Source organism: Oryx dammah, unplaced genomic scaffold, assembly GCF_014754425.2.
Source record: "Oryx dammah isolate SB20612 unplaced genomic scaffold, SCBI_Odam_1.1 HiC_scaffold_10, whole genome shotgun sequence".
In the NCBI taxonomy this organism is placed as follows: domain Eukaryota; kingdom Metazoa; phylum Chordata; class Mammalia; order Artiodactyla; family Bovidae; genus Oryx; species Oryx dammah.
The window spans coordinates 8230106-8371751 of record NW_024070194.1 but is presented as its reverse complement, the minus strand read 5'-3'; the positions used below and the strand labels follow the sequence as shown (position 1 = coordinate 8371751).

Here is a 141646-nt window from a genome sequence, read left to right as displayed (position 1 = left end):
GGAGCCCACCTCCTCACCCCTGGCACCTTTCTCTGCAAGCACCACAGTGACAACAGAGAGATAGGGAGGGGCTATTTCGCTCCTAGAGAAGCCCCGTGTTAACATCGGAACCTGCTTTCTGGGGATGAAAACATTTCTTGGCCATCCGGCATCCTCTTCCTTCCCCTGGGGACTCCCAGGCCCTCCTTTCTGGGCCCCAGGGCTTCTGCTTGAGGAATCTGGTCAGGGCCACGTGCCTCCTGCCAAAAATGTCCGAGTGGTCCCCAAAGAAATCATCGGACAAGAGCATGAAGGCGTGTGTACAAGGATGTTCATGGCAGAATTGTTTGTAATCGCAAAGGATTGGAAACAACCCAAATGGCCAATAGTGGGGGCTGGTTAGATGAATGATGGTCCAGCCACACAGTGGAGAATCATGCAGCTCTTAAAAAATGATGATGTAGATGTATATTTATCGAAATGGCAAGACATTCACAATATATTATAGAAAGAAAAAAGCAGGTTACAAAGGCCTATGGATAAAGCAAGATGCCATTTTTATTTTTAAAAAATCCACATAAGTCAGAAAGATATGCACTGAAATATTAGCCAAATGGTGGTGGGATTATGGCTAATTAAAAATGCCTTCATGTACAAAAAGACACATTTATATACACACATATAAATTTACACACACACACACAGGTTGTTATTGTTTAGTCACTCAGTCGTGTCCAACTCTTTTGTGACCCCAAGGACTGTAGCCCACCAGGCTCCTCTGTCCATGGGATTTCCCAGGCAAGAATACTGGAGTGGGTTGCCATTTCCTCCTCCAGGGGATCTTCCTGTCCCAGGGACTGAACCCGGGTCTCCTGCATTGGCAAGCGGATGATTCTTTACCACTGAGCCAACTGGGAAGCCCCCACACACATGTAGTGACCCCATAGGGAAGACTTCCAACAAGCCCAGCGCTGGCCTAAGCCCTTTGTCTTTATCACTTCATCTACTCTTCTACAATCCCACAAGGTGGGTTCATTAAAACCACCTTACAGACGGGGAAACAGAGGCTGGCTCAGTAAGTGGCAAAGCCAGGATTTAAATCTGGCTTTCTCTGACTCCAGAGCCCGTGCTCTGAATCAGGATGCTGTCATGTTTCTCATATTGTTTATCTGTAACTTGCCTGGTTAAAAAAAAATAACATGTATTTACTCGGGTGATAAAGAAATGACAGAAGCTAACAAGACAAGAGAGAAATGAGACTGGCGAAATATCCACAGCACTATGCCCTCGGTCTCTGGGGTTTCTGGTAGCTTTTCGGCGGGTCTGTCCCATCGGTTCATCCTTCCGTCCATCCTGAATCGGTGGGCTGGTCCAGCCTTCTGGAGATGGGCCAGGCAACCCTGGGTAAGGCTGGGTTGTAGGTATTGTAGGCTTCACTGCTGAATGAACTAAACCCCCGCACCCCCTGCTCCTCAAACCCAAATTTGATTCAGCGGGGGTAGTTAGTTCTATGTCACTTGCTATGCTGGATGCTGGGAATAAAAAATGAGAAAAACTCAGAGCCTGCCTTCAGGATCGTCTCATCCAGGGCAGGGTTTCTCAGTCTCTGTGCTATCAACACTTGACGCTGCACGGTTCATGGTGTGGAGCCTATCCTGTGCATCGTAGGATGTTTAGCAGCATCCCTGGCTCCTACCCACTGGATGCCAGGAGCAGTCCCTCACCTACTTGTGGCAACCAGAGAAGTCTTCTGTTGTTGTTTAGCCATTAAGTCATGTCCAACTCTTGCCACTCCATGGACCATAGCCTGCCAGGCTCCTCTGAGCATGGGATTTTCTAGACAAGAATAGTGGAGTGGGTTGCCATTTCCTTCTCCAGAGGATCTTACTGACCCAGGGACTGAACTGGCATCTCCTGCAGTGGCAGGTGGATTCTTAACTACTGAGCCACCAAGGAAGCCCCAGAAAAGTCTCTCAGTTCAGTTCAGTTCAGTCTCTCAGTCGTTTCCGACTCTTTGCGACCCCGTGAATCGCAGCATGCCAGGCCTCCGTGTCCATCATCAGCTCCCGGAGTTCACTCAGACTCAGGTCCATCGAATCAGTGATGCCATCCAGCCATCTCATCCTCTGTCATCCCCTTCTCCTCCTGCCCCCAAAGCCCCCCAGCATCAGTCTTTTCCAATGAGTCAACTCTTCGCATCAGGTGGCCAAAGTACTGGAGTTTCAGCTTTAGCATCATTCCTTCCAAAGAAATCCCAGGGCTGATCTCCTTCAGAATGGACTGGTTGGATCTCCTTGTCTCTAGATGTTGCCAAATGTCCCCTGAGGTGGGGGGTGCAAAATCACCCCTGATTAAGAACTGTGGATTCAGTTGATGATACATGCAGATAGGAAAAACAAAACAAAACCTAATAGCTAGGGGGCTCAGTATAGATGAAAGTCATTCCTATGTATCTGGATGGATCAGAGAAACCTTCCTGGGATGTCCCTGTCCTTGAAATTTGAGGGTCCCTCAAGGTTCTTTTCATTCTACACTTATCCTGGGTGATCTCATCCATCCTTGCAGCTTCAAAGATCTATTTCTGGCCTAGAACTCTCAGGGTGGTCCAGTCCTTTCTGTACAACTATCCATCAGGCATCTCCACGCCTGTCCCAATAGCACCTCACAGAGGCTCTGTCCACTGCTGGTTTCTACCTCTTGAAAGCTTTGCTCCTTGCATGACCCACGCAGCCTCCCAAGTTAGAAACAGGGACTCCTCCTGTTTGCCACGTCTCCACGTCTGCCACCAATCTCCCAGCCCTGCCATCCTCCTCCTCCAACCTCACCATCTTCCGCTGCTCCCCAGACCCGGCCACTGGCAGCACTCAACATCATCTCCCCCTGCCCCAGTCCATCCTCCACCCAGCAGCAAAGTGAGGCTTCTAAAGGCAGTGTCATCTTGTCACCCCCTTGCTGAGAACCCCTGAGTCGATCCCCACGGCTCTCACGATGCAGTCCAAGCTGCTCTTCGTGGCTCTCAAGACCCACAGGACCAGGCTTCCACCTCGCTGGCCTTGTTTCCTGGACCCCAAGCTCTCTGCATTCCATTTCAGCCAACTAAACTTGCAGTTCCTCCAATATTCTCTCTCACCTCTGGACCTGGGTACCCCTCACTCCCTGGCCTGGAGCCTGTTCCCATCTTTCCTCTGCCCCACCTCTTTTATTTCCTAGATAGCTGCGAATCAACCTGCAGGTCCCTGCTTAACCACTTCTTCCTCCTGGAAGCCTCTGCTGAGGCTTGGCTCTTAGCATGGCTTATGAGAATTGTTTAATTGTCTGTCTCCTTCCCGGGACCATCAGATTCCGGTTGGCTGGGATCCTGTCTGCTTGTTCCCTGTTGTATCTCTAGCATTTAGCACAGTGCTTAGCACATAGTAAACATCTGACAAGGATGTGTAAATATATATTTTAAACTGGATAACGAATGGATGGATAGTCAGACAGATGACTGGGTGGGTGCACGGGATGGGTACTATTTGAGTTGGGTCTTTAATGTGCTGAAAGATCTTCAGGGGAAGGGCGTTCAGGTAGAAGGGCAGGTGTGGCTGAACGCGGGAGTGTCGGATTGGAGGAACAGTGGGAGATAAAGGAGGATGCAGACGGATTACAAGGACCTTGAATGTCACGGTGCGGAGTCTGGACTTAATTCAGTAGGCGATGGGGAGTCATGGAAGGGTTTTAATCAAGCGAGTGACACGATCCCACCTGCGTTAGAGAAAGATCGTTGTGGCTGCAGCAGGGATTGCAGTGGGGAGGGGATCAGAGGCTGGGAGGCCAGGAAGGGGGCTGCCACAACGATTTAGGCAAAGCTGGTGAGGTCTGAGCCAGAGCAAAGGACAGCGGGACAGATGGGAGGGAGAAAAGAGAGAGAAACTAGGGTGAAATGAACCTGTGGGAATCTCAAACGTGTTCTGATGCCCCAGGAACATGCAGCGACTGGCCTGTCCCTTGAAGGAGGTCGGAAACAGATCCCAGTGGTCCTGACTCATCAGGGGTGCAGGCAGTCAAAACCATGTGCAAAACTAAACAGAGGAATTGCTGCCTTCAGCCCCGTGGAAACCAAGGGACAGACAGAGGGATAATAGCAGTAACAACACTCTGCTAAGCACCTTACATACTCACACACCTGTAATCTTCACAACTCAATAAGGCAGGTAGAACCTTTTCCCTCCCATTTCTTAAGGGAGGCAACTGAGTCTCAGAGAGGCAAAGTAACTTTCCCTAAGTCACACAGCTAGCAAGTCACAAATTCAGGCTGGTCTGATTCCAAGGCTCACGTTCTTAATTAGCTGTTTATATTACACAAAAGAGGTTTCTAGCTGCAAGTGGATGGCTGAAGGCTCCGGGTCTGATGAGAAACCAAGAAGCTCTTCACTTAATCTCAATGTGACCAGACAGGGGTCTGCTGATGGGGTATGGAAGGAGATTTGGGGGAGGAAGGGAATCCCTCCAGGTCCCTGAACACCATGTGTTCAGAGCCAGACTCACGTATTCAGGAGGGTGTCCACAAGGTTAAAAGAACTGGGCTAAAGAGTAAGCAGCATGTATAGCCCTAACCCCTAGGAGGGCTACTTTTGTGGGAATTAAAGAAACATCTTCCTCTGGGGGCCTGTAGCACTACAGGCTCGTGGCCAGAGGGTATATGAAAACTATTTTGTAAATTAGAGAACGGTGTCCCTTCCTCCAGAGGAAGGACACGGTCTACCATTGGGGCACCTGATTTGCTGAGTGGAGCTTAAGATGGATTTCTGGCCCTAGTCTCCTTTTGTATTGAGTCTCCTTGAACAGTCAACAACCTACCCAACTGTATATGACAGTCATGCCTCCATCCACCTTGTCCTGCCAGCCACTCTGCATAATTCTCAATGAGAAAAGCATTCCCTCTGGCAGATAGCTAGAGCTCAGACCATCTTTCAAACAAATTTATTAGTACTTGACTCCTCCGTGGGAGAAAAGACAAAATTCAATTATGCCCATTGCCCTGATGAAAAAGTTAAGGTCAGAGCCTGTCCTTGGTGGTTTTAGAAAAAAAGTCTAGACTTTCTCTAGAGAGGCCTATATTGAATCACAAGCTTCTAGGAAGCAAAGGCCTCTAGTCAAGAGCTCCATCTTAAGGGTGCTTGGAGGAGTCCAGGGGCGGTGGAGGGTACACCGAACCCTCGCGGGAGCCATGAAACTTTACTCCCTAAGCCTAGTCTGAGGCCTGGGTCTCCTCGAGACTTAGCTGGGTGGATTCTCTGTCCCCAGTCCCTAGTGCCCTGTTTGGGTCGCCCCAGGACAGGATAGGGGAGCTCCCAGGCCTGAGGCCCCAGCCCCAAGCCATCTCCTTAGGGTCTCTTCTTTTCCTGGAACCACACTGACTCCATTCTCAGCTCCCACCCCCTCCCAGGCTGAGCTGCACCGGCTGCTGCCCGAGTTATATAAACAGGAATCATTCTCTCTCTCTCGGAATACCTGAGGCTGCATTTCCGAATGGAGCTTCCTGATGGAAGAAAAAAGGGGAGGAAAAAAAAGAGCAGAGAGAGGCAAGGAAATTTAATTGGCTGACTCCTATCGCCCATGTGGTAAATAAACTGGCTGTTCTAAACTTTGCTAACTCAGAGGAGACAGGCTCTCCTGGGGTCCCTGCCCAGCACCCCTCCCCCAGAGGGCTGAGAAGTGCAGAGTTTTGCCAAGGCCTCAGAGGCCTGGCAGACAGCTGGGGGATTGGAAATCCCGCCTCTAGGCACAATTATTCCAGACCAACCAAAACGCCAGAGAACACAGCACACACACTTTTCATAGAGGGGCTGGGACTTGCTGGAGATCACATCGAACCTGTAGGGGCTGAACTGCAGTATCCTCAGGCTCTATTATCCAGGCTTCTCTGCAAAAGACATTTCAACAGCTTTCCCTGGTACTGGCCAAGGTGCACGGCGGGGGTGGGGGTGTGGGTCTAATTTAAACACCTCTTGTATTTAAGCAGGAGTCTTGTTCTGCTTGCAACGTGAAGGCAAGAAATGGTGTCGTTTCCCCCTAGACCTGCCCGACATGCAAGGAGAATTGATGAGGCCTGGAAGTCAGGACACCTGGGATCCCATTCTGTCTCTGGCTATCGCTTATCGTCTGATCTGGGATTCTAAAAGGGGAAGGGGGGGTGGCCAGGTGATCTCTAATGTCAGGAATAGGGTTCTTTAGCTCCGGGAGCCAGCTGAGATGGCTGCCCCTAGGCTGAGAGAGATTCAGCGGCTTTCACAAAGCGCCTGCCCCACAGGCCCTGGCAGGGGTGTTCCCCGGAGGGAACGTAGACACCCCTAGGAAGCAGGGTTAAAATGTCAACAATGGCCTTCCTTTCCAGGAAGAAAGGAAGAGGAGTGTCCCAGACAATGGAAGATGGAGAGGAATAGGGGTGGGTGAAGTAGCTGGGCCAGGGAGAAACTGAGGCTGGCAGGATGGGTGATGGGTGAAGGAGAAATGGTCATAGATGGGTCAAGACTAAAGGATGGGTGTAGAGACAAAAAGCCCCCAAAGGACTGTAGAATAGGGGCAATTAAGGGGGACAGAGTGGGCACTGATGGACAAGTGTAGGGGTACTAAAGATGGAGAGAGGGCATGGTGGTTAGGGAGGAGCCTGTGGGTTCCAAGGCAATCCTGACGCTGATGTCGAGCAGTGGCGCTGACAAGCCGGAGAGGAAGAGGAGGATAAGACCCAGAACCTCGCAGGAAGGGCTCCCTAAGAGGGCTGGCAGCAGGTAAAACCCTCAAATGTGCCGCTGCCCGTGCTGGGGGTGGGGTGGGGGCACCTTGGCTAGACCCAGGGACCCGGAAAAAGCTGGAACCAGAGCTAGACAGCAGAGCTGGTTTGCGCAACCTCAGGCCAGGCGGCGAAGGGGTGGTGAAGACAGGAGAGTTCCCCGGAGCGCGAACATGGGAAGCCTCCAGCGGCTTCCAACGGCGGCTTCTCTGCCCGCCACCAGGGGGTGCCCCCTGCAGTTTGGGGAGACCCCGAGGGGCTCCAGATTAGCTCTCCCGCTGCAGCCCCGCCTGGTGGTCTCCTGCCCCACCCGGGCTGGGGCAGGGGCCTGACAGGGCTCGGCAAGGAGAGGCGAGGTCAAGACCGGAGGCCCTAGTAAGACGGGTGCCCGAGGGTGCCCTCCGTGGGCCGCCCAGCACCCAGCGCGCCCGTAACAACCCACAATACCCCCACCAGCGCCCAGGCCCCCTAGGGTTAGCCCCAGGCGGCGCTCCCTTTGGACGTGAGGCCGTCGGCCCTGTCCTTCTTCCGTTGAAGGGACATTATTGCCGGAGCCGGATGCTAGGGAAGAGGGCAGCGCTGCCCGGTCCGCCACCCGGCCCGACGGCCCCAGGGTAGCGGGGTCGCGCTGGTGGGCCCCGTGGGGGAGGAGCGGGGGTCCCCGCGGGCCAGCTCTCCCCCTCCCCCCGAGGTGGCCGCAGCCGCGCGTGTCGCCGCGGCTTAAGTCAGCCTCCGGGTGCCCCCGGACGCGGCACGACCTCGCGCGCACACACACACACACCCGAGCACACGCTCACGCCGTGCGGTATTTCCCGGCTCGGACCCCGCCTCTGGGAGGGGCCCGGGAGTCGAAACCCCATAGCAGGGGGTGGCGGTGGGCGGGGGCGGTGCTCGCCGGGAACGCCTGGGTTCCGGCTCCCGGGCTGAGGCTCTGCGCCCCCTCCCCAACCCCCTTTCGGCGCGCGGGCTCGGCCCCGGGCGCTGCCACCCGGCGACCCGCGGGGGTCCCGGCGGCTCCGCGGCTCGCGGCAGGCGGGGTTGGAGGGGGCTGGGTGGGCTGGCGGGTGGGGGCCGCGGGCTCCGGGCAGAGAGGCGGCGGCTCGGCTCCGCGCCGGGGAAAGTTTGGACGTGGGAAACTCCCTCCCCGCCCGCCCCGCCGAGAGGAGGGGGCACGCGGGGGCCGGGCGCGGGCACCCGGGCTCCCCCTGCGGCGGGAGGCTCGCGCACCCCCAACCCGCCCCGCGCTGCCTGCCGGGCCACTCCCGCCGGCCAGGGGGGGCTCCCTCCCGGCCGGGCAAGCCTCCCTTCGGCGGCGATCCGGCCGCCCCTCACGCGGCACCCCGCGCTCTTACCTCGGGGAGCGGCCCGGGGCTCCCCCAGTCCTGCCGCCTCGGGACGCTGCGTGGGGCGGGAGCCCCGGCGCGGGCGGGCGGGCGAGTCCGGAGCCCGGCGGCCGCCCCGGAGGAGCCGGAGGGAGAGCGGGCGCGAGAGGGGGAGCCGCGGCGGCGTGTGCGCGCGTGTGTGTGAGCGAGAGAGCGAGGGAGAGCGAGGGAGTGAGCGAGCGGGAGCGAGGGAGTGTGCGTGTCTGACTAGGGGGGAAGTGTGCAAGGGACGGATCCCTTCCTTCCTCCCGCAGCCTCTGGTGGAGACTCGGAGAATGCAGCGCCCGCCGGGCAGGAGCGCAGCGCCGCGCCGAGCCGCAGGCGGCCGCCGGGCCGGGACCCCGAAGCCGGGGAGCCCCGGCCCCCGCCCCCGGATCGCGCCCCTCCCCCGCCGCCCGGGGCCGGCCTCTCAGTCCCACCCTCGGCCGCGTCCCAGGAACCCCCGGGGGGCGGTGCCCCTCCTGCTTCCAACCGCAGATGCACGCGAAGGGAGCGCCCCCAGGAGGGGCGCCGTCTCCCTCCCCGCTTGGCAGCTTTCCCCGGAGACCCCGAGTCTGAGATCTGACCCTTCACCACTTGACTTTACCGCGTCCAGGGTTCCACGTTTTCTTCGCACTACGAAGGGAGCCTGGCTTCAGAGGAGGGGGGCGCAGGAGAGGGTGGGGGTTAGGTTTCTCCAGCGGCCGCCCCTGGCTGGCTGCCCAGAAAGCACCTCCCCACCACCCGCCCGGCACTGACCCTCTAGCTTCAGAAATAATCGCGGCCTGTTGAGGTGGGTAGAGGCCAGGGCCCAGTCTCTAGGGAGGTGCCAGGTCAGTATCCCGGGAGCTTCTCCCCAGGTTGGGGGGGGGGGTGATGCCGGACAGAGTAAGTAGGCAAGCATCCCTGTCCTCAACTTAGCACCAGTTTGGCCCCCAGAGCCTCCCAATAAAATACCCGCCTCCATGTCCGGGTGCATTTTTCCAAGCTCTTTAAAATCCAGCTAGTCCAAAGCCTGAGGTCTTTCTACCTGGCCTGGTTTCTTTCTCCTCGCTGCATGGCTCTCTCTAGTTCCATCTCTCTAGGATGAGGCCTAACGGAGGAGACCCCTGGCCCCTCAGTTCTCAGTATGAGCTTGTTGATGGTGGGCTAGGACCTCTGAGTTCCATAGGTCCTTTTTTCCCTTGGGTTGGGTATCCCCTTGGAAGCCTCCCCCCAGAGGGCTGTTGAATAGGGAGTGAAAGATGGCAGGAGACAAGACCCCCATTTCTACCTCTATTCTGTCATGCTGTCACTGACCAGATGCATAATGATGTATGAAGTTCAAGGCCAAGAGGAGCAGGGCACCTCAGGGACCCAGGCTCTACCTCAGCACCCGCCCCTCCCACCCCGCCGCTTCCTCCTTTGCCTCCTTCCCTAATTTCCATCTGTCCCCATGTCCTGGTCCTTCTCTCCTTCCAGGTGGTTGGAATCATCTTTCCCTATGGCTGCCCCTCTGGCCCCTCCCACTAAACTCCATCACTGTTTTATTTATTTTGAGATTTATTCTCCATCTCACCAGCCTGTTCCTTCCCCTAAGTCCTTCTCTCAGTTTATTCCCCTTCATTGATCTCTCCCAGCCCTGCCTCTCGCCCCCTCCTCTCTCCCCTCTCTCTCCTCCCCTCTCCTCTCTATTCTTAGCCTCCACTCTTTCATGCTTTCAGAGACCAGAGGCCAACCCTTCCAGAGGCATCAGCACGCGTTCTGTTCTCTCCCTTCCCTCCTACTCACTTTGGCTATTTGCTCTCACTGCCCCTCTCTCTCTCTCAGTCCCTCCAGGCCTTGCAGTGTTCTGTTCATCTCATGAGTCACATCTGTTTAATTGTCTACAGGTAGTTCTGACACTGGGACACTGTGGCTCGCACCTGCATCCACCCAGTAAGTGCTCCATAAATGTTCACTGAAGGGGCTTCCTCTCGCATCTCTCTTTTTCTCTCTCATCCCTGTGACTCTTGTTAGATCTGCATCTCCTCTTCTGAGGACTCTTCAGACTCCCTTTCATTATTTCTAATTCTTCCAGCACACCTCCTTTGAACATCCACTCTGGGCCAGGCACTGCTCTAGGCTGAGAACACACACTGAGATCACCCTCAGCCATGATGGAACACTGGCTGTATGCCATGATTTTCCTCTGAAGTCCTCCGAACAATCAGATGCTAACTGGTATGAGCCTCCATTTTACACATGAGGAAACCAAGGCACAGAGAGCTGAAATGTCAAGATCACACAGCTGGCAAGTCATGAGATCAGGTTGGTGCTTGACACTTGGTTCTGATGTTGCCCTCTGGTCCTGGAGAAGGTAAGCTGTGTGATAGGGGCAACAAGAGGCTGTGACAGAGGACGCACAGAGAGGACCTGGGCTGAGAGCCGGCTGTGTGATATTGGACAAGCCACTTCCCTGTGTCCTTGTGCAGATGAAATGACATGATAGTGACAAGAGTTAGCTTTTAGCAAGCACGTGCCATGTGTCAGGCCCCGGTGCTAATTGCTTTACATAGATCGTTACATTTGATTCTCATAAGTGTATGTAACCAACACATACACTTAGAGATGTAGAAACTGAGGCACTGAGAAACTGCCCCAGGTCACACTAGTAGTTTGTGGCAGAGCTGGGATTCAAACCATACCAGAGCCTGCATACTGAACTGGTGTGCAATACCTCTCCAGGCAAGCAAGGTGCCTCATGCATCGCAGGCACTCAGAGGTCCAAACCTGTGCGGGATTACATTAGAGCCTGGTGAGTGTACAAATGAGGGAGATACTGCTCTGCCAGGCACAGGGATGCAATAAGGAGGGGTGGGAGAGGGTGGGGAACAGGGCTAGAATGAATCCAGAGAGAGGTTTGTAAAAGTCCTCTTTTCACTTTCATCAGATGCTTCCAACACTGTCCTGAGACAGGGCATGATTTCCTTTGGAGCTGTCCCCTGGCCCCATGGTATTTCCCTCCCTCTAGCCCAGGGTTTCTCCACCATGGCACTATTGACATTTGGGGTCAGATCATTCTTAGTTGTGCAGGGCTGTCCTGTATCTTGTAGGCTATTTAGCAGCATCCCTGGCCTCTGCTCACTGGGTGCCAGCACATTCCCCAATCCCCACCCTCCGTGTGACAACCAAAAATGTGTCCAGGCATTGCCAAAGCTCTCCTGAGAAACAGAATCGCCTCCCCTCCTCGACTGAGAACCACTGCTCCCACCTGAGCGCCTTAATGGCAGGGGTTAATGGCTCAAGGGTTTGCACGGGCGTCAAGCAGGCAGGCTGCCCTCAGCTCCAGGCTCTGCCTTCCTCCCTGGCCCTCCTTTTCTGTACTTCTTTACTCAGTGGCCAGAACCCAAGGGGCCTCACGTCTCTCTGTCCTCACCTGCAGGCCTTCTTGCTCTCTCTGTCTCCTTGCTCATTTCTCTATGTCTGTCTGTTGCCTTCTCACCCACTGACTGTCGCCCCCGCTCAGGCCCCCTCTGTCTTCTGTCCATTGGTGTCCCTGGTCTCCCTGGTCTCCCTGACTCTTTCTCTCTTAGTGTCTGGCCCCTTATTTCTCTCTCTCTAGCCGTCCTTCTATTCTTCTCTCTGGCTATTTCCTCGCTCTCTCCCCCTAGCTGTGTCCCCGTGTCTGTCTTTCTCTGTCCACTTTCTCCTCTGTCTGTCCACCCTCGCTCATTCATTCTCTCTGCCACCTGTCTCTTTCTCTCCGTGTCCCTCGGTCTTCCTCTGCCTTCCCTTCACCCGTCTTATTGTGGCTCTCTGTCCCATCTTCCTCCTCCGCTGTCTGTCTTCCCTCCTCTCCCGCGCTCAGTGCCTCCCTTTCCCCTTCCTACCTTCCTCTCCTCTTCCTTCCTTCTTTCCTTCTCATCCTCTCCTCCCTCCCTCCCTCTCTTCCCCCTTCCCCCCTCCTCCTCTGTCCTCCCTTTATTTTCCTCGTCCTCCCCTCTCCTCCCCCTCCTCCCGTTTTGTCTGTAGGAGCTGGAAGTTAAAAGCTTTTCCGAACTTGCTCTCCAGTCGCTGTTCCCGGCGCCTTTCATCTCCGCAGCACATTTGTAAAACTGCGCAGACTGAAGGGCCGTGACATGAACAACCAAAGAAATGTCAGCGCGGGGACTGGGGCCTCCAGCGCGCCGGGGGGCGTCTCGGGGGCAGTCAGGGAGCGCCCCAGCCCCTCCCAGGAAGGGACCTGGGACCCGGACGAGGATGGGAGGCCCCCCATGAGGAGCTCGCAGCGCTCTGAGCCTCTCCAGGCGCCAGGCTTCCTCCACCCTGGTGACCCGGAGCGCAGGGGCGGGGCGGGGCGGAGGTCGGGTGGGGCGAGGCCACCGGGGAGGGACCAGGCGCGCTGCGGGGAGCCCCAGGCGCCCAACGCCCGCTGCGCACTTAAACACCACCCCACCGTGTTCATCCTGGGGCCAGACTGTCTAGGTTCAAAACCCATCACCCCACTTACCTGCAGTGTCATCCTCAGCAAGTGACTTCATCTCTCCACGTCTCAGTTGCCTCATAGGTAAAACAGGCACGATGCTAACAGTGCCTACGCCAAAGGGCTGGGTGAACGAGCGAATCCATGTCAACACTCAGAATAAATGTTTGCTGTAATTAATAAAGAGAACAACCTGGAAGGGGGGGGTGGTTATCAGCCCTATGCTCCAGATGGGGAAGGTGTAGAGGGGCGAAAGCGATGAGCCTGAGACTCAGAGCAAGTAAAGGACAGAAAAGGAGTTAAAGCCAGGCCCCTTCCTCCTCTCTCCCCCTTTCTCCTCAAGGGAGGGAGGGCAGGGACAGAAGACAAGCTCCAGGAGTTAAAAGACTGAGTCTGTTTTGTGGATTGCTGAATCCCATGGATACTGCCTAGTAGATGCTCAATAAATATTGGTTGAATGAATGAGGAAGGAAAATGGCTGAAAAGCTAAGACGAGAGGAAGGAAAATAGCTGAAAAGCTAGAACATGGAAAGCCTGCTCTGTTTGGGGATGTGGGTGGGTTGGGTTGATGTGTAAGAAGGAGCTCAGTGCCTGGGGAACTTCTGAGCAAGAGGAACTTGTACGGGTCTCCGATGGCCACCGGGATCCAGGCTGCGGCAGCACCATGGACAGCAGACACACCTCCAGGCCCCTGAGAAGCTCTCTCCCTTCATCTCTGCTTGCCTCCCAATCCCCGACTCAGCCCTTGGACCCTCAGGCTGAGACTAGACCCCAGCCTTCTGCCTCCGTCTGCCCCCAGACACACACTCTGTCCCTTTTCTTCTCTTTGGATCCACATCCAAGCAGCCCCTTCTTCCCCTCCCTTCCCTTCAGCCTGACACAGTGTCTGCAGCCCTGAGGTCCCACACTGCAGGTGGCTGCCTGGAGATGGGAAGAGGGCTCCCATGGGCTTTCCTGAAAGGCCCTAAAGACACAGCGAGAGCAGAACAGCACCAGCGGAGCACCTGGACCATCCCTCCCGGACCCCTTCCCTGGGGTGGGAGAGTGAGACAGCCCTGCCACACACCGCCCCCTCCCCAACACTTCAAACACTCCACTCTCCCTGAATTATTCACCTGCCTCTCCCCAGGCTGCTGCAGGGCGCCCAGCCCAGGTGCTGAGGAAAAAAGCAGGAGGGCCCATTAAATTTAAACACCGCTGAGGATTGTCAGATGTGAGGTTCTATTCCTGGCCTGGAGAAGAGCAGCCAGCGGGAGGAGGGGAGAAGAATCAGCAGGGGGCTGGGGGGAGAGACCCACCATGCGGTGACTTGCTGAGCTCCAGTAGTCATTGGAGAAACTGGGTTTTCCCTCCCTGGAGGCCCTCAATCACAAGGAAGTGGCCCTTGCTGTACCACCTCACCCACCTGGCTCTGATAAGGCAGGAGGACTCATCTGAGAATAGCTTCTCTGCAGTAGCCTGAAAGCCCACCATTACTGCTCCAGCATCAGCACCTCTCCAGCTCTCTCTCTTGCTGCTTCCTTCTCATCCCTTACATCCTGGGAATGCCAAATACTTTTGGTATATATATACATATAAATTGCACTCTGAGCTTTTATAAAGTCACTCCTGCCTGCTTTGGATATCTCTGTCTTCTTTTGTCTCTCTGGAAAACTCCTATTGAGCCTTCAAAACCCAGCTTCAGTGCCACCACACCAGATGTCACGAAGCTCACCCATCTCTGCCCTCCACTGGACCTGGAATACACATCCACATCCCTGTTTCTTCCCTCTTGGTGCCCCACATGGGTATCCTTGACTGTCAGGCTGAGGAGGCCATCATGAATCATGGTCCACTAAGGAAGAGCAGAAAAAGAGAAAACAGAGAAACAGCAGAGAGGGAGCTAGTCACCCCAGGAAGTCTGAGATCTCCCAGTCCTGGCTCTGGCCCCAGTTCTCTGTGTGTTTTGGGACACATCCCTGGCTCTCTCTCTTTTCCTTTGGCTGCGCTGGGTCTCTGGTGCTGTGTGGGCTTCCTCTAGCTGCAGTAAGCAGAGGCTCATCTCTAGCTGTGGCGTGCTGGTTTCTCATAGCAGTGGCTTCTCCGGTTGCAGTGTGCAGGCTCAGTAGCTGTGTTGCTCTGGCCTACTTACCCTGCAGTATGTGGGATCTTCCCAGACCAGGGATCGAACCCATGTCCCCTGCACTGGCAGACGGATTCTTTACCACTGGACCACCAGGGAAGTCTGAGGGCAGGGATCTTATCTGTCTGGGTCACTGCTTCTAAATCAGTGCCTATTTCTACAGCAGATAGACAGTCATTTCACTAAGTAAACAGCTGGGGCCTTGGGTAAGTCATGCTGCCTCCTTGAGCTTCCGTTTCCCCGCACCCTGTCTGGAAGAATTATCATGAGGCATATATGCTAAGGGGGCATGAGCTGCCTTAGAGGGGAGCTCAGGCCTGAGATCCTAGTATTTATTCCAGCAACAGCCCACGGTGTCACCTTGGGCAAGTTAACCCCCCTCCCCATGCCTTGGTCTTGCCAGGGCACCTGGGTGAGGTGACAAGCCAGACGGAGAAATCATTTCAGTCTCTGGGCCTCCTCTGCTGCTCCTGCCCCTCCCCTTGCCACCTCATTCATTCATTCAACAAATACTTAATGAACATCTACGATGTCCCAATGCATGGAAGATACAGCAGTGAGCATGGGGTTGCCCTTCAAGGACCCCCATTCCAGCTGGGGAAGACAATACATGGACCAATCTGATCACATGGACCACAGCCTTGTCTAACTCAGTGAAACTGTGAGCCATGCTGCGTAGGGCCACCCAAGACGGACGGGTCATGGTGGAGAGTTCTGACAAATCATGGTCCACTGGAGAAGGGAATGGCAAACCACTTTGGTATTCTTGCCTTGAGAACCCCATGAACAATAAATGAGGTAAGTAGTAAAATACATGGTATGTTAGATAGTGCCAAGGAGCGATTTAAAGCAGGACAGGGCACCAAGAGTGTCAAAGAGGGGTGGCGTTTCTGTTTTGGGAAGGAGGGTCTGGGAAATACCCCACTACTAGATGAGATATATGAAGAAAGACAAGACACAAAGGAGGTGGCTTTTGAGGGAAAGAGCCTTCTGGGCAAGTGCAAAAGCCAGGAGCAGAGGCTGGCTGGGTGTGTTTGAGGAAGGGCCAGGAGGCATGTGTGTCTGAAGCCCATTGAGCTAGGGCCAGTGATGGAAGGATAGAGGGTAATGATGGGTGCTTCCCTTGCTCCCTCCATGTGGAGATGGCCTCTAAGTTCGTGGCACAGGAGGCTGGGGCTCGCCTCCTTCCATCCCTCTCCCTCCCTGCCTGCCTGCATAGGTCTCTCCTGGGCTGGTGGGGAGCCCAGCCTTGCTACAGGTGCCCACGCTTCTGGATCGGTCATTTATCTCTCCATGCCACGGGTTTCCTGGAGCTGGCCACTTCCTCCCCTCTCAGCTCTGCTCCCCTGAGTGGCAGAGACAGGTGTGAGGAATTAGCTGTGGGGACTAATGCCATGACAGGAACCGGCACAAAAGAAGAGGACAGAGTGTAATGTTTATTATGTTTGAAGCAAAGCAAATACGCGGCCTATTTATGTATCTATAGAGAATTAATTGGCGAGCAGCAGCAAGAAGCAGATTATAAATTAGAATCATTTTCGCCAACTGAAACCCATTCATCTTGCTTCAGAATGGGCCTGTCACCTTCTCCTGACTAATTCCTTTTAAATGTGTTGCCTTTCCTCACCGGGTCCCCCACAGCTCTCACCTTGAGACCTGCCCAAACCCTGGGAGGTTGCAGGGGACTGGGGGGCTCAGCCTCTGTGTTTCTTGCAGGCCCGCGCTCCCTCCTCACTCCAGCCTCCTGGACCCCTGCCTGCAACCCCCCCATCCTGGGTCTGAGTCCCTAGTGCCCTGGCTTTACGTTGTTGTCCCTTCTCCCCTGTGTCCCAGTGCCTGCCTCAGCCTGCATCCTGCTCTGCCTGGTTCCCGAGCATCTGGCAGAAGGGGAGCCCTAGCGGCAGCCCAGGCCAAGCAGGTGGAAGGGGACCCCGAGTTTGCCATGCTGGGGGCCCCGAGGCCCTGGTCAGTGCTGCCTGCTTTTGATTCTGGGCTTGGAGCAGGCAGCCTCCCAGGGAATCAAAGGGAAAGCACGCTGCCGCGTCCCTGTCGGGCCAGATGTCGGCTTCTCTCACCTGGAGCCCATGGAGATGAAAATCTCGGGTAGGTGCCAGGCCTGAGGGGCATGCCATGACCACCACTAGTTAACCCTTCCCTGTCTCCTGCTTAAGCTGCCATCCTTCGAACTGGAGGTTGCAGCCTGGAGGCCTCCATCAAGGCCTTTTGGGGAAAGAGAAAACAGCCAGAATGCAGAAGCTAGGCACTTCATGATAAAAGAGATGAGCCCTGGACTCGGCCAGATGGATGTCTGAATTCAGGAGCACCTCCTGCCTACAGGTGGCAAGGCCCCACACTTCTCCAAGCCTAGTTCCTTGACTATAAAGTGGAGATGATGATAAAATACCCATCACCTGAACTGATATTTAGCGAGGCTTGTTCAAATATTGCAATGCTTCCAGACTGGTCAGTAAACAGCCAATGGACCCAATGCTCTTCCCTGCTACCACCCCAGTCCCACCTAGGATGCCTCTCCTGCCCACGATCCAGCAGGTCAGCTCCTTTGCGTAGCTCAAGGACTTGCTCTGGCATCAGTGGTGGATGTTCTGATGGACCCACGCATGCTGTACTGAGTTGCCCTGTCTGCATCCCCCAGATATCATGAGAATGAACTAAAATGATGGGAGGCCAGCGCCTGACTCCCAGAAGGTGCCCAATAGATCCTTTGACACTATTATTAATCTGGAATCTAGGCTTGGAATCCTGGCATCCCAGGTCTCCACTCTTCCCTCTTCCTCTCTACCTTAAAAAAAGCCTTCCAGAGACTTCCCTGGTGGTCCAGTGGCTAAGAATCCACCTTCCAGTGCAGGGGATGTGGGTTTCATCCCTGGTCAGGGAACTAAGATCCCACGTGCCAAGAGGAAACTAAACCCACGTATGGCAACTACTGAGCCTGTGCCCGAAAAAATGATCCCGTGTGCTACAACTAAGATCTGATGCAGCCAAACAAATAAATGTTTTTTTAAAAGCCTACCAGTATCTTCCATTTTCCACCAGGAATCTCCCACCCTTGCCCCAACTGCTAGCTTCAGAGAATCTCTGTGTTCACTCCCTGTAGTTGTTGTTCAGTTGCTAAGTCGTGTCCAACTCTTTGCAACCCCATGGACTGCTGCACACCAGGCTTCTCTGTCCTTCACTATCTCCCAGAGATTGCTCAGACTCATGTCCATTAACTTGGTGATGTCATCCAGCCATCTCATCCTCTGTTGTCCCCTTCTCCTCCTGCCCTCAATCTTTCTTAGCATCAGGGTCTTTTCCAATGAGTCGGCTCTTTGCATCAGGTGGCCAAAGTATTGGAGTTTCAGCATCAGTCCGATCCAATGAATATTCAGGGTTGATTTCCTTTGGGATTGACTGGTTTGATCTCTCTGTTGTCCAAGGGACTCTCAAGAGTCTTCTCCAACACCACAGTTCGAAAGCATCATTTCTTCAGTGATCAGCCTTCTTTATGGTCCAACTCTCACATCCATACATGACTAATGGGAAAACCATAGCTTTGAGCAGATGGACCTTTATTGGCAAAGTGATGTCTCTGCTTCTTAATACACTGACTCCCTTCAGACACCCTGAGCACACACCTCCTGGGACTAGAGAGCCTTTGCCTTTGGGAATGTTGAGTTTCAGAGGCAGAATTAGGGCCCCTTGAGGGAATGACCCCAGCTTGACTGAATTCTATGCCCCCTCATCCCCCAGACCACCTGAAGCCTGGTTATCTACCAAGGGCCCATCATTGAGACCAGGACAGACCTGGGCCCAGTTTCCCACAGGACTCAGAACCACAGGTGATCGTTCAGACATTCAGAAGGGCCCTTGATCTTCTTGTCGAGGGCCTACAGAAAAGTTAGAGATGTGAAAGGAAAAAAGGAGAAAAAAGATTAGCTCCAAAACACAAAATGAAAACTGCAAAATCGAAATTAATGAGTGTTTAATTAAATGTCTACAAAACCTAGCATTGTGCCAACTCGTCGACAGCAATTCAACTCACCTCTCCCATACTCATGCATAAGAGATGCATGAGGTGGGGGTGGGTGCATTTCACTGCATTTGGTGGGGAGTGGGGACCCCTCAGAGGAGGACTGTAATGGGCCCTATCTCCATCTGCAAACTCCCTTCTGTCCTGACTCTGCTCCTTATCACTGTGTGACCCTGGGCAAGTCACTCCCACTTTCTGGGCCTCAGTTTCTTCATCGGTCAAATGGGGAGAACCACTCCCTGGCTCTCAGGGTGGCTGTGGGAATGATACAAACATGTTCAGGGAGGTCATAGTAAAGTTGCTCAGTCGTGTCTGACTCTGCAACTCGTGGACTGTAGCCCACCAAGCTCCTCCATCCATGGCCAGCCCTAAAGCACTGGCCTTCTGCTCCAGTAAGGGGAGGGGGCTTCCAGAGACTGGTTGGGGAGGACTGGAGCTTCAAGCCCTGGGGCCCTGCTCAGGCTCTTTCTCCAACACGGGATTATGGACAAGGATGATATTCAAAATATATAACAGCTGTCAATGGACATTGGGAACTAGAACAGGACCCTGGAGGCCTTTTCTGGGTGAGGTGTAACCCATTACTTGCTAGATCCTGGGGGAAGTCAGGGGCTCTGAGAAGAGCTGGAGGTCAAGGTAGGCTGAGCCCTTGGGAGACTTACAAGACAGGGAGGCCGCTGTTTAGCCACTAGGGTGGAAGGGTGTCAGCTTTTAACACCTGGAATATCCACGTCTGTGCATCCTGGCTCTCCGTGGCCTGCTGTTCTCCAAGGCGGGCTGGGACACCCTTGTGAGTCACATGAGATTTAGAGAGCCTTGTTTATATGGTGACCTATGACCCAGGGATTCCGCTCCAGGTATACATCCCAGGGAAGTTCTCAGCATGTCCATGAGGGACAAATTTGGAGGGTGTTCATCTCAAATGCATCTGTGGTGAAGGAGGGAGGTGAGGTGACCTGGATGACCTCCCTGGGGCAGGGGGCAGGCACATGCCGGGATACAGAGCCTGGAGATCTAGGCAGCTCTTCGTGTAACAGACTATACACAGTGATAGATATGGATGGGTCTTTACAACATGAAATGAAAGGATTAAGAAGCCAGTGGGGATCTGAAGATAATACCATTTATGTGAATTCAAAGTGCATTCAATTGGTGGTCACATGAATCTATGTGTGTTGAAATGTATAAAGCCGAACACCAAAAAAGAGTCAATGTTCCAGCATGATAAATAAAATAAAATAGGACAAGAGACCCCTTTCAGAGGTTTCGGTCTAAAAGGGGAGACATGCTTAAAAAATTGCATTCATGCAAAACTGTTCTCATTTGCAAAAACATACAAACAGATGGATCTCTTGTCCCCTCGCCTCTCCAGGAACTCCCAAGCTAATGCAGCAGACAGAGGGGGGAAAAGCCAATTCACTCTAATATCATCAGGCCTATGCAAGCATACAAGGCACTCTGGCACCACAGATGAGGGAACAGTTTATTCTGCCTGAGGGAACCCCAGAAAGCAGCCCCTGCAAAAAAGAAAACGTGTGCTTTGTCTACAACGCTGTGTAAGAGGAGTTCAAGGCATAATACCATCTCCCCATCAGTCAGCATGCAATGCTCTAACCCAAGAGAATCAAGCTCAAGCGGTGGGAGTTGAGGTGCCGGAGGAGGAGATGCTAGTTGGCCAGGGGATCTTTCAGGCTTGGGCACTTTTCTGCCTTATCAGCTGCTGGAGGCTGGGCCCCCCTACAGTCCAAGCTGGGCTGAAATCAGCCGGCTGTGCCCCCTCCCTGAGAGGCCTGGCAGGGCTCTTCTGTACCAGGGGGAGAATGGTGGTCTCCTCCTGTCTGCCTGGAATCTGTAGGTCCCACCGCCCTGACCCTCCCTGTCTTTTATCCTCCCTCTGGCTTGCAATCCATTGCTCACTCTGCCCTCTTTTACCTCCAAATCACTTACTGAATTTGCTTCCTCATCCCCAGTCCCCGGCCAGCCCTTTCCTGGCCCATCACCAGTCTCCCATGTGTCTCTCCCTACCATCTCCTTTCATCCTATAGCCAGAAGGGGCTTCCTGACGTCAGCTCTTCTCTGCTGCTCTCCCTGCGTGGCTCCCTATCGCCCTTGGCATAGCGTCTGGAGCCTCCAGTCCCCCCACTTGATCTCCTACAGCTCCCCGCCTCACTCCTCATCCTCAAACATCACTAGACCACTTGAATCCTGCCCTTTCTTGTTTCCGTGCTTTGCTCACGATGCCCTCGCCTTTTGGAATTCCTTTCCACCTCCAGTTCCCCTAGTAAACTCCCATGTACCCCTCGAGGCTCTCTCAGACCTCACCTCCTCCTAGAAGCCTTCACTGATTACCCAAGACTGCATGGCATGCTTCCTCCATGCTCCTGCAACCCCAAAGGGACCCTATTCTAGTGTGGCTCATGCTGAATCAAAGCTCTTTTATGTCCCCGTTAGAGGTTTTGTGGTTAAAACAGGTTGACTTTGGACCCAGACTCCCTGAATCCACTACTGGTTCTGCCTTATCATGACTGTGGATAAATGACTTGATCTTTCTCAGTCTCTGTAAAACGGAGATAAAAGGAGTATCTATCAAAAAAACAACAAAAAATCAAACCCCAGCCCAAAAAACTACCTACCTCAGGGGGTTGTTGGGAGGAATCAATGAATTTGCATACAGTCTTAGCACAGTGACTGGCACATGGTAAAACTCCATAATGTTGGCTGTTATTATCCATCTCCCCACGCCGAGCTATGAGTTCCTGGAGATGAGGTGTCCAGCACATCCCCAGGGTCTGCTTGTTGAGTGGTCATCTCCTGGAGACCCAGCTGCTGGTGTTAAAAGTTGCCCCAGGTCTCAGAATTGAATCCCCCCCCCCTTTTTTTAAATAGGGGTATAGTTGCTTTACAATGTTGTGTTGATTCTTTTTTAAAATTTTAAAATTTATTTTGGAGTATAGTTGATTAACAATGTTGTGTTAGTTTCAGGTCTGACAGCAAAGTGATTCAGTTGTACATATAAATGGATCTATTCTTTTTCAAAGTCTTTTCTCATTTAGGTTATTACAGAATATTGAGCAGAGTTGCCCATGCTATTCAGGAGATCTTTCTTGGGCATCTGTTTTAAATATAGCAGTGTGTATATGTCAATCCCAAACGCGCACTCTAATTCTCCTCCTCTCATCCCCCAGGTAATTCAATTGATTCTTAACGGCTTTTGACTCGGGTCCCTGAAGTGCCTGTGGCTGTGGTAAAGGGACCATTGCTCGCCAGATCTCTTTCTCGGCCTCCCGGCTGGGTCCCAGCCCCGCCTCAAGCCGTCACCCCTGAAGGATGAAGCCGACGGAGCAGAGGATGGGGTCCTCTAGAGCAGGAGCTATCTCTGGCCCAACCACCCTCAGTCAAGTGGGCTGACCCTCCTCGGGGCCCTACCCCTTGCCCGGGTCCCCAGCATAGCTCCAACGTTCCCCAAGGCTGCCCCAACTTAGGCTCCCTGGGTGGTCCTCCGGCTGGGTCACAAAGAAGTTTCTCTTGGTGGTGTTAGTAATTAGCAGTGAGAGATGATTAGTGTCATTAACAGCCTCAAAACATTTGTTTTCCAGGCTCCTTGCTGGCTTGCAGGGAAGCCCTGGACAGAGATGGGGTGGGAGCCTTGGCGAGATCAGGTCTGTGAGGGAGCTGGCGGGAGAGGCAGGGCGGAAAGACATTGGCAAGAAGAAACGAAATTTAAAGTGGATGAATTATTTACTGCAGGAAACAATCCCGAACTCACTTACTCTCACTCGGAACATCCCAAACTGTAATCCGTGGCATTTTTCACTTCTCCCTAGCGTGCTGAGTGATTTTCTTTACGACTAGATATCAGAGGCCAGGGTAATCTTGTGGGAGATTGGCTTAGTATTGATCATGTGTGTCTTCCTGGGCTCCAGGTTCTCATCCAGGCTTGATGCGCGCGCGCCCGGCTTGGGTCACACCCCGAGGCTGGACAGGGCTGAGGCCAGCCCCAGGTGGGAGCTGACGAGGTGGTCATCTCTGCAGCGAGCACCCGGGGCCACCCGGATGGACCCCTCTTGCCCACAAATGAGCTGAACAGCCCTGCCTGAGTCACCGCCGCCATCAGTTTCGGTTTTGCCCCAGGATGGTCCTAAACGAGCACCTGCTAGTTTGCCCTGTGCTTTAGACCCTTCATGTCATTACCTCCTCTCAAGAACCTTCAGGTAGACGTTATTAATCCCATTTTGCAGATAATAATAGCCGCAACTTTTTATTGACCTCCCCCTATGTCCTAGGTACTGGGCTGATACCTTTCATTTATTCTCCAAATGTTTCCCTGTGACAGCTCCATCTACTGAAAAGCTCAGAGAGGTTACATGGCTTGCCTAGAGTCACACAGGAAGTGGCAGACTCTGGCCCCAAGCCCTGATCTGCTCACTGCCAGCCCTGGGCACACACTGACTCGGTTTGAGAGTGATGGAAGAGGAGTCATTAAGATAAAGGCTATTAAGCACATGATGAAATGGAACAGGTGTTCGGTAGGCCTTTGGTGCCCCTTTGCGACTTCCTGAAGGGGCAATGCTTAACCTGACGGGCTGCGCGGCTCCCAGCGAGAGACAGTGTAGAGAGCATCACTCACTCAGGGTCAGGGGTTGTCTTCAGAGTAGAGACATTGGGAATCTGGCTGGCTGGGTGGACACTGCTGGCCTGAGACCCGACCCGCCTCTTCTTCTGCAAGGATGCTTATGGTCCGGGGGAGGGATCTCTATGGAGTCAAGGAGGAGGAGAGAGAAGCTGGGAGAGGAGGGCAGGGAGCCACAGAACTTAGGCCCAGCAGCTGTCTCTGGCCTCTGCGTCTCTTTCAGGGAGAAAGAGGAGGAATCCAGGGACCAGGGTTCTAGTCCTAACTGGGGGGCTGGGAGACTTTACCTGAGTCCCTGCTCTTCTCTGGGCCTCTGACTTTCCATCTGTAAAATGACATCTCTGACCTAAGTCACATAAAAAGACTCCCTGAGTTCCAGGTGATTAGGTCAGCATATGCCCTTCTGCATGGGGTGGTCGGGGCAGGGGTGGGGGACAGGGAAGATGGTTGGCGCCAAATCCCCCCCGCCACTCCTCCTTCCAAAAGTTGGCTCATCAGTGTTAGAGTGACCTCTGATATCACTGGTGCCAACCCATCCATTTTACAGATAGGAAAACTGATGTCCAGAGGTGGGAACCAAGATCACACAGTCAGGGGAAGGGCTGGGCATCCTGATTCCCCAGCCAAGCTCTTCCTGGGTCTGCCCCATCCAGGCTGCAGAGGCAACTTGACTCTAAGTCCACTTTGCTTGGGACTGAGGGACCACAGGCACAGGGCTAGAGGTGGGAGAGGAGCAGGGAGTGGGTCCCACCACAGGGGTCATAGCTCTGGCATTTGGCTAGCTTCTCCTATGATTATAACTGTAAATAAGACAGCTGGGAGGACTCCTAGCACGTTAACAGGTTTAACAAGAAGTAATGTGTGACCCACACTACAAATGGATCTTTTAATAATGAATAAGCATTTATTTAACAAGCTGTAACAGTTTTACCACTCTCGGATCCTCAGAAGTCCAAAGCTCTGGCATCGACTCCTTAGACTGGTTTCCCCTGCTCATATCTTTTGTCCCTTTTTTTTCTGATTGCCTTTCCCTTATTGATTAGTAAATGTTCTTTGTATATTAAGGCTATTAACCCTTAGCCTGCTGTGTGCAAACAGTTTCTCCTAAGTCTGTACATTTTTATTCCTTAGATTGTACACAAATTTAAACATTTTATGTAGTAAAACATGTTTTCTGTTAACATTGAGGCTCCTGAGTTTTGAGAATTGCTTATGATGGATCCTCTGTTGGGGAATTGCAGGGTAAGACCAAGACACAGGCCAGGGTGAAGAGGGGGAGTGCAGGGCGGGGTGGAGGTTGATGCTCAGCCAAGTTCAAAGACAAGAGCCCTGGCCCTGGATTACAACCTTGAGTGAATCCCTGTCTCTCTTGGTCTTCAGATGTCCAGCTTATAAAATGAAAGTGCTGAAATAAACAAACTCTCCACTGCCTCTCACCACAAATGCCCCAAGATTCTATAAGAAGAAGACCTTGTAGGGAAGATGCTGCTGAGCATTCTGGAAGGGGTCCCAGCCGTACTGTCTTCTATCTATGCATCTATCTCCCCCACCAGATCGCCAGACCCTCTGAGAGCAGGAAATCTTTTTATTTGTATCTTTTTATTATGATGTCTTCAGCACCTTGCAGGAGGCTGCCTGCCCCACCCCTGGGAGAATTTCTCCCAACTGAGTTGTTGATCACACCCGGAAGTAGACCCTGGCTTTGTTTCTTGCCTCTATCTAGTGAGTAAGAGAGTGGGCTTCTTGAGTTTGGATACTGACTCTCGTTTGCTGGCTCTGTGACCTTAGGCAAGTGACTTCACCTCTCTGAGCATCTGTTTCCTCATCTGTAAAATTGAGACAGAGCTTTCTAGAGATGTCATTCAGTTAGCGTCAAAGATTGATCCAGGAGTAAGAAACACACTGTCCCTGCACATAGTAGGCATTCAATAAATGTCAGACCTCTCCCATATCTCCATTGGTAACTACAGTGCTTCACATCTTGAGCTGCTAAGAAAGGTTAGATGGGTGTCTTAGTTTGGGCTCCTGTGGAAAGAGACCTGAAGAAAAGGATTCAAGGTCAAGTAGTTGATTGGGGTAGGTCATCCCAGAAAGCAGGAGCAGGAGGGTGGGAAGTGACAGGGGAGAAAGGAAAGAGCCAATAAGGGGGTGATGACCAAGCTCTTTACACTGTGGGCGACTGGAGTTTAACTCCATTAGGGAATTCTGGGAACCAGCACATGGACACTTGAGTATCCACCCCCACAAAGAGCGAGAGAGCTGAGGTACCTAAACTCCAGCTCCAAAGAGTCAGTAATTCAGAGCTACGCTGTGGACGTTATCCCCTAGCTTTTCCAGTCTGCCATCTGGGCAGCAAAGTAGCTCTGAAGGCCTGAAAAAAGGGGATTTCCCTGGTGGTCCAGTGGCTAAGACTCCTCCCTCTCAATGCAGGGGTTGGGTTTGATCCCTGTTCAGGGAACTAGGTCCCACATTCTACAACCAAGAGTTCGCAGGCCACAGACAAATATCTCGCATGCCCCAACTAAGACTTGGTGCAGCCAAATAAATAAATATTAAAAATATGAACAAAACACATATTAAAAAAAAAAAAGAGGTTCAGGTGTTGGCAGTTGAAAGTCAGGCAGGTGAGCACGGAATTGCTGACAGCCAGGCGATAGTGGTGGGGTCCCAGTACTTCTTCTGGAAGGGCAGGTGACAATGTCTCAGGTGGGCTGGCCTCACAGGGGTTTAAGGAAAGGATGGGGTGGCTGAAGGCGGTTTAGCAGAACCTGGTTCTTCATCTCTCTCCACTCTGGGCACTGCCTGAAATTGATAGCTGGTACCAAAGGGCAGAAGTGTCACCTCTCAATAAGATGAAATCTATGTCTCAGGTGGGTGGAGGCGACAGGAAGATTTATCAAGGCCCTGGCAAAATTAACATTTGGATGGGGACTCAGCAAGAGCAGCTTCCAGAAGGGGGTCTCTTTGCATTTATTTAGGCAGGTTTCTGCCAGCGGCTGGACAAAAGAGGGCTGCCAGGGTCAGCCTTCCAGCTGGCCTCCTCCTGGAGGGAGGCCTGGATGGACAGAAGCGGACACACAGGGCAAAAAGAGACTGGAAAGAGAACCGTCCCCCTGGCTGGAGCAGGGAGGCCACCAGGAGCCCCGGGGCTGTGTCCCGGCCCTGCCACCTGGGTCTCAGTTTCCCCATCTGAAACATGAGGGCCTTGCACATGACGCTTTCAGAACTGACAATCTTAAGACCGTGGAGCAGGCATGTGCTACCCCAATAGTCTTGGGAGGCTGGTGTGTGTTCATCCACAGAAAGGATGGCTGCCTTCGCTCAGGCATCCACTATGTGCCGGCCACTGCTTTTCTAAATAGTTCTGCAAGACACTCGCCTATTAAGGTAGGCTCTATTCTTATCTCCATTTTGCCATTGAACTCAGAGAAGTAAAGTATCACACAGTGAGTCTGGGGCCAAGTAGAGATGTCAGCCCAGGTCCCCTGGTTCCTAGCCCAGGGCTCCTTCCACTGCAATCACTGGTTCCAGTGAGTTGTTCCAGGGCCTCCTTCACTGGAATTTCTGTGTCCTGACTTTCCCCTGCCTGGGAAAGCCTGCTATTAAGAGTTCAGGGTCTAGGACTTCCCTGGTGGTTCAGTGGCTAGGACTTCATGCTCCCAATGCAGGGGGGCCGAGTTCGATCCCTGGTCAGGGAACTAGATGCCATAAGCCACAACTATACGTTTGCATGCTGCTGCTAAAGATCCCACATGCTGTGACTAAAGATCCTGCATGCTGCAAAGAAGAGAGAAGATCTCGCATGCTGCACCTAAATGCTGGCACAGCCAAATAAATATGATTTTTAAAAAGCTCAGGTTCTAGATTCAGACAAACTTGGGTTTGAATCTCAGCTCAACCAAGTCCTTACTGGGAGGCTTTGCACAAAGTGCTTCACAAGAGCCTCCTTTTTTTTGTCTGTGAAATGAGCACACGATGGCATGGCTTATCCGTTGTTTTTCAGTCACTCAGTCATGTCTGACTCTTTGCACCCCCATGGACTGCGGCACAACAGGCCTCCCTGTCCTTCACTATCTCCCGGATCTTGCTCAAACTCAGGTCCATTGAGTCGGTGATGCCATCCAATCATCTGGTCCTCTGTCATCCCCTTCTCCTCCTGTCTTCAATCTTTCCCAGCATCAGGGTCTTCGAATAAGGTGGCCAGAGTATTGGAGCTTCAGCTTCAGCATCATCAGTCCTTCTAATGAATATTCAGGATTGATTTCCTTTAGGATGGACTGGTTTTATCTCCTTGCAGTCCAAGGGCCTCTCAAGAGTCCTCTTATGGCTTATGGGGCTGGCTTATAGAGGAGATGAGGTGACTTATGCAAAGGACCTCATCCCAGGGTCTCTAGGAACAGGATCCAGTGCAGGTCAGGATCTTGAGTACCTCTGTGCTTAGGAGGTGAGGCCCGCCCTCCAGCTTAGCCCTTGTACAAGACAAGGGACCTCAGCAGGCCCAGAGGATATTAGGTTTGAGGTCTGAGCCCACGCATGGAGGAAGGGGAGACATTGGGCACAAGGACTCCTGCCCCACCTCGGACACTAGCATCAAATACACCCTCTGAAAACCCAGTCTTCTGCCTTGGAAATGCCAACCCGCAAGCCCGGGAGGGAATAAAACGAAGCTTTCATGGGAGTGACAGAATCTTAAGTTTAAAGTAGGTATGGACTAGGCCTCCATTTCCCCATCTGCAAAATGGGCATAGGTAGTACCACCCCGACTCGGGCTTTAATGGCGTGTAACTGGCTTCCTGGTGGCTCCAGTGGTAAAGAACCTGCCTGCCAATGCAGGCAATGTAAGAGACGCAGATTCAATGCCTGGGTGGGGAAGAACCCCTGGATCTCTCTTGCCTGGAGAATCCCATGGACAGAGGAACCTGGTGGGCTACAGTCCATGGGGTCGCAAAGAGTTGGACAGGACTGAGTTGGACAAAGAGTTAGCACGGACACATGAGCTTTTAAACTTGGGACTCCAGACACGTGACAAATGTAAAAAATTCATTGTGGGTGCTATCCAGACTCTGGACAGATTATTGAATGCCTCCATGCCTCAGTTTACTCACCTGTACGATGGAATATACTTAGCACATTGGGGTGTTGTTGAGATTAGAGGTGCGCTGTCAGAGAGCACTTTGAACAGCTCCTGGTACCTAGGAAATGCTGTGTAAGAGATGCTTGTTGTTGTTATCATCTTCATCATCATCTAAGATGAGGGGTGCAAGGGTCCAGAGAGGGACAGAGGCTTGCTCAAGGCCACACAGCAGTCAGGATATAACCAGGGGTCTGGACTCTGAGGTTACAGCCATGCATACTGAGCCCAGGCCCAGCCCAGGTCCCCAGCATCCCTCCCCTAGCCGGGGCTGCCCCACCCCCACCTACCCCCTCCCTTGCCCAGGAGTGAGAGGAGGCCCAAATCCAATTAGCCCGGGAGCCTCCTGCCGAGCATCGCCCCTTTAATATAGCTGGAAAAGCTGCAGAGATAAATGGGAAATTAGAATTCTGCTGGGGTCCGTGAGACCCGCGGCCTGCCCTGAGCTGGGGCTGCAGCACGTCTCCTAGGGACCAAGGGGCTGCCTGAGCCTTCACAGAGGGGCTGCCCCTGAGAGGTGCTGCTGAGGGCCCGGTTTGGCATCTCAGCTGGCCTGCCAGCATCTCCCACCTCTGCCTTCCCATGGACCACCCCCCTTCCCCACTGCCATTATCCCACTCCCTTCCCATCCCCCAGGCCTAGAAATCACCACTCCCCTCCTGATCACCCCTCCCCTTCTCCTATTCAGCCCCCTCCCTTCTCAGGACCTAAGGGCAGTGTCTGAGGGGGAGCTGCGGAGGGCTTTGGGCCAGGGTCTGCCCCTCAGTTCCTGAGGTGCCCTTCCCCTTCTCCCACTTCCTCAGCCCTAACGAAGCTCACCCTTCCCTCCTTTCTGTGATGTGGACCCCTGGAGGGAGGAGCTGGGGCCTGGGCCTCCATTGACTCTGGGGCTGACTCTTCTGCTGGGCTGGGGGCTCAGCCACTTGTGGGGCTGGGGTCAGGCCTGCAGGGAGCAGGAATGGCTCTAGCTGCCTTCAAGAATGGGTGGTCTGCAGCAGGGGCTCCCCTGAGGGTCCCACAAATGGGAGACCTGCAGCCTCCCTCTCTAGAGGAGTGTGGGTTGTCACAAGAAGTCCCTGGTCATCACCGCTGTCTCCCCACGGGCTTCTACAGCTCCCAGCCCCGTGCAGGCCTCAGTTTCCCCTTCTGTCCAGTAAGAAGGGGTTGACATCCCGTGGAGACCTAGGATCGGCCACTGGAGGCCCAGATCCTGGGCAGCAAGCGGTCCCCCACCATCAACCCAGCTCCGCCCCTGCCTCCCCCACTCCCTCCCCCTAGGGACACATTTGCTGCTGGGAAAGTTAATCCATTACAGTTTAAAGGCTCCGTTCCTCGCTGGCAGTAAATTACCTACTTTGCATTTTGCAGCAACAACTTAACGGTATTAATTTATTGTGCTCTGTCTTTAACAAACATCATTATCATATTGCCAGCCAGGATTATGTAAATGGGAGGGACAAGGGAGAAAGAGGCCGATTCTCGTCCCCAAAGTCACCTTGATTTATTAACTCTGGGGCCAGCAATTGGCCAGACCCGGGAGGCCCAGGTGAGCAGGGAGGCTAGGAGGACCAGGAAAGTCTGGGAAGAGAGTCTCGGGGCCACTGGGGGGCACCCAGGGGAGGTCCCCCTGCGAGGGAGGGACTGGCTGGGGTTAGAGGGATTTGCTTGCCATGTGACTCTGGACACGTCTACTCTCTCCCTGGGCCTTGGTTTCCCCATCTGTAAGATGGGGCTTGGATTAAGAGGGGGCGGGAGTTGATACTACGTGAACTTGAGATCCAACAACACATTCTGAATGACCCTAAAGACAGTGTGTGTGTGTGTCTGTGTGTCTGGCAGGGGAGGATGGGCTGGATGGGGAAAGGTCAGGGACCACGTGATCCTGGACTGGGGTCCTCCCCCTGCTGGGTTTCCTGGTTCGTCACCACACCAATGATGGATGGATACCTGGTGGAAGGGGAGATGGGTGACCTGAGGAAAGAGGGATGTGAGGGAGACGCAGCTGGGAAGGGGGAGCCAGGACGTACCAGCTCAGCTGTGGGGCAGCAGCATCGAGCTTTTGGCTTGCCTTTGGGCCTGGGGGCCGGGCTGGTCTGTACCATGGGGGCTCTAAAGGGTTATGTACCGGGTCTCAGCCCTCCTGCCCAGACCCCTGGAGTCCCTCCTGAGTTTCCTGGGCTCTGAGCTCCCATGGGATGCTCCAGGTCAGCCCGTCTTGGGAGCTGGCGGCAGCTGGGGTCTCACTCTGCTTGCCTCACCTACGGCCCGGGGTGAGTGCCGCCTGATGACACAGCTGGCTGCCCCGGCCACCGGCCGCCTGTTCCCCACCGCCTGCAGCCAGGCTCTGCCAGGAACACACTTGGGCTGCTCCCAAGCACCCATGGGCTCCAGCCCAGGGTTCTGCCCCAGCCACCATGGCCCTGACCTGGACCCTACAGAGGCGCCAAGTTGGGGCTGGAGAGGGGCCAGCAGGAAGAAAAAGGCCTCAGCCCGCCCGCTGGGTGCAGGGGCAGGTGGAGAAACAGCAGGGAGGGGGTGCCCTCCCGTGAGCCGGGGTCACAAGTCACCCCATCTTCTCTGTCTCTTCCTTGTTTCCACCTCTGTGGCCCCCAGGGGTGTGGGGTCCCTGCCCACCCCACTCCCTTGTCTCTGTCTCTTGGTCTCTCTCAACAGGGCTTTCAGAGATGGGGGCTGGAGTGGGGAGGGAACAAGGAGCCGAGGGAAGGGGAGGCAGGAGAGGGAGGAGGCAATTCAATTTCCAGATTTGGTCCTGTCAATTCAGGTCATGGCGTGATAAGAAAGTCATTTCTGTGATGGGTTTCTAATCCACGCCCTCCTGCCTCTGCATCCCAGCATCCTGAGGCTCCCTCCCTACTCTGCCAGAGCCAGAGGCTGGAAGGGACCCCTATTGCCCAACTGAGAGGGGCTGTACTTGCTGCAAACAAACCAGGCTGAGGAACATCCACATGGCTGGGGTGAACACCTGAGGTGCCCTTGTAGGAAAAAGAAGCAAACCCAGAAGGCTCCGTGATTCCCAGCTACCTGGGATGAGCAACCCCTCAGCTCCCTGTGATTCACAAGGGTGTACACAGTTGTGACATAATTGCCTCTCAGCATCAGCCCTTTAGTTAAGGAGGGATCATGCCCATTCTGCAAATGGGGAGACTGAGGCTTGGAGAGATTTGATGATCTGAACAGTGAGATGGGTAGAGAGAAGTACAAGTTGAAGTGTGCAGGGTAGGAGTTGAGCTGCTAAGGGGGTGGGGGACATGGGGGAAAGAGAGGGAGCAGGGTGGGCAGGGAGTGGGAGCCTGCCCCTCCAGGCAAGGAGAAGAGCCCCTCCCTCACCCTAAGCCCCCTTCCAACTCACCTGGACCTGGGCTGGCTAGATAGATGGGGGAGTGAGCGATGTGCCAGGGACATGCCTTCTGCAGCCAGCAGGTGCCAACCTCAGACCTTAAAAGGAGCAGCCCAGTGGCGCCCAGCCAGCCCCAGGGCAGCTCAGGGCCATGCGAGTGGCCTCAGGATGGAGTCACTGCTGGCTGGGCCGGTAGCCCGCAGGCTGGAGAACAGGGAGAGATCAGGACAGGGAGGAAGAGGGGAGGGTTCCCGGGAGTGTGGTGGGGAAGCCACTGCAGCTGGCAGCAGGAGCCCTGGGCAGGGCGGGCCCCGCCACACCCCTAACCCTTTCCTGAGACACCTACCCGCCCAAAAACACCTCTCACCTCTCCTAGGGTCCTGCTTGGGGACCCAGTCTCTCCCTGGTTTCCTTTACAAACCCCTGCAAACTTCCTGGGGACCAGGCACAGAGACTTCAGCTGGATTAGGGCTGGGCAGTTGAGCTGGGTCTTTCTCTTCCTTCCCCGACCAGGAGAGAGTCAGGGAGGCGTGGGGCTGGGCCAGACCTTTCTTGTTGCTTGATTCCTACTGGCCCCGGGGGAGTGGAGGTAGACGGAGTGCAGCTGGGTGGTCCTTAATCTGCTCGCTCCCCACTCCTGGCCCCCTTGATCCGCCCCACTCAGGGGTTTAAAGGGAGGAGAAGGGGCAGGGTGTACCTCCTGTTTGCTCCCCTCAGGAGGTTTGCTGGAGAACTGGAGAGGGATACAGAGCAAGGAAGGATCTTTAATCCTGTTTGTCTCCCTCTGCCTGCCCCCCTCCCCTGGCTGACTCCAGAAGGGCTGGGGAGAGGGAGGAGGAGGCATGGCGATGAAGTTGGGCAGCATCCCTCATCCTCTCTGACCTGGCCCTGGCTGGCCCCGAGTTTGATGGGGGTGGGGGATGGGGTGCAGAAACCAGGCTGGGCCCAGCAGGCCAGGGGCGGCTCCCCAGAAGAGCTGGGGCTGCGCAGGGCCGGGGGTGGTGGCGGTGAGTGGGACTTGCTTTTGCAGGCAAGCTAATCTCATTTGGCTGCTGCAGCCTGAACACCAGGGCCTGCATGCTAAGTGGCCGGAGGCAGCAGAGGGACTCAGGACAGGCCGGGGACAGGGGACCAGCCACCAGGCACACCCAGGGGGATCCGGAGGGCAGTGCTGTCTCGGATGAGGCGCCACGGTGGGCAGTGGCCGAGGGGCAGTGAGCAGGACCATGCGTCCTACGCTGTCAGAGGCTCCTCACTACAGGGGGGACCTGAGTGAAGATGGGGGGGCGCCCGGGTCATCCGGCTCCTCTCTCAGTTCCGTCCTCCCCGCACCTAGCCCTCCTCCTGGCGGTTCCCAGGCGTGGAGTTCGTCAGATCTGTGAGTGCACACCACCTGGGTAGCAGACATCTGGAGAGCGAGCTTGTCCTGTTTGCCAGGAAACTGATTGGAGGGAGGGACCTGCGGGCAGACCTGAGGGGAAAAAAAGGGGAAGGGGTGCTGGGGAAGCCCGCAAACGAGGAGGAGTGGGGAGAGGAAGACTGGGGTGGGCGAGAAGCCTTGAACTCAGCGCCCTGCTCAGTCACCCCGCGGCTCTGCTCCTCCAGCGGCTTGTTTGGAGGGAGGGCCAGTGAGTCCAGAAAGAACTCTGGCAGCTAAAAGATGACGAGAACTCTGGTGAAATGCTCTGCACTGGTCTTTAGCTCAGATGGGGAGGGATGGAAATGCCAGGGGTGTGGGGGCCTGGGTTGGCGCTAGGCTGGGAGGCAGGGTCTCCTGACTGCAACCCACACTCCAGAGCCTGGTCACCACCCCTTAGGCTACCAGTACCTTCAGGCCCCTGAGAGAATCCAGGAGGCACACAGGCAGCCCCAGTCTTTGGGCAGAGATCTGTGGTGTACTGACTGCATCTCGGCAAGAGACAGAGAGCTGTGGATGAACACCCTGATGCTCACCATCTGAGAGTCGGGGGGCCCTTCCAGGAGTGCTCTGAGACTCAGTGTCTCCCTGTGGGCCCGAGGGGCTGCTGATGAAGCAAGACATCCATGTCCAGCGTCTGGCCCCCGTGTCCAGGGTAAAGCAAGCCTTGTTATCACTTTCTGGCATCACAACCAGCATCTGGGAGGCGCTGCTCACAGTACTCAGAGCACCACAATGCCCCACCATGGGAGTTGGATGGGCCATAAGAAAATGGCTCTGGGGCTCCCTGGTGGCTCAGTGGTAAAGAATCTTCCTGCCAGTGCAGGAGACACAGGTTTGATTCCTGGTCTGGGAAGATCCCACATGCCACGAAGCAGCTAACCCTGCGAGCCACAGCTATTGAGCCTGTGCTCTAGTGTCCGGGAGCTGCCCCTACTGAAGCCCTGGCATCCTAGAGCCGGTGCTCCACAACCAGAGAAGCTACTGCAATGAGAAGCTTGTGTACCGCACCTAGAGAGCAGCCCTCGCAGCAATGAAGATCCAGAACAGCCCAAAATAATACAATAATTTAAAAAAAGAAAGAAAGAAAACGGCTTTGCCCTCCCTTGCTCTGTGGCTGTGGGCAAATATCTTTACCCCCCTGAAGCCCAGATTCTGTATTTGTAAAGAGGGAAAAGATTACTTACCTCACAGAAACGTTGTGCTTAGTCGTGTCTGACTCTTTACGACCCCAAGGACTGTAGCCCTCCAGGCTCTTCTGTCTATAGGATTCTCCAAGCAAGAATACTGCAGTGGGTAGCTATGCTCTCCAGCGGATCTTCCCAACCCAGGGCTCGAACCCAGGTCTCTTGAATTGCAGGTGGATTCTTTACCATCTGAGCCACCAGGGGAGCCTGAAATGTTGCAAAGAGCTAAGTAAAACTATAAAGATAAACATGAATAAGGGACAAATATAAGCAGAGACAGTGTCTGGTATGCCACAGGTGCTTGAAATGTCTGTTCTTTCCTGTAGAAGTTCTGTGTCCACCGCTAACTCTCACGGGGTACATGGAGGTCCAGATGGGGGTAAAGGCTCACTCAGAACCCAGGGCTGGAACAAAGATCTCTGACACCTGTGGGAAGAACGCAAGAGACAGAATCTCTGGACTTCAGATCTGCAGCTGTTAGAAGAGAGGGTTGGACTGATCTCTGGTTTCCAGCTTGTCTCTGGGCTCTTAGGGGCCACAGTTGGGGTGGATGTCAGGTTCATAGGTCTCCAGGCTCCTCGTTCCTAATTCACCCAGACCACTTCCCTTTCACTCCCTGCGGGTTAACAGAAGACTGTTTGAAAGAGTTGTAAGGGCTGCTAAGCCCCAAATGTGTAAAAGCCTCTGACTTGTTCATCTTCAAAGGTCCTGGCAGCTCAGGCCCTCTGGGACGGACATCCCTCGCCACACCCCTGCCCAGTAAACCCTCCCTATCCCTGCCTGGCTCCAGGTTGGCTCACCTGCAGGGCAGGAGATGCGTGATCCCACCCCCAACCCCAGCCGGTTGGAGCCCGGGGCCTTGGACGCCGGCTCCGCTGGCAGTTTAAAGTCCCCCTGGTTGTCTAATTTAATCACAGCTGTGTGCATGGCGACTCTATAAATAATTTTTAGTGCGACATAACCATTATTTCACTAATTGCTTCACGCGCACCCCTGGCCTGTGAGATAAATTAAAGTTTGCTGAGTCAGCACCTCTGGCCAATGCCGCTTTGGGGCTTGGGTAGCTCAGCCCAATAATGGCTGTTCCCATATCAGCTTCAGCTCACACCCTAAGGTGCAGCTCCTATGAAGGGGACAAGGGTGGAAGGAGAGAGGAGGAAGGAGGAGAAAAAGGCTAGTAAGGGTTGCCATGTACAGTTGCACAGGTTGTAACCTGTACAAGGATACTTGGCCAAGGAAGCTAGTGGGGGCTAAAATTCAGCCCATGCGATGCTTTATCCATCTGTGTGCCATCATATGGAATTTTGTGGATTCAAGAGAAAGAGGAACTTTCTGTAATCTATGTAAAAGCACTTGCTTAGACTAGTAGACTCCAATTATACCCACCCAGCAAGTTGTCAGAGCTGCCCCTGTCAGAGGGGAAGCAAAGTAACACATGACCTAAGGACACCTCTCACATTATCAGTGGAGTAGAGACCTGGGTTCAAGGTCCAATGCTGAGTGACCTTGGGCAAGTCACTTTCCCTCTTCTGGGTTATAATGTTTCCACCGTTTACCAAGCACTAATCACATCTAAGGCTGGGCTTCAGACCAAGTCACTGGCTCCAGAACCTCCGTGCTCTTTCCCACTGCCTGCATATTCCCAAATTAGTGGGTATGTCCTGGTTAAGCACGTCTGGTTAACATCAAGTTAAATAGTTCTTTTCTGCAAGACTTTTCAGGGACGTGGAGTACGATACAGAGCAGGGTGACTCAGAGAGGCTGAGAGATGTGCAGCTTTTCCTGAAGGCCTCTGGCCACGGAACCCTTTATTTGAGCACTCCTGTTGATGCTGAGATCCTGGTGCAAATCTCTGGGCTTAACAAGTGAATTTCAACCCCGAGGGCAGAGAAGACTTCCATTCCTGCTCACTGCCCAAGGCAGGCACACAAAGCCGTGACTGGACTCAAGAGGGCTCCCCCATCTGTCATCCGTGAACAGACCCGGGTCTTCCCTGGGATTGGTGCAGCCTCAGAAAAGATCTCTGTGTCCTCTGCCACAAGGGTCCAAGTTCCTCTAGGGTGGAAGTCCTGTCTGCTCCTTTATCTTTTGGGCTTAGCTCAGGGACTCCGTTGAGCGGATGAATACCTAAAGCAGCTGAGCCGAAAAGAGACGCAGGCTTTGTGTCCGGCCCGAAGCCTCACCGGCTGTGAGACCTTTGAGCAGATGGTTTCCCTGAGTCCATCACCACGTGAGCTCCTGTGCCCCCGTTTGTCAAATGAGGATCAAACTCTCAGTCCCGCTCCTCGTGAAGGGCGGAAGTGAGGCTGCAGGAGGTGAAAGGGTGCTTTAGAAAGTGTGGACCTCTGGACACAAGCGGGGGATTATTCCTCGTTTCTCCTCCTCCTTGCCCAGCACGGGGCTGGGGCTGTGATCACGTATTCACGGGCTCTGCTGTGACATTATTTCTATCCAGCACTCCTCACCGCACTAGGAAGGTTCCAGCCTTGTTCCAGCCTCGATGAGAACACTGATGTTCAGTGGATTTGAACCCAGATCTGCCTAACTCCAGAACTTGCTTTTTCTCTCCACCAAGGACTTGTTTCCTCTGGTGCCTGCCTCCCATCATTCAAGCCCCCATTTGTGGGCTGGATGATAAAGTGGATCGTTCAGGAAGGCGAGCAGTGAGGGACGAGGGTCCACCGTCCGGTCATTCGCTACGTGTTAACAGTGACAGCGGTTTGTTGAGTCTCAGTCACACACCTGGCATGGAGTGGCTGCTCTAGATCCGTCCCTGTCCCTGCTGACTCCTCAACCGCCCCCCCCATCTTCAAGATGTGGAGACAGAGGTGTAGAACCTTTACGTGACCTGTTCAGCCGCGTGCAATTAAGGAGCAAGAGGCTGAAGGAGGGCTGATTCCAGAAGTTTGTCCTTTCCTGGGATTCTCAAGTTGCTACGAAACCCCTGGTTCCGAATAGCCAGCTGCTGTCTGGGAGGCGTGACCCTTCAACAACTTAACTCCAGGGTCTGACACACCAGGGCGCCCCCCTGAAGAAGCTGCCTTAGGGTCTCTTCCTACCCATCCAACCTGGCGCCTGCCTCCCCAGCTCCGTGGGCCCAGTCCTGTTGCCTGGTATGGATTTTCTTTTTTTCGTCGGTGCTGGGTCTTGCTTGCGACACGTGGGATCTAATTCCCTGACCAGGCGAAACTGGGCCCGTTGAATTAGGAGTGTGGAGTCTTAGCCAATGGACCACCAGGGAAGCACGCCTGATGCGTCTTTATTGCCCAGGAAACATGGAGGAACTGATCACTTTTTCAAAGTTCCTGTTTAACATCCGGGTGGGTGGGGCCAGAGGAGGAGGCAGGGAGGTAGGGCGTGAAGTAGCTGCTGACATTCACCACTGGTGCCAAGTGGCTGATGCCCCCACCTCTCTCCCATGCCTTCCTCGGGACGGCAGCCTGGACCATCTCTCATCTCCCCAGTCTGCATCCTTCCTTCCACTGTGAGTCCATCACCACTGGTCACAGCCATGCCCCTGAGTGTGGTGTTCAAGGTCCCTCAGCTCTGCCTCCAGCATCCCTGTCTCTCTAGCCTCATCCCTTGCTTGTTTTATTTATTTAAAAATACATAGGCATTGATCCCTTATGTGCCTGGCAGTGCTCTAAGTCCTGGAGATACAGCAGTAGAACAGATAAAACCCCTGCCCTCCTGGACAGACCTGACAGTCAGAAAGTTATTAATAAATAAATATGTAGTGTCAGACAGAGAGAGGAGCTTTCAAGAAAACCAAAATCAAAACAAACCAGACTCCTCCAAGGGAGCTACAGACAGAATTCAGGGGTCAGTGAAATCAAAAGGGGGAAATTTACATTTTTATTTCACTCGTTTCATGAAATATAGCATTTCTCCTCGATTATAAATGTGAGCAACACATCGTGTGGTACTGGCAATGCTATGACTTTGTCACCAGCAGAAATCAGATATTTCCTATCACATTACAGCGGTTGCAGACATTGTAAAGTATCATTGACACTGATCAGCACTTCAAAATTGTGGGAGTTAATAGAGGTGTCGCTAGATCTTGTTATCCAGTGTGTTAATAGAGAAGCACCTATAGGGCTGTATCACACATTTGTTTTGTAAATATTCTGAAAACTCGATTTCAGTATGCTAAGTCGCTTCAGTTGTGTTTGACTCTGTGACCCTGTGGACTGGAGCCCGCCAGGCCCCTCTGTCCATGGGATTCTCCAGGCAAGAACACTGGAGTGGATTACCATGTCCTCCTCCAGGGGTCTCTCCAACCGAGGGGTGAACCTGTATCTCTTCTGTCTCCTGCATTTGCAGGCTGGTTCTTTACCACTCAGTTCAGTTCAGTTCAGTTCAGTTCAGTTCAGTCGCTCAGTCATGTCCGACTCTTTGTGACCCTATGAATTGCAGCATGCCAGGCCTCCCTGTCCATCACCAACTCCCGGAGTTCACTCAGACTCATGTCCATCGAGTCAGTGATGCCATCCAGCCATCTCATCCTCTGTTGTCCCCTTCTCCTCCTGCCCCCAATCCCTCCCAGCATCAGAGTCTTTTTCAATGAGTCAACTCTTCTCATGAGGTGGCCAAAGTACTGGAGTTTCAGCTTTAGCATCATTCCTTCCAAAGAAATCCCAGGGCTGATCTCCTTCAGAATGGACTGGTTGGATCTCCTTGCAATCCAAGGGACTCTCAAGAGTCTTCTCCAACACCACAGTTCAAAAGCATCAATTCTTCAGTGCTCAGCCTTCTTCACAGTCCAACTCTCACATCCATACATGACCACAGGAAAAACCATAGCCTTGACTAGACAGACCTTAGTCGGCAAAGTAATGTCTCTGCTTTTCAATATACTGTCTAGGTTGGTCATAACTTTTCTTCCAAGGAGTAAGCGTCTTTTAATTTCATGGCTGCAGTCACCATCTGCGGTGATTTTGGAGCCCAAAAAAATAAAGTCTGACACTATTTCCACTATTTCCTCATCTATTTCCCATGAAGTGATGGGACCAGATGCCATGATCTTTGTTTTCTGAATGTTGAGCTTTAAGCCAACTTTTTCACTCTCCACTTTCACTTTCATCAAGAGGCTTTTTAGCTCCTCTTCACTTTCTGCCATAGTGCCTCCCTATTTCAGTATAATTGGCTTCTTTTGTAATTCTGTGTATCTTCTATGTATTTAAAAAGGCTATTCTGGGAAGGAGTCCATAGGCTTCCCCAGAGGCCCAGGGGTCTGTGGCCCCAGATGGGTGAAGTCCTGGAGTGGAGAGTGATGGAGAGGAAAGTGCCTCCTCCCTGTTCATTTTCCTGAACTCTGGTATCATTGAGGGCTGAACCCCTATCAAACTCGACAAAGAAAAAGAAAACCTTTATGGACTCAAGCCGTTGTCGTTAGATCTCTGTTATTAGCAGTCAAATAAGATGCCACAACCCAACTACCTATTAAAATGTCTCCATCTGAAGAACACAGGCCAATGGGTCTGATGCTGGGTCTCCATGTTTCTCTCAAGGAGCTCCTGGTCGGGGAACTCAGACTTCTGGGGGAAAAGGGAACTAACAGTACAAGAGCTACACCCACCCATCCAACTATCCATCCATCCATCCACCCAACCTTCCATCCAATTATCCATCAGTCTATCCCTCTATCCATCCAGTCATCCATCTATCCACCCACCCATCCATCCACCAATCATCCATCCATGCATGCAATACCCAACCCTCCATTTATCCATCCCTCTCTTTGTATGTCCAGCTGTCTGACAAACTTTTATCAAGCATCTATGTATTCTGGGCCTTGTGCTAGACACAGGAGCTACAGATGTGACTGATATATTTTGTGTGATGCCCATTTGCCTCTATATGAGTAGGACCTCTCTGGAAAGAAATATCAGAAGAAAACCATGGCTGTCCTCATAGAGGGAGACACGGCAGCTGGAGACACGGGTACTCATTCCTTTTGAACTTTGAATTTTGCATCGTAAGTACGTATTCACTATCTAAACAGTTTTAATTAAAAATATATGTTTGTCTCATCTAAATTGTCAGAATTTGCCTTGCTCCTGAAAGGATTTGAGGCAGCTTACAAGAATACAGAGATGAATAGATGTGCCTCTGCTGTCACGGAGTTGACAGTCTCATGGGGAAGAGAAACGCGTAAACAATTTCAAAACAGTGTCACTCAAAGGGTAGAGGGGCATGGGGCTACACTCAGCCCTGGCTCCTGAGCAATGACCTGGCACAAGAGTCACCTTGGTCTTGCCCAGGCTGGGCCTGAGAACCGAGATGCCCACCTCTGAGTTATATGGCTGGGACTCCTCCCGCCCCTACTCCACCAAGTTCAGGCACTTCTCTGAGCTGACTTCTAAGTCATGGAGCCAAACTCATGTCCCTATCCCAGGTCGGGTGGCTGAAAAAGCAGCCCGTGGAGTGGTGGAGCAGGGATCCTCCTTGCTGGCCTGTTACTTGTGTGTTTATTCCACACGAGGCCCCTGGGCCGGGGGGTGAACACACTGAACAGGAGGGAATTATCTCCCAAGCCCTGATGTTCAGCATGGCCAGGACCCCTCCCACAGCCCCCAATTGGGAAGACGGGGCTGGGGGCTGACAGAGGACAGGAGCCAGGATTGCATGGCTGGCCGGACCAGGGGAGAGAGAGGAAGAAAGAGAGGGAGAGAGGACCAACCTGGCTGCTTGGAGGATTCGGGTCTTTTCAGAACAACCCTTTGAAATCAAGCAAGAATAACTTTAAACAATAAGATGCTTCTCTCTCCCCCTTGGCTGTTGCCCAGGCAACGCGAGTGCTCAACAACTGTTTAGTTTTTTAAGAAACCAAATCTCCCTCCCTTTGGTCAGCTACCGCCAGGAAGATGAAGAGGCGGTGAAGGCGGCCCTCGTGGCCCATTGTGTGGGGACCCGGGTCAGCCGCCTGCAGCAGTGACATTTAAATCTAACGCCACATATTATAGATGAACCCGGAGCCGCACTCCTCAAGCTCTTGCCCAGACTCCTTTCCCCTGTGTGTGGCTCTGGCAGTTTGGAGGCGGGGTCATAGAAGAAAGGCTGACCTTCTCCTGTAAGGCAATTCGTGGCCTGAGTGGGTTTCAGGAGGCCACCTGTCCCCAACCCTCTGCGTCACTTGTCCCAGGAGAATCCTCATCAGGCCAGGGGACAGCGCATCCATGGGGTTTTAACCTCGAGTGTTTAACCTCGGCACGCATGCTCGGGCCTCAGTCGTGCCCAACTCTTTGTGACCTCCTGGACTGTAGCCTGCCAGGTTCCTCTGTCTGTGGAATTTTTCAGGCAAGTCTACTGGAGTGGGTTGCCATTTCCTTCCCCAGGGGATCTTCCTGATCCAGGGATCAAGCCCGCATCTCCTGTGTCTCCCGCGATGGCAGGCGGATTCTTTACCACTTAGCTACCTGGGAAGCCTGTTTAACCTCGGAGGCTCTCCAAAAATCTCCACCTTTGAGCAGAGAACACCAGCAGCTCGCCTCTTTCACAGTTTCCTGCTTGAAGGCAGTTGGATGCCATCATCTCCATGGGGGTCTCCAACGACCCAGGGAGGGAGGTGTTTTTGTGTGAGTCCAGGTGCAGGGAGCTCTCAGAGAAGGCTAAGGGGTGTCGGGCGCTTTCAAGCATAAATCCTTACGACCGTGCAAGGAGGCAGGTGCTCCCAGGAGCCCATTTTGTCCAAAGTGGAAGCTGGGGCTGCGGGGATGGACGTGACAGCTAGTGGGTGTGGTGGGATTTGAACCCAAGCAGGCCCAGCGACAGCGTCTTCGCTCCTGTGTTTCAGCCCGGACCGCCTTGGCAGGGCTCTGCATCACAGGCAGGGCCACATCTTTCCTGGCTGCTAGGACTTGGCCAGTGTGCCTTTCTGGAGGAGAGACTGACGCTTGGCTTTGCCTCCACAGAAGGGAAGTGATGGGTGTTGGCCACATGAAGTTCTGAGTCCAGCATCCTCAAACAAGTCAAAACAAAGATTTAAAACCTCACTTTGCTCATCTGTAAAATGGCTGCACAGTTGTAGAAATAATAATAGTAGCTGCCCCTTAGAACTTACTATGTATTCAGCAGGATTCGAAGTATATCTATTACTTCACTTAATCATCACGGTAACTCCAGACGCAGGTAGTATTATGATCATTTTCACATGAAGGAATGGAGACCCAGGGAGGCACAGTCACTGACCCAAAGGCATATAAACGTGGGGCGGGACACTCCTGAACTTACTATGTAAGTTCAAAGCAAAGGCTGGCTTTCATTTCCCAGGAAGATAAACAGAAGGGCTTCTGTCTCTGGGGTAACAAAACATGGGAGAAAGTTAAATTTAGAAAAGCTAAACCAGGTTAGCACAAGCCCCTTCTCCAGCTCAGCTGCAACATCAGGATGGGAAATTGGCTTCAGCCACAACAAAAACCTAGCCGGGGAAGCCTGACACCGCTGAGAAAGACCGCGTGGGGGAGGGAGCTCGCGGCTTGGAGGCGGGAGCACCGGGACCCGCTCCTCCCGGCCTGGGACAGCGGGCCCTGCCCCGGACCGGAGTCCCTGGGGGCCCGCGCTGAGTCCCGGACAGTGACAAGGACACAGGCCGATGACAACCGCCAGGGCATCGCATCCCCCGGCCGACAGGTCTCGCCACACCCAGCTCAGGCCCTTCCACCTAGGAAACCGGAGTACGGAGTACGTTCATCCGCCGCTTCCCACCTCCACCCGGAGAAGGAGTCCCCCTCCGCCCGCCCCCGTCGTTTAGCGCCGCTAAATGGCCAGCCAGGGGGTGAAGCGACAGAGGGGGTAATGAACTCCCATTGGCTTCTTTCACGAGATCGCTGCCTTAATTTACGAGGCCTGAGTGAGCCTCATTTCCCCAGTGCGCACTGAGTAATTAACTATTAATAAAAGCATTACTGAGTTAACCACGGGGGCATGTTTAATTCATGGGGCAGCCCTGGAACAGGACGGAGGCTTTGGCTCAGTGGGGGATTCCTCCCAGAGCAAAACATGGCCAGCGGGATGCGATCGCCCCCAGGCCCTTGGTCCCTCTGCGGCCGGCAATTCTTCCCGACGCTAACCAGAAGGGCGGAATCCCAGGAGGCAGGTGAGACTCCTGGCATCCTAGTAGAGGGCTGCGGAGCAGAGAAGTGGAAAAGAGGGCACTGGGAGGTGTCAGACCTGCTGTGAGGGCTCCTGGCTACGCTTGGGGACGAGGGAGGTGAGAGACCCTGGGCGAGTCACCTGGCTCCTGGAGCCTGTTTCTCCTCTGCAAAATGGGGCGACTGCTACCACTGACCTCCCAGGGACAGACTGCAAAGGCAAAAGACAGGAAAGGATGTGGTAAATGACCAGATGCCCTTTGCTTGGGTGGGGTTATCTTTAGGACTTCCCCCAGCCTCCCACCTGGAGGTAAAGTGTTGGTGGCGTGGAGGTGAAGAGATACCTACCTGTTCAAGTACAACCTGAGTAATTCCTATCAAGACACCTCCTTGGAACCTGGAAGCTTTCCAAAGAAGACCCCCCTCCCCCACCTTACCTGTGTGCACTTGTGACCTGCCACGGTGAGCTAATTCTGTGGTGGTGAAACGCACCGTCCCCACGTTCGCTCACACCTGTGCCTGCGTCTGCTCTTGCCCCTGCCCGGTATGCCTGTCTCCTTTGTCTGCTTGGCAACTCCTATCCAGTCTTCAAGCCTCACTTCAAAAGGGACAGCTGCTACTGGGACTCTCTGCTCTCCTCCTGCCCCAGGCAGAATTGGTCGCTCCTTTTTCTCTGCCTTCCACAGTCTTGTTACGGCATCTATCCATCTGCCCGTTTATCCATCCACCCATCCTTCATCCATCCGCTCGTATTCACCAAGCACTAATACTGTGCATCTCTGATCATGTTCTGAAGTTTGGGATAAGTCTCAGTTTCCTTGGGCTAGTGGTTCTTAATCTCTGGAGGGGGGGTCAAGAGACCCTCCCCTAGGAAAATGCTCATACGTGCAGATGTTGCTTTCTTCTTCAGGGATCTCTGGTCATGTGCAGAGCAGACAAGCGGAAGGCGGGCACTGGGTGTGAGCCCCACCACGAGGCCCCCCAGGTGCACTTGGGGGCGAGGGAGGTGAGTGACCTTGGGCCAGACTGTGGATGCTGTGTGTGGTGGATGCTGTGATAGCCTGCAGGTCATCCTTTGGGAATGACTTACTCCATGAGGCCCTGGGAGTGTGGCTGGAGGGATGGTCAGCCCTCTTTGGAGGGCTGTGTTGATTGGAAGAAGACTGCCTCACCCTAGGCTGTGCCTCCTTCCAGGGTAGACTCAATTCCAACGACAGACCAGTGTGGAAGCGTGAAGGCCTGAACCTCTCTCACATTGGCTTGTGACAGCTCTGCAGGGTCATCTCAGCTCCAAAGCTCCCCATGGGGTTGACCGAGGCCTTTGTTGCACCTGCCACGAAGCTTGACTCCTCCCTCCGCTGAAACCTGCCTCCGTTGCCTCCCTTCCGCAGGTGTTTTTCCAAGCCCCCTCTCTAAATAACATCATGGACTTTAATCTTTACCTCTGGGTATACTTCCCAGGGAACCCATTAGATTTAAAAGCCCTGCAGAAGTTTCTTGAGGACAGCATAGCATCTGTAACACCTTGTATATCTCCAGCAGCTCTCGCTGGGCAGGGCATGGGGGGACTTGCTCCAGAAACAAATGCATTTGAATGCATTTGAATGCATTTCCTCCTGCTTCTCTGTTCTGTCCCTCTGTTGGCCCAGAAGGAGAATTCTCATCAGATATCCAGGAGAAAAAGATGAACCCGTCGGCAGGATGCCAGCCGGACTAGGGCTTGTGGGCCTGTTTCTGGGGAAATGTACTAGTTGCCAACGAAACTGTGCATAACCATGGGAACAGAAGTTACGCTAATTGGTTACTATGAAACAAGGTCAAAGGGGCCCGGCTGATGTCAAGTTAGGATGGAGGCTCAAGGGGATGGCTGGGAGGCTGGCAGGGATGGGCGGTGGTGAGGGGACAGCCTTTTCTTGTTTGGTAGATCATTTAGAAGTTAGACTAGTCCTTGGAAGCCGGGGAAAACCTCACTTCACTTTCCACTGTTGGAAATTCCTTCATGAAACAAATATCTGTCAAGTGTCTCCACTGTCCCAGGCATGGCAGCAGGGACGGTGACCTCAGAAGGCCAGGACCTCAGTGTTTGCTCTGCCTCTCACTTGCTCTGTCATCCAGGCAAGTTATGTCGCATCCCCATGGCTGACGTTTGCTGAATGGTTATTACTGTGTCCCGTTATGTGTTAACTGCTTTACATACACGAGTTCATCTTCACAACAGCTTCGCTAAAAGATACATATTACCATTCCATCTTTAAAGAAAGGGACATGGGCTCAGAGGGGATCAGCGGCATGCCCGAGACACACAGCTGATCCCAGGGCCAAGCGGGTATGTGAACCCAGGTCTGGCGGAATCCCGAGGCTGTGTTCTTAGGCACTATCCTGCTCAATGTCTATGAGCTCAGTTTCCACAGCAATGAAAATAGGTACAATCAATTTCCACTATATTGGGGTTGTTAGCGATTAAATGACTGACGTGAGAGGCTTAGAAGGTGCCTGGTGAACGTCCAGTGTTCTCCTCCCCATTTCCTTCGTCCCCTGCGCCTCAATGCTTCCCTGGGCGGGAGGAATGATGGCCCCATCTGCCGTCTCTCCAAGGACACACATCTCTGTCCCAGGTCCACAGTGTCCGGCACACGGCCAGCGCTCACCGAATGCTGTCGGCCACAATGGATGATCTGGGAGTCCCCACCCTCAGCTCTCTGGACTGCAAATCGGGGATCCCACTCAGTCCATTAGTCTGTGATGCAGCAAGCTGTGGCAAGTTCCACAAAGACAATTCTCTTGGTGCCGTGGAACTCTACTGTCAAGACACTGGAACTTCTAGGTTTTTCTCAGCAGAATGGAGTGTTAACAGGTAAGATGTGATCCCCTGAGCCCTCCTGGCAGAGAGGGTACCAGAAGGAAGATGAGGGTATTCCCGGTCCAGCCTGATGTCTCAACTTTCTCCCACAGGCAAACTCCAGTTTGTTCTCATCCTCACCACGCCCCCAACTGCAGACATGCTCATATATTGGGGGCATTAACCTTCTTCCCACTGTAGGCCCTCGGAGAGGTGGTGGGCACGTAAGCACTTAAAACTCGGACCTGTGGGTCAGCCCTCCTCCCCGGCCCCCTCCTCAGCAGAAGCGCTGGAGCTGGAGGCTTCATGGGGACAGACGCCACAGGCTTGGAGACAAGTCACATCCTCAGCTTCCTTCAACCTGTGTGAGCAATGGAGTTGCCATGGCGACACTGCAGCCCTGAGATGCAATGGCTGCAGACAGCATGGGTGCTCCCAGGGCTCAAAGCTGAGGGTGATGCTGTCTGACCTAGGAGGCCAGGCGATTGGGTGGGTCTGGTAGGGGGAGGAGGAGAGGGGAGCCCTCCTCTAGGCTTGGCTGGTAATTGGCGCTAAGTGAGGGACCACCACTGAACCCAACGTTCTGGTAGTGGGGGCCCTGCTCTGCACCCTGTAATTACTGCACCAGACAGCCCTTGTTCCCTGTGCGGGGAGAGGGAGACGGAGTGGGGAGCAGACAGGAAGCTCTCATCCACCTGAGCCAGCAGGGCTCTGGCAGCCTCTCCCCACCGCCCAAGCATCCTGCATCTCAAGCAGGTTCTCTGGCAGAGGTGGAGGCCCCGGCCCCTCCTGTCTGCTGGCTCTCCCCACATCAGCGGTGTGGAGCACAAGCTTCCTTTAATCCTACCCTCTGAGCCTACAGAATCCGAGGGCGGGGGTGGAGGTGCAGGAACCAGATAAGACACCACCTCGGGGGAGTCCTGGGTGTCACACCTCCATTTGCGGGAGAAGTCTGCGCTGTGAAGCTGAGCCGGCGGCAGAAGACCTCGATTCTAATTCCTCCTGGGCCCAGAAGTTCTGGGGGCCTCAGGCTACTCACTGCGCCCTCCTGGGCCTCAGTTTTCCTAGTCTTAAGACTGAGCATGGGACTCAAAGTCATTCTTAAGGCTTCCTCTACAGCAGGGGCTGGCAAACTCCAGCATGCAGGTGGAATCCTGGTTTTGCAGGAAGCGTTCCCTGGAACACGGCCCTGCCCTTTCGCTTCTGCATCTCTGTCTGTGGCTGCCACAAAGGCAGACTTGAGGGGCTGCAACAGGGACCATATGGCCCCTGGATGGAAAAGATTTACTGTCTGGTCCTTCACGGAGAAAGTCTGTCGACCTGTTTCTAAAATATTAACGTTCTCCTGGGCTTGATGGGCTGGGCTGTTCTGGCTCTGATCTGATTAGACCAACTCATAACAAGTCCCTCTACCTGGAGGCACCAGGGCGGGTCCTGCTCCCAGGACTCTGCCTGGGTTTGGCTGGTGCCCAGAGACGGGCAGTTTCCGGAGCCAAAGCCTGGTGCGGTGGCGCCACCTGCTGTGAGTGCTGGGCGCACTGGGGCCCCGAAGGACCACCCGCCTGCCCGCTCCCAGGCAGGGCAGCTGCATAGAGAGGGGCATCTCCTCTCCTCTCTCTCCATTTCATAAAGAAGACTGCAGACTAGTGGGCAGGTGGGTGGAAGGCCCAGGTCCCAGAGGCCCATAACCCCTCCATACATGTCCCGTAGACACACATGTAGACACACAGACCTGGCTGTGAATTTTAGCATGCCTGCTCACTTGGGGTCTTGGTTCCATGGTTGTCGAAGGACTTTCAGAATATGTGCGAAAATAGCGTTTGATCTGCTATCATGACTCAGTCCTTAGAACACCTCTGAGATAACCATATCCCCATTCCACAGATGAAAAGACTGCGGTTCAGAGAGGTTAGGTAATTTGCTTAAGGTCACACAGTGAATGACGAGAGTCAATATTCAAATCAGGCTGTGAAAACACTAGAGTCCCCAGAATATGAAACTCAGTACCTGTTCTTCGCTGCCTGCAGGTGTGGTGGGGCCCCAAGAGAGGGCCCTGGGGCTCCAACAGGAGATGAGAGACACGGGCGAGTCTGCTGAAGGAGGCAGAAGCAGGAAGGCTGGGGCCCCCCGCCCCCACACCTCCAGGCAACACAAGGTGGCCAGTGGACCGGAAACCCTTTATTTCCAAGCTATAAATAGGTCTGCTTGCAGAGAAAGGACAGTCTCCAGGTGACAGGGCCCCAGCGTCCCCACCTCCCGTCCCTAACTGCACTGCAGTCCAAGCCCAGCCTCCCGGAAACCTGTCTTCTCTCTAAAATCACCATCCCGGCTCTCAGAGCCTGGTGAGCGGCTGCAACAGCCCACTCCCTGCTCCTGCTGCAACACCAGCGCTGCTGGGCCCCCGCTCCAGCCAGGCCCAAGGCTGGCCTGGTGCCCACCTGGCACACCAGCTCTCTGCCCCGGCCCCAGCACCGGTTGTGTACCCTCTGAGGCCTGGCCCGGGGGATGCTGGGCCCACTGCTGCCCGGCGGCCGGGAGGAACCACCCGGGTCCCCAAGCCGCTGACTGGTCCCCCAACTGCTCACTGCTGCCCCTGGGCCACGAAGTATTCCTCCTCCTCGTTGTCCTCGTCCTCCAGCTGGCTACTCCGGAGCAGCAGCTCCAGGTCGGGGTTGGAGCCCAGCCCCTTCAGGGGCTTAGGGGCACTGTCACCTGGGGACAGAGACAGCAGCATCACACACCCAGCAAGGGTCTGCCTGCCCTGGCCTGACAGGAGAGCGTGCCAAGGGACCCAGGCCCCCGCCCGCTCCCTGGAAATGACCCCTGCAACTTCTCGGAGGAGTGGCAGTGGCGGAATCACCAGGCGAACTCCCTGAATTAGAGGAACAGGCAGGGCAGGGGCAGCTGAATTGACCAGACCAGACTGCAAATGGCCTGGGGGGTCGAGAGCCATCTGCCTCCTCCTGGCATGGATGGGCGGAGGGGAGATCCAGGAGGAGAGGGTCACCAGGAGACAGGCTCTGGGTACCTCTGGCATGCAGGGCTTTGAGGGCGATGTGTAGAGATATTCCCGAGAGGCAGAGGGCAAACCCCAGCCAGTTCAGGAGGCTGATCTGGTCACCCAGCAGATGCGCTGCCAACAGCAAAGTGCAGACTTCCTGTGGGAGAGAGGCAGGGAGGGGGTGTGCTCATGGCCAGGGCAGGGGGCGCTCCTTGGCAAGGAAGGTGGGGCCTGGGGGCGCCATCACACTGCAAGGGAGAGGCAGACCTGCCCAAACTCCCTGCAATGCAAAGGGGGAAGCCTCCCTGAGTTCGGGGACCAGCCTGAGGCCTCCCCGGCTCTGTGTTACTGTGGACAGAGGGGTGGTGCTTTTCACAGAATTCTGTCTGGACTGGAAGAGGCAGACCAAATCCAGGCTGGGGACACAGGGTAGCAAGTCCAGGCAGGAAGGACAGCTGCCCTTCCAGAAGCACCTGTGCACAGAGCACCTCTGGTGCTGTGGGGCGGGGTAGAGTCACACTGGGCTCTACAGGACCCATTGGTCACAAGGTTCTTCGTAAGCACTGGGTGCAAAGGGGACTGATCAGATTCTGAGAAACAGCTCACGCGTCATCACTGGGTGGGCGAGACCCTCAGGGAGCCCTGTGCTGCTGGTTTCAGGGAACACTGCTCCAGGATCAGGATCTGCCTGTCCACTGCCCTGAGCAGGAAGCAGTGAGTGACGATGGGGGGGAGGAAGGGGAGAGGAGACGCAAGGAGACGGCTAGGGGCTCCTAGACAGCGGTAAAGGCAGGATCAGCAGCCGCAGGGCCCTCGTGATAGAACCATCCCTCACTGTGCTCCCGGCAGACACTGTCAATCAATCACTGCCAAGCACAGGACCCTATGCTGATGAGTCTGACTGGGGGCTTCTCAATCCTGACTCCAGGCCTCTGCCTAATGACCAGAGTTGGCTTTCTTCGTAAGATGTAAACATGTCCCAGGCCTAGTGGAGTCAGCTTGGCTACCTGCTAGCTGTATATCCCTGGGTAAGGGCAGCTTTTCATGTCTGTTTCCCCATCTGTGAAGCAGGGCTGTCCCCACTGTCCCCCTCTGCCGACTCCGGGCCATGGTGATGATGGACGGACTGCCAGGTGAGACAGGCACTTCCGTCTCTTCCCTGCAGGACTCTGGGAAGCAGGAGCTGGGACACCCGCTAGAGTCGGGCTCCCCTCTAATACAGGACTGGGGTCGCCTCCAAGACTGTACCTTAAAAATGCCGGCAATGGAGAGAGTGAGGCTGGAGGTCCTGGAGACCAGGAGGAACTCAGAGAAGCCCAAACCAAAGGCGAGAATCCCGCCAAGGAAGAGGCTCCCAAGCACCCGCAGGAGCAGCCCTGTGTCCTGGAAACGGAAGATTTTCTCAGATGTGGACAAATGGAGACCTGGAAGCAACGGGGGAGAGAGCGGGGGGCCACGTCCTGGGTGTGCCTGTCTGGGCGGCCTCGCCCCAGCCAGCCGTCGGGTGTGATCTGCCACGGCTGCACCCCACCCTCCCTGCACCCACCGCCTGTCTGAGGCCCCAAGTCCTGGGACAGAAGGTGTCAGAGAATCTCAGGCAGATGGCCGGGGACTTGGGGAAACCAGGAAGCAGGGCCGGCTGCCAGGGAGCCCGGGGGCAATACAAGCCAAGGATCCTAACAGGGACTGATGGGGGCTTCTGAGCCTCTGGACTAGAGCGGGGGGCTGGCACACAGCGGGCACTGGGCGGAAGCGCCTTGCTCCTTCACACCCTGTGTACCACCCGTCTTTGGGGAGGAAGCGGCGGGGAGGGCTGTGACTTCCCGCTGTGAGACCCCATGGTCCAAAGAAGATGGGGTACCTGCTACATGAGAACTGTCAGTGCCCTGGGCCACTGGAGGAGGCCCTTCACTCCAGGTGGGGCCAGGGACAAAACTCCATCCATACAAACCTCCTCCATCTAACTACAGAGCTGTGGGGTGTAGCCGAGACACGTGCCCTTTTCTGGACCACCATTTCCCCACTGACAAAACAAAAGGGACTAGACTGGACAGTATAGTTTGATGAACAGTTCTCAAAAAGTAAACATACACACGTTCAAAGAGACGACAAAACCATGGCTCCTGTTCCAGAGATACCCACACAGGCCTCCACACACCAAGTTGTGCCCAGACTTTCAGAGGACCCTTGGATCTCCAGCACTGCCCATCTGAGAGAACAGGAAAGGCTCCCGGGGGTAGAAGCCGGTGGGAAGGTGAGCCCTAGACTCGGCAAATGGACACTCGTGGGAGTGGGAGGCTGGCCAAGGAGGCTTTTGGAGGGAAGCACCGAGGAGAAGCAGAATGTCGGAGTCCCCCGGGCACACAGCCTTTTGACGCAGGACATCTTGTCTGGTGCTGGGCTCGGCAGCACTGCAAAGGCGTCGGCAAATTGAAGGGAATTCGGGGAAGAGTAACATAAGTAATGAAGGCGCTTGGGGGATTAATTTACCAGAAAAGATTAAAGAAGCTAAATCCATGCAGCTTTGCTAAGTGATGACTACCAGGGGCTCTCGGGTGAGAGTTTGCAGAGATGGGGAAATGGTGTAAACATCTGGGAAGGGAGGGAGAGTGTGGCACTTGGTGAGGGGCATAAGGAGGGGATGGAGAGAGATTTTAAAACAGGCAAAAAAAAAAAATGAGGCTGCAGCACACAAGTTTCCTGGACAACGGAGCTGCAGAATAATCTTCTCCGAGAGGTTTGAGACGCTTCACTGCTTGAAACTTAAATGGATGTGGGACAGAATTCTCTGTAATGACCCTGAGGACAGAAGGGACTCTGGGAGGAAGGATTAACAGACAGAGGACGAAGACCAATTCCAAAACGTCAGGGAGAGGAACATGGTGGCCTCCCCCGGCCCAGGCTAGACACATCCTTCTGACTCTTCCCTGGGAGGTGATGGGGGAGGGGGGAAGGAACCCACCCCTTCCTCACTCACCCACTCCCTGACCAGGAAACAGCCAAGGCCAATCCCACACACCTCTCCACGCCTGAACCTCCTGTTCCCACTTCCTGGGGCGCCCGCCCTCATCGGGGGGTCAAAATCCCATTCATTCTCCAAAAATGCACGGTCTGGGGAGCCTCAGCTTGCCTTTCTGGCCCGCCAACCTGGACATTCATGACTCCACTCCAACTAAGAGAAAGCGGGCATCACGTTTAAGAGGGGCCGGCTTGTATATAAGCTATGGGACCTTGAGCAAGGCTAGCTTGACTTCTCTCTGCCATAGTTTCTTTATCTGCAAGACGAGGCAGTCCTAGTACTGGCACATGGGGTTTGGGGGGAGTATTAAATGAGTTAATATGTTTAGGACAATCAGAACAGCCCTGGTATACCTTTAGCGCTGTGTGCATTTACCATCATCACCGCCTCGCGTGTTTTTCGTGTGACTTCTCAGTAGCATTTATCCTGTGAGATTCTAGCCCCTTGGTTTAAGTGTCTGTCCAGCCCCCAAACCAGGCACTGCCAGGGTCAGGACCACCATCACTAATCTCTGAAGCCTCCGCAGCTACCACAGTGCTGGGCTCCGAGCAGAGATCAGAGCTCTGTGCCGAGGTCCCCCCAAGGTGGATGACCCCACGTACCTTCAAACACGGCAAAGAGAGGGAAGAGCCCCAGGAACATGAGTGGCTGCAGGTGGAACATGGTGTCGATGGGATTCTGGAGTCCTGCACAAATGACTTGTGTGAGCCATCGTGCCTGGCCTGGCCTGCCTGCACCCTGCCCGCCTCCACCCTGCCTGGTGCCCCCAGCCCACCAAGTTCCGCCTTCTGCAGGAGCATCTGGGTGAGGGTCCAGCGAATGCCGCCGATGAACGAGGCACCCAGCACCAAGGCGAAGCCCTCGATGTTGAACTGCGTCGACTTGTAGGTGAACATGAAGAGGCCCCCGGCGATGAGGAGGACCACCAAGACTAGCGCCGCGCGCTGAAAGGACAGGGCGGGGGAACAGCTGCAATCAACTCGGGGGTCTCGAGTTCATCACGCCTGGGAGACTGGGGGTCAGTGACCATCTTGGCTGCCCCTGGGGCAAGGCCTCCTACCTGCCCCACCCTGGGGTCCTGGCTGGTCCCTTCCCTTCGATGTTACCAGGGCTGACACCCAGTTGGCATGGACCCCAGACCCTGAAACATGGCAGGAGTGCTATCCTACAGCGGCCCTAGGTCCCCATGTGGCCCCACCGCCCCCCAGGACCCAGCACATGAAGGGCCCCAGCTGCACATCAGGGCCCCCCCCGGACCACTGCCCCAGCCCCATGTCCTTGAACCTCGTCTCCCGTGGCCACCGCGCCTGCCACACTGGTCCCCAAATCTTCTCCAGCAGCGCCCCGGGTCTGTCCCCAGGGAGAGCGCCACTGAGCTGGGCTTGCCTCCTTGGTCACAGGCAGGGAAGCCACTGAGCAGCTCCCACTTTCTATTCTTAGCATCGGTGGGGGCGGGCGGGACGCAAGGAAAGCTGGGGCCTCACCAGCTCCTCCAGCTTGAAGATCAGAGAGAAGATGAGGATGAAGAGGACGGCTGAGGACTTGGTCATCGTGTACCTGCAAGGGAAACGTCCCCGTGACATGCTGCTGGAGCCAGTGACACGGACTTACTGCCAGGAAAGGAACCCATGCAGCGCCACCAGGGGGCAGAAGGAGGCCAGGGGAGACCCCGACCACCCTGAGGGCCGCAGGCCCCACGCGATACAAAAGACCAAAGGAGGGAAGCGAGTCGTCTGGGTTGACACGCGACACGCGACCTTTAATCGGAAGGAATCTCTGACTCGGAGGCCTCTGATTATCACCAGAAAATAAAAAAACTGAGCTTCCTGAGTCCTGTGATTTACGGGCTCTTTAGTGGAGATCAGGATTAAAGAGGGAAGAGAGAAATGGAGACAGAAGGGGCAGCCACACACGGCTCGCTGAAGCGCAGAACCTGAGATAAGCAATAGCTGCTCCCTCTGCCCTCCGTGCCCCCTTCCCCGCTGCCTGGCAGGGTCCTGGCAGGGAGCTGCAGCCCCCCGCCCCAGCCTGCTGGACAGATGGCCAGAGGGCCCAGTACTCACAGCGAGACAGTGATGTAGAGGAAGCTCCAGTTGGACAAGCCCACATCCAGCGCCGTAGCCAGTGCTGCGGAGACACGGGGCACGCGTGGGACACCTCGCCCGGGTAGGAGCCCTCCTGGAGCTTTCTTTTCCACCCAGCAGCTGAAGGGTTAACTCCTGGCCCCACGCCCCTAAAGCAGAAGGGGCTGCAACATTAGGGCAACAGTCCACTGTCTAACCGCTTCCCATTTGTTGGATATTACAAATGCCACGCCCACCCCATGAGGGAGGCGTGTCCACCTGATCCTGAGGACCCCCCACTGGAAACTCTGCAGACTGGCTCCTGCCTCCCTCGGGATGAAAGACGCTGTCCTCCATCCCACCCTCACCACCACCAGGACTTGGTCCTCCCGTATCTGAGCCAGCTGCCTTCTCAGTTCTGCTTCCTCTCCTGACAGCTGAGTGCTCAGCTTCCGGAGACACTTTCAGTTCCCTGGCAGATCTGCCCACGCACCAAGCCTCTCCCGGAGACACTGGGGCCTCCCCTCCGAGGGGACCTGCATCCCCCCAGGTCTCAGCCCACAGTCCCCGCTCCCAGAAGCCCTCCCGCGCGGCTGCCAGCTGGTCTCCTCCCCTGGGCTCCGTGGGCTCCTGCGCCCAGTCTCAGGGCCGGCCGTGATGTGCCCTCTGACCACCGTCTCCAGGCCGTGACGCACGTGTTCAAGGGTGTGCCGTGTTCACGGGTGTGGGAAGGTGGAGCCACCGCACCTCCCCCATCCCCGCCCGCCCCCCCACCCCCCAATGAGGCAGCAGTGGGGGTGGGGCGGACGCGGTGAGGAGTGACCCCGGAAGGGCTCAGCTTCATGCCTTCCTTCCCCTCTGAGCTGCCCCCTCCCTCCGGCCCACAGGCAGGCACGTACCGGTGGGAGCCACTCTTCTGAGGTAGTCGGGCCAGCTCAGCACCACGCGGGCCCTGTGGCTGGAGCACTGAACCAGGGCCCTGGACAGGGCGGAGAACAGGAAGATCACAGCCAAGTGCAGCATCGTCATGAAGAGGGGGAAGTGAAAGCTCTGGGGAGCCCAAGCAGAGTGGAGCGCCTCCGTTACCGCCCGCCCCTGGCCCCCGGCGCCCCCGGCCCTGCTGGCCTGGCTGCGGGTTCAGGGGCCTCTGGGGAGCCCAAGCAGAGTGGAGCGCCTCCGTTACCGCCCGCCCCTGGCCCCCGGCGCCCCCGCCCCTGCTGGCCTGGCTGCGGGTTCAGGGGCCTCTGCAGTGTTTGAGGGGCCCTCTGACCCCCCACGTTTGCCCTGGCTCACTCCCCAGTTTCCCCCTCTCCTGATGCCCCACCATCCCGGTATTTCAGGGGACTCCCCGGCGAGGCCCTGTCCCAGCACTGGTGGGGACTGGCTCCCAGCCTGGCTGGCTGAAGCCCGTGCCTCCCCGCTGGTAAATATCAGGGGGCGCCGCGGCCCCCCACGTACCTTGGTCAGCCACTTGTTGTAGAAGGTGATGCCGATGGAGAAGCAGTAGTAGAGGAGCACGAGCCCCAGGGTCAGCACCGCCTTCCACACGAAGGCCACGTCGGGGGCGCACCTCCCCATCCGCAGACGCTGGCCGGCGGGGGCAGCAACCACCTCTCGGGAAGACGCCCCCGCGCGAAGGGCCGGTGGGGCTGGGCCTGCGACTTTCAGCAAGCACGCCTCCCGGCTGCCGCTTCCATGATCTGGAATCGTCTACGGAGCCCCAGGTGCCGTCCTCACCTTCGGGGCTGGTGGCCCGAGCCAACCCTCTCCATGATCAACGGTGGACGCGGCTCGCTGGACCCCACAGCTGAGACTAGAAAGAGGAAAAGGGCCACGCCGGTTGGCTGGGGCAGGGGACGGGTGACTCAACGCGGCCACCCGGGCCCAGGCCTGCAGGGAGCAGGGGTGACCAGGCCACGGGACTCCCCGCAACCTGTCACCTCCACTCTCCTGTCGCCTCGAGCTCTTCTCCATGAATTCACACCAAAGTGACCTTTTAAAAATGCAAATACGATCATGTCAGAGCAGCTGTGGCCCTTCAGCAGCTGTCAGGGCTCTTACAGCAAGACCAAGACCCTCCCCTGGCTAAGGAGGCCTGCCCCGTGGCTGGGCTCTGGGTGCCCTGTCTCACCCAGGGCCTGCTTTTCCCTAGGCACATCTGGCTCCTCCCTGCTGCCGCAGGGAGCCGAATGCTCTGCACGCCCTGCATTCCCTCCTCTGCAGGTTCTACTGATCATCAGCTCGGATGGCTCTTCCTGGGGGAGCACTGCCTCCACAGGCCCCCCGAGACATGGCTGCTCCCCTACTCCTCCGACATCACATGTGTGCCAGGCCTGAGAGCCGGCTGTGTGCCCCGTCGTCGGGCGGTGAGCCCCAGGCACACAGGAGGTGTGTTCACGACAGCTTATAGCCACCTGGCACCCTGTGTTTGCTATATGGTTCGATGAGAGAGGGCACGTGATTTTCAGGGGATGATCTGGTCTTCGAGGCACTGAAAATGAACCAGAAAACTAATGCCTCCTGTGCCTTAGCCTCTAACAACTACTTTCAAAGAGGCAGTGCCTGCCTTCAAGTCTCAGCCAAAGCCCTGCCTCCTTATCAATCCAGCCAAGCCTAATGAGCGTCCAAAGCATGCAGGTTGGGGTGGGGGTAAGACCAGGCGGACCCGGGTCGAGTGTGACCCACCTGTAGCCCCATCTGTGTGTCTCTCCTTCCCCACCTCCTCCCTGCTGAAATGCCACCTCCTTCTGGAAGCCTTCTGAACATATCTTACCTCCTCCACCCCCAGTCCTTTCTAAAAGGAAAGCACTCAGTTCTGTACTCTGGAGCCTGGCTTACCATGTCCCCTCCCCATTGTGGGAGCTGGTGCAAGGCCTGGCCTGAAGGACATCAGAGGCTGTGGTTCTCTTTGGGAAATTCTGGAAACCTGTGCTCCCCACGTCAGACTCCTTCACGTGGCCAGAGTGGAGCACGCAGGCACCAAACCCACCTCTGACAGAACTCCAGGCCCATGCTCCTTCCTCTATACCAAGGCTTCCCAACTGTGGCATTAGTGCTATTTGGGGCTAGATAATTCTTTGCTGGGAGAAACCCTGTCTGTGCACGGGAGGATGTTTAGCTTCATCCCTGGTCGTTGTGCACTAGGGGCCTGGAGCATCCCTTCCCCGCAAACTGGGACGACCAAAAATGTCTCCGGATGTTGCCAACTGTTAACCCGGGGGTGGGGGGTGGGAACAGTTCCCCCTTGAGACTGACTGCTAAGTCCCACAGGCAACTGCAGGGCCTGTTGGCACTAGGTGAGCTACCTCTTGGCACTCCCTCTCCATGGTTCGCCCTGGGCTCCCACACAAGGACGGTCAGCACCCTGCTGGGAATTGACTTCTTATATCTTCTGGCTTCTGGAGTGGTTCCGGCTCCAACAGGCTCCAATACTGCCATGTACGTGCTCCCTCCACTGTTCAAATCCTGCCCTTCTTTCAAGGAGCCAGCCCAGGCCCGCCACCTTCGGGAAGTCCCCACGAGGACCCCAGGCCACAGGGAGCACCTTTTCGAAAGTTAACGAGGCCCCTCACTGGTGTCCCTGCTTCCAATTCCTCTTACAGCCTGGAGGCAGCCATCCAGCTGCAGAGATGGCCTGAGCACACAAAGCAGACCAGGCCCTCACAGGGTTAATCCCAACTCCTCAGCAGACCCGAGGGGAAGGCCTCCCAGCCTCCGGCCTCTGCCAGCTTCTGCAACCTCATCTTCTCCTTCCCACCCCCCACCCGCCACGCTGGCCCCTGGCCATTTGTCCAACACTTCAGGCCCGTGGCCTTCTTTGTATTCGCGGTCGCAGATCTTTGCTTGGCTGAACATCTTGGGGCCTGGGGCGGGGTAGGGGTGTGGGGAGGGGGGCGTCTAACCCTGGTGGCACCTCCCACTACCTGACGTTTCCTTGTTTGTCCACGTGTTTACCATCCACCCCCGACTCCCACCCCACGGCGGGATGCGGCCTCTCCAAGTGCAGGGCCGGGTCCGCGCGATGCCCGCCTGGGTCCCGCCGCGGGGAGAGAGCGCGGAGGCCCGGGCCCCTCCATGACCGCGAAACCGAGGCCCGGGAGGAGCATGACCCGGGCGGGCCCCGCGGCCGCGGCGCGCAGTGCCGAGCCTGGACCCCGCTCGCAGCCCCGCCCTGGTCCCCCTCCAACCCCGGGAGCGCGCGGAAGGCCCGCCGCGCGCCCACTCACCTCGCGCCGCCGGCGCTGCAGGCCCGGATCCTCCTGCCGGAAGTTCGAGGCCCACTGCCGCCACTAGGGGGCGCTTCTGCCGGAAGCCGCTGGGGGTGGGCCCGGGGCCACGGGCGGAGCGTGTCGGGGGCGGGGCGGGGGGCTGGTCCTCCCGTGCGGTCTGCGAAACCGCTTGCTGCGCGCCCTGGCTCCCCAGGAACCCGGCCTGAGCATCCCCCTTGTTTGTGTCTCCTGTTGTCAACCGAGGTCCTGGTCAACCAAGGTGCCTGCTGCAAGAGCCCTGCGCACCGCTGGCAGCCAGGAAAAGGTCACCTACTCATAAATTTAAGTATTTACCTTATTCCAACCCAGTGCTGGGCAACCATGGAAACGGTTGGATCTCTCCTGGGCTTTTTCCTATGGGAGCTCAAGCCAGCTAGGGAGTGATATCGGAGGCATCAGGTTTCAGGACTTAGAAGATCCGTTCAGTTCAGTTCAGTTCAGTCGCTCAGTCGTGTCCGACTCTGCTACCCCATGAATTGCGCGCGCCAGGCCTCTGTGTCCATCACCAACTCCCGGAGTTCACTCAAACTCACGTCCATCGAGTCGGTGATGCCATCCAGCCTTCTCATCCTCTTGTCATCCCCTTTTCCTCCTGCCCCCAATCCCTCCCAGCATCAGAGTCTTTTCCAATGAGTCAACTCTTCACATGAGGTGGCCAAAGTACTGGAGTTTCAGCTTTAGCATCATTCCTTCCAAAGAACACCCAGGACTGATCTCCTTTTGAATGGACTGGTTGGATCTCCTTGCAGTCCAAGGGACTCTCAAGAGTCTTCTCCAACACCACAGTTCAAAAGCATCAATTCTTCGGCGCTTAGCTTTCTTCACAGTCCAATTCTCACATCCATACATGACTACTGGGAAAACCATAGCCTTGAACAGACAGACCTTTGTTGGCAAAGTAATGTCTTTGCTTTTGAATATGCTATCTAGGTTGGTCATAACTTTCCTTCCAAGGAGTAAGCGTCTTTTAATTTCATGGCTGCAGTCACCATCTGCAGTGATTTTGGAGCCCCCCAAAATAAAGTCTGACACTGCTTCCACTGTTTCCTCATCTATTTCCCATGAAGTGATGGGACCAGATGCCATGATCTTTGTTTTCTGAATGTTGAGCTTTAAGCCAACTTTTTCACTCTCCACTTTCACTTTCATCAAGCAGCTTTTTAGTTCCTCTTCACTTTCTGCCATAACGGTGGTGTCATCTGCATATCTAAGGTTATTGATATTTCTCCCAGCAATCTGATTTCAGCTTGTGCTTCTTCCAGCTCAGCGTTTCTCATGATGTATTCTGCATATGTTATATAAGCAGGGTGACAATATACATCCTTGACGTACTCCTTTTCCTATTTGGAACCAGTCTATTGTTCCATGTCCAGTTCTAACTGTTGCTTCCTGACCTGCATATAGATTTCTCAAGAGGCAGGTCCGGTGGTCTGGTATTCCCATCTTGGGAGGGAATAAATAGTAAACATTGGTGAAACATTTTGAGTGCCTGAAAATTTTATGAGCATGCTCTCAACTTCAGGAAGTTGAATAAGCAAGAACATCCCAGGCAGGAGAAATAAGAAGGCGAGAAGGCTGGAGTCTGGCTTGGAGCCCACTTGTTTACAAGAAGTTGACAAAAACTATGCGTTAGAAAAGTAGGCAAAAGGCAGATTGCAGTAGGCCCCAAAACGCCAACTAAGGAGTTGAGATCTTACCCACTCTTCAGGATTCAGGAAAAGCGTTAAGACCACGCTGAGAGAGAGGACCATTTGGAGGCCAGAACCAGCTAGGGTACACAGTGGGGTTCAGTTAGGAACTTTTTGCTCTCCCTCTCCAGCCGCTCCTGGATGGCTCATAGGCTGGCTGCAAACAGGAGTCCTTACAAGTGACCCAGCTGGGCTCCTTGGCCTCTCTGAACAGAAGGCTCAAGACCAGAGTGTAAGCAGTTCTTTATGCAAACCACTGCTGCCCTGCCCCCGCCAGCTGGCATCACCAGGCATTCGTTCATTCAGCACTTATGCCAACACCTACAATGGCACCGAGGCTCTTGGCTTTATTCAGTCAAGGCTGCATACACTTTCTGTGCCTTTTGAAAGCACTTGTCCTCACCCACTTCTTCCACAGAAGCAAGATGAAGTATCTATTTCATCATGACCCTCATTCAAGCCTCCAGGCTACCAAGGCTGAGGTTTGGAGGACAGTGTGGAACACCAGCTGGCAGGCTGGGCGCTGAGCACTGGCAACACTCAGGGTGAAGAACATGTCTTCCTTGTAAGGCACAAGTACTCGAGCTGTTTCTTGGCTGTGTCCCTCCCTGGCAGGGAGAAGAGGGCGGTCATGTCCTCAGGGGTGTACAGGATGCCTTTCCTGCTGTACCTGGCAGGCCTGAGCAGAAAGCACTTTGTCCTGGTGGGAGAGTCTGTGAGCGTCCTTAGCCAGCAGGCAGGTCTGTGTGTGTGTGTGTGCAGTCCTGCATGTGGTGGGGCAGAGTGGCTGAAGAGGAGGAGGCAGCGGCTCTGGGAACGTGGCTGAGGGCTCCAGCTGGAGCTCTCCAGCGTCTCCCAGACACAATGAAATGAAGGCTTGTCAAGGTGAAAGCTCCCCGGGGCAGGGAGCAAGTACAGAGAAACAGCTGTTAATGGGAACTGGTGTGTACATGAAAGAGTATTTATTGAAAACATGGTCACTGACAGGAAGCGCCTGGCCGCTCTCAGGTTACAATCTTGGCTTGCAACTGCAAGTGTTGACTTTTGGTTTGTGTTGTTTTTTTGGCCTCCCATTTTATTTTCCCTCCAACATTCCACCCTAGGATAGGTAGATCTTATATAAATATATATACATGTCTGTAGAATTATGGCCTATAATAAAGAAAATATACAGTACACTCTTCATTGGGCAGTCCCCACCATGCTACCAATACCAGATGCCACGGTGCCCGTGCGTGTGGTTTACGAGTGCTGCAGCACCAGGGAAGCCTCATGGGCACAGCAGGGGCCTCCGCAGGCCCCGGCCAGCTCCCTGAAATCGTGGCCAATGGCAGAGACCACAGCACTGGGGGTGGGGGGGCAGGGAAGGCAAACCTCCTGAGGTCCGGAAGGCCGAAGGAGCACAAACCGGAAGGGCGGCTGTTCAGGTTAGGTGGGAGTTTTCTCCCCAAGCAAGGACATGATATAAATGTGGCGGGGAGAGGAGTGGACTCTAGTGACCGCACCACAGTCTAGGCCCAGGCCTCCTCTCAGCAGAGGGTGGGACTCGGCCTGCATGTCTCTGACTTGCCAGGATGAGAGGCTGCGAGCCTGCAGGGAGACATGACCCTCTGCCCAGGCAAACGGGTGGGCAAGAGGACCTAGTGGCTCTGGAGACCAGAGGGGTCAGAGCAGCAGCAGCAGCAGCACATCGGCCCCGGGCAAGGCCGGGTGAGCCCTCACCAAGACGGCAAAAGCAAGGGCAAGGCATCTACTGAGCAAAGGCCGAGGCTTCCACTTGGATCTGAGACACAGGCCCGGGTCACTTGAGGCTCTCAACACGCCCAGCACGTCTGTCCTCTGCGGGCAGCCTTTCCTGGGCCAGCTCTCGCCCCCTTGGGGGATCCAGGCGACCGGTGAGCAGGCTCAGGGAGAAAAAGTGAGTGGCTGTGGTTGACTCCGGCTCCAGGAGCAGTTTCTTGGCCTGGAAGGCAAGGGTGTCTGCTCTTTATCCCCCATGGCCCATCCCCAGGCTCCATGGTGATGCCGAGGGCAGAGCACCCTGCCTTCGCGACTTGGAGTGGATGGGGACCGAGAGGAAGCTCGGGGTGGTCCGAGGTGAGTCTGAGGTGTGACTGGCACTGACTGGCCCCCACAGTCACTATGGATTCTGTACAAGCAAAGACAAGGCACCAGACTGTGAGTGCTCCTCCTGGGCCCCAAGTCCCTTGTGGGGTACAGTCCGCTCCGGCTCCAGGCTCAGCCGTAGTGGTAGACGAAATCGTAGCTGCTGGGCTCCTTGGGTACCGGTGGCGGGGCCTCGGGGATCTGGATGTTCTCCAGGTCCAGCAGCCGCAGCTTCATCTCCATGCTCAGCAGGGTGTCTAGGTCACTCTTGGTCAGCTCGCTGGACATGTCCTTCCCCAGGAGGGCGCTGAGGCCATCGATCCAGATGCAGTACTGTGGGAAGCAAGTTGCAAATGTCACCCGGGGGCCCCTGGTCAGCAGGAGAGCCTGCTGAGGTCCCTTTGCTGAGAGGGCTCACAGAGTCTCTTTGGGGCCCCTGCAGGACAGGCAGCACTGATCCGAGATAACCGCAAAGGTAAGCTGGGAGGTGATCAGTCATCTGCCCAAAGACCTTTTGATTTTTATAAGGGATTTGAAGTGTGATTAAAAAAAAAAAATACTATTAAGGAAAATAGCAAAACGGGATCTAAGAACAGGGACATCCACTACCTGAGACTGCCCCCAAATCTGTAATGGTGGGGAGGAAAAACATATTCAGTGAAAAAGGCAGGAAAGGAATCCTGGTAAAAATCAACTTTGTTTCAAGGAAAGTCAATTAAAAAAAAGGTCAATAAATGTTAAAAATAAGTACTAGAAAAGCTGAACATGAGGGTTTCAGGATAAGAGGGAACAACAGAGAATTGTCAGTCCATTCCTCCCTAACTCCTCTTGTTTCACCTTTTTCATACCTTTGCTCACCTGTCTCCCACCTGCAAATTCTTCATTTCTTCCCAATAAACTCCACTGGCAGCTCACGCCCCTTGCCTTAGGGTCTCCTCTTTAGAAGCCCCACCTCCAGTTCCCTCCAGTGGCTCCCAGAGCTCACCAGACATGTGTGCTCTTAACCACAGTTTCTCTTTAATATCTAGCATCTTCCGGGGCTACAGATGAAACTGCAGGCCCTGTGTCAGGAGCGCCAGACCCACCTGGCTTCAAAGCCCAGGTCAGATCCACTACAACATGTGCCCCAGACACCCAAGGAGGGGGATCCTTCAGGTTCTCTTGGGTGGGTGGCCGGCCAGGCAGGAAGTGCAAAGAGGAGACTTTTCCTAGTTCCAGGCACATAAGTTACCCCTAGTGGACCTTGTCCTTCTAAGACAACCTGCTGCTGCTGGAAGGACCCCTGGCATGGCAGATCTTTGGCATGCCTTTAGAAAGACGTGCCTGTTCTGCCCACTCCTCCCCTCCAGCTGCAGAGTCACAGAGAAGGCTCGGCTGTCCAAGGCAGGGCCACACCGCTCACCTCGTACTTATTAGGTGCAATGAAGTTTAAGGTCTCATCGGGATCATACAGGATGGAGAAAGCCAACTCCAGCACCTCCTAAAGGAGAAAGGGTTCCAGTTATCTGGAGCAATGGAATGGCCTGAGCTCTACACACCGAAATCTTGGCCAGAGTCCCAGCAACCTGGGACCATCACCAAATGTGCTGATTCAGATGTGATGGTATCAAGGCCCTAGGGCTCATGCACAACTGGGGCTGGAGATGAGGCCCGCGGTCATCAACGTCCACTTGCCCACTCCCCACCCAAGTCCTGCCTGGGATATGATGACACTTTTAAGGTTATAGAGAACTCATCTCTCAGTACTCTGAACCTTTGAATGTCAGAGTCCACAACTGTGTATTATCTCAAATATATATATATATATAATTAAACTGAAAGTCTTAACAGTTTAAAAAAAACCACCACAACAAAAAGAAATTGTGGCCACAGATGGGATAACTTGAGCATCAACAACACAACTGTAATGAAAGAAATATAACAGGCTAAAATCCATGAGTTTATAATAATACTAAAAAACAAAATGCATGCACAAAATAGGTCACTGTTGGACAATACCAGAGACCTAACTCCTTGTTTTAAAAGTAGGTACATAAAAGGAAAGAATCAAGAGTTTATCCTCCCTTCTTATATAAACCATACCACTGGGAAACCACAGTCAATGACAGCAAGTTTCTCTTTAGAGAAGTAGTTCAGTCAATACATGAAAAGAGATGACTACTCTGGAATATCACTAGTTTGCAAACCTTAATTTACTAATGAAATAAGGCACTGAGCGTCCAGAGTCTGCTAACATCAGAGACAGACAAGCAGACATTATGTGCCTCTTGACAGAATATAATACCATCTAGGAAGGAGTCTGGCCACAATAAAAAAGGTCAGGCCTGGGCTGGATCGAGCCTCAAGGTCTTGCTACCAATTACAGATCTGGGACAGAGGAGTGGACTCAACTACACCATGGGGAGCCAATCAGCAGATTTTAGACTCTGGAAAACTACCAAACAAGCAACCTGGTTTCCTCAACTAATGAACTGCAAAGAAAGGGGGAGAAAAAGATGGAGGGGAACTTATGAATTAAGAAATTAAAAGAGGGGATTCTCCGGCAGGCAGTCCAGTGGTCAGGACCCTTGTGTTTTCACTGCTGAGGGCCTGAGTTCAATCCCTGGTCAGGGAACTAAGATCCCACAAATAAATAATAAACAAACAAAATTCTTTAAATTAGAAACATTTTTTAAAGAATTAAAAAAGAAAACCCTTAAAAGACGAATCACAATGTGCGTCTCTGTCTCTTGTGCACTCGGTCGTGGCTTATTCTTTGCGACCCCATGGATGGTAGCCCACCAGGCTCCTCTGTACATTATTGGACTTTGTTGCCATTTGCTCCTCCAGGGGATCTTCCAGATCCAGGGATCAAACCCGCATCTTCTGCATCTCCTGCACTGCAGGAAGATCCTTTACTGCTGAGCCACCAGGGAAGCCCCATCACAATGTGGAGACCCTATTTGGATCCTGATTTGGCAGACAGACTGGGTTTGAGTGTGTGTGTGTGTGCATGCAAATGCTTATAAACATTTATGTATTTTTATGTAGAGAAACTGGGATGTTTTTAAGACAGTGGAAAAATGAAGTATCAGTGGAACATTTGATTCTAAATAACTTTTTATTTTCTTTTAGATGCGAAAACGGTATTGTGATTATGTTAAATAGAGTCCTTATAATTCAGAGATACAATCTAAATGTTTACAGGTAAGATGAAATAACACTTGAGATTTTCTTCAAAGCAGTATGCAAAGAGGGACAAGTGGATGTGGACACTGCCACGGTGGATGAGGTTGGGCAAGGCCTAGAGGGTTCTATCTACTTTGGTGTCTGTTCAGATTGTTCTTAATGAAACATTCAGCGTCAGTTTAAAAAGAGAGAGAATGGGAGGCCATGCATCCAGAAAGCAGCCACCACCGACTACCCAGGATCACTGGGACAGCAGCTCAAACTCAGGGCCGCCTCTCCACTCACCTTGTTCTGTTTTAGAGCACTTTTCTCTTTCATGTGGGGACAATCCTTCCCAGTGACAATGGCCTTAATGTCTGCAACAGGAACTGAAAAATGAAGAGAAGTAGCTTCTGGAAGCTTTATGCTGTAGGTTGGGCCTTGCAGCCAACCTAGTACTGAAAGGGACGCCCTAGTCCCCGGCCCCACAGGGCTGCAGGAGCTCAGGGAGGGCGGCCTACATCATTCCCTCCTCTGTGGCCACTTGGCCGGGACCCTGGCCTGCTGGACTGTGTCCAACCTAACTGGGGTCAGTGCAGGACCTCTGCATGGTCTCCCTAAGGCATGGGGCCTCAGACACCTCGCTTCTACTTCACAGTAGTAAGATGACAATGTTGGCCATAGCAACCAGCAGCTAATAATGACTCTTCCTCCCTGCCAGCCACTGTTCTAAGTGCTTTACAGATAGGACTCATTCAATCCTCTGAAGGGGGCAATGTGGCTATTATTCCCATTTTATAGAAGAATCTTTAAGGCAGAGAGGAGAAGTAACTTGTAATTGATTAGAATTAACAGCAAAGCCAGGATCTGAGTCCAGGCAGTCAGGACTGCTCTTCTGCTCTTAACTACTGCCTTTCAACGCAGTATTGCATCACCCTTTCCAATCTGCAAAACCCATTCCTATCTGTGATCTTACTGAATCTCCAAACAGCTCCTTGATGTCGGCCAGGTAGAGATGACCACCGATCACCAGGGAAACAGGTTCAGATGAAATAACTGGCCTCAGGCCAGGTAACCGGTTTGGAGCAGCCAAGACCAGAACTCAGATCTGCTGACAGGGAGTCCGGCTACACGAAAGCCCAACAGGGACCTGAACTTACTCTTCTCCTGCAGGGATTCAAACGTCACCTCCCCTTGAGGGTTGTCATCCAAGTCCCCGTAGTGCAGGACTTTGTGGTTCAGGGCCAAGCGGCAGTACCAGAAACGCTCTGAAACACAGGGGAAGCCAGGCAGGTGAACGAGAACAGTTCTAGGAAAGGCCCGGGCACACACGGGGCCAAGAGAAGGCTCGCTCCCTGCCCGCTCCCCGCAGGGACGCCGCAGCCCTGCATGCAGCGGCTCGGGGTGGGAGGGACAAACAGCCCAGAGACCACAGCCCGGGGACCGCACCCTCAGGTCACCTTGCCTCCGGCGGTTCCCAATCTTCCGGAAGCTGCTCCCCTCACAGAGCCGGTTCAGCCGCTGCTGCTTGATCAGCTCCAGGATCTCGGGCTGGATCTTCTCCCTCAGCTCCCTGGGGTAGATGAGCACGGGAGTAAGGGGAGGTCACTGGGATGGGGGGTGCTTCGGAAGGGAGGTGGCGCTGGCCTTCTCGTGTGGGCACTTACACGATCGGCGGGGACTGGAAGTCATCCTGACTCATCCTCTCCGACTGGCGCAGCCGCAGGATCTCGGAATAGCTCAGGCTCCGCAGTTTGCTCTTGAACTGGTCCAGAGAGTTGGGTTTGGAGGGCAAAGCTCGAGTGATCTGCTCTCGGACCACCTGCATGACCTGAGAGAGGAGGTAGCGCGGCCTCAGCGTGGCCCTGGGAAACGGGCACCAGGCTCTGCCCTCTGGGTCCTGGGCAGAGCAGGCACCACAGGCATCCGCTGGGTGAGGAAGAGCACTGGCTCTCGAGGCACGCTGCCTTAGACGGTTACGGAGGACCGCGATGCTGACAAACGCTTCATTTCTCCTACCTCTCAACAGTCACCAGTGGGGGAGAAAGAGAGGAGGTGGCTGGGCCAGACAGGGGTTCAGGGCTTGACTCTAAACCTTAGTCTGTTCCTCGAGCAACTCACTCAACACCCTCAGGCCCCACCTACTCGTCTTTAAAGCAAGAGAAAGGAAGACACATCTTCGATGGAGGCTGCCACGAGGAATGGGAGACCCCCAGTCTCTGGATGCACCATGCCCGGCCCACTGGTGTGTGTGCAAAATACCTGTTAGTTCCCTCAGAATGACAGCTAAAGTAAAAAGCAGGACACCATCTGTACATCCTATCAGCTCCCCACCAATGAAGGAAAAATACACAGAAAAAAAAAATACTAGAGGGAAACATAAACAGGGTCGTGGTCGCTGGGTAGGGGAATTACAGATATTCCCCTTTATATTTTATCAAGTTTTTACAATGAGATGAGCAGCTTCAAAAGAGCCAACTCCTAGATTATCAGCTTTTGAGGGCCTAGCAGTGCTGTCAGAGAGGTAGGTATTCAAAAAGTGTCGAGGAGTAGCTACTACTGCTACGTAGCCCAGCAGGAATCCTTGCGGGTCCACTCAGGCCTCTAACAGCTGTAGCTCATGCAACTGCCTTGGTGCCTGCACGGCTTATGTGCTCAGTAACCCACGCCATCACTGCCACACTTTCCTCCTGTCCCCAAAGGGAGGCGGGAGGGGCTGGTACTGGTCCACCAGGCAAAACAGGGGTCCAGCAGGAAGACACCTGCTCAGGGTTCTGGGGCGGCTGACGCTCTCAACGCCTCTGTCCTATGACTCAGCGCTGCCAACCACGGCGTCTTCCAGCTCAGGGGTCGCCAGGCTCGGGCCAGCTGCCCCAGGTTGCCCTGGGGTGGCCTTGCCTGGGCCTCGGAGCTCTGCGGCCCTGACCTTGTTGAAGTCCTCGGCTGTCGCCCTCATCTCCTTCCAGGTCTTGTTCAGCAGCTGGATGCAGATGCCAAAGAGCTCCTCAAACGCACGGTCGTGGGTGAAGAACATCGGGTGGTAGTCGTTGCGTCCCTCGTTTGCTGTGGAAGAAGCAGGCAAAGGATGACACTGGGAGCCCACGTCTGGAAACCTGGGCTCCTCTGCAGTCCGGAGAAACAGAAGTAGACTGAAGACTGGGAAGGTAAGTGGGTGGTGGCAGAGCTGCTGAACATGCTCAAATCACCAGCTCAAACAAGCCATGGCCACGACTCCCGTAAACAAGGGTAGATGGATTACAGCCCCCTCAGTGATTAAAAAAAAAAAAAAAAAGCCCAAGAAGGCTGTCGAGTCACATGGACGCCTAACGCTGCACCCTCGGGTCTCACCGGGCTCCTGAGCACAAGGAACGGGCATGCAGGGGAGCCGCGCACTTACGCAGTTCCCCGACCTGCAGGATCTCACACAGCATCTTGGTGAGCTCGATTGCGCTGCGGCCAAAGGGGCATTCATGCTTGTCTTCTCGGCTACTGTTCTCCAGGACGATCTGCGTGGGAGGAGAGGGGGTGAGGGAGGGAGGGGGGAGGCAGGCGACGGGGCGTCTGCGGGGGGCAGCTGGCCCCAGCCTTTACCCGGATGTAGGTGTCCTGGTGGACTTTCGCCAAGTACAGCATGTTGTCCAAGGCCAGCATCCCAGGCGGAGTCTGGGTGAAGTCCATTGCGGGGTTGATGTGGTTCTGGGGAAAGAGACACCTGACTTGAGACCCGACGGTCTCCCTCTTTGGGGGCTCACTTGAGGGGAAGTCTGATCACCCCTCCACCTCGTGCTGCCGGCACACCACACCTGCCCCTGCCGAAGCTCTGGTCACATGCCACCTCTATGAGGGACTCGGCTCCTGCCCACTGGACTGTGGCTGCCTTGTTTGGCATCCCCAGGGCCTAGAATACTGCTGGTTGCTGAGTAGATGCCCAGTAAGTATTTAATTAACTCCATCCTCAAGCTGTCTCCTATTACAACACACACTCCAGCTTTTCATGGAACCAGCTGCTTTGATGAGCAGTCCCCTCGCCACTCATCTGGCCCACTTCCTGGGCCCTCCTACAGATGGGTTTGTTTCAAGGGGCCAAATATTGCACATGAACTTGTGAACCTGCCACGGCCAAAGTGGACCAAGTGTCGAGGGCCCTCCAGCTTCTCAGTGTCTCCGGTTCCGGGGCTCCCATGACGATACAAGATGTTATGAGGTGGGGCTGTCAGGGTTCTGTCTGGGGGGGCCCTCTCACTCCCTGTCGGGGAGGAGGTCTACAGTGTTAGTGTCTGGGAAACTTACAGTGAACCCCAGCATCTTGTAGTCCTTGGTGTACATGGCTTTGCGTTTCTCAGTCCCACTCCCGGGGGCGTTGCTGGGGTCAGATTCTGCATCAAATGCAATCCTCCTCAGTTCAAATATAATGTCTCTTTGAGCCTGGGAGGTGAAACAGACTGTCAGCAGATGAGTCAGCTGATCAAAGGAAGCAAGGAAAAGAAAAGAGTGGGTCAAGCTTTTCTGGGCAGAACCCTGGCCCCGATCAATCCCTGAGGAGGCATTACACAGGACACAGATGGGCTTGGCCCAGAAGCACCAGCAGGAAGGGATCGCGGTGAGGCACAGAGCTGACAAAACCATTTCTGCAGACACAACGAAGCACAGTTCCTGGCACCCAACAGGCGCTCCAGAGACAGGGCACAAAGTGCCGTGTCACACGGTACACGACGCCAGCCAGGAGAGCCCGGTCCCACTGAGAGCCTACCTGGTCGTTGGGGTCCATCTTGGTCATCATCCTCTCTTCCAGAAGGTTAAAGGTCAGGACTTGCAGGACATACAGCTGATGGGCCATCTCAGTTTTGATGGGGCGGTTCCCTCGGATCACATGCTGGAAAGAACAAGGGCAGAGGGTTGAAGTGGTTTCTGCTGCAGGGTCGCATCCATGGTGGTGCAAAAGACAGACCACTGGGCAGGGGACGGTTTCCTCCCCACACAGCGCCTGCACGCTGCACAAGGGGAGGGAGCAGGAACGGGCCTGACTCAGGCAGGGCTGACCACTGCAAGCCCCGAGGGCACCATCTTTTTTTCTGCCCGGTCCTGGGCAGGGAAGTGGGATGAAGGGTAAGGTTCTGATGTGGGAGGTGGGTGGCTGGGCCTCATTCCAATTGATCCTGACAACAGAGAGTGTGTCAAGAGTCACTGGCAGAACTGGACGGTACGCTTTTGTCTTAGGAAAATGTTCAGGATGGCCTCGTCGAGGAGGCAGGTTTCAAAAAGAGCATTTTCTTTCAGTCGTCTTGAGACACGTACACCAAGGCGGGGGGGGGGGATCTAATGCTCCCTGTAGGGCCCCCACTCACCCCTTCTCTCTCCCCTCCCCCCTGCTCACTCTACGGCCCCCTCTGTGTCCCCACCCCAGTTCCTCTTCTCTGATGACTATCCCTGCTGCCCCGAGCTCACCGCCTCCTCCGCCACCCATGCTGCATCTCTGCCCTGCCCTACATCGCCCCGCTGTCCTCTGAGCTGACCACGCCGGTCCGCCCGTCTCCCGCCTGCAGCGGCCTCCTGTCTTTTCCTGCCTGCTCCCTGCACGCCTCGCTCCCTCTGTCTCACCCACCATCCTGAGGCCCCATCGCTTGTGGTCTCTTCTCATCAAATGAAACTCTTGCCCGGTCTCCACACGTACCGCCACCTGTGCCTTTCGCGTTCTCTTCCTCCGTCTAGCTCGTCTCATGAGCTGTGCTGCGAGGCCCTAGCCGTATGTGGCCACGTGCCTTTCAGGCAGTTAAAATTAATTCAAGTTACGAGGTCTCGTTTTAAGCTGAGGCACTAGCCTCACTTTCAGCTCAGGAGGCACCTGCAGCTGGTGACTACCGTCCAGCAAGAGAGCTGGTGTGGAACATGTCCATTTGCAGAAAGTTCTGCTGTATCTAGAGCTCTTTCACTCTAGATCAGTCCTTCTCCAGAGCTTGCACACTCTCTTCAGATCTGTGCAGCCCAATCTGGTAGCCACTGGCCACCCGTGTCTGCTGCACACTGGAAATGTGGCTGGTCTAAACCGAGACGTGCTGTGAATGTAAACTGCACCCTGGATATCAGAGTCTTGGCGTGAAAAAAAAATGTAAAATATCTCCTTAATCATTTTTCTATTGATTACATGGTGATATCATAGGGTTTCAGACATACTGGGTTAAATGTAGTATGCTATCAAAATTAATTTTCCCTATGTACTATGCTATCAAAAAAAATTAATTTTCTTCCCTTTTTTGTTTGATGCTGCTACTGGAACACTGAGGATGAAACCAGTGGCTCATGTCATATTCCCACTGGCTGGCACTGCCTTAGGCGTCGTCTCCCCACCTGCGACTCCAGAGCTCTTCCTTTCCCTGGACTGCAAGGCCCAACACAGGATCCCCAAGTCACAGGTGGGTACTGAAATTTAAACTGAAACTGTCAAGAATGACAAGCTCAGTTCTCCAGGCGCACTGGGCACATCCCAAGTGCCCACAGCCACCCATGGCGTGAGCCACCGCTCTGCGCTGCCCCTGCTTGGCCCACGGTGTGCACGCTCACGCTCATCTCCCACCCCAGCCCTCTTCAGCCGCCTCCACCATGGGTCTGGGTGTCCATCCGTCTCTCGAGCTTCCCTTTCGTGGTCTGCCCCCGCCCAGTCTCTCCTCTGCCCTGGCTGCTCCGGCCCTCTCCGCTTCACCCGGAGTCTCTTTCTTTCTCTGAGTCCCGCTGCCACTCTGGTTTCTCCCTACCTGTCTGTCCCTGTGCCTCCCTCCTCAATTCATGAAGCCACTCTGAAGAGAGCCTGGTTTTCATTCAATATAATCCCTCTTCCTCAAACTGAGAGGCGTCGGAGCTGGGGGAGGGTGGTTACTCCAGCCCCCGGAGGCTTGAGGAGGCACAGCTCCAGTGACGGAGTCTCATTCGACTGCCAAGCACCTCGAGGCCTCTCCTCTCTGACTTGACTCCGCTAAATCCAGACTGAAGGGAGCGTGCATCAACCTTTTCCGAGCGGACCATTTGGGTCCCAAGTCCTGGCGCTGGACTGTCTTCTACAGTGGACGGAAGCCTTGCTGGTTTACCAGGTTTGTCCAGGAATGAGCTGAACTTCTAAACCCATTCAGGTAAAGGACGAGCCCCGGAATTCATTCAAGGTCTCCGGGAAGGGCACCCACTCCCACACAGGCAGAGGACGGTGCCCGACACAACTGCCTGGGCACGTGGACAGGCCCCGGTGCGGCAGCATCTGCTCCTGTCCGTCCTGCTGTGCTGGCAGGGGCCTCTGAGCGGGGAGACAGCCCCAAGGCGGGGGCTGGTTCTGCGGGACGATGTCCAGCTCTACCCGTTCAGAGCAACTGATCCACTTCTCAGGCGCCCACGGGGATGTCTCGAATCGTGTACCCCATGCGTCTTGTTCACAGTGAAGGAACTGCCTCTGTGAGCAGAGTACTCAGTGAGCGCCAGGCCCCCTGCTAAGCCCTGTGTATATACAGTAGCTCATTCGGTCCTCACATCCGGGTGAGCAAATTGAAGCCCACAGACGGTAAGTAGATTGCTCAAGATCAACGACCGGTTAATAGTGGGGGTGGGGGGTGCTGACTCCAAAGTTCACGTTCGGAATTCTGAAGGCTTTCACACTTGACTCTGATTTCTCATTTTGTTTCTTTCACTGCAGTCTCCCAGTTTCACCATGTTTTTGACAACCGACACAATGGCCGTCTTTTAACTGAGCTCCTTGGCGCTCTTCCTCTGCCCTCACCTCCCGCCTCAGCTCTCTCCCCACTGCCGCCCCTCAGGAAACACAGAGCCTGCAGTGTGATCTTTCTAGAAGGGCAGCCTGGTTATTTCACGACCCTGATTAAAGCTCCTCAATTGCTTTTCGAAAAAAAAAACACCGAGGTCCTCTTTACTACCTCTCCAGCTGGTCACAGGCGTCCCTGGTGGCTCAGATGGTAAATAAGCCACCTGCAATGCAGAAGACCTGAGTTCGATCCCTGGGTCGGGAAGATCCCCTGGAGGAGGGCATGGCAACCTACTCCAGTAGTCTTGCCTGGAGAATCCCACGGACAGAGGAGCCTGGAAAGCTACAGTCTATGGCGTCTCAAAGATTCGGACACGACTGAGTGACTAAGCATAGCACACCAGCGGATTACACATCCTTGCTCCACCCTTTACAGGACTCTCACTCCTCCTAAGCGTCCCCCTTCCCCGCGCAGGAATTCCTTTTCTGACTGGTCTGTCCGCTTGCCCTCAGCCTCACCTACAGCCTCCTACACCCCCCTTCACGGCGGGACTGCCGGGTCCTCCCCTGGAGCCCACAGGCCGGGCATCCCTCCCAAGGCCCCACACAACTCGAGGTTACGGCTGGGGTCAGTCGAATGAATTGCTCTTTTTGTGTCTATTTTAACACAGTCCTTCTGGATAGACTTTTTTTGGAATTGTGGGGCAACAAACAGTATTAGCGTGCTAAAGACCTCTCTGGAGGCCCTGCAGTTCCTGGTGGGCCAGGCTCCTCACGACAGCCCTGCTTAAAAGGACCACAAAACACAGCTTTCCAACTGAGGAAGGGTTAAGTACCTACCAGTAAGTTTCCTAAGTGCCCACCTTGCTCCATAGCAATTTCACTAATAATAGTACAACTCTAAGAATCGTAGGGGCTACCCTGGTGGCTCAGTGGTAAAGAATCCACCTGCCAATGCCGGAGACACAGGTTCACTCCTGGATCTGGGAGGATCCCACGTGCTGTGGAACAGCTACTGGGCCTGTGCTCTAGAGCCTGGGAACCACAACTGCTGAGGTCACCTGCTGCAGCTACTGAAGCCCTTACACCCTGGAGCCTATGCACCAAGACTAGAGAAGCCCCTGCAAGGACGCACCTGCACACCCCAACTAGAGAGAAGCCCCCGCTCGCCACAGCCCCCGCCGTGAAGACCCAGCACAGCCAAAAAAAACAAACCAAAACAACAACAACAAAAAACAATTACAGCTGCAGTTAACTGTAACAAAGCAATAACAGTAACAAAATACAGCTTGTCTAGGAACTTACATTGAGGATTATGGACCGAAGGTGCTTCTGTGCAAAGGCGTTGGCCATGTCCTGTTGAGAAGATGCAAATGTGAACTGGGTGGCAGGCATGGGGAGCTGTGACAACGATCCAGAGGAAGGCACGTCACAGCTCTCGGGCTTTTCCCCTTGATTTTTCTCTTCTTTTCAAATGAAAGGTGGGCACATGGGGTAAAAATTCAGACCTTCAACTATGTATTTTATACTCTGAAAGATTCCCACACATTTTCTTTCCAGAGTACAAATGAAGGCAAACAGGGCTTCCTTTCTCAATGGCGCAATCAACTGAGTCATCTTCAGAGAGGGACAAAGACTGCTTTAGGACAAGACGTTACAAGGACGCTGGGCAACAGACAATGAGCACAGGCCACAGAGCAGCGTGAAGGTTCCCAGGCTACACGCACTGTCCCCGGCTGGAACCACTGCCAAGGCTGCAAGGGGCTCGACGAAACACTGACTCCAAACCAGGGACAGGGCTTGGCCCCAGCATCCCCCCAGCCCCCAGCACCACGCCAGCAGGAGCTCGGGCGGGATGCTCTGAAACAGTAAGTGGTCCATGACTCACTTCTGACCGGTTTCAGAGAACAATCTGTTGTGTGGTTTGGGGTAATTTTTCACGACAGGGTCGCCTTTTTTGTTATATTGGGTTCAGATTTTGACAGTAACTGTTTAGCACACTCAGGAAACAGTGTCCTAAGTTAAGTGAATCTTCCAAGGAATGAAGCCTTAAGGGTCCTTTCAGAACCATTATTTTGACCATTCTTGTGCTAATCTTCTCAAAATATATACTTCTTTATTTCTGAAGAGACTATAATGATTATAATTTAATCACTGCCAAGGATTTGGTTCCATCAGTAAAACCCACATCAGTTATTATTCTATGTTGTGACACTGTTAAGGGGCTTCTGAAATGTGAAGCTATTTTCCCCTAAACAAAATGCGTCTAGATTACTATGCTTTTAATTTTTTGGACAGCTTTTCATAATTCTTCCATCTCCTCCTTCCAGTGTCAGCCATCACTTCTTATGATGTTAATTCATATGACTTCACTTTCTAAACTGCCTCCATTTAGTTCCAAAGATAATCATCTTTCTCAGAGCTGGAAGGCCTCTCTCTTGCTTCTACATTTCTGGCCACATTCCGAACGGCTGACGCTGCCAGGAACATTAAGTTTTACTTTGTGTCCCCCGAGCACACACTGGCTGGCAGAGGAAGAAGATGGACTAGAATCTTCTTCAGTAGCTATGGGAGGCTGGTTATGGAGCTTAAACCTTGCTGTCGACAACTCACAGAGTGAGTTAATTGCCAGTGATCTGCTACCGGAGTGTAAAGGCCTTCGACCAAAGATTTCTCTGCGGTGCTGGCAGGGGAGGGCGGGAGAAAGCACTCACTGTCTTTCATATCCTTGTAGAGCTGACCTTTCTGAGCTCCCTCTAACCAAGAAACGAGCATTCAAACTCCCTCTGTGAACCGTATAAAGCTTCTCCAATTCCTATGGTCTAGTAAGTATCCAGAAGGGCACACATTTCCCTTTACTACTGCTACCGCATGCAGGAAGACGATCCATCTGGCATCATCTAGATCTAAGTCACAGGCTATTTCTGAATCTGATCCTCTCCAGCGGAACCACAGACCCACTTGAAGGCAGGTTACAAAGGACAGACAGGGCCATGTTCCCTGGGGCAGGCAGCCCCTTAACCCTTGAGGTGACTGATCCGCGGTGCTTCTCTCCGTGTCCTGACAAATGAGGTTTACAGCACACAACCTTTTCCTGTGTCTTGGAGCTCCCTGAACCGCCTGATCAGATCAGGAGATTTTTGCCTGGCTTTGACCTCCCCACCTGGGAGAGAGCGGGGCCCTTTCCACACGGCAGTGCTACTTACAGTGACAGGCAGGTCTAGCGGATTAAGGTGCTTGTCCTGCCGGCAGAAAGCAAAAAGCACAGAGAGAAGCAGATGGAAGAATGAGCTTTCGGCTTACATTCACAAAGGACTAGGGAGGAAGAGATGAACAGAGCAAGCCATCCAAGAAAGACAAGGCCAGACAGAGCCACAGATGCTCCAGGTCCTCCCACCAGAACCTTCCAAGAACTCGGTACATGATCCCACGGGAATTACAACTGACTGAGTCCAGGGGGTTGACTGAAAATTACAAAGCCTTTCTTATGTACCTCTCTTGGGCTTTGACCAGAGAAATCTAGAACAGTAGTGTTGGAAGGGCCCTTACAGATCCTTTAACCTGGCCCTTGCATTTAACAGAAAGAGAAGTGGAGACCCAGAGGGGTCAGAGCACTTGCCCAGCAGTGGTGAGAAAAACACCCGGCCTTGGGGCTCTCGCCTCTGAGGTCAGCGTTTGCCCCACTGGCCTGCTCATCCCTAGTTTCCTCCCTGGGAAAACAGGGGTCTGCCTTTTTCTCATGACATCCTTATGAATGAATGGGGCAGATGCTGCTCTCATGTTATAGGTGAGGAAACTGGGGCTCAGAGCAGCAGAACAATTTGCATCATGTCACATAGCTAACCAATAGGGAAAAGTTTAGAATCTGGATGAGAGGATCTTTAGATATGAAACTTCGAGCTAAGTCTCTCCACTGTTGCTTCCTTCAGCAAGGATAGGACCCGGCAGAGCTGCCAGCAGAGTCTCCTCTCCCTGCTTCTTGATCCTCTAACCCAGGGGTAGCCACACTAAGGCCAAATGAGATGTCAAGGTCTTATGGAAAGACAGTCACCACACCCACCTGGTGTCTACTGTCTGAGGCTGCCTTGGCTATAGCGGGAAGGCTGAAGAGTTGCCACGTAGACCATAAGGCCCACCAAAGAAAAAAATATTTATTCGGCCTTGAGAGGAAAAAGTCTGCAGGCCCCTGCCCTGACCTAGGACCCGGCCGGACTCCCACCTTGGTCCTCCCGGGATCTTCCGTATTAGCAAAGCCACTCTGATGGGGTCTGGCTACAGAGGGACAGGACGAAGGACTCTCCCAAGAGTCCCTGACTGGCTGGGTGAGAAGTCTTCTCTCGGAAAAGCCCAGATGAAAAGCTTGAAAAGGCTGCCACAGACCTGTCGCTTGTCCTCAGGGGCCTTCAGAAAAAGTGCGTTAATCAGTGCAATGGCGTAGGTCTGAATCTCCTGGTTGGAGCTGTGTTAACAGAGAAAGAAGGCAGAGGGAGATTAGCAGACTGAACTGCAAGAGATGGTTTACAACAATCACTCGCAGACTGTCATACAATAATTGGAGGCCAAGGATCAAACGCCTTAAAACAGGGCAGAGCCCCTGACCCAGTAATTCAAGTAGGAGAAATTTATCCAAAGACAGCCATCAGAGAGCTGTGTGCGAGTTACTGGCAAAGTGTTTTATCAAAGTACTATTAAAAAGAAGAATAGGAAATAATGTGAATGTCCACAGGAGCAACCCTGTTCATGTAGATTAAAATCCTAAGCAGTCATTGTTTTAGCACAAAGGTTCTTCATCTGGGGTTAGGGATGAGCTTAGGGTATCTATACACCCTAGAAATGGTATAGCCATTATTCCATTTATCTGGTTGACTATGTGACAGTTTTTCCAGGGAGGTGAGAGTCCATAACCATTACTGGATTTTCAAAGGCATCTGTGATGCAAAAAGATTAAGCACTACCCTTTTAGAAGGTTCTTTGACATGGGAAATGTTCAAGAGCTATCACTCTTGTTAAAAAAAAAAAAAGTCAAGGCACACAAAGTATGTGTAGTAAGATTCCAACTTTTTTAAAGTATGCATAGAAAAGAGAAGACCAGTGAGACAGTCAATTTAACGTTAGGGACTTCCCTGACAATCCAGTTGTTATGACTCTGCACTTCCAACACAGCAGGTGTGGGTTTGATCCCTGGTCAGGGAACTAAGATCTCACATGCCTCGAGGGTGGGGTGGTAAAAAAAAAAAAAAAAAAGTTAACAGTGGTTATGTCTGGAGATGGGATAATGGGCAAATGATTCCCTTATTGTGCTTCTCTGTTTTTTCGAAGTCTTCAACTGTGAACATATTTTATTTTAACCAAATGGCAGCTACCACTTTTCTCTGGAATCTCATACTCCCAGCAATTGATGAAAACTCTCCACCTGCTGTGTCACAGCTGCATTCTGGGGCTCTTTCCAGAGGGGCTGCTGGGCTCCCAGGTCAGGCGGGGGCGTCTTGGAAGTCTGATTGAGGGCACAAGGCGTCCCTCAGCCCAGGAGCAGCAGACATGACTTCCGGGGACAGCAATGGGTTGAAAATATTCACAGACTGACCCCTAAGAAACGCCTAGCTCCTCTCTCCTCCCTAAGGAGGTGACTGGGTCATTCCAATTCAGAAACAAAGAAACAGAGGTAACTCTGAGGTCAGGAAAATCAGAACTCTCCATCTGGGGTTGATCATGTCCCCTCACTTCAATCAACCTTTTTGGCTTTTGGGGCATGAAAACAGAGGCTGAAGAATCCCCTAGAGAAGTGACAAGGAGAAAGAAATCAGAGTTGCAAATTTTCTTGTGCTTTTTTTTTTTCATTTGGGCTCGTGGGAAGGTTTGGGCTGAGAGCATAGCTGAGAGCATAGCTGCTAAAAACAACCGAGTCTGGGAATTCTGGCTTCCCCGGGAACCGGAAGGGTATTCAGTCAACAACCCACATGCTGGAAGGGGGCAATAGGTAGGAAGGTGTCAGCAGTATCAGCATCCTTGCTTTTGGAAAGTCCAGGCCCCTTAAATTACGTAGAATGGCTGAAAGGGAAGAAAAAAAAAAACCGGGAAGGGAGAACAGGCTCCAAAGGGTTCATCTGTCTTTAGATTTTGTTTACTATCTGTTAAATGTCTTAGGATGGGATAAACTTCTTAAAAAACAAACAAAAACAAAAACAATGACCAACAACAAAAAAACCTCTCCTGAATGAATACCTATCCTGTTCCGGTTGCGACACTAGACCTTTCCTCTCCTTTGATCCTCCCAAGTCTGAGAGGTGGGAGGGATTAACCCCAGTGTAGAGGTGCGAAAACTAAAGCCAGGAGAGAAGAGGTAGCTTGCCGAGCACAGAGACCTCGTCTGCAGTAGAGCCTGAATTGGAACTCACACTCTGCAAGACACTCCTTGCTACCCTCAACCGCACGCTGCTAGTTCAGCAAGAGTTCATTCAACAAACACTAACAGAGCTTCTACTTAAAACAAGGGATACAAAACTGGTCCCTGTTCCCAACTCAACGTTTAAAACGGGAGAAAGATAATAAAAATACAGTATTTCAAGTAAATATGACTGTCATAGGTACAAACAGGGACTACTGGGCTCATAGAGGAGAAAGCATCTAATTCTGTCTGGCACCATGGTGATACAGAGAGGGACTGTGACAGTTTCACGCTATCCTAAGAGATGAAGAGAGTTGCAGAGGGTGTCAGGCGGGAGCGTGACATGAGCAGCTCTGAATTATGGGAGGAGCTCCGGCAGTGAGTAGTAGGGCAGAGGTGATGAGCGGCAAGCGGACCAGCATCTGGGAATACCAGTGTGGCAGGAGGAGGGCAGAGGGCCGGGAGGACGGGCTGTGCAGGGCGGCACGGCGGGGTCACACTTACACCTGGAGGTGCGAGATGAGCTGCCCCACGGTGATCTCCTCTGCGATCTTCTGGTACAGGCTCTGACTGTTCAAGACCATGCTCTCCAGGATGGCCAGGGACCTCTGCAGGATGGACACGTCCACCATGGGCTGGCTCACATACCCCGCGATCTAGAGCCAGGGAGGGCGAGGCAGTCAGGAAGCCCGCGAGGGCTGAAGGCTTAGGTTTCAGGTGCCCGCCCCCCGCCCAGGACTCTCCTCACTTAGGTGTGCTCACTTCTGGACAGTTGCCCCCAGGTGACAGTGGTGTCTGCTGTGTGGGCCAGGGTGCCAGGGAGTCCCCGGGCACGGATAACGCATAACTCGATTTCAAATGACAGTATCCACTCAACTGTGTTTCCTTAAACCTAAGGACTTAATCCCTTCTTTTTAGAAACAAGGGTCTGGGCATGGAAGGGCTGAGTGTGAGGAGCAGAGGGTCTTCCTGATCCTGGGACCTGGTGTGCTCGCCACGTGCTGTTCCCCTGACGTACACTTTGTCCCTGTACACACACAGAGACTCAGGGACACGGAAAGGACCTCCAAGTCTCGTAATTTAATCTCTCCGCTCAGTCCCCATGAGAATATCCTTGACACATGGTCACCGCACTTGTGCCTAAGTGTCTCCAGCATCAGGAAGTTCTGAATGTCCCAAGCCAATGACAGGTATGATCTAGATCAGCTGAGATATCATTTATTGGTTTTCAGTTCAGTTTTTGGAGGTGACATTGCCTCTTCTTCTAGAAGAAGGACAAAACTAGAAGTCTCTCCTCTCCACACTGAGTTCATCTGACAAACAGGCTCGCCTGCAGATTCGTAAACAGAAGGCACACTAGTAAATGTAAGAGAATATAAGGCAAATGAAATGAACATTTTTTTTTTTAAATCCCAAGAGGGCTCAGGAAGCAGTGAAGAGACTTAGGGACGGGGCTGGCGGGCTGGCTGGCACTATCGCAGGTCTCACTGATAATCCAATCCCGCTCTGGCCACACTGGGTTCTGAGAGCCCAGTCCCGCCTTCTCAGCGCAGGCCCTGTGAGTGTAACAAAGTCTCAGTACATCTTCCAGGAGCCACAGGAAGGCCAGAGCCCGAGGATGAAACACCTGGCCTTGGGGCTAGAAGGCCGACCTGCTCTGGAGCAGCTGTGTTGCTGGTATCTCCCCTCAAGCCTAGCGGACACCTGATGACTGAGGGAGGAAGGTTGGAAGCCTCACCTGCTTAATAAAGGTGATTGAAACCATGTCCCAGGAGACAATGCCATGGTCCATGAGCTCTAAGAAGGCAGTCAGGGTGAATGCCAGCATCTCACTGTAACTGAGACATGTGCAAAACACACACAAAACGATATGAAGATTCAGAACTGGAGAACACAGGAGTGAAGGGAGCTACAGCAGGCACGGGTTTCAGCGTAAGCACCATGCAGGAAATCCGTGGGCGCCTCTGGGGCCCGGCGCCTGGCCGATGCCTACACCAGGCGGGGAGCGGATTCCTCCCTGGATCTCTAGTATCACCGAGGGGAAGGCGGCTGGGCGACCAGACGTCCTCATCTCAGGGAAACAGTCCCTCGGCCATCTCCTGTCCAGCAAATCCCCATCAAACCACAACACCTGGTGGGGTGCCCAAGGGAGCTTGCATCCTAGCCCGCCTTTAGGCCAGGAGGCAGCAGGACGCAGGAGAAAGAGCGTGAACTTTGGCCCATGGTTTCAGGTCCTGTCCGACCACTTCCTAGCTGCGCAAATTTTAGACTTCTAAAATTTTCAGACTTCTATTTCTCTGTAAACTGGAGTTCTTCTCACAGTGTTGACCTCACGGGGTTGCGGTGAGGACAGGATAAGGCATGAGGAACCTGAGCAGAGCGCTGGTGGAGAGGAAGGACTAGGGTGTTTTCTGCCCCCTCTCTGCTCTGTATGCACCGTCTCCGTCACACACCCATACCTGCGCCTGCGGGCTCAGTCCCTTCATTGTGTCCGACTCTCTGCTACGCCTCGGACTGTGGCGCACCAGTGCTCCATGATTTACAGACCCCAAGTTTCCGTTTACAAAACATGTTCTGACCCATCTCACCCACAATCCTCCTCAGGACAGGACAGCCAGGTGGGTATCACCTCCATTTTAAAGAGGAGGGAACCACGGCCAATCTAACCCTGCACTCCTGGGAGACTGAGGATGCCCAGGTCAGTGCTGATGGCAGCCACAGGCTTCAGGATTTCCGTGCAGCCGGAGAATCCATGGCTTAAAACAAATGCCCGAGATGAGTTGCTCAGTTTGGCTAAGAAACTTCAATAGCTGACCCATCAGCTGAAAGAAGATTTCTGACTCCTTCTCTGCTGGCTTAGGTTCCATGGGCTTAGAAGACAAACTAAACCTGTTTATCCACTGCTGATATCAACAGGGCAGTTTCCCGCCACGTTCCCCTTGGCACTGGAGTATCACAAAGACATTTCCGGTGCATCACGAGGTCCTCGATGCCCCCTCTAGCCCCACCGTGAAAACGGGTGACAGGGAGACAGTGAAGCGGTGAGGGAGAGCTATGACAGAGGAGGGCCACACGTCTGTGTGTAAGGAGCTTGTGTACGGCGGCGGGGCGGTGACTGGAGAGGGAGGGAGGTGGGGTGTGGTTAAGAACAGACAGAGATCTATTCTAGTTGATAACAGACAGCCCGCTCATTAACCTCCATCACGTCACATCTACTTTCCAGAAATAATTGCACCTGCGAGCTGACCTCTCTTCCCAACATCCTCAGCCCAGAGTTTTACTTCTCGCTTAGCACAGAGCTGCTTTGTCCCGTCTCTGAATTTGTGAGAGCCCAACCAGACTAGGAGATTTAGGGCCACAACAGGTTATACCCTTCTGCGTGGACCTCAGTGCTTGGCATGCTGCTCTGTATGCAGACGGAGCTCAATAAGCGCACCTGACTCAATGGAAAAGAGACTGGGATGCCCTGCGGAGTGTCGTAGATCTCAGAGCCCCTATCGAGACCTCAGAAACACTCACTGGGATAAGAGCTTGGTTCCGCTTTCCACAAGCCGCGTCAGCACAACGATGCCATCCATGTTGATGAACTCGGTGGCGAAGGTCACGTCGGCAGAGAGCTTGGCCAGCTCCTTCATGGCATCCAGCCGGGTCTCCATGCTGGAGGACTGGGTCCTCTCCATCAGCTGGCGTGCAGCCCGGGACTATGGGACCAAGGACAAGATACAGGACATCAGCTCCCCGTGGGGGGTCGCTGCTTTGTGAATAGCTCAGAGAGGCCCCTGTGGACTCTCAAGCCCGAGGCAGAAACAGCTTTTCACACTGCTTAATATTTGCTAAATAAATGTTTATTGGCTCCATCAGGGAATCACCAGTAGGTCAAGACAGATCTGTAGCCAAGTGTATCCTTTCTGTATCACTCTGGTCTATGTATTAAAGAGAGTCCCACAGACGGAATAGAAGAGATCTGAGAGATGATAACCCACTACCTATGGCAAGTCACAAGGAGACAGACTAATATTGTTGTTCAGTTGCTAAGTCGTGTCCAGCTCTGTGATCCCATGAACTGCAGCACGCCAGGCTCCCTTGTCCTTCACTATCTCTTGGAATTTACTCAAATTCATGTCCATTGAGCCAGTGGTGCTATCGAACCATCTCATCCTCTGCCATCCCTTTCTCCTTTTGCCTTCAATCTTTCCCAGCATCAGGGTTTTTTCCAATGAATCAACAGACAACTGTTCAATCAATATTGGAGAGTTTTTCTTTATTCAAGTTGACTTTCAGTTGATTTAGAATGTTGTGTTAGTTTCTAGTATATACCAAAGTGTTACATGTTTTCTATACATACATTCTTTTTCGTGTTCTTTCTGATTATGGTTTATTCTAGGATACTGAAGCTAGTTGCCGTGCTATGCGGTAGGACCCTGTAGTTTGTACCTGCTAATCCCAGATTTCTGATTTAGCCCTCCTCAATCCCCTTCCCCATTTGGTACCTGTAAGAGTTCTCTATTAACTAAAGCCATCAGACAGTGGAAGAGATTGTGTCTTGAAGTACTGGGCTCTTGGTCACTGGAAGCAATCAAGGAAAATCTGGATGACATCTGTCAAAAGTGCTACTAGAGGGATTCCTGCATTGGGTGGAGAATTCAATCTGATGACCTCTAAGGTCTCTTTTTCAATTTGAAACTGGTAAGCCCAATACATATATATATTTACTTTCTCTCAAAAGTCCAAATCGTTGTTCCTCAAAGTGATAGCCCTGGAGAAAGTTTAAGAATGCCAACCGGCAGCCAATTTCGAGACAGCTTTTAGAAAAGGACCGCCAGCGACAGCGCCTCCCCGAGCAGGTGGCCCCTTCCCTCTTGGAGCGCCTGCCTCCTCCTGCAAACGCGGCTGCGACCCCTCCTCCCGTGTTCACGGGTCCTTCCTGTTGCTGAACTTCTTAATTTTATAGCTGGCGCCTCACATCTTACTGGTTCATCACTCTATTTTCTGTGTGTTAATTTCATGGTCTTGAATGGAAGACTCTGGAGAGCAAAAACACTCCCGGGGTCTTAATTTTTCTTACAGTGCTAAAGCAAGTGACTGGAGCCCCCGTTCTCCATTGGCAAGGAGTCAGGCTCCCCGCGTCTCTCCCTTCCAACCGCGCACGGCTCTTGAGGACACAGAAATCCTCTGTTACCGCCACGGTGGAGAACATGAGCGCTGGAGAAAGGGACACAGGACAGAACGATTTGAAGAGCACTGGCTGCATCACAATCAGAACCTTCCAAACCCAAATGTTCACTTTCCTCCTGAGACGGCGTTTCTGGCGGCCGCCTCCCGCAGCTCCTGCTCCAGGGGGGCCCGGAAAACGCTTGGGCACTTCTGTGAAGGACACAGCTCCCAGGCTGTCATGTTAAACTGGCAGAGCGTCTGGGGCAGAGATGGGGTCCTTAGAACGAGAAGAGCTGAGGGAGGGAAGTGGGAGGCAGAGATGCCGCGAACACTGGCCCCGGCTCCCGGACCTGGCCGAGAGGCGGCTCTGACCTGTCCTGAGTGTCGAGAACTGGCGAGTTGTTGAACCTGAGTCTCAGTTTCCTGGTCTGGAAAATGGGGCTATCGAGAGTACTCATCTCATGATACCATATGTGAAAGGATTCAGCTAAACCCAGGCATTCAGCAAAAAGCAGCTGCGGGTACTGTGCGGACAGAGCAGTCTCTCACGTTACCAAGGAACAGGGGCCGGCAACGCCCTCCGTAACAGAACACACGAAAAGCTGCAACAGAGGCTGCAGACACGCTGAGGCCACCCCATGTCACTGGTCCCGCTCTGGCCGAGCAGTCGGGGTGAACCCCTTGCTGGGCGGTGGGCCTCTCCTGTCCTGTGGGCACCAAGGTCCCGCCTGTCCGGTCGCTCACCCCCTTTCCCGCACTGGCAACCTCTGTCTCTTCCATCTGAAGACATTCTCAAGGACACAGAAAAACCACCAGAGAAGGTAACAACCCTGACGGGACGGAAGAGGCGGGGAGCTAGGCAGAAGAGACGAGAGTGGGAAGGAGACCTTTTGCTGGCTCTCAGTCAAACCTTTTTGATTTTAAAATACACGAACGTTTCACCTCTTTTTAAGAAAGTGTATCTTTTCAACTCCATATCCTGGAGCTGGTACCTTCTCTATCTACTTCCTTTTAAAGCCTTTTAAACTCCTGATAATGCAGTGAGCGGAAGGTCCTTGCCTCCGAAAGTCGACGCACTGCCACCTGGCTGCCACAGGCCAAGGCCAGTCTCCCAGATCCACAGACAGCGCCCCTGTCCACAGCTTCCCTTCTCTCTGCTCACTGCAGACCACGCCGCCCTCCATCCTGACGCTGCCCCTGCCCTCGGCTCCTAAGCCACTTCAAGCTCCTGTTTCCTTCCCACATTCTGGATGCCTCCTCAGCTACCCGGAAGGGCTGCCCTAGCAGAAATCAGGGGGCCAGCGTGGACTGTCTTGCTCCTTCCAGCTTCTTCGCTAAGCTCACCTCCACTTTTCCCGCCTTCCCTTTCATCTCCAAGGCCACTGCCTTCATGGGCTGTTAACACTGCTCATCGGCTTCTTGAAGATACCTTCTGCCATCTTCCATACTGTCACTAAAGTCATCTTTCTGAAATATAAATCTAAATAAAATATTGCTTCCCGCTTAAAGTCTTTCAGTGTCCCTTCTGGCACATCCCCTTCTGGATAAAGTCCAACCTGCAAGAAGGCCACAGAGGAACCTTCTGCTGATCGCTACAGGCCCTCAGCCACCCAGCACTCCCACACCACCCAACAAAGCACATCTCTGGGCTCCGAGTACCTTTCCTTCTCTTTCTTCAGCTGATTCCTGCTTACCCTTCAACATCGGAACCACGTGTCCCTCCTCTGGAAGGGCTTTCTGGGACTCCTCGGGCTGAGTCAGGCGGGCCCTTTTCTGAGTTCCCACAGCTCCCTGAGCAACTTTCTCTCCAGACCCCGGAAGGAGGCCTTATACTGTAGTTGTTTACTCCCCACTAGGCTGTGAGAGCAAAGACGGGCATTTTTCACCTCCAAGTCTTACTTTCTAGAACAGAGTCTGGCCCATGGCAGGGACTCACGTACACTTGACAGATAAAAGAATTCCTAAGGAAAGCAGAGTACCTACCGGGGAGACGGCCAGCTGTAAGATTGTCCCGTTCTTAATGTCGCTGCGAGTCTGGGCGGCAAAGAGAAACAAAGAGCAGCTAAGATAAAATATTAAAATTGGGCAAGTAAGCAGAATCAACAAGAACTTTCTGTCATTTTTAAAGGAGTTGTAACTGACACTCTTCAGTCAGGCCCTCTCCTCCTGCTTGCTTCTTGGCCACAAATTTCTAAGACGCTTTTCGAGTGCCTCTCAGGAAGCAGAAGCCACATTTTCCAGCCACTAGAGAGTAAGGGCTCACGCGCCCTGACCTGCCCTGACCTGCCCAGGGAGCGGCTCTCACCCCAGTAAGAGGAAGCTCCCTGAGAGCCATCGGCACCACCACCTTGGCCGGTTCACTTGAGAGCGAGTCCCTGTACTAACCTGTTCAGTGATGTAGAGCTGGGGGCCATCTGCGTAACGGAGGGTGTAATACTCCGGGTTTGGCAATGACCACCTAGGTAAAAGAAAACAGTACAGCCTCTTTGGCCACATATACCTGGGGGCCTGTCTAGAAGCTGCAAATAAAGAACTTTCAATAGAGCTGCTGAAGGGACTGGGTGGTCGGTGTGATGTACGGGAGGGAAAAATCAAAGCTTTGGGTTGATATATTCAACAGTAACCCTCTCTGCCTTCTGCAGAGACTGGCACCACAAAGGTGGGACGTGTAATTCGGCATGGGTCTCAGACCCCACCAGGACCTCAGGTGGGGCACTCCTACAGAATGACAGCAGGTCTTGGGGACATCCCCACCAGCGATCCTTCCATCGTGGGAGCCCGCCTAACTGCAGGTCCTCGGGCAGGATTCCTTTCAAGGCCTGGCAGTGCCCCTGTCTTTAGCCTGTCACTGTCTGCAACGGGGGGCAATTTCAACTCACCCATCACAAACTTCCTTGATGATGGACGCCAGGGGCCGTTTCTGAAAGAGAGGGGGGTGGTGGGGATGGGGGCAGAGACCCTTCACCAGCTGCCACATCCTGCTAATGCCAGAGTCCTGGTGAGAGGGTCTGCCAGGCAGGCTCAGCCTGGCACCTGAGCACGGACTTCTTCTCTGAGAGCTTTTCTCAAAGAGGAAGCCTCCCGCAGGCTGTGGTGACCAACCTTCAGAGTAGGGCACAGGCCTTGGCTGACTCCTACTCCTGATGCCAACCCCGCAAGACGACCCCTGCCCCGCACTCCCTGACCCCTCACCCCCAGAGCTTACCTGGTCAATTTCAAGGAGCTGCGCATTAGCACCTGGCCACTCGATGGCCACTTTAACGATGTCTGATGGTGGTGGCATCGTTCCCAGCGGGGCCTGCCTCTCCAAGACAGACACACAGACACAGCTGCCTGGAGAGAAAGAGTCGGAAAGAACGAGTTTGCCTTTGTTTTTCACTTTTGTTATATATTTTGAAAAATCGGAAGGTAGTGTCCAAAGAAACACATAGGACTGCTTGCTTTGAGCTTTTTGAGATCACACCACAACCCTTCCTTGGGCCTTTTGTCTCTTTAGATTAAATCGGCTAGTAGCAAAGGGACAAACCTATCTATCCAGATGAGCCAGCAGCAAGATCTGCAATGTGACACTCCAGCTGGAGGGCCAGGAGGGCCCTGCGGTAAATGAGCATATTGACTGCAAAGCCATGTCCTGGGACCTTGAGAGGGAGAAACATATGCCCGAAGACCAATAAGAACAGATACAGGCTGTTCCTGGCTGGGTGGTTAAAGGAGCCCCGCCAGCTCTGCGGTCAGCCCTGATCCCAGAGTCAGCAGGGCCCAGCCACAGCTCCCTTGCTTCCTCCCTACTTATTGCTGCCACTCCTTCCTCCTCAAGCCTCCCCTGTGTGGGATGACACAGGGTTCAGAAAATGGGGAAGAGAAAGGGACAGGAAATGCTATTTTCATCCCAATTGCCCAGGGCAAGGGCCGCCAAAAGAGAAGTGGAGGGAGGTGAGGACACCCTCACAAAGGCCCCACTATCGGAGGACAGGCTTCAGAAGTACCTCTGACCCCACTCCCCTACAACATAAAGGAAAATAAATCATTTTGAACAAGTCTGGAAGATGGGCCCATGTGACCAGTCTCCTAGGCAACTGAGAGCTTAGCGGCGTTCCAGGCAGCAGCTAAAGCGTTCTCTCTCCAAGATCTGATGAGGGAAGTCGCCCCACTGATGGATGATTTCAATGTGTGTTTACACTCCGTGCCCGCAGCTTCAGGAGAGGCCTCACTCTTCATCAAAAAGACCTTTTTCCTGTATCCTCCAGGTTTAACCACGCGCCCGCGATTTCTGCTTCTGAATGGAGACTGCCTGCCTCTCCTGGAACATGCAACACAGCTGTTGCTAAGCTGGTATTCATGGATGCCATCACTTTTTCAGCCCAAGCACAGATGTCAGTTCTCACAGTACTTGTAAGTACAAACCTCTTTGGTGACGGGGTACAAGTCCCTTGGACTTCCCAGGTGACGCTAGTGGTCAAGAACCCACCTACCAATGCATGAGACTTAAAAGAGACCTGAGTTCAATCCCTGGTTTGGGAAGATGCCCTGGAGGAGGGCATGGCAACCCAATCCAGCATTTCTGCCTGGAGAATCCTATGGGCAAAGGAACCTAGCAGGCTACAGTCCATGGAGTTGCAAAGAGTCAGACACGACTGAAGCGACTTGGCATGTACAAGTCCCTTACCCTACCATCCCACAGGTCTCAGACAGAGGGAAGCTTTCCTGACCAGGGTGGGCTGCTTCAGAAGCTGACTGTCAAAAATACCAGCACTCGGACTTCCCTGGTGGCCCAGGGGTTAAGAATTTGCCTGCCGATGCAGGGGACACATGTTTGATCCCTGGCCTGGGCAGATCCCACGTGCCACGGGCAACCAAGCCCAAGAGCTGCAAGTACTGAAGCCCATGCACCCGAGAACCCCAGAACCCGTGCTCCACCACAAGAGAAGCCCAGGCTCCACACCTCCGCTTGCCACGACTAGAGAAAGCCGGCGAACAAAGACCCAGCATGGCCACACACACACACACACAGTATATTTATATCATCAGCACTGTCAGGACACGGCAGCACAGAAGAGATGGTTTTTGACGTGCTATCACTTACTTCGTTGAGTTCTGCCAGCAGCCTTATGAATTAGGCAGAACAGGATTATTTGAAGACATCTCCATTTGAAGGTGACAAAACTGAAGCTCAGTGGATTAAGCTACCCGAGTTCACCCAGCATAAAAGCAGTGAAGGGGACAGATGTGGAGCTGACTTTGGCCAGTGCGCCCCCTGCGCCCCCACCCCCACTGAGCTGGCCTGGATTTCTGCTCGCTGCAACTGAATCAAGCCTAAAGGTGAAGTGGGCTGGCCTCATGGCTCTGAGAGCTTTCACAGCTTCTGCAGCTCTAGGCAGAACTTCTCATGTGTGATTTCTATGTGCCTAGACACACAACAAATCTCTGAAAAGAAACGGGCCCAGATCCTGGTGGAGATGCTCTGCTCAGGTGACAGAGCAAAGCAGGCATGGTACCACGAATCTCTGGATCCCCAGGACACCCTTATCCTTTTCTAAGAGTATCCTGTCCTATCATTTTAATTTAGATACAAATTACACATAATAAAATGCAGAGCTTATGTATATATGTGTGTATACATATGTAAATATACACACACACACACACAAAACAGAAACACACACACACACCTTTCTGTAACCACCCACCTAAAACAAGACACTAAACATCTCACACCCCTCAAATTTCCCTCCTCCCTCTTTCTGGTCAGCCCCTCATCCACCAGCCCTCCAAGAGGCAACTTCTTTCTTACTTCTATCACCATGGATTTGTCCTGCAGCCTTTTGTATTAATATAATACTTCATATATGTGGAAATGCACAACATGGCCTCTAAGACCATTTGTTATTTAATTTCATTTCTTCTTCTTCTTTTTTTTTTTGAACTTTTTGGCCAGAGTGAGGCATATGGGATCTTAGTTCCCGGACCAGGGATCGAACTCACGTCACCTTCAGTGGAAGCATGGAGTCTTAACCGCTGGACCTCCAGGGAAGCCCCTGGTTTCTTCTTTTTAAAATCAGTAGGCGGTGTAGGTGCAAGAGGAAGAGTGCTGGGCTGGGATGCCGGTCCCTGGTGAAGAAAGCACCTGGGTTCAGAGCCAGAAGACTTGGGGCCTAGTCACAGCTCTGCCACTGAGTGTCTGGGTGATGAGCATGGGTCCCTTTCAGCAAGTCTCAGTTTTCTTCTCCCCTGTGAGGAGAGACTGTGGAACTAAAGCACATGTAATGTGCCTTTTAAGTCTAAGATTCTAAACTAGAGTTGAAATTCCAAATGAAGACTGCCCATTTCAAAGTTCTATGCATAAGAATCTTCACCTTTACTTCAGTGGTACTGCTAAGAAACAAATCATATATTTTGGAACTCCTAAACAAAGTTAACATTCATTACTGTATTTTACACTTCACTTTGACCCCATACGGTATTTCCTAGGCTGATTATCTCTATTAAAGTCAGCCGTGAGTGATTCTTGTCTGTTCCAAAAATTCACATCCATGTGAAAGCACGGAGATTTGCAATCACTGGGACTGTTCCAGAGACACTGTAAGCCCCTGTTCTCTGTGATTCTGCCCTTTCCCCAAATGCCCAGGCAGCCCACGTGTGTTGGCACTCTCTCCACCCACACCACGGCCTATGGGACCAAGGTGAACACCCACTCTCCACCGACTAATCCAATCTGCTCTCTTGAGCTTAAAAGACACAGTCTACGGGAGGTGGATGTTGACGGCCTCTGAAGCGGAAGGCCAGTCAGCTTCAGAGTGGGGATCACGGAAGGCCAAAGATAGGGGAGGCGCAAAACCCACGAGCCTTATAGAGGAAGGAGATGAACAGACGGCAGCCTAAGGCGCATAGGACACGGAGCAAGCCCCGAAGGAACACTGGCCAGAATACTGAAGAGCAAAGCCTGCTTAGACAAGTCTAATTTGTTTACAACAGTTCAGTTACGCGGTGGCTTCGTGGCAGTCATCCTGTGTGTAACAGTAGTGTGCAGACGGCCTCTTTACACTTCATCATACACGTTGCGGTGTTACTACTGCTGATGCTCACCTGAACCCTGAACACCATCCCCATTAGACAGATGAGGCAACCGAAGTTCACAAGGGATGAGAATGGGTCTCCCACATGCCTCCTTCCCATCTCTTCTCCACACACAAAAAAACCAAAGAAACCACATCAGACTGGATCTCAAGATCGGCTCTTAGGGGGACCTTCCCTGGTGGTCCAGTGGTTAGGAGTTCACCTTCCAATGTAGGGGATGTGGGTTCGATCCTCGGTTGAGAAACTAAGATCCTACACACCTTGGGGCAACTAAGTTCTCGAGCCACAGTGGAGAACAAGAGCAGCCACACACACAAAAAAAAAGACTGGGCCTTGGGACTTCACAGTTAGTTCTCTTCTGTGGCAGCCCTGTGTGATGTTATTCCATTTTACGGACAAGAAATAGAGGCACAGATAAATTAAGTTCCGTGCTCAGCGTCACGCAGCTGGTAAGCAGCACCACCAGAATCTGACCCCAGCCAGTCTGGCTGTTTGAAAGCCACATGAAAGCAGGGGGCACTGTACCCACAGCAGGTCCCCCAGGGAGGATGTGGGCGTGCTGGACCTGAAGCTGAAGCACGCCGAGGCTGCACCAACAAGAGCTCACCACAGTGGCAGAAAACAGAGTCCCCTGTCTAAAGAAGGGGACCTCCACTCCTTTAGACTGACCCCCACTCCACGGGGCTCAGTCCTTCATGGTCCAGCCGGACCTTCCTGGACTAGTTATTTCCACGAGGCAGGGCACGTTCCTCCTCCTCCTCTGTGTCTTTGCACACTTCCTTCCTTCCTTGGGCTGTCAGGAGAGCTCGTATGCAAGCTTCAGAGCCCTGCTCAACTGTCATTTCCTCTGCACCAGTCTTGGCGAAGTGAAATAGGACAGGACCCCATGCTCTCATGGCCTTCCGTCCACGGCTCTGCGAAGGCTCCCAGGCTACCCCATTACAGCTTTAGATTCAGACAGCTCTCTTCTCCGCCCTCTCCTCCTGGGGGCAGGTCCAACCCGGCAGCTTCTTCCCTTAGCACAGCACTGTGAGCATCTCAATCTGCTCAAAGCCAACAGCTCTGACTTCTCCAAATCCTACAAGCCAGGGCCAGCGGCACACGGAAGAGGGCAGGCACCCCGCGCTCCAGCTGTGTGTTCCATGACCCAGCACCTTCCAACTCCACAGCATGTCCAGTGTTTTCACGTCTAACATCAGATGCGTCTCATTGGAGAATCAGATTTAGCACATCTGACTCCAGTTAAAAGATGGAGGGAAAACATCCTTCTGCCTTTCTCCCCTGGAAACATTAGGAGACAGGAGACTACAAGAGTAATATTTTCCAGGTAACAGCCCCATGGAGAGGAGCCTGGAGGGGTACAGTCCGAGGGATCACAGAGCCGGAGGCAACTTAGTGACTCAACAACAATAACAAACAGCCCGAGGATAAAGGATCTCCTTGTGGGGAACCCTTTCAGCCTCCTTTGCTTACTCTTTTCATTTTCACTTTAGGAAGGAAGTGAAAATTAGGTCGAAGCAATTCAATAACATTGCAAAATTCTCAGGGTTATAAATAGCCTCTTGCTCTACCTGCTCGGCAGTCCATAGAGTTCAACAGTAAACGGCCAGGATGAGGGAGCTTTGGGTCCACAGCCAGGACCAGAGGGCAAAGAAGTCATCAACCCCTTTCAGTTAAAAGACTCTCCACCCCACCCCACCCCGCCGCCTTTCGAGTACTACAGACACAAAGATGACTCGGGAAACTGCTGCTGCTGCTGCTGCTGCTAACGCCACCAACAAGAGAGAGATGTACAGCTATGTGGGGAAGATAATTCTACTCTAAGGCTTGAGAATGAAAGCCCAGGTTTTCAAAGGCGAAGCCGGGGAAAACAAGAGGAAAACAGGACCTTCCGTGTCTCCAGTGAGCCTTCTTTAAGTGGCTGCTGGAAGGTGTGCTTATAAAATCAGCACAGTTACAAAAGGCCCCACTGAGCTCCATCAATTAACCACGCCTGCGTGGGGGGTCGGGTGGGAGGACCACTCCTGGGAGCCGGAAGCTGAGAGCCCAGCAGAAAGGAAGTGAAAGCCGATCCCTGGCCATTAGTAAGGAATTCAGATTGAAGAAGCCAGAAGGTTCCAGCTCTCCACCCTCCCCCCTCATTCCTAAGGATCAGGGCTGACTGTGCTTTTTGTTTCATTCTTTTGCTTTTGATTCAGTGGGGAAGGCTCGGGGGAGGTTGGTTTCTGTTTCCTGCAATAGAACCCACCGCACCAGAAAGGCGACCAGAGGTCACACCCTCTTTCTAATCGAGGGTGACAATCTCCACAGAGGCTTCTCCCTCGGACAGCTTCTCAAGTGAGAAGTGACTTAACTTCCCTCGGGTCAGACCCCTGAGTGAAGGCGAGAATCGGGGTACGGGGAGGTAAGCTGGGGTTTGCAGACTCGGATTCTGCCAATCACTGCTAGAAACACCTAGAAGGACCATCACATCAATGGCAGCTGAGGTTTCTCCTCAGTTTTTTTGTCGGACACAAAACTCACCCAAACGCTTAGTTAAAAGCCACTGACTTAGAGCCACAAGCACGTGAGGAAGGGTGTGGGAAGACGGGAGCTGTCTGGGTTTCTTCTCACATAACACCCGCTCTAAGAACCACCCAGGTCTCTGGCTTAGAAAACTTCTGCAGCGCCCCGTGCTTACAGAATCGCGCTTAGACTCCTCCGCAGGGCACCGGGCTCCTTCCAGTCCCACCACGGACCCTCCTCGAGGATACTCCAAATGTCCCAGTGGACCACCCTGTTCCCCCAACCGCCAGACGCTCCCAAGTCACACTTCGGTCTCAGCCGTCACTGCCTCCATCTGGTCTGGCTGTGCTGCCAGCCTTGTTGAGTTTCAAGGCCCAACAGTCCCTCTTCTGCGTGGCCTTCCTGGTGCTCTGACCTCAGGCAAAGTGAACTGTGCTCTCGTCTGCATTCGCATCTTTTACACACGGTCACGATCCAGCTGATTCACAACGGCGTGTGCAGCCTTTTCTCTTGCTCTTCAGACTGTGACCTGCCTTCCAGCACCACCGACGTTGCTGGGGAGCCCCGGATAACACAGAATCACTTACTCCAGCCCTGACCTGCTGAACCAGAAGCTGTCTTCAAACAAGATTCCCAGCTGGCTGACATGCACACGACAGTCTGAGAAGCCAGACTCGAGACTGGTGGTTCTCCGCTCTGGTTGTGCCTTGTCCAGGCCCACCCCGGATGGCTGTAATACCTACCGCCCCACCCCCAGCAGGTGAGTGTGATGGGCAGCCAGGGCTGGGAGCCACAGCTCCAGGCTGCCAGCTGAGGGCAGGGACTCATCAAGTCCGTATCTACTCCCCTGCCTACCTTTCCTCAAGGCTGGTGGCACAGGGCCTGGCACACAGCTGTGCCCATGGAATTCCATGCCAAAAATACCCTCGAGGATGCCCCTGGACCTGACTGCCTTTAAAAGAGAAACAAAAACTCTAATGACAGAGGACTAGCTGTTGCCTAGAACTCTGCAAATCCCTATAGTCATCGAGGTGGTTGTAGAAGGAGTCAGTGCTTCCAGATCACTTGCCTCAGTTTCCAGAAATGAAACAGACACTGAAGTGGAAAAGGGTGAATTGCAAGTCCTGCTGGCCTTCACGGGGCTATGGTGCTGCAGCAGGGAGGCAGAGCCTGTGTAGGGAGCTGGTATGCTGGGCTGAGAAGCCCTGGGGGATGACTGAAATCCAGGCTGGGGGCCCGACCCCTTCAATCCTGACCCCAACAACATAGCACTGCACTTGCTGGAAAGCTGGGCCAAGCCTCTTGTTTTATGAATACGGGAAGTGAGGTCCAGAGAAGCTGGCAAGGCCCCACCACCAGTCAAGGACAAGAGAAGGCCTCGCCCCTCGCTTCTGGGTCAGTCCTCCCCAAGCACAGGAAGCCTGGCCGACAGCTCTGCCACAAGCCCGAGCCTCCCTGGGCCTTAGGTCCTGATTGACACGAGGAGGCTGGACTAGATGTAAGTGAGGTTCCTTCTAAGCTTGACCTTCTAGCACGGCAGAGTACCTTAACTGAGGTTAGGAGCTCGCGTTCTGGGGTGGGACAGACCTGGACTTGGATCCCAGCTCTAAGAATTTCTTTATCTGTAAAATGCGGATTTCAATCAACTGACCCTACCCTATAAAGTTGTTGTGAACGATAATACACGTAAATCATTTAAGCATAGTACCTGACCCACAGTAAGCGGAATTCCAACAGTGTGAACTTGACGAAGTTGCAAACACCTGGTAACTGTGTTTCCCTGGCATGACAAAGCCCTATCTACTGGGCTTTGACATAATGGTGACAGGAGAGAACATACGTTAAGGCAATCAGAGCGGGAAAATATAATAATAATAATGATAACAAATATAACAACCGGATAATATTATAACAATTGTATAATATAGTATAATGATATATATATTATGAAACTTAATATTCCTTTCCTAGCAGAACCTTGGAGAGCTTCAGAGTTCCAGAGCAGTGGCCAATACAATGCCTAGCACAAAGCAGGTGCTCAACAAACTTTTCTGCTGGCTCAGTTAAAACTAGTGTGCCTAATGGGTTCACAAATTCTGGCTGCTTAAGCCAGGCAGCATCTACATGGGAACTGTAGGAAACTGCAAAGGACCCCCCGCCACAGCCTAGAGGGTTTCAAACCCAGCCTCTGAAACACACCATGCAGCTGCTACAGCCTCTGCACACCACTGCTTCCGGTCTACCACTATGCTGCGCAGTATCAGCCGCTCATCTAGTCACTCTGTGATCTGGCCTTGTCCTTCCGCATACCCAGCTGGCATCCTGAAGGTGAGGGCTGTGACCACACTCCCCAGTCTCCCCAGATCCTGGTCTCACAGTGATGGGGACCTCACTCAGGCAGCTGCTGCTGAACTGAACAGCCGGCCTGTTAATTGGCACCTTGTACGAGATGCTGCAGGCTGGGTACATGTTTCAGCCCGAGGGCCAGGCTGAGTTGGTGCAGCCGCTGAGCTGCGGTGACTGGACCCAGAAGCACTGGTTTTGCAGGTTTTTCCCTCAACTGCATCAAATGAGCTTGTTCCTGAGCCACCTACACAGGTGGTACTGATGCATCCAGCCACACAACTCTGCATGGACAGGCAGAATAAGTACAGACCCACAGGTGCCATTTTTGGGGAAAGAAGTTTAGCCCCCACTTCCTGCATCCCCAAACTCCCCTGGCACCTACTGGAAGCAGCATAGGGTACAGAAGGACCAAACTCCAGATGAAGAGATTGGGGTCCTGGGCCCCATCTTGCTTCCTCCGCTCACAAACTTTAGGATGACTGCTGGCAGGCAACATGACTTCTAGGAGCTTCATTATGTTTATTAGTGAAATGCACGTAACAGTAATTACCTCAGACGGTTTAAGCCGATTAAATGCCGCAGGTCTATAAAGCTTCTAGCACTGCACACCCCTACGAGTGGCTATTGAGCAGCTGATATGTGGTTCTCACAAGCTGAGACGGGCCCTGGGTATAAAACACACATCAGATTTCAAAGGTTTATTGTTGTTGTTTAGTCTCTAAGTTATGTCCCATTCTTTTGCAACTCCATGGACTGTAGCCCACCAGGCTCCTCTGTCCATGGGATTTGCCAGGAAGAATACTGGAGCAGTTGCCATTTCCTTCTCCAGGGGATCCTCCTGACCCAAGGACTGAACCCATCTCTCCTGCATTAGCTGGTGGATTCTTTACCAGTGAGCCACCCGGGAAGCCCTTCACAGGCTTCAGTTCAGTTCAGTCGCTCAGTCGTGTCTGACTCTTTGCAACCCCATGAACCGCAGCACGCCAGGCCTCCCTGTCCATCACCAACTCCCGGAGTTCAATCAAACTCACGTCCATCGAGTCGGTGATGCCATCCAGCCATCTCATCCTGTCGTCCCCTTTTCCTCCTGCCCCCAATCCCTCCCAGCATCAGATAACACACAAAAATGTTAATACCTCACTAGTAATGATTTTCTATTGATTATACGTCGAAAGAATATTATTTGAAAATCTACTAGGTTCAGTAAAATGACAAGAAGTAACTTCACTTTTTCCCTTTTTTCTTTTTTTTTTGGCTGCTCCGGGACTTAGATGCAGCAGGCAGGATCTAATTCCCTGACCAGGGATCCAACCCAGGCGCCCCCTACACTGAGAGTGCAGAACCTCAGCCACTGAATCACCACACAAGTCATTTGCTTTCTTAGTGTGGCTATTAAAACTTTTTTAACCACAAATATTGCATTATATTTCCACTGGATAGCAATGCTTGAGCACAGAGCCTGGCACAGTTTGTGGAGGACATCAGAGACACCACTCACACCCTGTACCTCTGGCCAAAGCCAAGTCCTCCATTCATATGTTTAATACATATTCACAGTGCCTGGCCCTGGGCAAGATGCAGGAAATACAAGGAGCAAGGACGGACCCTTTCTTTTCCCTTGTGGACCTTACTACCTGGGGAGGGGGGGATAGACAGACATGAATACGTTCATAAATATATGTCAAACTGCTGCTGTTCAAGTGGCGTGAAGGAGAAGTACAGAGGGTGATGAAAGTGGGGAATTCACTTGCTGAGGGAGTTGGGCACCAGGGATGCCTCTAGAGGAACTGATACTTGAGTGGAGATTTGAAAGATAAAGAGGACTTGACTAGAAGAAGGCAGGAGGGGAAGGTACTTCCTGGGGAGTAGGAAAGAAGGTTAGGGTTGCAGACCCTGATCTGGCCCAGGGATCGGTATGTAGAAGGAACAAGAAAAGGCCAGCGTGACGAGAGTATTGAGCAAGAACCGTTAGCAGACAGAGACTAGGGAGGGGAGCCTGGGTGAGGATCTGAAGGTGGTCCTGCAAAGAGGTGGAAGCCGGCCAGTTACAAAGTAAGCCAGAGAACGGATCTGGACAGAATTTTGAAAAGATCCCTCGGGCCACAGTGCGAGGCCCACTGGAGAGCGGCCCCAGCGCCTGTGTGGGCAGATGGGTTAGAACACGGCATCAGTCCAGGTAAGAGGCGAGAGAGGTCTGCACTGAGGGGGAAGCGGCAGAGATGCAAGTAAATAAACGGTCTGGGGGAATACAGAGCCGGCCCGGTAGCCGGGGCGGAATGATGAGCAGGGTCTGTTTGTGCAGGAGAGGGCGGCGGTGTAAAGGGAGACTCCCCAGGCTTCCGACGGGTGCCACCCAGCCCCACACACTCCCGGGCTCCGATCGATTCCTCAGCCGCCCCCTCCCTGCCACCAGCATCTCGTCTCGCCCCCGGGTTCCATCCTCCCACCCTTCTCCTTCCCGACCCCGCGTCCCCTACTCAGCCTAGCCGCCGCTCCTCAAGGCCTGGTCCGCCCTCTTCCCCACCAGCCAGCCCTTCTGGCTTGGGGACCCGATGCCCTCTGGTCCCACCCGGGACCTGCTGACCCCTTCCGGGCTCCTCGAGCCAGCACGGGGCGGCCCAGGCCCGCCCTCTCCAGCCCCCAAGCCCCTGGGCAGAAGCAGGCCTCAGCCCTCTGCCCGTTCCCCGGCCCCGCCCCTCTGCCCTCGGCCCCTCGGACCAGGTCCCACTCTGCTGCCCGGCGCGCCCTGACCCCAGGAGCGCCCCACACTCACCAGGCCGCCGACCAAGGCCCCGCTCCAGCGCCGAGGTCCCCCAGCCGCCGCTCCGCTAGCCTCCCGCCTGCCCGGCCCTCCCGGGACCCCGCCCCGCGCACGCCGACCCGGGCTCCTATTGCTCCGTTTCGCCGTCACGCTGAGTTCTCTTTCTTTAATTGGGCGGATTTCCTGTCACTCAAAACAGGGAGGGCCCAACTGCCGGGGCGGGGAAGAGGGAGCAGCCGGTCCCGCCCGGCTGCCGGAGGCCTCTTAAAGGCGCAGGCTGCTTCTCCCGCCTCGGGCTATGGATTTTGGAGACATGGGATTCCCTCCCCGCGCCCCACCTCAAATGCAAGAAGCAGCCTTTCCTCCTCCCCACATTCCCCTGCTCCCCGAAACTTTTCTTTTGGCACAGCCTGGGTCCCAGGTGGTAAATCCGAGGTTTTGAGGGCTCAGATGCCCTCTAACGGCACTCGGCCGGGTGCCCAGCAGGCATGGAACGCACTCAGCAGTGGGATAACTGGTTTGGAGAACTGAGTGGGAGGTGACAGTCGTGTCAGAGGCTGTGAGCAGCCGCGGCTGCTCACCACCGAGCTGGAGCTAATTATACCCGCACCCAGGGCTGACCGTGGGCGCGGAGCAGAGGCAGAGGGGTACAGCTCAGCGGTACTGCTGGTAGGGACCCGTGGGAGGTGGTATTTGTCGCTGCACCTGCAGATCGGAGCCGGGCCCTGCGCCAGGGCCTCACTTGTGCTGCCTCCCTTTTACACGCACAGCAACTCCGATCGATGTAGGTATGAAATGGGTCCCCTGACCGTGCAGCTAGTGATGGGCAGAGCAAGACTCCGGCCTGTGCTTGACTGATTCTAAAGTCAATGCTTTAACCATTATGTCTCACAGATCCTTACAACCCCCTGAGGGATGGGTATTTTGTTGTCCCTTTTACAGATGCTCAACGAAGAGAGGAAATAATGAAACTGATACTCAGCAGAGACTAAATAAGATCTCCCATTTATATGGCCCTTTACGCTCTGCAAAGCATCTGAAAAGCAGTTTTACATATGTTGTTTCATTTGATCCTCAAAACATCTTGGAATTGCAGATGACCTTTATTAGTCCCCTTTTACTAGTGAATACAATTATGCTCATGGAGGTTGTGGCTTAGTAACAGCTAAGGTAGCACAGCCCTTGCAGAAGTCATCAGCAAACTTTCCATAAATATCCAGATAGTAAATGCTTTTGGCTATACAGCCTCTGTCAAAACTATTCAACTGTGCTGTTGGACTGTGCAAGCAGCCACAGATGATATGTAAACCAGTGAGGGTGGCTGTGTTCCAATGCAACTTTATTTACAAAAAATATGTGTTGACCTGTGGCTGTACTTTGTCCACCCCTTGCCCACCAAAGCTTTTAGTAGACCATTGCTTTGTGAGATCTTCACAGAAGACTGTTATTACTCAGGCTGTTCTTTTCAATTATTAATGAATTACTATTGACGTTATCATCCTCATCATTTTACAAAGGAGAAACTGAAGGTTTAGCAAGGTTAAGGATTATATTTGAGGTCAACTCAGGAACTAGAACTCAGGTCCAGCTTTCCTCATTCCCAATTTCATCTTCCGTCTACAGAACTGGTTGGAGGAACGCATGAGAGTTCCACCTTGGTCACAGTTCAGTTCAGTATTTCAGTTGTGTCCGACTCTTTGCGACCCCATGGACTGCAGCACACCAGGATTCCCCGTCCATCCCCACCTCCTGGAGCTTGCTCAAACTCATGTCCATTGAGTCGGTGATGCCATCCAACCATCTCATCCTCTGTCATCCCCTTCTCCTCCTGCCTTCAATCTTTCCCAGCATCAGGATCTTTACCAATAAGTTGGTTCTTCACATCAGGTGGCCAAAGTATTGGCCAGCTTCAGCATCAATCCTTCCGATGAATATTCAGGACTGATTTCCTTTAGGACTGACTGGTTGAATTTCCTTGGTCTAGCAGACCTTTTTTCCTGCCCCATTACAAGATGACAGACCAAGTTCATTTTCCCTCCCCAGCCTCGGGTGGTAATAACTCCTGTGGCTCCCTTCTTCAGGAACATTCTCCCACTTCTTCCTGCCTTATTCATTTACTGTAGCCCATAAACACCTCTCCCTCCCTGAGCCCCCACACCAAGCAGCTTTTTATTTTTATCATTTTTTAAAAAAACTTTTAATTTTATATTGAAACATAGGTAATTAACAATGTTAGTGTTGGGTGTACACCAAAGTGATCAGTTATACATATGAGTATTGATATCTATTCTTTTTCAAATTCTTTTCCCATTTAGATTGTTACCTAACATTGAGCAGAGTTCCCTGTGCTATACCTTAGATTCTTGTTAGTTATGGATTTTAAATATATCACTGTGGACCTGTCCATCCCAAACTCCCTCACTATCCCCTCTCACTCTTCTGCCCTGGTAACCATAAGTTTGTTCTCTAAGTCTGTGAGTCTGTTTCCCTAGTAGCCTTTGTTACTGAGAATAGGCTCTGCTGGGAAATAGACTCCATGTGGGCAATGGCTTTGGTGGAGTCTGCTAGCTGTCTGCCAAAACCCCTTCTCCCAGCCTTTCATAGTGAGAGAGCTGCCTAGCTAAGCTTCCCTTCCCAGCCTCACTTACAGTTAAGAACGACTGGGTAGGGACCTCCCTGGTGGCCCAGTGGTTAAGATTCCCTCCTTCCAATGCAGGGGACCCAGGGTTAATCTCTGGTCAGGGAGCTAGATGCCACATGCCACTCAACTATGACCTGGCGCAGCCAAATAAATTTTAAAAAACGAAACAAAAAAAAGACTGGGGAAGTTTTTGCCAGTGGAAGTGATGTATGAAACTTCAGGGAAGGCCTTTGGGCCTGGCTCCTCCCTGCTCTTTCTTCTCTCTCTAGCTGGGTCCAGTCTTGACCTTGTGATGATTATAACATGCTGGGGGATGAAAGGACCACCACATAGAAAGTTCTGGGGTCCCTGGATAGATCACATAGAGAGAACGCTACGGGCAGACCTGGAATAATTCTAGGTCACCTTATGCTCTTATGTGAAAGAAAAGTAATCTTTGTTCTTTAAGCCATTGACTTTTGGGGTGGGAGGGTACGTATCTGTTTGCTAGAACCAGCCCTGCACTTACACAACCCCGAGAGTGAAAGCTTCCTTAAATTTTGTGCCCTGGGTATCTCACTTGCCTCACCCTAGTCTTAGCTCTGTTCAGTACACATTTAGCCAAGGAATAACTCATTCCCTTTAGCTTTACAATACTTGGTCTCCTCACCCTCCCACCCCCTCAAGCACAGGTTCTTTAATTGCAAGTCTCAGGAACCAACTCTGGCTAACTTTAGCAGAAAAGGAGTTTCTTGGCAGGCTAGTGGCAATTCACAGAGGTGACAGGAAGCTGGAGGACTAGGCTTAGAAAAGGACAGAGCCTGGAGATGCGTTGGGTGTTTAGGTAGCCAAAATGAATTCATTCCACCCTCTTCTCCCCTTTTTTGATCAGATCTTTCTTTGATCAGAGTCAAGGTCCCTGGAGCAAGAGTCTAGCTGGCTAGGCTCAGATAACATGCCCAGCTAAGGAAACATCGCTTAGCTAAGGAAGGCAGTCACCCTGATTGACAGCTCCACCAAGGCTACTACACAAGGCAAGACTTCTTCAGATCCTTCCATCTCCACTCCCAGCTGAGACCCCGGCATTTCAGACCAGGTGCCCTGTTTTCAGCCTGAAATCAACTAGGAGAAGTACCTGAAGCTGAATGTCATCATTATACGAACCCAACACAATGTCTGGAAGCCAATATGTCACGATAGTTATGATCCCTGGGCCTTGTAATTATACAAGAGCCCTTTGTAACCTCACAGACCTGCAAGACCAAAGAAAGAGCCCAGAGACAGAGACAGCAATAGTTTGTTTTCTTTTACACAAGGGCTTTCCTGGGGGCTCAGTGGTAAAGAATCCACCTGCCAAGCAGGAGACTTGGGTTTGATCCCTGGGCCTGAAAGATCTCCTGGAGAAGGAAACAGCAACTCACTCCAGTATTCTTGCCTGGGACAAGTGGAGCCTGGCAGGCTACGGTCCATAGGGTTGCAAAAGAGTCAGACAAGACTTAGCAACTAAACAACAACTCTTACACAAAGGGTTCTGGAGTGACACCTTACTGTGTGTGGCAGATGGTGGGCATGGTAGCAGTCTTCACTACTTGGTTGGAGGAGGAGGTGACTGTTTATAGGGGGAATTGATGCTAGGTGGGAGCATTAGTTACTAGGGTCTAATTAAGCCCCATAATTAAGAGAATTGGATATTCATGTGAGTGAAGCGGGGCCAGGTTGAGCGGGGGATATACAGAGAGCAAGAGAGCCGCTGTCTTAAATGGCCTAACCACACAGGCCAAGCTGTGTGTGCTTGGGTACGTTACTAGATCTTTCTGAGGCTCAGTCTCCTCACCTGTACAATGGGAATAATAACAGTATCGACCTTGGTGGATTGTCATGAGAATTCAATGAAATACAGTAAATGTCCAACACTTAGCAGGGTGCCAGGCACATAATATGGAGAAGGAAATGGCAACCCACTCCAGTATTCTTGCCTGGAGAATCCTGTGGACAGAGGGATCTGGCAGGCTACATACAGTCCATGGGGTCGCAAAGACTCAGACACAACTGGGTGACTAAACAGCAACAGCAGGAACATAAGTGCTCATTAAGTTGTATGTAGTCTTCAAAATTATAGTCAGCCCTCAGTAAGTATTCACTGTATTCTTCTAGTTCCTCTAAAGTTACGTCTGAAACTGGAGCATATGGAAATACTTCTCCAATCCTTTGACCACCCACATTTGTGTAGTCTGTCATCCCCTTTGGGGCCTCAATTTCCTCCTTACCCAGCTCACAGCCTTACCCCTGGTCTTCACTATAATCATGCCCTTGTGTTTGCCCTCAACCTAAATCACCATATGTCACACCTATGCCTAGCAATGGACTGAGGCCAGAGAAAAATACAGACCCTCACATCAGTCCTCCAAAGGAGACGATTCCTTATTCTTAACTGATGACCTTATCTCTCTGACAAAAGAGAAAAAAGAAAGGAAAAGAAACAATAAGAAGAAAACAACCTCATCTTCTCACTGCAAATCCATCCATCCACTTGCATCAGAGCCTGAATGCTTTGCATCCTTCTCGGATCCTCCGTAAGGGCAATCCTGGAGGAGCAGGTGTATTTCATCTCCTGTCACCTACTCAGAATGTTACTTCTGTAGTTTTCTCCTCTCCCTTGCAGACCAATGCTTTGGTTATTCCCATCAGCATCCACCTATGCCATACGGTGGTCTACCTCTAGAGTGCTGGGGGTACTTAGACAAAATCTTCACCACATCTTCAAGACCTCAGATGATCTGGCATTTGATTTCTTTCCACTCTCCTCCTAGCTCATTCTACTTGAGTCTCATAGGTCTAATCTCCCATTCCTTGATCAGTTTTTTCCTACCTCTCTGCCTTTGCACCTGCTGTTCCCTCTCCTGGAATGCTCTTCCCCCATCATCATATGGCTTACTTTTTTACTTTATTGAGGTCATAGTCTAATACCTCCTCAGGCAAGTCTTCCCTGACCACACTATCATTTGTAATCCAGCTCCTCCAACCCTACTGGTTCCTTATCCTGCTCCAATCTCTTTTATAGCACTTGATGTCACATTGCTGTTTTGTTTTATGACTTTCAGTTTGGTTGTAGACTCCATGATAGCAGGGATATTGACAATCTTGTTCCTGGCCATCTCCCCAGGACCTAGAGCATGTGTGTGCATGCAAAGTTGCTCAGTGGTGTCCGACTCTTTGTGACCCTATGGACTGTAGCTGGCCAGCCTCTTCTGTTCACAGGATTCTCCAATCAAGAATATTGGAGTGGGTTGCCGTGCCTTTCTCCAGGGAATCTTCCCGACCCAGGGATCGAACTCACATCTCTTATGTCTCCTACACTGGCAGACGAGTTCTTTATCACTAGCGCCACCTGAGAAGCCCACCTATAGCATGTCTAGTATGTAGTACACGGTCAATAGCTTACGTATTGCATCATCGAATAAGCAAAAAGAAATCACGGTTAACTGGTCTCTATGAACTTGACTCATGCTATCTTTGAATCTTCCTAAACACTCAGAAGTTAAGCATGTTCCTTCCTTCTCACAACAGTAATTGTTGAAATATGATTCCTGACACCATACAGAAGGGTTTCTGACATGGCAGCTCATAATCGAAACCAATGTGTATCTACTAAAAGAAATAGAATTCGTATTTATTTTGGGTCTACTATGGGCCAAGACATGTTGGGCGCTGTTATGCACATGATCTCATTTAAAATGGCCAACTTTCTATGAAGCACTGCTGCTGCTGCTAAGTCGCTTCAGTTGTGTCCGACTCTGTGCAACCCCATAGACGGCAGCGCATCAGGCTCCCCTATCCCTGGGATTCTCCAGGCAAGAACACTGGAGTGGGTTGCCATTTCCTTCTACAACGCATGAAAGTGAAAAGTGAAAGTGAAGTCGCTCAGTTGTCCGACTCTCAGCGACCACATGGACTGTAGCCTACCAGGCTCCTCCGTCCATGGGACTTTACAGGCAAGAGTACTGGAGTGGGTTGCCATTGCCTTCTCCAATTAAGCACTAGGGTGCCCATTTTACAGATAAGGAAGACTGAGGTTTAGAGATGCAAAGAAATTTGCCATGCAGCTTGTTTGGTACCCAAGTCAGCCTGACATTAAAGTACATGACCTTCTCTTTATACTCACCACTGAAAAAAATACACCTGGGTATTTCATTCTTTGTCAAACACTTGTTAGGCTTGGATAGAAAAGAGATTTTGTGCCAAGGTCTTTACATGATTTATCTCACTTGATCCTCACATTCCCATGAGGTGCAGACTCATTACCTTTATTAGACAAATGACGAAACTGAGGCACAGAGAGATTCAGACATTTGTCTGCGGTTAACTGGTGGAGTGGTGAAGCCAGTCTTCAAACACAGGTCGAATTTCAAGGCCTGGATCTCTTGTGCAATATTGTACCGCCTCCCTTAAGACATCTCTCTGACTCAGAAAGAGGAGAAAAATGACTAAAACAGGCGAATAGAGCATCATTAAGAAAATTCATGGTGACTTGGTTTTTAAGTGGGAAGCAAAGGGCAGGAGGCAGACAGCCAGTCTAGCCTCAGCTCTTGCAGGTTGGGGGTTCACATAACTCACGATAACTTCATTTGCGAAGATCGCTCTTCCAGGAACTGGGGCTTATCTTGTATTTGTGTGAGTGGAAGCGGAGCGTGGGGGTGGGAGGTGAAGACCCTGGTAAGCAGTCAGCTGTCAGCCCCGGCCAGGGACCGACTCCAGCCGCTTGTGTGAGACTAGCGCCCTCTGCTGGCCCAGGAAATCATCTACCAACATCTACAGCTCTGTGGGTGGGTGGGCGTGTGTGTGTGGGGGGTGGGGCAGGAGGGCATCAGGGGAATGAGACATTCAATGAGATTTGCAAAATGACTAGCACTCCTAGTAGATAAAAATAATAGTTACCAACATTAGGGTAGGGACAGGCACTGTTTTAAGGATTTGGGGCTGTGCTTAGTCAGTCGTTCTGACTCTTTGCAACCCCATGGACTGTAGCCCGACAGGCTCGGCAGTCCATGGGGATTCTCCAAGCAAGGACACTGAAGTGGGTCGCCATGCCCTCCTCCAGGGGATCTTTCCAACCCAGGGATAGAACCCAGATCTCCCGCATTGCAGGCAATTCTTTACCATCTGAGCCACCAGGGAAGCTACATTAATTTTATTTGCTCCTAGGGACTTTTACCCGGAGAAGGCAGTAGCACCCCACTCCAGTACTCTTGCCTGGAAAATCCCAGGGATGGGGGAGCCTGGTGGGCTGCCGTCTATGGGATCGCATCGAGTCAGACATGACTGAAGCGACTTAGCAGCAGCAGCAGCAGCAGGGACTTTTACATACTGTATCTAATTGAACCTTCACCCCGACCTGCTGAAGTCAGAATTCTGATTATTATTGCTCCCATTTTTCACAAGCGGAAACTGAAGCACAGAGAGTTTAAGTCATCTGCTGTATGGCTATTAAGTGGCGAATCTGGGGCTTGAACAAGCGGACTCAGCCTTGGCGTCCGTGCTCTGGAAACCACTACATGGCCATTCTTTGTGCCGCGAGCGCCCCCTGGCAAGTCCCCTGTAAAGAGCTTCACCGAGGGCGGACCCACAGTAATGGCTCAACAATTTCTTGGAAAATGGTGAGCCTGCTAGGATTTGCTGCTTTCTGGACCTGAGCGGGGGCACGGGAGGTTGCAGGTTCTTACTGAGGACTAGTCTTACAACCCACTGCATCCCTCTGAACCGGAGATAAGCCCCTGGCCAGCGCTAAGCTTGGCCCCATGGATCCACTTCAGGAATAGAGAAGCCGAGAATCTTAAATAATAATGTGAAATATTTAACAACCAGGGAGGCATGAACTGACAGATCAGAACCGACAGCTCCTGGAGAAGATTCCTAGGAGCTCTGTGCCCCCCACCGCTTCCCATATGGCCATCGCTGCTTTAACCCTTTAGTTACTGGACTGTGGGGAGGTGGAGGGGTCAGAGGTGGAGCAAGAGCTCAGAGAGGCTGGGGCTGTGGAGGAAACGCTGAGGGGTTTGAGGCATCTACTATTTATCAACTAATGTGGGGGAATTTTACTACTTTAATGGTTGCTATGGCTACGCAGGCTGAGTAATGCCGTCTTTACTGTGGGTCCTCAGGCTGGTTGCTTGATCTCTCTGAAATGTATTATCCTCATCTCTAAAATAGGGATAAGAGTGGAAATTGACTCATGGGGCTGGTGAGGGAGTTATATGAGGTGAAACCAAGTAAAGGTAAACTTGTAGCTCTGAGTAGGTATTCAGTCGATGGGGGTTGTCATGGCTAAACGGATGTGTAGTGTGTGTGTGTGTGTGTGTGTGTGTGTGGCTGTCAGGTGTGTGAGGAGAGTGAAGTAGCCTTGTTGACCCAGGGCCCCTTTGTCTCACCATCCCTTGCCTTCATCACCTTAAGTGTAAGCCCAGCCCTGGAGATCAGAGCTTGGGTGTGAGGCGTGGGTTCCTTTATTGGCTGACGCTTCTTTTGCTCCTGGAGACACCTCCGTGAGTGTTCCTGAACTGGCTTGGTTTGTCTGGAGCAGCTCCTTGGTTGTTAAGAAGCTGGAGTGGCCATGATAGAAGTGAAGACCCACCCTCAGGACTTACCTGGCGGTCCATTGGTTAAGGCTCTGTGCTTCCACCGCAAGGGTCATGGGTTCAATCTCTGATCCCCGGTCAGGGAGCTACAGCATCCAGGGGCCTGTATGCCTCCTGGCATGGCCAAAAGACTTAAAAAACAAAGCAAAACCCACCCTTGCCAGAGAACGTGACGGTAGAGGTTTGGCTGGGGGAGGAGCCCAGCTGGAGGGGCTCCTGTTTATTGTAGAGTTTATCTGTTCTTTCTGCAAATATTTATCAGGTGCTCAGTATATGCCATTCACAGGTTATATAGAGTGAGCAAGACTAACGTGCCCCCTGCCCTCAGAGCATTCACCGTCCCGCGGTGGAGATAGACAGCAAACAAACAAGCAACTAACTAAATAAATTAATTAATTAAAAACATTATTATAAACAGGGATAAATGTTCTAGGAGAATGATTAGGCTCAGTTCAGTTCAGTTGCCCAGTTGTGTCTGACACTTTGTGAACCCACGGACTGCAGCGTGCCAGGCCTTCCTGTCCATCACCAACTCCCGGAGCTTGCTCAAACTCATGTCCATCGAGTTGGTGATGTCATCTAACTCCGGAGCTTGCTCAAACTCATTTCCATCGAGTTGGTGATGTCATCCAACCATCTCATCCTCTGTTGTCCCCTTCTCCTCCTGCCTTCTATCTTTCCCAGAATCAGGGTCTTTTCAAATGAGTCAGTTCTTCACATCAGGTGGCCAAAGTATTGGAGTTTCAGCTTCAGCATCAGTCCTTCCAGTGAGTCTTCAGGATTGATTTCCTTTAGAATGGACTGGTTGGATCTCCTTGCAGTCCAAGGGGCTCTCAAGGGTCTTCTCCAACACCACAGTTCAAAAGCATCAATTCTTCAGCACTCAGCTTTCTTTATAGTCCAACTCTCACATCCATACATGACTACTGGAAAAACCATAGCTTTGACTAGATGGACCTTTGTTGGTAAAGTAATGTCTCTGCTTTTTAATATGCTGTCTAGGTTGGTCATAGCTTTTCTTCCAAGGAGCAAGAATCCTTTAATTTCACAGCTGTAGTCACCATCTCCAGTGAGTCTGGAGCCCAAGAAAATAAATCTCTGTTTCCACTGTTTCCCCATCTATTTGCCATGAAGTGATGGGACTGGGTGCCATGATCTTAGTTTCTGAATGTTGAGCTTTAAGCCAATTTTTTCACTCTCCTCTCACTTTCATCAAGAGGCTCTTTAGTTCTTCTCTTTCTGCCATAAGGGTGATGTCATCTACATGTCTGAGGTTATTGATATTTCTCCCGGCAATCTTGATTCCAGCTTGTGCTTCATCCAGTCCAGCATTTCTCATGATGTACTCTGCATATAAGTTAAATAAGCAGGGTGACACTATACAGCCTTGACGTATTCCTTTTCCTATTTGAAACCAGTCTGTTGTTCCATGTCCAGTTCTAACTGTTGCTTCCTGACCTGCATACAGATTTCTCAGGAGGCAGGTAAGGTGGTCTGGTATTCCCATCTCTTTCAGAATTTTCCACAGTTTATTGTGGTCCACACAGTCAAAGGCTTTGGTGTAGTTGATAAAGCAGAAGTAGATGTTTTTCTGGAACTCTCTTCCTTTTTCCATGATCCAGCAGATGTTGACAATTTGATCTCTGGTTCCTCTGCCTTTTCTAAAACCAGCTTGAACATCTGGGAGTTCACGGTTCATGTATTGCTTAAGCCTGGCTTGGAGAATTTTGAGCATTACTTTACTAGCGTGTGAGATGAGTGCAACTGTGTGGTAGCTTGAGCATTCTTTGGCATTGCCTTTCTTTGGGATTGGGATGAAAACTGACCTTTTCCAGTCCTGTGGCCACTGCTGAGTTTTCCAAATTTACTGGCATATTGAGTGCAGCAATTTCAGAGCATCATCTTTCAGGATTTGAGATAGCTCAACTGGAATTCCATCACCTCCACTAGCTTTGTTCATAGTCATGCTTCATAAGGCCCACTTGACTTCTCATTCCAGGATGTCTGGCTCTAGGTGAGCGATCACACCATCATGGATATCTTTTTTGTATAGTTTTTCTGTGTATTCTTGCCACCTCTTCTTAATATCTTCTGCTTCTGTTAGGTCCATACCATTTCTGTCCTTTATCGAGCCCATCTTTGCATGAAATCTTCCCTTGGTATCTCTAATTTTCTTGAAGCAATCTCTAGTCTTTCCCATTCTATTGTTTTCCTCTGTTTCTTTGCATTGATTACTCATTTCCCCACATTTTAGCAATGGAAGGAGGAGGGTTGCAGTCTTGGAGGTCCTCTCTGAGGAAGTGATGATTATACTCAGACCTGATGGCTGAATAGCAGTTTTCCAGGTGAAGGGGAGAGGGTTCCTAGCAGAAGGGCCAGCAATGTGGGAAGACCGGGAGGCAGGCGAGATCCAACTTGAACTGGGTCACTAGACCATAAAGGAAGGAGGAGAGATGGGCAGGGAGAAGCCAGTTAACACAGGTCTTGTTAGCTCTGAAGTCAATAGTTTCAGTTTTGTTCTATGTCCAGTGGAAATCCACAAGAGCGTTGGAAGCAGGGGAATGAGAAGATCTTTGACAATTCTGCAAAAAGATCTCTTGGGTGCTGTGATCTGATTGTGTTGAGAATGGCTGGTAGGATTCAAAGATGGAAGCAGCAGGACTAAATGCGATGTGAATATTAAAAGCCTGCAGACTCCTGGGAAAAGACTGATTTTTCTATAGCCCTAGGGATAAATAACCACCAGAACTGGTCCTCAACCTGTCTAACAGGTCAAGGGCAACTCACCTCACTGATCCTGCCTCTGAAACCTGCCAACCAGTGACAGTCTGTGCTTTGAAAACCAGCCAACCTGCAGCTGCTTCACTGAAATGAACATGCTTCTAAGGCTGGCATTGCCTTAATCCCACTTTTTGAAACAATGCAATCCCAAAACAAACTTTTCCCAAAACCTATGTAGGATTAACCGTTTGCTTTGCTCATGAGACTATGCTGAGCAACTGAGTGCTCCTACATGCAAGGAAGCAATAAGTTCAGCTGGTTACAATACAGATTGGTGGTCTGACCCTGCATCAGAGCTCTTTACAGTCATCCTGGCTACAGATGACAATGGTGTGTCCTCTTGTGACTGCTGAGACTGTCCTGCTGGGCTTTTTGCTGCTGGCTCTCACTGGTCCAGGCTTCAGTGGCTGACCAATCCTCTTTTGAAGTTCACTCTCTCCCTTTGGAGGTTTTAGGCCTTCATTTCGGCAGTTACCTCTTGGCCCCGGGGGATGCTACCCCCTCTTCGAGAGGGAGGTATGGGTCATGGTCTAATCAGGAGTTGGAAACCACACCAGTTATTTAAGAGAGATATATTGATATAAAGAATTGTTAATGAGATATCAAGTTTTTAAGTAGGCATCTAAAAAAGGATCAAAAGAACTCTTAAGTTCTCATGGAGGTAATGACTGCAGGAAATGTCTATTACCTCTAAGGCTCAAGGAACAAAGGAAAGACACTGACATTATTAAAACCAAGAGGTGGTTTCAGAAGCCTATGAGGACAGTCCCTGGCCAGCTTGTGCTGCTGTCTGAGCTCAGAGGAGGGACCTTGAGGGTGGAATGCTGACCTTTGAGGGGGAGCTGCTCCCCCGGGGGCTGGATGTCCCTTGTGGTTCAGTGGTTAAGATTCATGCTCCCAATACAGGGGGCCTAGGTTCCATCTCTGGTCAGGGAACTAGATCCTGTGTGCCTCAAGTAAAGATCCTGCATGTTGCAACTAAGACCCAGCACAGCAAAAACAATTGTAATAGGCTTCCCTGGTGGCTTAGACAGTAAAGAATCCACCTGCAATGCAGGAGACCCAGGTTCCATTCCTGGGTCGGGAAGATCCCCTGTAGAAGGGAATGGCTACCCTCTCCAGGATCCTTGCCTGGAGAATCCCAGGGACAGAGGAACCTGGTGGGCTACAGTCCACGGGATCGCAAAGAGTCGGACACAACTGAGTGACTAGCACTAACTAAAAATATATTTTTTTTTTAAAAAAAGTTTTCCACAAGTGTTAAAGAAAAAACCTTGCAAATTGGAATCAACTGGTGTTACAGGAAGAAATGTAGGTGTGTGTGTTGTACTTAGTCTGACTCTTTGGGACCCCATGGGCTGTAACCAGCAAGGCTCCTCTGTCCATGGAATTCTCCAGGCAAGAATACTGGAGTGGGTTGCCATTTCCTTCTGCAGAGAATCTTCCTGACATAGGGATTGAACCCATGCCTTTTGAGTCTCCTGCGTTGGTGGGCAGAATTTTTTTACCACCAGCGTCACCTGGTAAGCCCCAGGTGATAAGAGGAAGAAACAGGCATGCCCAGAGTGAACATAGGATGCTGGGGTGATGCTCTCAGGAATCACACAAAAGGACACAAGAAGAGTTCCTTTTCCTCTTTCAGGCTTGCAGCTCCCGCCAGGGCACTCTCCCCACTTAGCAGAGACTAGAAGGGGGCTGCTGGCAAAGCTGCAGAGCGTTTCCAGAATCCCAGCACCAGCATCACAAAGCAGAGCATGGAAAGGTGGGTCTGGTGCTGCGAGGCAATAGCTTGATAGCTGAACAGGTGACATTCTGCATCTGTCTCTAGACTGTGTTTTGGCTTGTCTTAGCATTTCCTTATCAGAGGGCAGCCTTGTTTCTAAGATTTTAGAAGTCACCTCAGATTTCTCTTATTGCCTCCTCTCCAGTGGTGGGCACAGGTGCACGCACAGATTAGTTGATTCCCAGCAAAGAAGGGTGATGCCTCCAGTGAACACAGGAACAGAGGAAGTGGGCAGTGGTGAGAGTTCAGCCCGAATGGTTCACATCCCTGGAAGTGGCCACTGTGCCTTTGCATTCGCGTTGAAGGATGGGTGATAGGTGGCATTCCAACAGCTTAGACACAGGCCCTGTAAGGCCTGTGTTATAGACGAAGAAACTGAGGTTCAAAGCACCCACTGCTTGAGTCAGAACGAACTCCATCTGTCTGACTGCTGACCCGAGATGCCTAAACTTCTGCCTGGCAACTAGAGCTTGTAATTTCTTCAGGTTTCTCATCCTATAAAATGGGGATAATGACATCTGCCTTTTGGGTGGTGATGAGGATTAACTGGCTTCATATATTAAATAAAAACATAAAGCCATTTTGGGAGACAGATGCTGGACAGATTCCCACTTTCCACTCACCAGCCTGCCAATTTGTAGTTCAAGTTCGTGCCTCAGCAAAGGGATAAAGCAGTCCCTGTCGCGGATCTGGGGGTGGGAGGGGTGGTGGTGCTCTCACTTGATCGAGAACAACCAAGAATGTAAAATCCTTGAATGTCACCGTCTCAGCGAATACTAATAATAGGGGTAGTAATAATAATGATAATATGCTCCCATTTAACGAGCGCCTACTATATATGTGTCAGGTATTTTACATTATTATTCTGCCCTGTGTATTCATCCAATAGGTATTTAGCTCACTACGTGCCAGGCATCATGTTATATTACCTCTAATCATCACAGTGAAACCGAGTGGTAGGTATTATTATTCTTGTTTAATAAATGATAAAACTGAGTTGACAGAGCACACAGACCAGGCTGTATAACAAGTATCACGAATATCTAGCATCAAAGAGCCTAGTACATTAAATTTTTTAAAAGCTCCCTAAAGCTTTGTAAATGAAAATGTTTCATTTAAAAAAAAAAAAAACTCTTTTTAAAAAGTAAACATATCTCAATAGATAGGTTAAAGAGCAAAATGGGTAGAAGAATTAGTGAGCCAGATCAAGCCAAGGAATTCTCCCAGAATGCAGTGCAAAAGAAGAAATAGATGAGAAGTATGAACAGTGTTAACAGACAGATGTGCACGTTCACTGTCTGCTTAATGTGAGCTACAGAATGAAAGCAGAAGACAAAGGAAGGAGGGAATCCCCAAGGCAAGGCGATAATTCAAGGCATTTTCTTAGGATTTAAATACATGTGCTCTTACATCGAGAAAACCTAGTTACAGGTCCTGTACAGCTCACAGGAATTACTTCCTGCAATTTACAAGAAGACTGTCAAAAGACCTACATCTAAGCATACCGCAGTGGAATTTCAGGACCCTGAGCATGAAAAGAAAGTGGAAAAAATTAGGCTGGAATGAGAATACAGTGGACATCAGGCTTCTCATTTGCAACTTTGTAAGCAAGAAAACACCAGAATGATGTCTTCAAAGTTCCCTGGTGAAAGACTTGTGAATTTAGGATTCTTTATCCAACTAAGCTGCCAAGCAAATGTGAGGGCGTCACAAAGACACTTTTAAGACACAAATGGACTAAAACTGTTCGTAACTCTTGAGTCCATACAGAACAGCAGTTCTCACCGGGGTCCTGCTGGCATTTGGGGTGGAACAATTGATCATTCTGTGCACACACTTAGTGTCCTTCACGGCCATCCTTAGTCACTGTGACGATACAAGACACCCCTACATTGGAAAGGGGTGCAGTATAGCCACTGGCTGAGAACCCATTGGTGTAGACAGTAAACTTCAACAAAGAGAAAATGAATCCAGGAAGAAACCATGTGACATAAGAAGCACAGGTAAGCAAGGAAACCAAAAAAATTTGTTTAAGTCTAAATAAATAAATTTATTTACAACAGTTAATCAAAAGCTAAGATGATAACCCATGGGGTCTCAAAGAGTCGGACACGACTGAGCGACTTCACTAACCTAAGATGATAACATGGGGTGGAGATACATAAAATCTGAGAAAGAGGTAGGGGATTCTCATTTTATTTAGTTGGAAGACATAGATATTAATTAACTCTAGATGTTGATTAAGAATATGTTAAGCTATGGGACTTCCCTGGTGGTCTGGTGGCTAGGACACTGTGCTTCCAATGCAGGGGGCCTGAGTTCAATCCCTGGTCAGGGAACTAGATCTCACATGCCACATGCCACAATTCAGACCCAGCATGGCCAAAAAATTAAAAAAGAATGCATTTAACAATGTGTGTCAAAGATATAAAGATAATAGGAACAGAATATATATTTTCCAAGTCAGTAGAAGGAAAATTAATTGACAGCAAATAAAATGTTATCAACTAACCAAAAAGCAGGGGTGAAAGAGAAGCATGAAAACAGCATATGCAATAGAAAATCCATGGTAAACTGGTAGAACATGTGCAAATATATCCATAGCCATAATAAATGTATTAAATTATATAAACTATATTAATACATTAAATCCAATATTAAAAGACAAAGACTCTTAAATTGAGTTTAAAGCCAAACTGCATGATGTTTTATAAGAGACAGCAAAAACAGGGTAACATAGAAAAATTGAAAATACTGAGATGGGAAAAGTATTCCAGGAAAATGACAGCAAAGGGAGACATCAATGTTCAGTTCAGTTCAGTCGCTCAGTCGTGTCCGACTCTTTGCGACCCCATGAATCGCAGCACGCCAGGACTCCCTGTCCATCACCAACTCCCGGAGTTCACTCAGACTCACGTCCATCGAGTCAGTGATGCCATCCGGCCATCTCATCCTCTGTCGTCCCCTTCTCCTCCTGCCCCCAATCCCTCCCAGCATCAGGGTCTTTTCCAATGGAAATTCAAGTAAAACAACCATGAGATATCACTTTACATCCGTAAGAAAAGCTAAAATAAAAGACTGTTTCAAGTACTGGAGGACCTAGATGTGGAAGACCTAAATCTCTCATACATTGCTTTGTAAATCATATAATCACTTTGAAAAATATTTTAAAAGTTAAACGCATGCCTAATATATAAAAAAGGAGAGTGAAAAAGTTGGCTTAAAGCTCAACACTCAGAAAACAAAGATCAGGGCATCTGGTCCCATCACTTCATGGCAAATAGATGGAGAAATAGTGGAAACAGTGACAGACTTTATTTTAGGGGGCTCCAAAATCACTGCAGATGGTGACTTCAGCCATGAAATAAAAAGACACTTACTCCTTGGAAGAAAAATTATGACCAACCTGGACAGCATACTAAAAAGCAGAAACGTTACTTTGCCAACAAAGGTCCATCTAATCAAGGCTGGGGTTTTTCTGGTAGTCATGTATGGATGTGAGAGTTGGACTATAAAGAAAGCTGAGCACCAAAGAATTGATGCTTTTAAATGGGTTCCAAGGCAAAAATAATCAGTATGATTAAAAAGGCAAAAATAGATATTGGGACTACCTGCTGGTGCTGGGGACACGGGTTCAATCTCTGGTCTGGGAAGATCCCGCATGCCGCGGAGCACGCATCGCAACTCCTGAGCCCGCACTCGAGCCCAGGAGCCACACTGCCGAGGACTGCACGCCTGCCCTGAGCTCCGCAGCAAGGGACGCCCACGCACTGCAACGCAGGGCAGCCGCTCTCTCAGCAACTAGAGAAAGCCCCCGCAGAAGAAGCAGGGACCCAGGGCAGCCAAAAATAAATAAGTAAAATTTAAAAATAGATATTGAGGAAATACTCAATCTACCAATAAGTTTAATCTCTGTGCCTATATGTACCTAGTAACATAGAGTTGAGATGTGTAATACTAAACCTGATAGAATTAAAAAGAAAAAAACAAATCTACAGTTTTGTCAGAAACTTTAACTTACCTACTAGAAATCTACAGAAACAAGTAGTCAAGAAATTAAGAAAGGCGTCAGCATAATTAACAAGCTTTACAGAATAAAGTTATAAATCCGTTATATGGAGATAATGTGTTTTCCCTTTTCAAACACATGTGATAACTCTGACAAACATTGTACCTATTTGAAATAATAGTTTTTTTCCTTTAACACCTCTTCTCACTTTTATCCTATTTTTCTCCTATATTTTTCTATATTTTTCCCAATGTCTGCTATATTTTCTTTCCTCCCTTCCCGTTTTTCTCTCTCTCTGTACCACCTGCTTTTCTTCCTCCCAGGTAACCTTGCTAGCAGATGGATTATATCCTCCTGTATTTTTTTCATGTTCATAAAGTCAGATGCAAATGAATATATCTGTGTAGATTTCTCTCCCTATCTCTTACAAAAATAGAACCTCAGTTTATAGTACATTTCTCTGGATCTTGTAGAGATGAAAGATGGAAATACCTTCAAGTCAGCAGACAGAGGCTTAAGACATTCTTTTTTAGTGGTTGTGTGACGTCATGATAGAAACGTCATGATGTATTCAACTATTTGAGCATACACTTTATTTTTAGGGTTTCATTGCAATCATGTTCATTGTTGATGTGAATAACCACAGCCGCATATGTTCTGGTGCTTTTATTTCTATGGGATGGATTCCCAGGCATGAGATGGCTGGGTCAAAGAATGTGTGAAACTGTTTTATCCTGATATACGTTGCCAGATTGCTCTTCAACAAGGTCATTGCTACTGGAATGTGGTGAAGAGAGTCCCTTCCGAGCCTAGAGTAGGTGTTATCACGCTCTCGATTTGCTAGTCTGATGTGAGTAAAGTGATATCTCACTGTTATTTAATTTGCATTCCCTGATTCCTAGGGAAGATGAACATCTTTTCCGGTTTGTTCACCATTTGGAATTCTATGCATAGTCTAGTGATAGCATCTGACCATTTAATTCTGATACTAATTTGCAAATGCTCTGTGTATATATAGATACTAACCCTTTATCTGCCATCTGCACTGCGGATAGTCCCAAGATCTGATTGAGGGCTGAGAGGTAAAGTGTTATAGGTATTCTTCTAAGATTTCAATGGTTTGATTGTTTTTTTAGACTTGTCTTTAATTCATTTGAATTTTTTGTTTGTTTAAATGATGTGAAATTAAAAAAAAAATAGATGATGTGAAATAGGGTTCTGATTTTATTTCTTCAATCTCTCCATTCTCTACTATAGTCCTCAGTAACCACAGGTGGCAATTATTTTATTTGAAATGTGACTGGTCTGACTTGAAATGGGCTGTAAGTTTAAAATATATACCAGATTTCCAAGACTTGATATGAAGAAAAGAATGTATAATGTCTCATTAATAACTTTTATCTCAATTACATGTTGAAATAATAATATTTTGGATATATTGGATTACATAAAATATTAAAATTACTTCATATATTTTCTTTTTATTCTTTTTAATGTGGCTCAGAGAAAATTTTTAATTACATACGCAGCTTACATTATATTCCCATTGCACAGACTGTTCCTGATCATTGGTAGTGCCAGAACTATTTTTTAAATATTTTTATTCTCTTTCATTTATCTTTTATCTGCCTTTTGAGAGGCATATCTGTTTTATTGCTTATAATAGACATCTGTCTGATTCATCACTTCCCATGGTCTTTTAAACAGTCTTTTTATATTTGGAGAAATAATTGGTCAAATCTCAAATTCCCAGCCTCCCTCACCATTAGGCTGTGTGCACTTGACCTTCGCAGGATGAATGGGAAGTGAGCTACATGGGGAACCAGGTTCTAGGAGTTTCCATTTCCATGGGTCCAGGTGGCACAGGCAATGAGCTTTGAGGATAGCAGCCCCAAGAGTGGTTTTAAGGTCAAGGTCGTGGCTTTGGGCAGGTAGTAACAGCACAGCAGTTTCCTCATCGGGCAGGACTGGGTATGGTTTTGGGGCATTGCTTAACCTTGAGTCTGACTTTTCAGCCCTCACAATGACTCTCTTTAGAAAAAAACTTGCTTGCTCTTTAATCATCAGAATCAGCTTCCATTGCAACATAGAACTCACTATAGAATGGGATGGTCTTCAAGAAGAGGATTTGGGATATTTTTCTTACTGTTTAAAAAATATCTTCCATCTTTTTTAATTTTTATTTTTTAAAGTTATGAAAGTGATAACACATTTACAGGAGACTTGGAAAATACAGAACAAAGTTACATATAGTTCCACTACAATTACAATTATTTTTAAAGTAGATAAAGTAAGATTTTTAGTTGGAGTTTCAACATCAAGCTCTCAAAAATTAATAGAATGAATATACAGAGACATAGAAGGATATAGTAAACCTGAAAAGCGCTATGAACCAGTTCAGTGTGATTAAGATTTATACAATTTTCACACAACAGTAAGATACAAATTCTATCCAAGTTGCCATAGACTGTAAACTAGGAGACACTGGAACTACCCAGGGACACAAAACAAGGTGGAAAAATTTTATGGCCTAAAGGTACTGAAATCATACAGGGTCTGTTATCACTGTGAAATGAAAAATATCTTCTACCCTAATGAGTTCTCTCTTCTTACTTTTTATCCCCAGCTTATTTTCTTGTTCTTTTTCTACTTCTCAAGGAGACTAACGTCTTACCCTGGCTTCCCCAGAAAATAGAGGCCTGTGTCAAAAGTTTACCTGCTAATACTTCACTGGGTTTGTGCAACAGACCAGTTGCAGGAAACACGGTTGAAGGAAAAAGTGAGGCAGGGAAGAAGCAGAGCCGACTAAGAGGTGGCATTTCTGAGAGGCCTGCTGTGTTACAACCAGTGGAGCTAGCTGCTTGGGCTCACAGTACATCCTCAGAGAGGCTGGATGAACTACTCTGGCTTGGAGCATCCTTTAGCAAGAGAAGGTGAGATGAATTTATCCACTGGGTCCTTCTTTGTCCCCCAACTCCTATGGCTCAAAGTCTGCCTCAGAGGGCACTAACTCAGCATATCCAAGGCAGTGTCTGTGGCCTCTGGAGAGGCCAGAACCTCCTGGACCAGTCTGGCTGCTGCAGAGTGGGCTGTCTCTCCCTTTCTGTCTGTGCTACCATGGGACCCCTCAATCTGTAGTGCAGACGATGGCAGGGGCCGTGACCTGGCTTAATGACCAGGGAATAGCTTGCTGTTCCCTGCAGAGCCTCTCCATCTAGGAATCAAGACAAATGATTTAGGGGTGAGGTGGGTGAGTCGTGGGCTTGAGGGGGGCACAGCACAGAGGTCTGTGGAGGTGCATGACCTCAGTCTAACATCCTGCCCCTTCCACCATTCAGATCCGCTTTCAGCCCCTTGTAATATATGGAGCACACGTAAGAACAAGGTGCCCTTATTTCTTCCCTCAGAGGGGAGATATAAGTCAGTTTTTCAAGGCAGTAGCTGTTCAGTGAAGCAGAAAAATGCCTGGGGACAGAGGGAGTAAGGGGGAGACAGGCGGGGAGAAAGAGTGGAGAGCAGGGTGTGGTATGGATCTGAAGCAATGCTTAAACTGAAGCATATACATCATTACACTCTTTCCGTTTATAGATGAAGTTACTTAAGGTAAAAAATGTCCCTTGAGGGTAGCCTTTTCTACCTCCCATAAGCTTTCCAATAAAGAAATCTCCATTTCTTTGTTTTCTGGATAATCTGTAATTTCATTTTTCACTTTGATTCAGGTGTTCCCAGACTTAATTTCCATGTAGTTAGCATGTTCTGGTGACTTTAAAAATGATTTGCTTTTCATTTATTGAATGATGAGCAGAGATGATAGCCCATGAAACATCCAATTTATTGAATTTTTCAAGATTTTCCTTCTAGCCCAGGGGATGATACATTTTAGTAAATGCTCATGTATTGATGTATTGAATATGTATAAAAAGTATGTTCTGTATTTGAAGAAACATTCATTTGAGTTTGTAGATTATATTTTTAATTCTTCCATATCTCTACTTTTCCCTATTACATCTACTGATTTTGAAAGAAATATATTGAAACCTCCTACTGAAATTATATTTTCATGAGATTCTCTTTGTATTTCTAATGAATTTCACTTTCTCTATTTACCTGCTACAGTTTTAAGCCCATTGCATCTTCTTCACAAATTATGCAGTAGTAGTGCCCTTCTTTGCAGCCACAAAATTAAAAGACGCTTGCTCCTTGGAAGAAAAACTATGAAAACCCTAGACAGTGTATTAAGAAGTAGAGGCGTCACTTTGCTGACAAAGATTTATATAGTCAAAGCTATGGTTTTTCCAGTAGTCATGTGTGGATGTGAGAGGTGGACCAGAAAGAAGGCTAAGCACTGATGAATTGATGCTTTTGAAATGTGGTGCTGGAGAAGACTCTTGAGAGTCCCTTGGACTGCAAAGAGATCAGTCAAACCAGTCAGTCCTAAAGGAAATCAACCCTGAATATTCATTGGAAGGACTGATGCTAAAGCTGAAGCTCTAATACTTTGGAGATGCTTTCACTGAATCGGTACCACAGCCTACTTCTGCCTAAACCTTCCTTCCTTTTGGACATGTTGATCCCAAGAGCACGCCTTGGTAAACCTTCTTCCTGGGCTTCCCTGGTGGCTCAGGGGTAAAGAATCTGCTTGCCAGTGCAGGAGACACGGGTTTGATCCCTGATCTGGGAAGATGCCACGTGCTGCAGGGCAACTAAGCCTGTTCCTCACAGCTATTGAGCTTGTGCTCTAGAACCCGGGAACCCCCAACTACTGAGCCCATGTGCTGCAGCTGCTGAAGGCCCTGCTCCCTAGGGCCCGTGCTTCGCTGCAAGAGAAGCCACTACAATGAGAAGCCCTCGCACCACAGCTAGGGAAAAGCCACGCAGCAATGAGGGCCCAGCACAGCCAGGAGCAATACCTAAATTTACTAAAAAAAACCTTCTTCCTTCCTTTTCACAAATGTTGATCCCAGGAGCACTTCACACGCAAATCTTTGTTGCAGTCTTTTTTCCAGGAAAGTCAGCTCTGACAATAGGAGATTGCCCTTATTCTTAAGGGGCACATACTTCAGAGTGAAGTGTCATAATATTGGTAGCTTATTTTTAAAGATTCAGACAAAATGCGTATGTATGTATAAAACAAAAGACACAGAGATAAAGCAAATATGGCACAATAACAGTTGGGGAATCTAAATGGTTCATATAGAGATGTTTATTGTAACATTCTTCTGCCTTTTCTGGGGATTTGAGATCTTACAAAATACACAAGTGAAAATAAAATCCCTTTAAACTCTTCTTAATAGATGTCTCAGTGGGACCAAATTCACAGTTGAATATTCAATCCTCTATCTCTCCCTGGGACCTCTTCATTATTTTAAATCTTTCGTTTGCTTTTCTAATAAAATTATTTAAATCCGTAATTCTTCCTTTGAATTTTTCTTTGGTCACACTTCAAAGATTTTTATATTTTGTACTCCCATTGTCATTCATCAAAATAATTGATAATTTCTATTCTAATTTTCTTTTTAATTCAATAGATAGCTAAAAGAGTGAATTTTGGATATTCATGTTTTGGGGGGTTTTGGTGCTGGTGAAGTTTTTATTTTTTGATTGGCTATTCTGGGTGGCGTTTTCTAGTTTTACTGCATTGTAGTCTGAGAGAGCTTGTAGTATTTCTGCCTTTTGACTACAATAAGTCCCCTACATACGAACCTTCAAGTTGCGAACTTTCAAAGATGTGAACGTGAGTTCCATCAACGTCAGGCCTGAGTGAAATTGCAGCTTGCCCTCGTCTCCTACTGTTGACGATCCTTCAGCTCTGCCATCTCCCAACACCTCTCCTTCTCCAGTCAGGAACCCTTCTTGCCCGTTTATTCAGTACCTGCTCCTGTGTGCCAGCTGTTGTACAGTTCTACTATACTTTTCAAGGCACTGTACTGTAAGACTAAACACGTTTATTTTTGTGTTTGTTTTTTACATATCATTTGTGTGAAAAGTATTATAAACCTATTATAGTACGGTACTCCATAACCGATTGTGTTAGGTGGGTACCTAGGCTAATTGTGTTGGACTTATGAACAAATTGGACTCAGAACCCACTCGCAGAAGAGATCTCACTTGCATGCAGGGGGCTTACTGTACAGGGAAACTTCCTCTGTGAATTCTGGAGAGATGGCTGCTTGAATACATCCTTACTATTCTCATCTTTCAATTTAAAACCAGCTACTGAATGCTTTTTGAGGACAGCAGCTTCTGAGGTCTAGAGTAGAAGTAAGATCGAGTGCATCTCTGGGGTCCAGTCTGGGTCCAGGTAGAGCAGGGCCCAGGGCCCGGGAGTGATGGTCAGAAGGAAAGAGGGAACAGCTGGGAACATCTGACTTATGCGAATCTAGGCTTCCTGCAGGAGCAGCTTCACCTGCCCACGGGGGCGTTCTCAGCCTCACTGCTCCAGAGCTCAGAAGGCTGAGCTGGGAGCAAGTAAGTGTGCTGGGCCCTTTCTTTCCTGGGGAAATGCCAGCTGAGGAGACGAGAGAGCAGGGGGGTCCTCTGGGACCAGCACCCCACGAGCCGGAGCACTGCTGAACCAGGAGACCTAAGACTGCTGAGCCATCCTGGGCTCGAAGGCCTGACTGGCTGCAGGGCTCCAGCAGGGAGTCCTGAACACACACCTCGGGGAGCCAGCAAAGGGAAACACCAACACACCCGAGGGGTCCTTGAAACGAGAAAGGGAGAGAACTGGCGTGTCACAGAGAACAGCTAGTACTAACTTGCTGGAGGAGAGAGAAGATAGTGTGGACAGAAATCGAGCATGAAAACAACCCCTGAGGCAGGAGCTAGATGGGCCCCAGGCTGAACAGTTCTCTCCTCTGTGCCCAGAAACTCCATGAAAGGGGAAGGACGGAGGCAGCTGGGCCCTGCCCAGATAGGAGCTAAAAGACCACATATTCCTCCTTCTTGAAGTCAAGGAGACCTCTCTGACTACACAGGTACGTAAAGGCTCCTTGGAGGTCAGAAAGGGAGGGGGCATTCCCTTGTAGTAGGTGATGTCAACTACCCGTAGGCCTCTTCGCTAGAGTCCATCTTGGCTGAGAGACGCCCACGTGAGCATGGGAGGATCCTGAAATATACCAAATGGACTCAGAATAAGGCAGGTCAAAATGACTGGTCAAGGAAACTGAGAAGAAATGTCCCATAAAACTGATTCAAACCACCATGAGGGCGTGACTCTCTGAGCCGGGCCTGTGTGTCTGTCCACATATGCTGTTTTTTCCTAATAAATAACTTGTTTCACTACTTTTGGTCTCTGGGAATTCTTTCCCTGCAAATCCAAAGGACCAGGACCTTGCCTGACCACTGGTCTAGTGTCTGGGATTCGGGGCTCTCATCACCATGACCCGACCTCAGTCTCTGGCGAGGACCTGAAGCCCTGCTTCAAGTTGCTGCAGACTGAGGCCCCCGAGATCAGATCCACAACACTGTGTGATACGTGTGTGTGTACGCACACACTCATGCTTGGCATCAAAGGAAAATCTTGTATTCAGACTAAAACATCTCAGAAGATGAATCCAAGGAGAGCATGGTTGCTGTTGAAACCTGACATGGATTAACACAGAGAAGTAAAAAAAAGTTCAAAGAGATGGCGATAATGAGGTGAAATCAAAGAGGTTGGGGGACTGATGGGATCAACCCAATGAATATATGTCTGTTTGAATTATTCAATACTGGGATTATGACTATTGGAAAAAACAGAAATTCATAAAATGGAGGTACTGGAAGGCAGGCAATAATGAAACAAAACAATGGAGGAAATTTTCCCTGAAATTTTTCCAACAAAGACCTGATCAGAAGACATGAAGCATTCACCGAATTCCAAACAGAGCTTCCAAAAGAGAATACTCACCTGTAGGCACGTGCTGGGAAAATGAACTCCAAGAATACATATAAAGCTTACCAGCCTCCAGAGAGGGGAAGTAAGTAACTTACCAAGAAAATCAATGCGGCTGGAATTGGACTTTTCATCTGCAATATTGGAAGCAAATGATGATGTAATACTATCTAGAGACTCTTTTGGGGGAAAAAGGAATCCTAAAGGAAAGATTAATAATAATATGGGACTATAAATACTGAAGGATCTCAATCTGGCTTTTGGGGAGGGGCAGGTGGAGATGAAAATAAAAGTCTTTGAATCTCTGAGAGTTACAGAGCATGGAGATGTAAAATATTACAAAGGGTTGTCTTTTTAAAAAATTAATTTATTTTTTATTGAAGCATAATTGTTTTACAGAATTTTGTTGTTTTCTGTCAAGTCTCAACATGAATCAGCCATCATTTCAGTTGCTGTCAGTTCAGTTGCTCAGTCGTGTCTGACTCTTTGCAACCCCATGAATTGCAGCACGCCAGGCCTCCCTGTCCATCACCAACTCCCGGAGTTCACCCAAACTCATGTCCATCGAGTCGATGATGCCATCCAGCCATCACATCCTCTGTTGTCCCCTTCTCCTCCTGCCCCCAATCCCTCCCGGCGTCAGGGTCTTTTCCAATGAGTCAACTCTTCGCATGAGATGGCCAAAGTATTGGTTTCAGCTTTAGCATCAGTCCTTCCAATGAACACCCAGGACTGATCTCCTTTAGAATGGACTGGTTGGATCTCCTTGCAGTCCAAGGGACTCTCAATAGTCTTCTCCAACACCACAGTTCAAAAGCATCAATTCTTCGGTGCTCAGCCTTCTTCACAGTCCAACTCTCGCATCCATACATGACCATTGGAAAAACCACTCTTGACTAGATGGACCTTTGTTGGCAAAGTAATGTATCTGCTTTTGAATATGCTATCTAGGTTGGTCATAACTTTTCTTCCAAGGAGTAAGCGTCTTTTAATTTCATGGCTGCAGTCACCATCTGCAGTGATTTTGGAGCCCCCCAAAATAAAGTCTGACACTGTTTCCACTGTTTCCACATCTATTTCCCATGAAGTGATGGGACTGGATGCCATGATCTTCGTTTTCTGAATGTTGAGCTTTAAGCCAACTTTTCCACTCTCCTCTTTCACTTTCATCAAGAGGCTTTTTAGCTCCTCTTCACTTTCTGCCATAAGGGTGGTGTCATCTGCATATCTGAGGTTATTGATATTTCTCCCGGCAATCTTGATTCCAGCTTGTGCTTCTTCCAGTCCAGCGTTTCTCATGATGTACTCTGCATAGAGGGTAAATAAGCAGGGTGACACTATATAGCCTTGATGTACTCCCTTTCCTATTTGGAACCAGTCTGTTGTTCCATGTCCAGTTCTAACTGTTGCTTCCTGACCTGCATATAGGTTTCTCAAGAGGCAGGTCCGGTGGTCTAGTATTCCCATCTCTTTCAGAATTTTCCACAGTTTATTGTGATCCACACAGTCAAAGGCTTTGGCATAGTCAATAAAGCAGAAATAGATATTTTTCTGGAACTCCTGCCATAGGTATACATATATGCCCTCCAAAGGGTTGTCTTAATGTGGAGAAATAGATGGTATTTTTCATATAATGGAAGATTATATAATTGTGATCATATATTTTGGTTTTTGATAATTTATATTTTATTTATTATTATTATTATTTGCTGCACTGCATGGCATGGGGGAATCTTAGTTCCCTGACTAGGGATTGAACGCATGAGCCCTACATTGGAAGCTTGGAGTCTTATCCACTGGATGACCAGGGAAGTCCCCATGATCATGTTTTTTTTTTTAATATGAAAAATAAAAGGTAACCATTAACTCTTACAGAACACCAAAACCAGATAATAAATGACCGTGTAATCAAGCCAGTAAAAAAAAAAAAAAACAAAAAAAAGGAAGAGAGAAATAACAAAGTAAAATAAGCAGTAAGCCTAAATTGAAGTGGAAGGAATAAAATGAAGCTTTCCATTTTTACGATAATCTCAAAGGGGCTGAATTGTCCTATGAAAACCCCAAGTGTGCTAAATAGGATTAGCAAACAAAACCCAGGCATGGGCTATTGTTAGGAAGACTGTATCAGCCAGAATTGTGTGTAACAGAAACCTGAATCACAGTGGTTGAAACGCAGGAGAAATTTGGTTTTCCTCATGTAACAAGAGGTAGGTAGGTGGGCGGTGCAGGGAGTAGCTCCGCTGTCACTTCTGGATTTCCCTCCCCGTTGGCCCCTCTGCTGGATAAGTGGCTTACCTGGTGGCGTGGCCGTTCGCCCTCGCTCCTAAGGGATCTGGGCCCATCCTAGTCATTATGCCCTTCTCAGTATGAGGCCATGATGGATACACATGTCCATTTACCATCAGAATTGGAGCCCTCCTCCATACACCAAGCTTAGGCTTCTTCCTTCTCTCTGCTGGTCATAAGGGACCCACCTCCCAGTGCATTCAGCCATAGGTTTAAGCCAAGGGGTAGGCAACAGGTGGATGCTTGCTCAGGCAGCTGGCTTCTGCCATCTGGCCCTCCTCTGCTCAATCTTGGACACTCCCGAGGTGGGTGAGGGCATGTTGGCATGTTTGGAGCAGTCTCTCCAGAAAAGACTCCTTTTGAATCACTGAAGGTGGCCTCTCCCAGAGGAGTGGGAAAGGGGCCCCACTGCCTGGGGAAAGAGACTTTAACCAGCTCCTTTGTTATAAAGGGGAACAGACACTTCCCATACAATAGAGTAATTTTACTCCTATGTATTTAAGAAAAGAAATGAAAACCTAAGTCCATACAAAGACTTGTACACAAATCCTCATAGCAGCTTTATTCACTGTTGCCTCAAACTGGACCTAACACAAATATCCATTAATGAGTGAATAAATCAACAAACTGTGTTATAGCCTTACAATGGGATACTACTCAGCTCTAAAAAATAATGGACCATTAATACACCCAACAACATGGACGAATCTCAAAATGATGATGCTAAGTGAAAGAACTGAGAAAAGGGAGTAGGTCACAGTGTTTGATTCCATTTATGTAATACTCTAAAAATGCAAACTAACCTATGGTGACAAAGTAGATCGGAGATTGTTTAGGGATGGCGGGGTGGGAGACAGCGGTGGGGAGGGGGCACAGAGGCCCACAGAAACCTTGTGGAGATAATTAGAATGGAATTGAAGTTTCATGGGGGCAAGGGAACGTCCTGAGCCATGACAAAACCTTCAGTTAGGGACTGTTGAGGTTGGGCTGTGCTGTGGCATTCCCTAAATTATGGAAGAAAGAATTGTGCTACGTTATATGTGGAATCTAGAAAAATGGTACTGATGAACCAGTCTGCAGGGCAGGAATAGAGATGCAGACGTAGAGAACAAAATTGTGGACACAGGGAGGGAAGGAGAGGAGCGAATTGAAAGAGTAGCATTGACATATATATATATGTATACATTGTACATATGTATGTATGTATATATATGTATATTGACATATACAAACATATATATATATATAATATCATGTGCAACCCAGGTGGTGCTAGTGGTAAAGAACCTGCCTGCCAGTGCAGGAGATTTAAGAGATGTGGGTTCGATCCCCGGGTCTGGAAGATCTCCAGGACATGGCAACTCACTCCAGTATTCTTGCCTGGAGAATCCCATGGCCAGAGGAACCTGGCAGGCTACAGTTCACAGGGTTGCAAAGAGTCAGACATGACCGAAGCGTCTCAGCATGCATGCATGTGTAAAATAGACAGCTAGCAGAAAGCTGCTGTATAGCACAGGGATCTCAGCTCAGTGCTCTGGATTGACCTAGAGGGGTGGGAGAGAGTTTCAAGAGGGAAGGAATGTATGTATGTGCTTAGCTGTTCAGTTGTGTCTGACTCTGCGACCCCATGGACTGTAGCCTGCCAGGCTCCTCTGTCCATGGGATTTGCCAGGCAAGAATACTGGCATGGGTTGCCATGCGTCCCTTCGGGGGATCTTCCTAACCCAGGGATTGAACCCAGGTCTCCCACTCTGCAGGTGGATTCTTTACTGTCTGATCCACCAGGGAAGCCTGAATATATGTATACATACGACTGATTCATGATGTTGTACAGCAGAAACTGACACAACATTGTAAGGCAATTATATTCCAATTAAAAAAAGAAAGAACTGTGCTATGTATTCCTAACTTCATGTGTGGTACAAAGATGACATCTCTTGATTCATCTCCCGTTATTCCAGTGTTTCTCAACATTTTTTTAAAGTTATAGCTCCTCCAAGGGGACTTTTAGGATTTTTTTCCCCCTGTAATAATTGTCCTCCCCATAAAAATTTAATACCACAGATATACTGCATATCTCTTTATGTACTATGGTCCTCTGAGGGCCACAAACCACTGTAATATCTAAAGATTTTTTAAGGCACTAAGAACCAATTTTCACCCCCTTGGGGGCAATATTTCCCCTGTTGAGAATGCATGTCTATTCTTTTAAGAAAAAAAATTAAAGCAGGCAGGAAAAAGGTAGTCTTATAATTTAAATGATCTGATTTGTTTCTTTGACAGAAATGCGGTGACACACATAACTGTGAAAAATGCCTCCCCAGCACCGTGCATTAATGTGGGCTAATGAAAATGGGTGGCTGGAAGGAGAGGAGGGTTTGCAAAGCAGACTGCTGTCAGCCAGGGCAGAGACGTGCTGGAGTCATTCGTGTGCGAGTAGAGCCCTCTGCTGGCCATTTTGGGAACATAACCCTCAAATTAAATGCCGCTTATTCCTTACCCCAGCATCCCTAACAGGCCATTGATAAGCTCTAGGCTTGGGCCTGAGGCTCAGCAAAGTTTAATAATCAAAGCAGAACCACATAGTAATAGTGGGAAAACTGGCATCCGAAGTCAGTTCTGTCTGAATCCAAAGTCCATACTTTCCTCCTCAGGAGGTTGAGGTTCATTTATTCACCTACAGTTTGTCCAATTGGGGCTTCCCTGGTGGCTCAGAGGTTAAAGCGTCTGCCCCCAATGCGGGAGACCCGGGTTCGATCCCTGGGTCGGGAAGATCCCCTGGAAAAGGAAATGGCAATCCACTCCAGTATTCTTGCCTGGAGAATCCCATGGACGGAGAAGCCTAGTAGGTTACAGTCCACGGGGTCGCAAAGAGTCGGACACGACTGAGCGACTTCACCTTCACCTTCCTTGTCCAATTGCTCCAACATTGTTTGTTGAAAAGCCTATCCTTCCTCCGTTGAATTGCTTCTGCACCTTTGTTAAAAAAAACCAGTTGTGTATATTTGTGTGAGTCTATTTCTGGTTTCTCTGTTATATCCATTGATCTACATGTCTATCCATCCACCAAAGCCACAGTCTTGATCACTGTCACTGTATAATAAATCTAGAAAGTAGACTGATCTTTCCATTTATTCTTATTTTTCAAAATTGTTTTAGTTAGTCTAGTTTCTTTTTATTTCCACATACATAAACTTTAGAATAATCTTTCTTATATCTACAAAAAGATTCCTGCTGGATTTTGAAATTGCCTTAAACCTAAATATCAATACAGGGAGAACTGGCATCTTTACTGTGTTGAGTTTTCCAATCCACGAATCAGGTGTGTTTATCCACTTTTAAAGATATTCTTCGATCAGCATTTTGTAGTTTTCAAAATGCAGGTTTGGACATGTTTGGTTAAGCTTACATCTAACTATATTTGAGCAATTAAAAGAGGATATCATATTTAAAATTTTGATACCCATATGTTCATTGCTGGCATAGAGAAATACAATTGGGTTTTATATGTTTCTCTTGCATCCTTTGACCTTGTTGAACTCATTTATTAGTTCTAGGAGGTTTTTCTGTTTTGTTGCTTTTTTTTTTTTTGGTAGCTTCTTTGGGATTTTCTACTTAGACAATCACTTATCTGTAAATAGAACAGTTTTATTCTCTCTTTACTGATCAGTATGCTTTTATTTCCTTTTCTTGTCTTGTTACAGTGGCTGGAACTTCCAGCACAATGTTGAGTAAAACTTGTGAGAGCAGATATCCTTGCCTTGTTCCTAATCTTAGAGGGGAAGTGTCCAGTCTTTAACCATTTAAGTGTATTGTTAGCTGTAGGTTTTTATAGACGCTCTTTATCAATTTCCCCCACTTGTATTTTTATGAGAGTTTTGTCATAAATTTCATGTACATTTTGTCAAATACTTTTTCTTCATTGGTAGAAACTGTGATATTTCTTCTTTGTTTAGTAATATGGTGAATTATATGTATTGATTTTGAATATTTAATCAGCCTTGCATCCTTACAATAAACCCCATGGTATAAAATCATTTTCATATACTCTTATGTCTTTGCATACAATTAATAAATAATTCTATTTGCTAATACTTTGCTAAGGATGTGTGTGTCTAGTTCATGAGGAATATTGGCTTGTATTTATCCTTTTTTGTACTGTATTTAACATTTTCTTCTTGGTTTTGGTATCAGTGAATGCTAGCTTCATAAACTGAACAGGGAAGTGTTTTTTATTCTTGAATTTTTGGAACAAAGTGTGTAGAACTGGGGTTATTTCTGCCTTAAACATTTGGTAGAATTCTCTAGTGAAACCATCTGGACCTAGAGATTTCCTTTTGGGGAGTTTTAAAATTACAAATTAAATTTCCTTAATTCTATTTCATATTCAGTGAGTTGTGATAGTTTATATTTCTGGAGCAATTGGTCTATTTAATCTAAGTTGTCAAGTTTATGCATATAAAGTTGTTCGTAGATCCCTCTATTATCATTTTGACGTCTTCAGGGTCTGTCATGATATCCCATTTCATTACTGATATTGGTAATTTATGCCTCATCTCTCTTTTTGTCCGTCTTTCTAGAGGCTTCTGCAATATACCATATCGCCTAAAACCCAGACATGTATTTTAATAACTATCTTTGAATTCTTCAGAGCACTCAGCCTGATGAAATGCCCTTCAGTGACCTCAGGAAATCAATGGTGAATTAAAATTGACTCCTGCCTTGTACTCCTGGGATATCTTGGTGTTTCTGTGGAGTCTGAAGCCAAACTGCATTCCTGTAGCTTAAGGATAGCTCAGGGACCCTCCAGCCTGTTTTGTTGTTGTTGTTCAAGGTGGCACTAGTTTGAGTGTGCCAGAAGCTACGTTTGAGATTCCAGAGGCCAGTGGGTGCCATCGGAGACCAACATTAGTTCCCAGGGTGGAGGTCCCATCTAAAGTGAATTTGTCTTTGGGGCTTAGATAGAGTCCACATGGATATATCATCTGTTGTGTGTTAGGCATCTCCAGAAACAAAAATACAAGGGGACACACACACAAGAAGTAAGACTTCTTACTGAGACTTCCCTGGTGGTCCAGTGGTTAAGAATCTGTCAGTGCAGGGGACACAGGTTTGATCCCTGGCCCGGGAAGATCCCACATGCCATGGGGCAGCTAAGTCCACGAGCTGCAACTGCTGAGGCCCTCATGCCCTAGAGACTAGGGTGCTAGTTGCACTGCAACCAGAAGGGGCCCCTGCTGGCTGAAACTAGGGAAAGCCTGCGCAAGCAATCAAAGACCCATTCACAGCCAAAAATAAAGACACAAAGACATCTTTAAATTAAAAAAAAAAAGAAAAATAGACTTCTTTACCAGTACTCTGGAAAGAGGTAGAAGGGCCTCAGTTAGGGAGTTGGGCCAGAAACAACTCTTGGTCCTTCTGTTCAGAGTGTGCGAAATTTGCATGGTGTTATCCTTTGTGATGGAGAAGACAATGGCACCCCACCCCAATACTCTTCCCTGGAAAATCCCATGGACAGAGGAGCTTGGTAGGCTGCAGTCCATGGGGTCACGAAGAGTCGGACGCAGCTGAGCGACTTCACTTACACTTTTCACTTTTGTGCATTGGAGAAGGAAATGGCAACCCACTCCAGTGTTCTTGCCTGGAGAATCCCAGGGATGGGGGAGCCTGGTGGGCTGCCGTCTCTGGGGTCGCACAGAGTCGGACACGACTGAAGTGACTTAGCAGCAGCAGCACCCTTTGTGAGAGAGTGTCAGGAGTGGGTGATGAAGGTTTGGGACAGCTTTCAGAGGAGTCAGCTGAGCTCAGAGGAGACAGACTCCACAAGATAGGCCCTATTTCGGGGTGTCTGTGAGAGAACAGTCTAGGCAGGAGGCTAGACCCCGCTAAGGAAATTTAATCTCCAATCCTCTAAAGACACTGTGCTTGCTTTATTCTCTACTTCTCTCCAGGTTGTCACTCTTGGCCTCTAAAGATGTGCTGATTGCCCCATAAATCGACAATCATAGTTTAGAATGATAATACTGGTTAATGATAATATAGTTCTTATGGACTGTGTGTATCCCTCCAAAATTTCTATGTTGAAATTCAAACTCCCCAATATTATGATATTAGATGATGGTAGGCTAATGATGGTATTAGAAGGTGGGGCCCTTGGGAGATGCATAGGTCATGAGAGGGGAGCCCTCTAATAAAAGAGACCCCAGGGAGCCCCTCACCCTCTCTGCCATGTGAGGAACAGGGAGGAAATGGCCAACTCTGCACCAGGAAGCAAGTCCTCACCAGACACTGAATTTGCTGGTGCTATGATCTTGGTCTTCCAGCTTCCATCACTGAGAAAAAAAATTTGTAGTTTATTAGCCCCCTGGGTCTATGGAATTGTTACAGCAGTCTGAACTGATGAAGACAATAGTATGACCTGAATCTGCCTCTTCCTTTTAAAGATGAATAACATTAGGCAAGGTCAAGATTAGAAGTCAAGTTGCCCACTCTCAGTGCCCTGTGGTCATTCCAAATAGTCAAAACAAGTGTCATAGAAAGTTTCTTCCTAGAAATGTCAACCAAGGGAGTGCCATCAATCAAAAAGACACACATGCCTGACAGCCTCTTCCCCCAATGGTGGATTTTCTGACCACAAAGAGTTGAAAATATTAAGACAGAAGAGCAGCATAACCTGAACATATTTACCTGTTGATGGATTATTTCCCTATAAGGTCATTTTGATGAGAGGCTAAAGAATCAAATGGTTAAAAACACAGTTGGGTTAAATGATATAATCACAGGACTTACCCTTAAGTGCTTACATTTTAGTGAAATCAAAATATATATACAGGCTTCCCTGGTGGCTCAGATGGTAAAGAATCTTCCTGCAATGCAGGAGATCCAGGTTCCATCCCTGGATTGGGAAGATCCCCTGGAGAAGGGAATGGCAATCCACTCCAGTATTCTTGCCTGGAGAATTCCAAGGTCAGAGAAGCCTGGTGAGCTACAGTCCATGGGGTCACAAAGAGTCGGACACAACTGAGTGACTAACACTTTCACACTTTCATATATCTATATACATACTTTTGCCCAATCCTTTAACTTTCAAATTTCCTCTGTCACCTGGTTTTACTATCTAAACCACATATAGTTGGATTTAGTTTTTTAACTGAGCATTAATCTGCCTCTGCCTTTGATATACAAATTCAATGTGTTCACATTATCTGCGATTACTTTTACTTTTCATTTTTATTTAGTTTACTGTACTTTTTGTTTCTTTTCCACTTTCTTTACTTTTATACTTTGTCAATGTTCATTTTATTATTATTTTTTTAATTAGGAAATTTTTTTACTAGGAAATAAAGGAAAAATACAATGAAGAAACTCAGTCATACCAGGCCCAAATGACTAGTGGTACAAATACTTGAAAAAGTCATCATAGAGATTTTGGATACAGAAAAATAGATGAAAGAGAAAAACCTTGATTTTTACACCAAACACACTTTTGCTAACATTATAATACAATTATTTCTATCTTTTTCTTGAAAATTAAATAGCAAATACACACAAACACACACAGAGACAAAATATAAAGAAATAAGAAATACTCATGACACATTTAATAAAATGAAACTTCCTCTCTGTTTCTCCCTGAATGTAAGCCCCCTCCTTCCTCCACAGATGTAAATGCTATGCTAGATCTTGTGTTCACCATCCATGGGTTTTCCTTTGTAGTTTTACTACTTATTATATATGTGTCCCTAAACAATGTACTGCTGAATTCTTTTTGAACTTTATATAAATGCAATAACATGGTATTTATATTTTCCTTTTTATTAAAATTACACTGAGGTTTATTTTTATTGGTGTATAGTATTTCCAGTGCTTTGACAAACCTAGACAGTGTGCTGAAAAGCAGAGACATTACTCTGCCAATAAAGCTCCGTATAGTGAAGGCTATGGTCTTCCCAGTGGTGACATATGGTTGTGAGAGCTAGACTAGAAAGAAGGAGGAGTGCTGAAGAACTGATGCTGGAAAAGACTCCCGAGAGCTCCTTGGACAGCAAGATCAAACCAGTCAATCTTAAGGGAAATCAACCCTAAATACTCATTGGAAGGGCTGATGCTGAAGTTGAAACTCCAGTATTTTGCTCATCTGATGCAAACAGCTGACTCATTGGAAAAGCCCTTGATACTGGGGAAGATTGAGGGCAGGAGAAGAGGGCATCAGAGGATGAGATGGCTGGATGGCATCACTGATGCACAGACATGAACTTGGGCAAACTTTGGGAGATGGTGAAGGACAGGGAGGCCTGGCGTGCTGCAGTCCAAGGGGTCGCAAAGAGTTGGACATGACTGGGTGACTGAACGATAACAATTCCCACTGTATAACCATCAGCTCAGTTCAGTTCAGTCGCTCAGTCATGTCCGAATCTTTGCGACCCACCAACATTTATTTATCTAGTCTATTGTCTGGAGAAGGCAATGGCACCCCACTCCAGTACTCTTGCCTGGAAAATCCCATGGATGGAGGAGCCTGATAGGCTGTAGTCCATGGGGTCGCTAAGAGTCGGACACGACTTCACTTTCACTTTCACTTTTCACTTTCATGCATTGGAGAAAGAAATGGCAACCCACTCCAGTGCTCTTGCCTGGAGAATCCCAGGGACTGGGGAGCCTGGTGGGCTGCCGTCGATGGGGTCGCACAGAGTTGGACACGACTGAAGCGACTTAGCAGCAGCAGCAGCAGGCTATTGTCAATGGACATTACTACTTTCTTTTTTTCAACTGTCATTACAAAAACTTGCAACACAGCAATAGACCTTCTCTTACTTGTCTATGGGTGTAGATGTCCAAGAGTTTCTCAAGGGCAGGGTCTTCCTGTGATGGGGGTACTGGTATCCTGGCTGAGTTCTTTCCTCCTGTCCTCTCACTGACAGTGTGGGGTGTTGGGTATCTTTGGTCCTCTCACATACTAAATACCTGTAGCACACTTAATTATTCTTTGGCATTGCCTTTCTTTGGGATTGGAATGAAAATGGACCTTTTCCAGTCCTATGGCCACTGCTGAGTTTTCCAAATTTGCTGGTGTATTGAGTGCAGCACTTTCACAGCATCATCTTTTAGGATTTGAAATAGCTCAACTGGAATTCCATCACCTCCACTAGCTTTGTTCATAGTGATGCTTCCTAAGGCCTACTTGACATCACATCCCAAGATATCTGGCTCTAGGTGAGTGATCACACCATTGTGATTATCTGGGTCTGGAAAAGGTCAGCTTTCATTCCAATCCCAAACAAAGGCAATGCCAAAGAATGCTCAAACTACTGCACAATTGCACTCATCTCACATGCTAGCAAAGCAATGCTCAAAATTCTCCAAGCCAGGTTTAACAGTACATGAACCATGAGCTTCCAAATGTTCAAGCTGGATTTAGAAAAGCAGAGGAGCAATAAATGCTGGAGAGGGTGTGGAGAAAAGGGAACCCTCTTACACTGTTGATGGGAATGCAAACTAGTACAGCCACGATGGAGAACAGTGTGGAGATTCCTTAAAAAACTGGAAATGGAACTGCCAAATGATACAGCAATCCCACTGCTGGGCATACATACCAAGGAAACCAGAATTGAAAGAGACATGTGTACCCCAATGTTCATCGTGGCACTGTTTATAATAGCCAGGACATGGAAGCAACCTAGATGTCCATTGCAGATGAATGGATAAGAAAGCTGTGGTACATATACACAATGGAATATTACTCAGCCATTAAAAAGAATACATTTGAATCAGTTCTAATGAGGTGGATGAAACTGGAGCCTATTATACAGAGTGAAGTAAGCCAGAAAGAAAAACACCAATACAGTATACTAATGCATGTATGTGGAATTTAGAAAGATGGTAATGATAACCCTGTATGCGAGACAGCAAAAGAGACAGTGATATATAGAAGAGTCTTTTGGACTCTGTGGGAGAGGGCGAGGGTGGGATGATTTGGGAGAATGGCATTGAAACATGTATAATATCATATGTGAAACGAATTGTCAGTCCAGGTTTGAAGCATGATACAGGATGCTCGGGGCTGGTGCACTGGGATGACCCAGAGGGATGGTATGGGGAGGGAGGTGGGAGTGGGGCTCAGGGTGGGGAACATGTGTGCACCCGAGGCGGATTTATGTTGATGTATGGCAAAATCAATACATTATTGCAAAGTAATTAGCCTTCAATTTAAATAAATAAATTTTATTTAAAAAGAAAAGAAAAGCAGAGGAACCAGGGATCAAATTGCCAACATCCACTGGATCATCGAAAAAGCAAGAGTTCCAGAAAAACATTTACTTCTGCTTTATCGACTATGCCAAAGCCTTGACTATGTGGATCACAACAAACTGTGGAAAATTCTTCAAGAGATGGGAATACCAGGCCACCTGACCTGTCTCCTGAGAAATCTGTATGCAGGTCAGGAAGCAACAGTTAGAACTGGTTCCAAACCAGCAATAGACTGTTTCCAAATTGAGAAAGGTGTATGTCAGGGCTGTATAGTGTCACCCTGCTTATTCAAATTATATGCAGAGTACATTATGAGAAATGCTGGACTGGATGAAGCAAGAGCTGGAATCAAGATTGCTGGGAGAAATAACAATAAATATCAATAACCTCAGATATGCAGATGACACCACCCTTATGGCAGAAAGTGAAGAAGAACAAAAGAGCCTCTTGATGAAAGTGAAAGAGGAGAGTGAAAAAGTTGGCTTAAAACTCAACATTCAGAAAACGAAGATCACGGCATCCAGTCCCATCTGCTGCTGCTACTGTTGCTAAGTCGCTTCAGTCGTGTCCGACTCTGTGCAACCCCATAGACGGCAGCCCGCCAGGCTCCCCTGTCCCTGGGATTCTCCAGGCAAGAACACTGGAGTGGGTTGCCATTTCCTTCTCCAATGCATGAAAGTGAAAAGTGAAAGTGAAGTCACTCAGTCATGTCCGACTCTTAGCGACCCCATGGACTGCAGCCTACCAGGCTCCTCCATCCATGAGATTTTCCAGGCAAGAGTACTGGAGTGGGGTGCCATCGCCTTCTCATCACGTCATGACAAATAGATGGGAAACAATGGAAACAGTGACAGACTATTTTTGGGGGGTCCAAAATCACGGCAGATGGTGACTACAGCCATGAAATTAAAGGACATTTGCTCCTTGGAAGAAAAGTTATGACCAACCTAGACAGCATATTTAAAGCAGAGCTATTACTTTACCAACAAGGGTATATCTAGTCAAAGCTATGGTTTTTCCAGTAATCACGTATGGAGGTGAGAGTTGGACTATAAAGAAAGCTGAGCACTGAAGGATTGATGCTTTTGAACTGCGGTGTTGGAGAAGACTTTTGAGAGTCCCTTGAACAGCAAGGAGATCCAACCAGTCCATCCTAAAGGAAATCAGTCCTGAATATTCATTGGAAGGACTGATGCTGAAGTGGAAACTCCAATACTTTGGCCAACTGATGTGAAGAACTGACTCATTTGAAAAGATCTTGATGCCGGGAAAGATTGAAGGCAGGAGGAGAAGGGGACGACAGAGGATGAGATGGTTGAATGGCATCACCAGTTCAATGGACATGAGTTTGAGTAAACTCCAGGAGTTAGTATTGGACAGGGAGGCCTGGTGTGCTTCAGTCCCTGGGGTCACAAACAGTCAGACATGACTGAGTGACTGAACTGACTGACCCTTAGTCATAGTGACAACAAATTATCCCAGCATTTCCAATCACCCATCAGAATGCCCAGTGGTTTTAGGGTACATGTCCAGAAGTGCAACTGTTGAGGCATGGTTTATGTGACTGTTCAGTTTTTGCTTATTACAAATACTGGATTGTTGAGATTCAGAGATAGAAGTGGGTTCCCTATATAAAGCCAACATACACATAATTCATGTTATACAGTACACTCATGTACTATATAACATATTCATATACTTCAGAAAGTCCTCCCATATATATTCTATGCTGTTTTGCCAATAACTTATTCCTGCTTTGACAAAACCTGCACATTTCACATTCTATTAAGAACTGAATATTGTATCATCTTTTTTTGTAACAAGTTTGGCATCACATCTAAAATACAACTTCTATTTTCACAAGAACATTTTCCCACAAGAACATTTTTATCCACGTTCTTAAAACAATACATATCTCCTCGTATCTTTGAATACTTTTTGAAAATTTTAACACAATCAAAGAATTCCTGTTGTGCTCAGTTGCTCAGTCATGTCCAACTCCATGTGGCCCCATGGACTGCAGTCCTCCCCAGGCCCCTCTGTCCATGGGATTTTCCAGGCAGAATACTGGAGTGGGTTGCCATTTCCTCCTCCAAGAGATCTTCTCGACTCAGGGATTAAACCTGTATCTGCTGCATCTCCTATATTGGCAGGTGGATTCTTTACCACTGAGCCACCTAGGAAGCCCCAAAGCATTCACAGAGCACTCCTGTTTCATTTTCATATTACTTCTCTAATTACAATTAGCTATGACCTATTGAACTTCCCTGGTGGCTCAGATGGTAAAAGCGTCTGCCTACAATGCGGGAGACCTGGGTTCGATCCCTGGGTCTGGAAGATTCCCCTGGAGAAGGAAATGGCAACCCACTCCAGTCTTGCCTGGAAAATCCCATGGACAGAGGAGCCTGGTAGGCTACAGTCCATGGGGTCACAAAGAGTCAGACACGAATGAGCAAATTCACTCTCACTTTCACTTTCACGACCTATTGATAAAGACTCTTGCATGTTGACATAATTGTGGTTCTGCCCTGTAGTTTTGCTGGTGTTCAGTGAGCATGACCTGCAGTGGAAAGTGTTTGTGGGAGTTTTCTCCTCATGTGTTTTTCTTTGATGTTTGGTGAGTGCTGACCTCTGGCTGGAGCTTTTTCTACATTCATTACATTCATAGGGTTTTTTCCCCTGTGTGAATTCTCTGATGTTTTGTGAGGGCTGACTTTTCATAGAAGGTTTTCCCACATTCAGGACATTCATAGGGTTTGTCTCCAGTATGAGTTCTCTGATGTACAACAAGGTTGGATTTCACACAGCAAGATCTCCAGCATTCATTACATTTATAGGACTTCTCTCCTATGTGCATCCTTTGATGCTGAGTAAGGTTTGGCTTCACACAGGAGGTTTTCTCACATCCATTACATATACAGGGTTTCTCTCCTGTGTGAATTCTCTGATGGATGATGAGGGCTGACTTCAGGCAGAAGGATTTTCCACATTCACGATACACATAGGGTTTTCCTACATTCTCTGATGCTCAGTAAGATTGCACGTCACAAAGGATGACTTTCCACATTCACTACATTTGCAGGACTTTTCCCCTGTGTACATGCTCTGATGGTGAGTAAAGTCTGTTTTCTTAGGGAAGCTGTCTCCACATCCACGTGTATCACAGTCATAGGTTTTCTTCTCTCTGTGAGCCCTCTGATTTCGAGTAAGGTGTGACTTCTCATTTAAAACCCTCCTACTTTCACATACTCATTGTTTAGTTCTCCTAAGCATGCTTTCTGATGTTGACTTAGTTTCAACAGCTTATGGAAGGATTTCTCACACGTACTCCCTTTCAAGTTTTTCTCACTTGTGTTAATTCTCTGATTTAGAGCAAGATAGGACTCCTTTTTTTTTTTATGGCTCTTTCACTGTCATTACACTCACTGGGTTTTTCTGTTGTGTTAGTTCTCTGATGTTGAGTCAGGCATGGCTTTGCATGGAAGGATTTCCCACACTGGTTACAGTCATCAATTTTCTCTCCTGTGTGAGTTCGCTCATTGTGAGGGTGGATGACTTCTGCAAGACTTTCTTGTTTCTGTTACATTCACCAAGTTTTCCTCTTGTGTGTATTCTCTGATATTGAATAAAGTTTGACTTCTCACAAAAGGATTTCCCCAATTTATTACATTTACAGTGAGCTCTCTTAAGTATATGTTTTGATCTCACATATGAAAATTTCCAATTTTTACTGGACTCATGTAGATTCCTTTCCCCAGGGGTTCTTAGACAAGCACTAAGCTTTAACTTTT

General features: G+C 50.7%; 3 protein-coding genes across 6 annotated transcripts in view; all 3 read right to left on the bottom strand.

Annotated features, from left to right (window-relative positions):
- Positions 1–48524: 48524 nt before the first annotated feature.
- Positions 48525–58734, bottom strand: SLC35C2 (solute carrier family 35 member C2). 3 transcript variants are annotated; one of them, XM_040248204.1, is made up of 11 exons: positions 58675–58709; positions 56389–56441; positions 55907–56261; positions 55348–55498; positions 54449–54512; positions 53870–53942; positions 53161–53329; positions 52988–53071; positions 50615–50790; positions 49394–49523; positions 48525–49077 (listed from the first exon to the last, which is right to left on the bottom strand). In XM_040248204.1, the coding sequence occupies exons 3-11, from the start codon at positions 56024–56026 to the stop codon at positions 48947–48949; spliced, it is 1098 nt and encodes a 365-aa protein (XP_040104138.1). In that variant the 5' UTR covers positions 56027–56261; positions 56389–56441; positions 58675–58709; the 3' UTR covers positions 48525–48946. The 3 variants fall into 3 exon arrangements, with proteins under 3 accessions (XP_040104138.1, XP_040104139.1, XP_040104140.1); XM_040248205.1 differs by lacking the exon at positions 56389–56441 and having other exon boundaries at positions 58675–58734; XM_040248206.1 differs by having other exon boundaries at positions 55907–56441; positions 58675–58711.
- Positions 58735–61336: 2602 nt separating this feature from the next.
- On the bottom strand, positions 61337–99713 carry ELMO2 (engulfment and cell motility 2). Of its 2 annotated transcripts, XM_040248202.1 has the most exons (21): positions 99633–99713; positions 88140–88267; positions 87814–87854; positions 87320–87392; positions 86918–86968; positions 83300–83481; positions 81519–81618; positions 80285–80436; positions 77776–77854; positions 74701–74751; positions 70408–70530; positions 69948–70082; positions 69249–69353; positions 69055–69163; positions 68584–68720; positions 67325–67488; positions 67118–67230; positions 66818–66925; positions 65964–66046; positions 63913–63990; positions 61337–62843 (listed from the first exon to the last, which is right to left on the bottom strand). In XM_040248202.1, the coding sequence occupies exons 2-21, from the start codon at positions 88215–88217 to the stop codon at positions 62643–62645; spliced, it is 2163 nt and encodes a 720-aa protein (XP_040104136.1). In that variant the 5' UTR covers positions 88218–88267; positions 99633–99713; the 3' UTR covers positions 61337–62642. The 2 variants fall into 2 exon arrangements, with proteins under 2 accessions (XP_040104136.1, XP_040104137.1); XM_040248203.1 differs by lacking the exons at positions 77776–77854; positions 81519–81618; positions 83300–83481; ... (3 more) ...; positions 88140–88267; positions 99633–99713 and having other exon boundaries at positions 80285–80357.
- A 40804-nt stretch (positions 99714–140517) lies between these two features.
- The window catches only part of LOC120869425 (zinc finger protein 2-like), an 11604-nt gene continuing 10475 nt past the window's right edge, over positions 140518–141646 (bottom strand). Inside the window, exon 3 of the mRNA XM_040248741.1 lies at positions 140518–140631. Within this exon, the coding sequence (XP_040104675.1) occupies positions 140518–140631 (114 nt within the window). The remainder of the gene's footprint in view (positions 140632–141646) is intronic.

Excerpts from the sequence above, each read along its gene's own strand:
- SLC35C2 (XM_040248205.1), bottom strand. The coding sequence starts at position 56,026 with ATGGGGAGGTGCGCCCCCGACGTGGCCTTCGTGTGGAAGGCGGTGCTG. Across the intron at positions 55,499-55,906 it reads ACAACAAGTGGCTGACCAAG|AGCTTTCACTTCCCCCTCTT; the intron begins GTACGTGGGGGG and ends TGGGCTCCCCAG. Across the intron at positions 49,524-50,614 it reads CCATTGCCGGCATTTTTAAG|GAAGTCTGCACTTTGCTGTT; the intron begins GTACAGTCTTGG and ends TCTCTCCCACAG.
- ELMO2 (XM_040248202.1), bottom strand. The coding sequence starts at position 88,217 with ATGCCACCACCATCAGACATCGTTAAAGTGGCCATCGAGTGGCCAGGT. Across the intron at positions 69,164-69,248 it reads ACCAGGACACCTACATCCGG|ATCGTCCTGGAGAACAGTAG; the intron begins GTAAAGGCTGGG and ends CCTCCCACGCAG. Across the intron at positions 66,047-66,817 it reads TGAATCCCTGCAGGAGAAGA|TTCCTGTTGCAGACATTAAG; the intron begins GTAAGTTCAGGT and ends TTCATTTTTCAG.